This window comes from Podarcis gaigeae (assembly GCF_964106915.1).
Source record: "Podarcis gaigeae genome assembly, chromosome: 8".
NCBI lineage: Eukaryota > Metazoa > Chordata > Lepidosauria > Squamata > Lacertidae > Podarcis > Podarcis gaigeae.
Window position 1 is genome coordinate 90431996 of NC_139684.1, and position 130399 is coordinate 90562394.

Here is a 130399-nt window from a genome sequence, read left to right on the forward strand (position 1 = left end):
GTGGTTATAAGAAAATAGAGTAGAAAAATAACAAATTTCCATATTCTTTTTCCATCTAAACTATAGGACTTCCCCACATCCTCCGAACCCTGCGTTCTCTGTCTTATAAAACATCAGCAATTTGTTAACTTATTTCAAAACTTATTGTAACTTCCATTTTATCATGTTCCCTATTTTCAATTTTACTGTAACTCAATTCTTATATGTTTTGTATTAAACACAATAAAGTTGTTTCATTATTTTACCTCTGAATTCTTATGTCTTAGTTTTCATTTCTTTAACTTACATTTGCTGAAGCTAGAATTTCCTGAAAGGTGCATTTTTTAACATTCATACAGCTTATAGTGTTTTTTCAAATAGTCCTTAAACTTTTCCCAGTCCTCCTCAATTGTTTCTTCTCCCACGTCTCGGATTCTGCCAGTCATTTCAGCCAATTCCATATAGTCCATCAACTGCGATTGCCATTCCTCCAGCGTGGGTAAATCTTGTGTCTTCCAATATTTTGCGATCAGAATCCTTGCTGCTGTGGTAGCATACATAAAAAAGGTTCTGTCCTTTTTAAGCACTCTCTGGTCCACCATGCCCAGAAGGAAGGCCTCTGGTTTCTTAGGTAAGGTAAATCTCAGTACCTTTTTTAGTTCATTATGGATCGTTTCCCAGAAGGCCTTCACTTTCGGGCAGGTCCACCAGAGATGAAAGAATGTCCCTTCCGCCTCTCCACATTTCCAACATTTGTTGTCAGACAGATGGTATATCTTAGCTAGCTTGACTGGGGTCATGTACCACCGGTATACCATTTTCATAATATTTTCCTTCAGGGCAGTACATGCCGTAAATTTCAAACCGGTGTTCCATAACCTTTCCCAGTCTACAAACATAATGTTGTGCCCCACATCCTGCGCCCATTTTATCATGGCGGATTTGACTATCTCATCCTGTGTATTCCACTTAAGCAGCAAATTATACATTCTCGAAAGTAGTTTACTTTTTGGCTCTAACAATTCAGTCTCTAGTTTCGATTTTTCCACCTGGAATCCAACTTTTTTATCTATTTTAAATACCTCTTGAATTTGCGCATAGTGCAGCCAGTCTCGTACCTTAGTTTTCAATTTCTCCAAACTTAACAACCTCCAATTGTCTCCAATTTTTTCAATTATTTCCCAATATTTAGGCCAATGGGCCTCCATGTTGAGTCTCTTACGTGCCTTGGCCTCCACCGGTGAGAGCCACCTCGGAGTCTTACTCTCCAATAAGTCTTTGTATTTTATCCAGACCCTCCAAATTGCTCTTCTGACAATATGGTTTTTAAACAATTTGTACACTTTAACCTTGTCATACCACAAATATGCATGCCACCCAAACACATTGTCAAACCCTTCCAGATCTAGGACGTCAGTGTTCTCCAATAAAATTCAATCTTTCAACCAGCAGAAGGCTGCAGATTCATAATATAACCTCAAGTCTGGCAGGGCAAATCCCCCTCTTTCTTTCGCATCAGTTAATATTTTAAACTTTATTCGGGGCTTTTTGCCCTGCCAAACAAACTTAGAAATATCCTTCTGCCACTTTCCAAAACATTCCACCTTGTCCACGATCTGTAGGGCCTGAAACAAAAATAACATTTTCGGCAATACATTCATCTTTACAGCAGCTATTCGGCCTAACAAGGAAAGTTTCAATCTTGACCATATTTCCAAGTCTCTTTTGATTTCTGACCAGCATTTCTCATAGTTATCTTTAAACAAATTCAAATTTTTGGAGGTCAAGTACACCCCTAGGTATTTTACTTTTTTAACCACATTCAACTCCGTTTCTTTGGAGAACTCATCTGTTTCTGTAACTGTCAAATTTTTTGCTAAAACCTTGGTTTTTTGCTTATTTAACTTAAACCCCGCCACCCGACCAAAATCAGAAATTAATTCTAGCACTCTTTTAGTGCTGGAGACTGGTTCCTGAAGTGTTAATACCAAGTCATCTGCAAATGCTTTTAATTTGTATTGTTTCACTCCGACCTCGATTCCCTGAACCAACCGGTCCTTTCTAATCATATTTAACAACACCTCCAGAACTGAGATGAACAATAGGGGGGATAGAGGGCACCCCTGACGTGTCCCTTTTTCAATTTTAAACTCCTCTGTCACCACATTGTTTACTATCAATTTAGCTTTTTGTTCTGTATAGATTGCTTCTATACCATTTTCGAACCCCCGCCCCACTCCCATCCCTTCCAAATTTTTCTTCATAAACATCCAAGAAATATTATCAAAGGCCTTCTCTGCATCAACAAAAATCAAAACCGCTCTGGTGTTCAGATTTGTTTGTAGAAGCTCCAAAATGTCAATAATGTTTCTTGTGTTGTCAAACAAATGCCTACCAGGGAGAAAGCCGGCCTGGTCCTTGTGAATCACTTCATTTAGTACTTTTTTAAGTCTATTTGCCAAAATATCAGCAAAAATTTTATAATCCACATTTAGGAGTGAAATGGGGCGGTCATGTTACGTTCTTTCAGGGTACGTCCCGTGGTGACCAGGAAGTACCGGAAAGGGTTACTTCCGGGTTTCACCGCTCACAAATGCACACAAAATGACGTCACGCGCATGCGCAGAAGCAGCAAATCACAACCCGCACATGTGCAGACGCGCCGCTGCGGGTTGTGCTCTTTTCATATTGTGAAGGGGCCTCTGGAAAGGATCCCGTTCGCAACCAGAGGTACCACTGTACTTTGCTATGTTTGTAACTATGTCAATCTTGTCATGCTGTCAGCCGCCTTGAGCATTGTTTAAACTGTGGAAAGGCAGCATACAAGTAAAATGATGATGGTGGTGGTGATGATGATGGCATCTGGACCAGGGGGGCTGGTGGGGGGAGATCAGGGCTTTTCTCCCCTGGGGAAGGCAGTTTGGGTGACTTCATGTGCGTGGATAGAGTGAAGCCTCCATTTCCTGCCAGAACAGCAAAAGAAGAAAACAGATTCTCCTGCCTCATCAAAACAGGCCTCTGAAAAAGAGGAAATGTTCTGTGGTGACGTGACTCTCAGCTGAACTTCTCCACACCAGATACGACACCACACACCCAGAGCGGCACCCAGAGCGACCCACCAGTTGCACTCCCCTATCCAGGGCAGCTGTCTCCAAGCTCCGTCTGGTACGCAGGATGAGACCCTCCCTGCCTGCAGACTGTCTTATCAGAGTGGCGCATGCTCTGGTTATGTCCCTCTTGGACTACTGCAATGCGCTCTATGTGGGGCTCCCTTTGAAGGTGACCTGGAAACTGCAATTAATCCAGAATGTGGCAGCTAGACTGGTGACTGGGAGCGGCCGCCGGGACCACATAACACCGGTCTTGAAAGACCTACATTGGCTCCCAGGATGTTTCTGAGCACAATTCAAAGTGTTGGGGCTGACCTTTAAAGCCCTAAACGGCCTCAAAGGCCCAGTAGACCCAAAGGAGTGTCTCCACCCCCATCGTTCAGACACTGAGGTCCAGCTCCGAGGGCCTTCTGGCAGTTCCCTGATTGCAAGAAGTGAAGTTACAGAGAACCAGGCAGAGGGCCTTCTCAGTGGTGGCGCCTGCCCTGTGGAACGTCCTCCTAGCAAACGTCAAGGAAATAAAGAACTATCTGACTTTTAGAAGACACCTGAAGGCAGCCCTGTTTAGGGACGTTTTTAATGACTGGTGTTCTATGTAGTTTTGATCTTTGTTGGAAGCCACCCAGAGTGGCAGGGGAAGCCCAGCCAGATGGGCAGGGTACAAATAAATTATTTTGAGCCCCAGTTGCTGTTGAAACTACAGGAGGGGTCAGATCCTGCTTGCAGCTTTCCCTCGAGGGACCTCTGGTCAGCCACTATGAGACCAGGAGGTGGACTAGAGGGTCGCAGTCCTGACCCTTCAGGCTCTTTTCCTGTTCCTCTGCAGAGCGAGGGGCGTCAGGATCCTGCCTTTGTCATGGGAACCGTGGTCCATCTCAGGGGGTGTGGGCCCCACGAGGCCCCTAGAGACATCTTGCCTGCCCCACTCTGACCCTCTTGCTACCCAACATGACCCCAGGCATCCTGGCCTGGACTGGAGGAGAAGAAGAGTGAGGCAGGAATGCCTGGCCAACTCCGGGGTAAGAGGCTCAAAGAGAGGCAGCGGTGGTGCAGTGGTTAGAGGGTCGGACTGGGATCTGGGAGAGACGAGGGTTCAAACCCACCAACTCGGCCCTGAAGCTCCCACTGGCTGACCTGGGTGCCAGTCCATGTCTTCTCCTTGCAAGGTTGTTGTGGGGATTAAACAAGGAGAGGGCGGAACCATGTGGGCCACCTTGAGCTCATGAACAGAAATAAACAAGAGCCTCGTGAACAAAGCTCATCATCTGTCACGAGGTGAATTTCTCCCAGTTATATATCCGCAGGGATAGTCAGTGGGCAAGGAATGCACACACAGGCATGGGGGGGGGGAGAGATGGGGCAGGGGGAGGGACACACAGTAGAGAAAACTGTGGGATGTAACAAACAGTCAAGTACAACATTTCCTGTTTGCCCAGATTGGACACGCGGGGGGGGGGGTGTGTTACTCCAGGCAGGAGGACTTCCTGCCCCACCTGTTCTGGAGCATCCTCCCCCTGCATGTGACCCTGGCAGACCCCATAACAGGGCTGGTCACGCAGCCATCTTCCCTTCTTCTTCGCTTTATTCCATCTTGATATCTTTGCTGTCTGCTGGCTCTCAGCCAGCAGCACATGGCTCCGTCCCCATATGGGATAAACTCTCTTCTGTAACTACAAGCTAAAGTCTTCCTTCAGGGAACCAACTGTGAACTGAATGTGAGTAAACCTCTTATCATTACTTTTAAAGAAGACTGTTGTGTCATTATTCTTTTTAAGAGGGAACAAAGGAACAAACCCAGTCTGCAGAAGCCAGATTAGATTGCTTAAGTAAAGAGATTCAAGCCTTTCTACCAACTAGCTCCCTGCAGTAGACAGGGGAATATACTCTGCTACTGACTCACTAGCGTGAGAGAGGGGAAGCATACTACTAAATCAGTATATCCTCTCCTACTATCCACAACATTCCCACAAAATAAAGTTTCCTCTGGGCATCACTAGGCAAACTGGGGAGGCATCAAAGGGGTTTGCGCCTCCCATCCCTTGAAGTCACCCAGTCTGAACACACACACACACACACACACACACACACACACACACACACACTTGTCTTGAAAGATTTTTGTGTATCACTTATTATGGCTCCTTTGGTTCCCTCTTTTTGTAATTTTGTCTGTCTCTTCACGCATAATTGAGCAAGGTTTGAACTGCGGAAAGAGAGCGCACAAACAAAGGAGGAGGGTGGGTTGGTAAGTCTATTGCAGTTATTTTATTTCATAATGTGCATGCATGGCTTGGTTGTTGTTTTTTTTTAAAAAAACACACGCCTCAAAGCAGCTTACAAAAAGATAAGAAAACTGAGAAAAATGTACAACAGTACTTTAAAAGATACAAAAGTTAAAATACTCCAACAGGTTAAAATCCACCTCGACTCTCTACGCTTCTGGGTCGGCTTGTCTGAGCAGAATGTTTTTCGCAGGCGCCGAAAGGAGCACAGGAAAGGCCGCCTGCTTGATGTCAATGGTCTCAGGGGTCGAGGAGCCTGCAGAGACTTCTGGGGTGGGGCTGGCCCCCTCCCAGAGCTAAGCGAGTAAGAGGAGCGGCGTCGCGCAGACAGAGCTGCCCAGCAGGGCCTCCTTCGTGGTGGCCCCCTCCTCACACGACGGTGCTGGCGCTGCGGTCGCTGGGGTCGCTGCGGTCCTCCGTGGTGGCGGCGCACGTGTCTTGCGTCCTCGCGTGGCCGTCGGCGAAGGAGTGTCCGAGCGCGGACTCCTCGCTGAAGACGTTGCGCAGGAGCGCCTTGACGGAGCGGCGCATCTTGCTCCGGAAGTCGTGGCCGGCGAGGACGTAGATGACCGGGTTGATGCAGCTGTTGACGTAGGCCAAGCACACGATCAGGGGGTCCGCCTGGTTCACTGAGTCGCTGAGCCAGCTTTTGGGGGGCTGGGAGGCCTGGATGAGGCCGGCCAGGTGGTAGGGCCCCCAGCAGACGAAGAAGCCCACCACCACCACCAGGACCACCTTGAGAGTCTTCTGCGAGCGCTGCCCGAAACGGGAGCTGCGCACCCGGCGCAGGAGCAGCCCGTAGCACGCGCAGATGACCGCCAGCGGGAGCGCGAAGGCCAGCGCGAAGCGCGTGGAAGCCACGGAGACCTCGGCCACGCGGGGACCTCCGGGGAAAGCGGCGTAGTTGGTGCTGCACAGGCTCTTCTTGAATTGCGTGACGATGCTGCGGGAGAAGAAGGTGGGCGCCGTGAGCGCCAGCGCCAGCAGCCAGGCCAGGGCGCAAGAGCCCCAGGCCAGGCGCACCGAGCGGCGGTTCTGGCACCAGACGGGCCTCAGCACCAAGCAGCAGCGGTCGATGCTGATGAGGACCAGCAGGTTGACGCTGGCGAACATGTTGAGGATGATGAGCGACGGGAAGAGCTTGCAGGCGAAGTCGCCCAGCGCCCAGTGGTGGTCGGAGACGAGCGGCGCGGCCAGGAAGGGCAGCGCCAGGCAGCACAGCAGGTCAGCCACGGCCAGGTTGAGGAACCAGGTGGTGTTGACGGTGCGCCGCATCTGGAAGCCCACCACCCAGACCACGGCGCCGTTGCCCAGCACGCCCACCACGAACACCAGCACGTAGACGGTCAGCGCCACCCACAGGAGGGGGCTCAGGCCCGACTCCTCAAACACCAGGGGGCCCGCGTCGGAGGGGTCCGGGTCGGAATCATTGTACTCCGAGTAGAAGTCGCTGAGGTCGTCCATCCCTGAGCCGCGGGGAGTCCTGCGGGGGGCAGACAGGAGGGAGAGAGGAGTCAGGGCCAGAGGCGGGAAGGTCTCTAGCCTAGGCAAGGCCCGGCCTCTGGGAAATCGTGGAACTGTAGAAGTGAAAGGCACCCCCAGCGGCCATCCAGTCCAACCCCCTACAATGCAGGAATCGCAGCTGAAGAACCACAGAATCCTAGATTGGGGGATCCCAGTGTCATCTAGTCCGTCCCGTCCCCCCCGCAATGCACCAGCCTGGTCCCCAAAAGGTTACCTTTGCGCACACGAACATCTACAGAGCGAGAGAACATTTGCCCAAAGCTCTGATTATGCAAGTAGCCCTAAAATTTGTTTGCTTGTGTGTTTTCCCCAGGCCGGGACTCAAGGCGGTTCACACAAGTGAAAACAAACACAGATTAATAGACCACGATGCTTTCCTAGGAAGGGAGTTCCAACGTTTGGGAACAGCTCCGGGCTGTAGCCGCCAAGGAGTTTTTAAACAACCAGTTTGTATTAGTTGTCATTGCAGAGTTAATTACACAACACATTTGTTCTTTATGATGAAGGTCGTGGCGTCATTGTTAAGGTCCTGTTCTGTACAGCGCTGGGCTATTTTAGGTGCTGGGTAAGAAACTTACATTTATTTATTTTTTGCAATAAAAGCAAAGAGAACCGTTCTACCCCCAAACAGAAGGGGGGGGAAAATCTTGCAATTTTTACCCGTGAAGCTTCGGGACGCAATGATAAAATACAACATAAACTGAAGAGACTAGAAGGCAGCAGAGGTCAGATGACCATCTTTTGGGGGTTCTGCGAGTCAAGCTCTGGGCAGAGGGTCGGACCACATGACCCTTTGGGAGCGGGGAACGGATGGACAAAAACTACACCCTGGAGGAGCCCCAACCCGTTTGGACTCGGCGGTCTTATTCTCCGGCAAATTCTGATACGAAGTCGATTGAAGCTGCTTCAGGGGGCACCGCATCTAAGGCTGGTTTCTTCCGGGACCGCTGGGCTCCTATAACTCAAGAATTGCTTCCAGTCTCTCTGTCCGGGTGTGAACAGCAAGAGAGACCCCACCCGCGTTGCCTTTTTGCCCGCGAACCAGACCTGCCGCCCGCAAATTAAACCGTGTTCTCTTCCCCGCCAAGGCAACGCCCGGAGCTGCCTCCTTCCTCCTGTATCTGAAGAAGTGTGCATGCACACGAAAGCTCATACCAAGAACGGTTTCACCATGAAGCAGTGGATCCGTGATTTTGGTGTTGCAGGCTGTGCCCCTGGCCATGATGTTTGATCCGATGGTGACTTTGGGCTGATCTTGTGCAAAAATCACGAGGATCCATGAGGATCCGTGCTTCGAAACCACGTTTTTGGGCCACGGTATGGCCAGGAAGCCGTGGATCCGTGATTTTTGTGGTGGATGCTGTGCCCCTGGCCATGATATGTGATTTGACGGTGAATTTGGATTGATCTAGTGCAAAAGCGTGAGGATCCGTGCTTCGAAACCACGTTTTTGGGCCACGGTATGGCCAGGAAGCCGTGGATCTGTGATTTTTGTGGTGGATGCTGTGCCCCTGGCCATGATGTTTGATCTGATGGTGACTTTGGGCTGGTCTTGTGCAAAATCATGAGGATCCATGAGGATCCGTGTTTTCTAACCATGTTTTTGCGCCCCTGCGGCCCCACGAAATAGTGGGTGCATGATTTTTTTGATGCTGTCTACAGAGTAAGACGTGGTCTACAGTATCATGGTGGTTTTATTTAATTTGAATGAAAAAATCATATGATTTCACGAGGATCCGTCTAGATCCGCCTTTTACCTTTTCCCAGAACGAACTTAGTTGGTCTTTAAGGTGCTACTGGAAGGAATTTTTTTTTGTTTTGACTATGGCAGACCACCACGGCTACCTATCTGTAACTCCTTCCTCCCAGTCCAAGCCCCCCATCCTCGCCCTCCAGCCCCGCTTCGCCCCCAATGTCCCAGAGCCACCAGCTGTACGGAGGCGGCTCAGGAAAATCCTCGCGTGCAGGAAAGAAGGAGGGAAGAGCGATTTTGCTCCCGTCTGGAGGCGCCTCCCCAGAAACGTCAAGTGTAGCGGGAAGGAAGCACTAGCAGGGTGGGGAGGGAGGGGGGGCTGCCATTAAGGGCTCCTGGGATTTCACAGACACCGTCCCCGGCTGGAGAAGCCTCGTGGCTGTATAGAGAAAAATGGGCAGCCCAAGTTCCTGGAGCGAGGCGCGGCTTGTTTGGAAAGCTGTGAGCGGAGCTGCTGGAGACCAGGAGAGGTCGCCCAGAAGGGGGGGGGGGCGGAGAGGGCGGGGGTCCCGAGGGCGTCTAGGGGCGGCCAAGGATGCCAAGCGCAGGCTGGGGGAGGTGCAGGTCTGCCCTCGAATCCCTCTCGCATTCTCTCCTCAAGGAGCTCCAGGGGGCAGGCGCGTTAATCCCCACGACAACCCCGCGAGGCCGGCCAGGCTGAGAATTAGAGACCCAGGGTGTAGATTTTTTTGATTTAAAAAATATTCCAATATTAGTCGTATTGCACCTTTGGCTGGAGGGTATCGGGCTTGATTTTGCGTGGCTGCATTCTATGCCTCCTTCCGCAGAAGCCAGATGGGACCCTTTGGCAGGTGCCAATAAGCTGCGCTGCGAGGAATGGAGCCTCAGCGTCACAACCTCCACTCTTCCTCCGAGCTTCCTTCCTCCGCCCTTTCTCTCCCTTCCCGGCTTCTTCCCCTTTTGCCCCCTCCCTCCCTCCCTCCCTCCTCTGCCAGCCCCCAACCCAGCCGGGCCCTCCTGGGCTCCCCCTGTTCCCATGCGCCCCAGATCCTGCGAGACGCTCCCATTACCGGAGAGCAGGTGGGGAGGGGGCAGAGAATCGGGGCGCGGGGCGAAGTCGCCTTTGCCGGGGGTGCATTGCCCAGTGTTCTTGCAGCAGAGCAGAAGCAGAATCGTGTGACCCGCAGGCAGGCGGGCAGGCGGAGAGAGCAGGGTCTTCTCGGGGGTTTTGGCAGCCTACTAGATTCGGGGGGGGGGGCAACCCGGGACCCTGCAATTGTGGCACGCCGGCAGCTCCTTTCATCTTCATCATCACCCCTTGCAGGACCCCATTCCTCCCAAGAAACGCCCAAAGGCATCAGACATAAAGGGGTGAGAAGACCCAAACCCAGCTGGGGAGGGAGGGAGGGAGGGGCAGCGGCTCGCTCCCCCCACCCCGCATTGCGATGCAACCTGTTTTGGGGGGCCACTAGGGTAGGGGGGCAGCAGCTCCTGGCCTGATAGCTCCTCTCTCTCTTCCTTTGCGAACTATCCGGAGCCAAATCACTCCCAATAGGTCCTTTGGGGGGGAATAGCACCAGGTGCAAAGATAAATCGGGGTGCAGCAGCGGGAGCCCCTCTGCTAAACGCGCCTCTCCCAGCTCCCCCCCCCCCCCCACGGCAGACTGCCACCTCTGCCCTCTGCTTGCGCGCAGGAGCCCTTCGCCGGCCCCGCTCAGATCCCAGGCAGCTCTGCCCGCTTCCCTTTGGGGTGACCGGGTTTGGGGGGGCGATCTCCCACACACTTACCCTGCGGAGCAAGAACCAGGCAGCCGCTCCCTCTCCCCTGCTTCCGGGCGGCTGCCGACCGGCTCCCTCCCCGTTTATACCGCCCGAAAGAGGAAGTCGGGGTCTGGTTTAGGAAATTGGCTAAATTTCTCTCGATGCCTCCGTTTCTCTCCCCGACCAGCCTTCAGACGACGCCCCGGCGCTGCGCCTCCACCTGCTGTCCCGGCGCCAGTCCTCGCTCCGGATCTTTATAGGGACTTCCAGGGCGGCGGCGGCGAGGGGGGGGGGCAGATAGCGGTTCCCTTGGGGGGGCGCAACGGGGCGCAGGAAGCGGCAGCGATTCTCCGAAAAGAGCGAATTCGAAAAGCCGTTCTCACAAGCTTATCTCTTCCGTTACGCGATTTCCATCAAAGTTTCAATTGATGGCGAAGGGTCTGCAAGCCAAGCCTTATGAGGAAAGGCTGAGGCAGTCGGGGATGTTTAGCTTGGAAAAATGATTTGTTGTTGTTGTTTAGTCGTTTAGTCGTGTCCGACTCTTCGTGACCCCATGGACCAGAGAACGCCAGGCACTCCTGTCTTCCACTGCCTCCCGCAGTTTGGTTAAACTCATGCTGGTAACCTCGAAAACACTATCCAACCATCTCGTCCTCTGCCGTCCCCTTCTCCTTGTGCCCTCCATCTTTCCCAACATCAGGGTCTTCTCCAGGGAGTCTTCTCTTCTCATGAGGTGGCCAAAGTACTGGAGCCTCAGCTTCACAATCTGTCCTTCCAGTGAGCACTCAGGGTTGATTTCCTTCAGTATGGAAAGGTTTGATCTTCTTGCAGTCCATGGGACTCTCAAGAGTCTCCTCCAGCACCAGGATTCAAAGGCATCAATTCTTCGGCGATCAGCCTTCTTTATGGTCCAGCTCTCACTTCCATACATCACTACTGGGAAAACCATAGCTTGAACTATACGGACCTTTGTTGGCAAGGTGATGTCTCTACTTCTCAAGATGCTGTCTAGGCCTGTCATTGCCCTTCTCCCAAGAAGCAGGCGTCTTTTAATTTCGTGGCTGCTGTCACCATCTGCAGTGATCATTGAGCCCAAGAAAGTAAAATCTCTCGCTACCTCCATTTCTTCCCCTTCTATTTGCCAGGAGGTGATGGGACCAGTGGCCATGATCTTCGTTTTTTTGATGTTGAGCTTCAGACCATATTTTGCGCTCTCCTCTTTCACCCTCATTAAAAGGTTCTTTAATTCCTCCTCACTTTCTGCCATCAAGGTTGTGTCATCTGCATATCTGAGGTTGTTGATATTTCTTCCGGCAATCTTAATTCCGACTAGGGATTCATCCAGCCCAGCCTTTCGCATGATGAATTCTGCATATAAGTTAAATAAGCAGGGAGACAAAATACAGCCTTGTCGTACTCCTTTCCCAATTTTGAACCAATCAGTTGTACCATATCCAGTTCTAACTGTAGCTTCTTGTCCCACATAGAGATTTCTCAGGAGACAGATGAGGTGATCTGGCACTCCCATTTCTTTAAAAACTTGCCATAGTTTGCCGTGGTCGACACAGTCAAAGGCTTTTGCATAGTCAATGAAGCAGAAGTAGATGTCTTTCTGGAACTCTCTAGCTTTCTCCATAATCCAGCGCATGCTTGCAATTTGGTCTCTGGTTCCTCTGCCTCTTCTAAATCCAGCTTGCACTTCTGGGAGTTCTCGGTCCACATACTGCTTGAGCCTTCCTTGTAGAATTTTAAGCATAACCTTGCTAGCGTGTGAAATGAGTGCAATTGTGCGGTAGTTGGAGCATTCTTTGGCACTGCCCTTCTTTGGGATTGGGATGTAGACTGATCTTCTCCAATCCTCTGGCCACTGCTGAGTTTTCCAAATTTGCTGGCATATTGAATGTAGCACCTTAACAGCATCATCGTTTAAAATTTTAAATAGTTCAGCTGGAATACCATCACTTCCACTGGCCTTGTTATTTGCAGTGCTTTCTAAGGCCCATTTGACTTCACTTTCCAGGATGTCTGGCTCAAGGTCAGCAACCACACTACCTGGGGTATATGGGACATCCATTTCTTTCTGGTATAATTCCTCTGTGTATTCTTGCCACCTCTTCTTGATGTCTTCTGCTTCTGTTAGGTCCTTTCCACTTTTGTCCTTTATTATGGAAATCTTTGTACGAAATGTTCCTTTCATATCTCCAATTTTCTTGAACAGATCTCTGGTTCTTCCCATTCTATTGCTTTCCTCTATTTCTTTGCATTGCTCGTTTAAGAAGGTCTTCTTGCCTCTCCTTGCTATTCTTTGGAAATCTGCATTCAATTTCCTGTATCTTTCACCATCTCCCTCGCATTTTGCTTGCCTTCTCTCCCCCGCTATTTGTAAGGCCTCATTGGACAGCCACTTTGCTTTCTTGCATTTCCTTTTCATTGTATAATGTTACGAGCCTCCATCCATAGTTCTTCAGGCACTCTGTCCAGCAAATCTAAATCCTTAAACCTGTTCCTCACTTCCACTGTGTATTCATAAGGGATTTGACTTAGATTGTATCTTACCGGCCCAGTGGTTTTTCCTACTTTCTTCAGTTTAAGCTTGAATTTTGCTATAAGAAGCTGATGATCTGAGCCACAGTCAGCTCCAGGTCTTGTCTTTGCTGACTGTATAGAGCTTCTCCATCTTTGGCAAAATGATAGCCATCTTCAAATATACCAGGGCTGGAAGAGGGAGCAAGCTTGTTTTTTCCTGCTCCAGAGGGTAGGACTCGAACCCATGGCTTCAAGCTACAAGGAAGGAGATTCTGACTCAACACCAGGAAGAACTTTCCGATGGGTCAGCAGTGGCCTCTCCTTCCTTGGAGGTTTTTAAGCAGAGGTTGGGTGGCCAATCTGTCTGGGATGCTTTAGCTGAGATTCCTGCAAGAGAGGGTTGGACTAGATGGCCCTTGGGGTCCCTTCCGACTCTACGCGTCTATGAATTAATGGTTGCTATTAGCCTTCTACTGTGCTATTATCTCCCTTGGTGGGTCCGGAGAGGGGGGGCTTGGAGGGGTCGCCCACCTGCAGCAAGAATCTCCATGCTCAGATCCACACTACCACTGGGGGGGCAAGAGCAAGTTGCCTCCAGACCCACAGCTGGGTGGGCTTCCTCCAGGCACCTCCCGGCCCCTCTCAAGGGGAAAATAGGGGGCTGGACCTTGCAGAGTGGCCAGCGAGCCCATAGCCATACTTGGGGAGATTTTCACCCTACATTTTCCTGCCCAAGAGATCCAGGCCCAGCTATTTACCAAGAGGGCACGCTGAATCTGCCCAAGGCATCCCATGACACCCCCACCCCACCCCCTGGAGAGGAAGATCCCTCCTCCTGAGGGAAACCCCCCCCCCATTCATTCTAGCAAGGGAGGACAAGGCAGAAAGTCGTGGGAAAGACTTTATTGACAGGAAACCCTTTCACTTGCACATGATATGGGGCAGCCCCACAGACAGCCCTCACCCCAGCAGAGGGGGCAGCCCCTCCCAACACAAGGAGCTGCCGTCGCTCCCCCCTACCAGACTGGGGGCCTTGCTCTCCCCACCCTCAGAGCCCCCCAATCCTGGAAACGGCATAAAAGAGCGATGCACAGAAGGGGGACGATGACGACAGGGACTGCAAGGGGCGCAAAGCAAAGTCCCCCCCCCTTGAAAAATGTGCCTCATCTGGCAGGGGTCAGCAACAGCCTCACATGCAGCTGGGGGGGCACTTTCTCCACCTGCCAGGTGACTTGCGTGAACAGCAGCAAAAGGCATTGGGGCGGGGGCTGGCGTCCCCCCACTCATTGTATTGGAGGCTGTGCAAAGGAGTGGTCCAAGCAGGCAGATTACGGGGGGGGGCTGCAGATCCCACCCCCTCCATGGAGGAAGCTGCTCTGGCTCCGAACTCTCAGGACTTGCCCCACAACCCGGGGTGAACAGAGCGACAGGGAATGTCCTCCTGGACTTCAGGCCTCCTCCATCTGCTCCTGGGGGGGCGGGAGGGAAAGAGAGTCAGTCACAAGCAGGGGGGGAGGACAGGTCCCACCTGAGACCCCCCCCCAACATGCACACACACACACCTGGGCGCAGGTGAGCCAGGCAGAGAAGGGACGAGCCAGTGGAGAGGAAGCGATCCATTTAAAAAAAAATAACCAGCTCCCCATTTGTTGTTTCTTAACTCTTGCCTTGAAATTCAACACACATTTCAGTCTCACTGGGAGTTTGGGCTTTGCTTTGATCTGGGGCAGGCCCAAAACAAGCAAGCTCCTGCCCAAAATGAATAATGAAATAATCACGGTACGAGAGCCTTCTTCAAATATCTGAAAGGCTGAAAATGGAGCGAGCTGCTCCAGAAGGGAGAACTCGAACCCGTGGCTTCCGAGGGCAAGGAGGGAGATTCCGACTAAATATCAGGAAGGGAACATTCCGAGAGTCAGAGGCATCCCAGAGGAGAAGGGGCTCCCTGGGAAGGCGGTGGGCTCTCCTTCGATGGAGGTTTTTAAGCAGGGCTCGGACACCAACCTGCCAGGGATTATTTCTCTGCGATTGGGGTTGGGCAAGATGGACTTCCAAGGCCGCAATTCTGCGAACCGGGGGCAAAAACTCCGAAAGAATGATCAAGAGCCATTGAAGGCTCTCCATCCCCTGTGGGAGGGGAAGGTCTTTGCGGGAAAGTTTCTGAAGAGCAAGCCCTGGCCTCTGCTCTTGCCAAAGCCAAATGCTCTTGAAATTCAGGTAGAAGGAAGGCGGGGGAGGGAGAGACAAAGGCCACTTCCTCTTCCAGGTATTATCATTAATTCTGTTGGGAGCCACCCAGAGTGGCTGGGGAAACCCAGTCAGGTGGGTGGGGTATAAATAATTATTTTTATTTTTATTTTTAGCATTATCCTCCTGCAGGCTAATAAAGATGACCTGAATGGGCTTGTCTTGCAGTGCCCTGCTTTCCCAGCTGAGGGCAGCATCCCCTTTCAACTGCACTGCTGAAGAAACATGGAACTACAGGGCTGGGTGGGACACCGGGGGGTCATCCAGCCCAACCCCCACAATGCAGGAATTGCAACTGAGGAGAGGAACGTCCCGTCAGGCCCAAGGCAACTGCCTGCCCCTTCCCAAACATGCAGCAGCATCCCTTTGCTCTCTCCGCCCCCAAAAGGAAACTCCTACTGGAGGGGGGTCTCCCCTCTGCCACAGCCCATGAATCAAGCCAGCCGGCAATTCCTGAGACAGAGAACCTGGGCGGGGGGCGGGGGGGGGGGTCATGCACAGAAGAGAGGAAAAGCCCAGAGAGAAAGAGAAAAGGTTTAATGCGGCAAACGGAAGCAGAGAAACAGACAAGGACTAGACGTAGCTCCTGCCCCCCAAAGAACAGCCTGCAGGATCAGGCCCTTGGCCCAGCTGGCCCAACAGGCAGCCCTCGCAGTGGCTAATTCCCCACAGAGATAGGCTGCCCCTGGAGCTGGAGGTTCCATTAGCACATCAGAAGAGCCCAGCTGCCGGATCTGGGCCAGCCTCCTGTTCTCCTAGTGGCCCACCAGGTGCCCCAATGGGAAACCTGCAGGCAGGATCCGACCACGAGAGCAACACTCGCCCTTCCTGCGGCTTCCAGCAACGGGTCTTCGGAAGCATCACTCAGGGTGGATTTGATTTAAATCAAATTGATTTAAATCACGATTTAAATCACTAGTCAGTTAAGACCCAATTCAAATCATTTTTTTTACAGAAAGACTCATTCTTGCTGGTATTATCTTAATATTTACAACCAGGTTTCACTTTTGGAATAATAAATTTCCAGAGTGGTTTTTACAGTTATATAAAAAATGACTGATTTGGTTCTACTATTAGAAATACGTAGACAGATAATTATGAAATTCTGGTGAGGTTTCATAAGTTAACTGTTGATATTTGGACAACTTTTCTGCTCTACTTGATTGGAAGGAGAAAAAATAATCATTTCCTTAATAACAATTTATTTAACTAAAACAATAACATTATAGCATGTTTATCCATGTTTGTTAACCGATGTAGCTATTTTTTTTTAAAAAAAACAACAACTTAGACTGAGTTTTAGCACCCATGAAAAGCTTAAAACAAATCCTTATTTCCTGATGAATCTTTGGACTATAATGGAACTTAAATAGAAAACTACCTTTAGAAAGATTTTCCCTCCCAAAGCATTTTATTTTAAAAATCTGATTTATATTTTAAAAAATCCTATTTTTTTAAAAAAATCTTTTTTTAACGAAATCATTGATTTTTATCCCCCCTGGCATTGCTCCTTCTGACTGTGGGGAGCAGAGTGGTATAGTGGCACCTCGTGTTACGGGTGGGATCCCTTCCTTCCCTCCCCCTCCCCCTTTTGTGAAGATTCCCCGCTCTGGGATCCCACAGCTGCTTCTCCCCCAGTCTCCTCGCTGGCCCAAGTGGGACTAATTTAGCCAGCTAGCCCTGGGGATCTTCTAGTGTTTATTGGGTGGATTTCCCCCCTAAATTGATTTGTGATTTTATTGTTATTTACGCTTTATACCATATTTTATGGGGACGTGGGTGGCGATGTATGTTAAACCACAGAGCCTAGGGCTTGCCGATCAGAAGGTTGACGGTTCAAATCCCCGCAATGGGATGAGCTCCCGTTGCTCGGTCCCTGCTCCTGCCAACCTAGCAGTTCGAAAGCACCTCAAAGTGCAAGTAGATAAATAGGTACCGCTCCGGTGGGAAGGTAAAGGGTGTTTCCGTGCGCTGCTCTGGTTTGCCAGAAGCAGCTTAGTCCTGCTGGCCACATGACCCGGAAGCTGTATGCCGGCTCCCTCGGCCAGTAAAGCGAGATGAGCGCTGCAACCCCAGAGTCGGCCACAACTGTACCTAATGGTCAGGGGTCCCTTTACCCCTTTACTATATTTTATGCTGGGTTTTTTGTAGCATCAATTAAGTGTTTAAAATTTGTTGTTAGCTGCCCTGAGCCCGGCTTCCTGAACCGGGAAGCACAGGGTATAAATTATTATTATTATTATTATTATTATTATTATTATTATTATTACTACCACCACCATTCGGGGCAGAGCTGCTTCCCCACAGGCAGATAGTCTATAGTTTGACCCTCAACAACAGCATTTCTGGGTGGGGTTGGGAGAGACCTCCCCCCCCCGCCTGAAACCCGAGAGAGCTGCTGCTGCCAGGAAGTGGGGCAGAGGGGTCAGGCCGGCCATGCAGAGAGGAGGACAGGCGCATGCAAGGGGCGAGAAGAGGGAGCAGCCAGGAGGTGGCGCCGCAGAGCCAGTGCAGGGAGACAGAGAGGTCCTCGTGCCCCATGCCAGGGCCGCCCCGCAGGGAGGGCGCCCGCTAGAGCCCGCTGGGGGGCAGCTTACAGAAACGCACCCGCTGGAAACCGGTGATCTCCACCACGCCGGACGCAGCCACCGGGTCCTGCTCCATGGCAGTGCCTGGGGGTGGGGAGAGAAGAAAGAGGGCTTCAGTCCCCGAGGAAGAGCCAGGTCTGGCAGAGGGGGGGCTGGGGGGGTCCTCCCTTGCCCCTCGCAGCACCTGGCTCTCCAGGCTCCTGGGCAGCCTCCCCTCCTCCGGGGGCCACGACTTCCGGGTCCTCCTCTTCTTTTTCCTCTTTTGTCACAGCCGGGGGGGCCGCTATGGGGCCAGGAGGGGCCGCCCCTTCCGCTTGAGGGGAGCCCTGCTCAGCTGGAGGGTCTGGGGGCTTCGTCCCTGCAGAAAGAGAAGGAAGATGGTATAGCTGCACCAGGCGGGGGGGGGGGAGAGATAGAGGATTTCCCACCCCCCTCAGTTACTTTATGCGCTGGGAGGACCCAAACCGAGTTCTGACCAGGGTGGATAAAAAACAGTAATTCAAAAACAAAACAAAAAAATCTGATTTTTTAAATTTCATTTTGATTTTTAAAAATGTAAATTGGATTTTTAAAATAAAATGCTTCTGGAGGAAAAATCTTTCTAAAGATAATTTTCTTTTTAAGTTCCATTTAAGTCCAAAGGCTATTCAATAGCATATAAGGATTTGCTTTAATTTCTCATGTGTGCTAAAACTCGGCTAAGTTGTTTTTAAACCACATCAGTTAACAAACATGCTATAATGTTATTGCTTCAATTGTTTCAATTGTTATTAAGGAAATTATTATCTTTCTCCCTCCAATCAAGTACAGTCCATACCTCGGTTACAGGCGCTTTGGGCTGCCCTTTTCGGGTTGTGCACAGCGCTGAACCCTGGAGTACCAGAATAGGTTATTTCCGGCTTTTGGCGCTTTGCAAACGCACAGAAGTGTTGAATCGCAGCCCATGCGTGCGCAGATGCAGTGCTGCGGGTTGCAAACGTGCCTCCCGCACAGATCACATTCGCAACCCAAGCGTCTACTGTACAGTAGAAAAGCTGTCCAGATATAAACATTTAACTTATTAAACCTCACAATTTCATAATTATCTATCAAGGTATTTCTAATAGTAGAACCAAATCAGTCATTTTTTATATAACCATAAAAACCACTCTGAAAATTTGTTATTCCAAAAGTGAAAACTTCCTCTGGTTGTAAATGTTAAAATTAAACAAGCAAGAATGAGTCTTTCTGTTAAAAAAAATTATTTAAATCAAGTCGTGCTCACTAGAGATTGGAATTTGTGATTTAAGTCAATTTGGTTGAAATCAAATCCAGCCTGGTTCTGACCCATGTGAACAGCAGCGCTTGGGACCCAGGACCCCTGAGCCGGACCCCCATGCCACCCCGCTTGGCTTCTCACCTGCCGTGGGGGGCGGCCCCTCCCCAGGGGCGGCCAGGGGGTTCTTGGGGGGGTTTGCCCGGGGCGAGCTGAGCTCCATCTCCTCTCCCCAGTCAGAGACGGGGCAGTAGCCCTCGGCCGGCGAGAAGGGGGTGAGCGGCTTCCCCTCTGCGCTGGGGGTCTCTGCCTGGGGGGCAGGCATGGTCAGAGAGAGCTGCCCATTTCGCCCCGGGGCCCGGGGGGCCAAGCCAGGCCCTTCCTCCTCCTCCGGCTGGCTGCCGCTGCCTTCAGCCTCCTCTTCTTCTCCCTCGCTGACGTCCTCCCACTGATCTTCCTCCTCCTCCTCTTCCTCCTTCTCCCCGGCGCTGGGGGAGGCGGGGGCCACCGCCTGCAGAAGAAGGACAAGGCCGGGGGTCAGCGGGCAAAGGCCGGGCGCTTCAAAGAACCACACAAGAGAGACACGGAAGACAGGACCCAAACCCATGGCTTCAAATTCATAAAGCACAGAATTCTAGAGCTGGAAAGGGACCCCCAGAGGCCATCCATTCCAACCCCCTACAATGCAGGAAGCTTCACTAAAGCATTCAGGGCAGAAATGGCAAGATTCTGATTCAACATTAGAAAGAACCTTCTGAGGATAAACAGCTGATGGCGGTGGAAGGGGAAAGCCAGTCAGGTGGGCAAGTACAAATAGTAAATTCTTATTATTATTTTATTATTACTATTGGACTCTTTCCTTTCTCGAAGGCTTTTTAAGTGGAGGTTGGACGGCCATCAGCCACGGATGCTTCAGCTGAGACTCCTGCCTTGTGGGGGGTGGACTAGACGGCACCTTGGGGTCCCTCCCAGCCCCTACAGCCTATCATTCCCTGGTCCTGTGCTGCTTAGTGGCAGCGACTACAACCGAGAGACGTCCTTCTCGCTTTTGGACAGTGGTTCTCCAAGTACGCAGCAGGAAGAGTCGAGGGCAAGCAGAGAAACATTTAAGCATTTCAGTGCAGTGTAGTCTACAGAATTCGTTCTGGAAGTCCATTCCAACTTCCAAAACGTTCAGAGACCAAAGCGCGCCTTCTGATTGGCTGCATGAAGCTCCTGCAGCCAATCAGAAGGCCAGTCAGACGTTCGGCTTCCAAAAAGAGTTTGCAAACTGGAAGAGTCACTTCTGGGTTTTTGCGGCGCTCGGGAGCCAAAACGTACGGGAACTAAGCTGTTCGGAAACCAAAGTATGACTATATACTATAAAAACAATTTTTTGTATTTGCAAGACATGGATAGCCATTTTTTCAAAATGCATCAAGTGATATTATTATTATTATTATTATTATTATTATTATTATTATTAATCTGAGAAAAATTCTAGTTGTCTTTCCTGATGTATTTCTTATTAAAAGGTTGGTGTGGCACAATCGTGGAAGATTGCGTTCAGCACCAACCTGTGGATATGAGCACTGCAGGTGTATTGTGGGGGGTCAGACTGTTAGTATTCCTGCTCCACGAATGCAGTCATGGGATTGTTGTCTGTCACATGACGGTGTATGTTTTGACTCCACCGAGTGGGAAGTGACGGAGACAGGATGTTTGTGTTCCTGTGTTCCATGAAGTGGGACTATTGTCCTTTGTTCTTTCTCTTTGCTGTCTGATGCGAGAGAGAGAGGGAGCCATGTTGCAGTGCTCCGTGTGGGTTTAGATGTAAATAAAGTAGATTAGCCAAAATGCTGAGTTGCTGAGAGTCTGTCATGCATGCTGTGCAAACTCTGCGGATCCCTAAGTGTGCCTGTGTGTGTTGGCATCGGTCGCTGTGATGTTTGGGATGAAGAAAGATTGTGAAGCTCCTGAACGATCGGCCAGGAGGGAGGGAACATGCCAGTCGGGCATGCCAGGGTCCTACTCGAGTGTAGGACGAGCTCCTGACACAGACTAGATGGCACTTGGAACCCCAAATCTAGAATTCTATGGTTCTTCAGCTGTGATTCTTGCCTGGCGGGGGGGGGGGCTGGACTAGATGACACCCTGGGTGCCCCTCCCAACTCTTAAGATTCCATCGGATTCTTATTCTGAAAGGGGGGCCCAGAGAAAAGAGTTTGAGACCCACTCTTTAGGGGAAGCCGATGGAAGACCAAGACCCCACCCCCCAAAAACCCCTCCCCTCCCGTCTGACCTGCTGGGGGGCAGCCCTGTCTGCCTCCTCCTGCTCGGGGGCTCGATCCGCTGCAGGGGCTGGCTGCTCCTCCTGCTCCTCCCAGCGATCGTCATGCATGCTGGCAGGAGAGAGACCCGCAGTTAAGACTCGCCCCGACGGAGGTGCCAGCCCCCACCCCCCAGGGGTCGGGGGTCTGCCCCACTGATCTCCGCAGAAGCCGCCTCACCTGTAGGGCTTGGGGGGTCCCGCTCCCCCTCCTCCTCGCCTGCCTCCTCCTCCGCGGCCGCGGCCCTTCCTGCGTCGCTCTGGCTGCGGCTCGGCCAGGAACTGCCCAAAAGTGGGGGGCTTGGGGGGCCGCCTGGGCTCATCTGTGGGGAAGAGAAAGGGAGGAAGGAAGGAGTCAGACGGGCAGAGAGCAGCCAAGGAGAGCTGCCAAAAGCTGGTTACTTTTTTCTTCTGCCAGCAAATGGTTAAATAATGGCAGCCTCTGATTGGCTGTGGTTCCAGGAGGGAGGGCTTAAAAGGAGGGGCTTTGGAGGGAGAGAGTTACAGCGGTACCTCGGGTTAAGAACTTAATTCATTCCGGAGGTCTGTTCTTAACCTGAAACTGTTCTTAACCTGAGAAACCACTTTAGCTAATGGGGCCTTTTGCTGCTGCCGCGCCGCCAGAGCACGATTTCTGTTCTTATCCTGAAGCAAAGTTTTTACCCTGTGGTAATATTTCTGGGTTAGCGGAGTCTGTAACCTGAAGCGTCTGTAACCCGAGGTACCACTGTAGTTGAGTGGGGTGGGTGAGGAAGGAGGTTGGAGAGGGAGATAGGAGAGGAGTCAGGCTGACATATAAAGTGTAAAGGTCAAGGGACCCCTGACCCTTAGGTCCAGTCGTGGCCGACTCTGGGGTTGTGGCGCTCATCTCGCTTTATTGGTTGAGGGAGCCGGCGCACAGCTTCCGGGTCATGTGGCCAGCAGGACTAAGCCGCTTCTGGCGAACCAGAGCAGCGCACGGAAACGCCGTTTGCCTTCCCGCTGGAGCGGTACCTATTTATCTACTTGCACTTTGAGGTGCTTTCAAACTGCTAGGTTGGCAGTATATATATAAAGTGTGATTTCCATAAATCAGGGGTCGGCAAGGCTTACTGAGCATGGGCCGGATCACTCCTGCGGAGATACTCCATGGGCCAGACCAGGGCAGCACAAGAAATCACTTCTGCGCATGCCCAGATGCCGGCAATTGTGCACAGAAGTGGTTTCTGGCACCGCAAACATGAGCAGACACAATTTCCGGCGTCTGGGCTTGGGCAGAAGTAATTTCCGGAGCCACAGAAGGAAGTTCCCGTGCCGTGCTGCAGCAATTTAGCGCAGTGCTCAGGGACTTGCTGAGCAGGTGGCTCAGTTTGGGGATGGCTCATGGGCCACTTCCGGCTCCTGGGCCTAAGGCTGCTGACCTCTGCCATAAATAAAGAGGTCTTAAAAGGATTAAGGGACACGGGAGTGGAAGTTTCCCTCATACACTCCAAGCTGGTACAAAAAGAGATGGCCTAACAGTCCAAGCTTCAAAATGCCAGTTTTCAAAATGAGGCAAGTCAAATATTTCGGTCCCGTCCCAAGGGGTGGAAATATACAACCTGATTGGAGCAAGGCAAAGGTCCTTCAAGAGGGGCCTGGACCCTCCACAAAAAGAGAAAGAAGAGCTTTTCTGGGGGGAGTGGGATATTGTCCTCCATTTCTTCCTCCTTTTAGCCCCCATGCTGCTCCTTGACATGACTGGGTGAAGAAAGACCCGCCAGACCTCCCATGAGCTAAAAGGAAAGCAAGAAAAGGACGGAGGAGCAGACCTCTTTCCTGAAGCGGAGCAGTCGGTCCAGCGGTCCTTGAGGAGGCAGAGGGGAAAAGGGGGGCCAGAGAGGAGCTCTGAGAAGGGGCCAACCACTAAAAATCAGGCTTAATTTAGGTACATTTTTCCTACTGAGTTCCTATCACCACTGTATACCGTATTTTTCACTCCATAAGACGCACCTAGTTTTTAGAGGAGGAAAACAAGGGGGAAAATATTCTGAACGAAACAGTGGATGTATGATTTTTGTGGTTCATGCTATGGCCACAGACATGCTATGTGATCTGATGATGAATTTGGGGTGACCCAATGCAAAAATCCTGAGGATCCATGGGCTTTTACCTCTCCAATCCCAGGCAGCCTCCTTTATCTCCAGCGTCCCTTATCTCCCTTCCCAATCGCATGCCGATTAGCAGCTTTGTTTCAACACCCCCTTCCCTCTTTCAAAAAAAAAAAAGCAGGATCTGCTTTTTGCTCCTGGGCAATTCGGCTCCGGGGATCACACATTTGCTCCATAAGATGCACAGACATTTCCCCTTACTTTTTAGGAGCAAAAAAGGGCGTCTTATGGAGCAAAAAATACGGTGTTTCCTGCTCGCGACACAACTAATCACGCTGGGGGCGGGGAGCGGCGGCGCAGAAAAGGAGCTGTTTGGCGGGCGCACAACTCCCCCAATGCTGTTATGGCTGGCACGTGCTCCCACCCGCAGTGGCGTGGGGGGAGCGGCTGCTCACTCTGACAACCCCCAAGAATGGAACTGCTGGGCCGATGGTGAGCGTGCCAAGAGAGAGGGCTCTGGGTGCCCACTCTGGCGCACGTGCCATGGGTTCACCACCACTGCCGTAGACTATTACTGAAAGCACCTCAGGAGCGGGATTTGTTAAAGGAGCGGGGGGGGTGGGGGGTAACTGAAGGAAAGTGCCACCTGAGAAAGGAACCAAACTAGAAAGCCAAAACCTCTGAAAACGACTTGAAGTGAACTGGTGTATTATTAGATATTGAAGGGAGAGTGGGCAGGTTGGCTTGAGCTCATCGCACGGGTCTGCGCCCAGGAGCCCACCCAGAGGGTCTCCCCAAAGCCCCTTCAAAATTTCTCCTTACCATGCCTGCCGCCGCTTGGACCGCTGGGCTTGGCACCCTCTTTAAACCTGGGAAAGGGAAAGGAGAACGGTGAGGAGGATCAGCCAGGGGTTGGGCTGGATGACCCTTGGGGGTCCCAATTCTACGATTCTGTGTTTCCAGGAGGCTGCTCCGAGCCCTTGGAAGGCACAAAAGCCCTCCAAAAAGGGGCTTCTGCCCAGCCCAGCCCCCCACTTCCAAGTGGAGACGGGCAGGACTCCCCTTTGCCTTCTGCAATGTTTCATCGTTGATTTTTCCTTAGGGGTGATTTTATTGCTTTGTACACTGTTTAGAAATTTTGTTTTTTAAATACAATTTTATGAAGCAGGTAAATAAACGGCCCCCTTCCCCCTGCACTCCCTGCAAGTGAGTGGGGCCCAGGGTCCCCCAGTCCCACCCCCCACTGAAAGCATGAGTATGATCTGCCCCCCCCACCAGACCAGGATTCCCCCCCCAGGAAAGCCCCAACGCCCCCTGCCTCCTCCTCCCGCACCCCCCCCCGACTTACGCGGCCTCCATCTTCTGGGCGTCCCACTCGCGGCGCCACTCCCCCGTGGGCTGGCGGTGCCTGGCCAGGCGCTCCTGGTCAATCTGCTCCCGCTCCTGCTTCCACCGGACGTACTCTGCGCGCTCCCGGCCCGTCATGGAGAGCGTCATGTCCAAGGGGGACGCAACTGGAACCCCCCGGCGCCGGGCGCCACCGCGACCCTGCCAGGGAGAGCCAGTTCTCAAGCAGAGGTCAGACCCCTGCGCTGCCCGGGGGTGGGCTGGATGACCACTGGGGGCCCCACTCTAAAGAGCTATGATTCTAGACGGAGGGAGGTCAGGTGCCAAGGGCAAAGAGGAGCCGACAGGTGGAGGGAACCTCTTGCTGCAAGGATGCAGCCCCCAAAACCAGGAGAGCTGCAAAGGGGGGGGTCTGGGGCACCGAGCCAGGCCCCTTTATTTATTCCAGGGCAGGGAACCTTTCACAGGAGGACGACCACATTTTCTGGGGGCCGCCTCTCCCAAGAGCAACATGCCACAGGTGGGGTCAAAGGCGGGCACAGCATCAGATGCCTATTTGAGCTTCAGGCATCTCTCCTCACCCCCAGCTGACCAGCAAACGCTCCAGCTGAGAGTGGGGCCAATGAAGGGAGGGGCCCCACAGAGGGCCAGGGGACCACACGGCACACCCACATCCCTGGGGCAGAAACACATCCTCTCCACCTGCCGGCAGCTCCTTCCTTCTGGGATGGTGTTCCGTATAGTGGAACCTTGGTTCTCAAAATTAATCCATTCCAGGAGTCCGTTTGACTCCCAAAATCATTTGAAAACCAAGGCGCGGCTTCCGATTGGCTGCAAGCACTTCAAGCAGAAGCCGCGCCGGATGTTAGACCTCCAAAAAATGTTCGAAAACCGGAACACTTACCATATTTTTCCATGTATAACACGCCTCCATGTATAAGATGCCCCCTATTTGGGGGACTCGAAATTGAGAAAATGGTGGGAGACTGTATCTGTGTATAAGATGACCCACAATTTTGAATGCATTCTTTCCAAAAAAAAAAACCTAGTCTTATACACAGAAAAGTACGGCACGTCCAGGTTTTCGGCATTTGGGAGCCAAAGCATACAAGTACCAAGGCGTTTGATTACCAAGTTACAACTGTACATAGTACACTTAGCATTAAGACTTATTACGTATAAGTTACTGTAAGTTTAAGTTAAGTCTGCTGCAAGAGGATTTCTTACGGACAGGCCCAATCCTGAATGTATGGGATTTGTGCTGGATGAAACGCAATGGCCTCTGGTCTATTTTGGGGGAATCCTGCAACGTGTTTAAGGTGTTACTCTGCCAACTCCACTGGACTCTAGCCTGGATCAAGGGCAGAATTCAGCCACGTACCGGGGGCGACCACTGCTCGCCCTGCTCCATGCCCGTCTTGACCTTCTCGAAGTCGGCGCCCCCCCAGTTGCGGACGTGGCGCCGGCTGCCCTCCCGCCGGTCGGTCTCGGCAAAGGGGCCGCTGCGCCTTGGGTCGTCCAGGAAGTTCCGGATGGGATTCTTCTCCTGGGCCCCGTCCTGCTGGGAGAGAGAGGGGGGAGACCCCCAGGTCCAGGCCAGACCAGAGACTCTTGCCCCATACGGACCCCCCTCTCGGCAGCACAAGCCCCCCCCCACCCCCACCCCAGACTCACCCGCTGGCTGCGCTCGTACTCCGCAATCTTCTCCATCTCCTCATTCATCTTCTCAATGTTTTGCCGGCGACGCTCTTCCCATTCCTGCCCAGAAAGAGGGGCTCAGAGAGGGGGTCTGGTCTCCCCACATCCCACCCCCTCCCTCGGCCCGAGACCCCTCACCTTGGACCTCCGGTCAGGCCCGGCGTCGCCAGCGGGGGCCCCCCGGCCCCTTGCCCTCTGTCCATGGGCCCCTCGCCCTCCCCCCCGCCTGCTGGCCCCTGGGCCGTCCGGGCCGGCCCCTTCCCATCGGGGCTGCTCCGGGGGTCCCTCAGCTCGGGGGGAGCGGGGGCCTGGGTAGGGGGCACCTCGGACGGAGCCCCGGGGGGCAGCTGGGCCGGGACGGAAGGGCTTCCTGTCGCTGCTGACAAGGCGCCTCTCCTGTGGGGAGACGGAAGTGGAAAAGGGATGAGGGGTGAGCCCCCGTTGCCCCCCATCCCCAGCCACACACCCCACCCTTCTGCCTCTCCCCCCCACAGCACCCACCTCTGGGGACAGCAAGACCTGCACTGTCAGGGTGGGGGCATCCAGCTCTCCCCGCCGGCGTTCTGGGCCCTCCCCCTCGGCAGAGCGGGGGTGGCGATGATGGACCCCCGTCACGGCAATGCCCTCCTGCTCAGCCTTCTTGCGGTCTTCTTCTATCTCCTGGGGGGGGAGGAGAGAAGAGTGCGTCAGGTGGGGAGGCAGGCAGCCCACCCCGCAAGAAATCACAGGCCTCTCGGGGGACCCCCCCCCCCCACAAGCTGCATCTTCGGGGCAATTAATTCCAGCGGCAGAGTAGGAGAGTCTATGGGGAAGGGGCTGCCTCGGAAGGCAGTGGCCTCTCCTTCCTGCCAGGGGGTCCTGAACTGTGTTCCCTGCACTGCATGATCTTGGAAGGTGGTGGATGCCCCTTCTCAGGAAGCCTTGGAGCAGAGGGGCCTGGCCCACATCCCCAGGGATTCTTGAGGCGCCACTGATGTGCAATGTGAGAGATTTTACTTTCTTGGGCTCCATGATCACTGCAGATGGTGACAGCAGCCACAAAACTAAAAGACGCCTGCTTCTTGAGAGAAAGACGATGGCAAACTTAGACAGCATCTTAAAAAGCAGAGACATCACCTTGCCAACAAAGGTCTGTATAGTTCAAGCCATGGTTTTCCCAGTATAGTGGTACCTCGGGTTAAGAACTTACCGTATTTTTTGCTCTATAAGACTCACTTTTTCCCTTCTAAAAAGTAAGGGGAAATGTGTGTGCGTCTTATGGAGCGAATGCAGGCTGCGCAGCTATCCCAGAAGCCAGAACAGCAAGAGGGATTACTGCTTTCACTGCGCAGTGATCCCTCTTGCTGTTCTGGCTTCTGAGATTCAGAATATTTTTTTCTTGTTTTCCTCCTCCAAAAACTAGGTGTGTCTTGTGGTCTGGTGCGTCTTATAGAGCAAAAAATATGTTAAGTGTTGCCAAGCCTGGGACAGAACCATGTGTCACTCCACCATGTCACTTCTTTTCAGGGTGGTGAGATGTTCATTAGTGGTCTTTCGGGACAGCCCATTAGGTTTGCCATATCTTGAAGAGCAAAAAAAAGGCCCAACCGGTACACTGGTACCTCGGGTTAAGGACTTAATTCGTTCTGGAGGTCCGTTCTTAACCTGAATCTGTTCTTAACCAGCAGGACCACTTTTGCTAATGGGGCCTCCTGCTGCTGCTGCTGTGCCGCCGCTGCACGATTTCTGTTCTCATCCTGAAGCAAAGTTCTTAACCTGAAGCACTATTTCTGGGTTAGCGGAGTCTGTAACCTGAAGCGTATGTAACCCAAGGTACCACTGTAGTGATGTATGGAAGTGAGAGCTGGACCATAAAGAAGGCTGATGGCCGAAGAATGAAAACAAAAAAATTCCTTCCAGTAGCACCTTAAAGACCAACTAAGTTAGTTCTTGGTATGAGCTTTCGTGTGCATGCACACTTCTTCAGATACACTGAAACAGAAGTCACCAGACCCTTCTATATAGTGAGAAGGTGGGGAGGGGTATTACTCAGAAGGGTGGTGGGAATGGGTGATTGGCAGATAGCTGTGATGAGCCTGTTGACGACTCTTAACAACTGCAATAGACCTATTACTGCAATAGACCTCATACCAAGAACTAACTTAGATGGTCTTTAAGGTGCTACTGGAAGGAATTTTTTTTGTTTTGACTATGGCAGACCAACACGGCTGTGGCCGAAGAATGGATGCTTTTGAATTGTGGTGCTGGAGGAGACTCTGGAGAGTCCCATGGACTGCAAGAAGATCCAACCTCTCCATTCTGAAGGAAATCAGCCCTGAGTGCTCACTGGAAGGACAGATTCTGAAGCTGAGGCTCCAAGACTTTGGCCACCTCATGAGGAGAGAAGACTCCCTGGAGAAGACCCTGATGTTGGGAAAGATGGAGGGCACAAGGAGAAGGGGACGTGAGAGGACGAGATGGCGGGACAGTGTTCTCGAAGCTGCCAGCATGAGTTTGACGAAGCTGCGGGAGGCAGTGGAGGAGAGGAGGGCCTGGCGTGCTCTGGTCCAGGGGGTCACGAAGAGTCGGACACGACTAAACAATAGCAGCTGTGCCATGGCAGGGGGTTCGGCTAGAGGACCCCTGGGTGCCCCTTCCAGCTCTGCCCTGCCTGGCCGCCCCGGCAAGGTCACGCGAAGCAAAGGCGCCCGGGCCTCCTAAGCCGCTTAGCCGGACGACGCCTCTTCCTCCGCCCGGATTAGCCGCCCGAGGGACTCTGCGCACGTGCAGAGCGCCAGGCTCCCCCGCCCTTAATCCGGATCCCGCGGCCGCGTCTCACCTGGTAGCGCTTGATGAGCGCCTGGTTCTTGCGCCGCAGGGCCTCGATCCGCTTGTCCAGCTCGGCGTCTTTCTCCTCCTTCGACTTCAGGTCCAAGGAAGCGGACTGGGGGGGGAGAGAGAGATCAGGGGCGCCTCCTGCTGCTGCTGCGCCCCCGGACCGGAGCGGGCGCCCCGTCGGGCAGGACCAGCAACGCGGAGGCGCCCCCGGCCCGGGACAGGCGCCGGTCCGGCCCGCAGGAGCCTCGGCGGCGAAGGCGCCGCTCCCCCCCCCCCGCCCTTCCGCCCCTTACCATCGCGCCCGAAGGGGCGTCCGGAGACGCCGCGTCCGGAGAAGGGACCCAGGCGTCCGGAGAACCCAGGCGTCCGGGCGCTGCCTCCCTCGCCGCCCTCCCCCACCGGGAGACGCGGAAACTCGGCCGCTCCGCCCTCCCCGCCCCCACGTGGGTCCCTCTTCCGCTTCCTTCCCACGGGCGGGGGGAGGGGATGGTCACGTGCCTCCCGCCCCACCCCCACTCCCGGCACAGGCGGCTGCGCAGAAGGGCGCGGAGGCTGCGCCGCGCATCTTCCCGTGCGCGCGATCCTCCGCGTCCCTTGCGCTCAGGCTCGGAGCTGCTGGTGGGGTGCGGAAAGGGGAGCCCCGCGGCGAGGTTGGGGGGCGGCAGGCGCTGGGCCGGGCCAGGAGCTTCTCCCTCGGAGCCGCGATCCGGAGACCGGCGCCCGTCCCTCCATCGTGGGCGGATCGGGCGCAGAACAATGGCCCGGGGCAGCCTCGGTGGCCTCGCAACCTTAGATTTGGAGAGTCGGAGTGGGACCCCGAGGGTCATCCATCCCAACCCCTGCAAGGCAGGAACCTCAGGCTGGGGCGCATCCGAAACCTCCGCGGATGGAGAGTCCGAGGGAGTCGGGGGGGGGGGGAGGAGAGCATCAGGGCTCCTCCACTGCACCAGTTTCACACCAGAACTGGGCAAACTGGCCATTGTGGGGACAGCCCTTTCGCAATTTCTGCCAGAGTTTTTGTTTGGATTCATTGTAATTGTTTGTGTATTTATTACATTTAAATACCACCCGCCATCCGAAGATCACAAGGTGGTTGGCAACATAATAACATAATAACAAGAAACAATGAACCAGTCACATTTAAGAGGCCCTACATGGTTTAATCCAGTGGTGGCCAAACTCGGCCCTCCAGCTGTTTTGAGACTACAACTCCCATCATCCCTAGCTAACAGGACCAGTAGTCAGGGATGATGGGAATTGTAGTCCCCAAACAGCTGGCGGGCCGAGTTTGGCCACTACTGGGTAATCAGATTTTCCTCTTCCCTCCCAGTCCCTTTTCCCAGTCCCGTCGTTTCTTTGTGTGGTTGCGCTTTAGATTGTAAGCCCACAATGCAGGGACCTTCTTGTTTTGGCTGCATTTTTAACTGCCCTGGAAGATTTTTCAGCTGAAAAGGAGCAGGGGACAAATGCTCTCAATAATAAGCATGAGAATAACTTAATTCATCCGAAGTTTGGGGAGGGGCATGGGGACAAATAAAGGACCCCGTGGCTCTCAGAGGAGAATCCAGGACAACGAAACATTGAGAGATTTCAGTGCTGTACAGTCCAGCATCAAAATATTTTCCTTTATTTGCAAAATATGGCCAGATGTCTTTTCAAAAGGGGAGCAAAAGCACCACGTGAGACTGAGGATGGCCCAAGTTGTGATCCAGATTCAAACACAGCGCTGGGGGAGATCCCTTTATATTTGGGGGATGAATCACGTTCTTGGGTAGCTGCAATATTCTATAATTTCTGAATGCCCCAGGGATAGTGTCATAAAGCAGTTGTTCCTTTTCGTTTTCTTATTAAGAAAAAAGTTGTTGTGGCATGAGCAATTTTTTATTCTGACAGTGTGGCCCAGAGAAGAACCACAATATCCTAAACCCCAAATTATATATATTTTAGAATCACAATGTCCTAACAAAAAATAATAATACATTTTTAGGCGCCAGGCAAAAACGTTCTTCTTTGACCAGGCCTTGGGCTGATTAATATTCCCCAGCCTTTTAAATGTATTTGTGGGAAGGGGGGGTGTTATTGTTTTCATTTTAACTGTTCACTTGTGTTTCTACCCGTCAGAGTTATCCCGTCAGCCGCCCTGAGTGTGCGATAAAGGTTGGCATTTAAGGAAGTTTTTTATGTTGTTTTATCGTGCTTTTAATATTCTGTTGGGAGCTGCCCAGAGTGGCTGGGGAATACATAAAATAATAAGTAACATATTATTAATAATATTATTATTAAAATCAAATAATATTGGCAACACTTCCTGGTGAGTCTTGCCTTGCGCTGCCGTTTCAGACCACGAGATGGCAGCATCCGCCAGCAAGGATTCCCTCTGCGCCAGGGCAAGGCGGCTGGCAGAGAGGCTGGCGCAGGCCGCCTTCCTTGGCTGCCCCCTGATCTGCTCCCCCACCAAGAAAGTGCGCCTGATATTTGCCCCCCCCCCCATATTCCATGGAGTTCTGGGAAGCGGGAGGGGGCACCTGTGGCACATCAGGAAGCAACATCATTATATGAGAGGCAATGTGACGCAGTGGTTAGAGCAGTGATGGCCAAGTTCAGCCCGCCAACTGTTTTGGGACTACAATTCCCATCATCAATGAGCACTGGTTCTGTTAGCTAGGGATGATGGGAGTTGTAGGCCAAAAACAGCTGGATGAGGACCTGGGAGACCAGGGTTTGAATCCCTGCTTGGCACTCACTGGTTCCAAGAATTTGGGCCTCTCTGCCTGACCCACCTCACAGGGTTGCTGTATCCTTTGGAGGAAAAAGTGGGGTGTGGATTGAGAAGATAAATGTACAGGCAGGATTTGATTTTTGGTGGATTATTGTTCCAACCTTGATGGCAGAAAGTGAGGAGGAATTAAAGAACCTTTTAATGAGGGTGAAAGAGGAGAGCGCAAAATATGGTCTGAAGCTCAACATTAAAAAAAAACAAAGATCATGGCCACTAGTCCCATCACCTCCTGGCAAATAGAAGGGGAAGAAATGGAGGCAGTGAGAGATTTTACTTTCTTCTTTTTTAAAAAATATATTTATTAGAATTTTCAATATTAATACAATAAAAATCAAAAAGAAAAAAGAAAAAAATATAAAAATAAAAATAATTAAAAACACACAATTTTTCCATAACTTATTTTCCTTTAACTTACTTCCCAGACCTCCTCATACCTCCCTTTTTTGTATTCCAATTCAAATTGTTAGTTCAGCAAATCCTTATCAATAAGCTTTAACCTACTTCTAAACTTTTTTTCCCATATTCTCTTAAAACATTACAGCTGGAAACCACTTAATTTCTATCCAACATCGTTCTAACATTCATTGATTTTGCAATATTTCTGTAAATAGTCTTTGAATTTCTTCCAATCTTCTTCCGCTGACTCTTCTCCCTGGTCTCGGATTCTGCCAGTCATTTCTGCCAGTCCCATATAGTCCATCACCTTCATCTGCCATTCTTCCAGAGTGGGTAGATCCTGTGTCTTCCAGTACTTTGCAATGAGTATTCTTGCTGCTGTTGTAGCATACATAAAGAAAGTTCTATCCTTCTTTGGCACCAATTGGCCGACCATGCCCAGGAGAAAGGCCTCTGGTTTCCTCAGAAAGGTATATTTAAATACCTTTTTCATTTCATTATATATCATTTCCCAGAAAGCCTTAATCCTTGGGCACGTCCACCAAAGGTGAAAGAATGTACCTTCATTTTCTTTACATTTCCAACATTTGTTATCGGGCAAATGATAAATTTTTGCAAGCTTGACTGGGGTCATGTACCACCTGTAAATCATGTTCATAATATTCTCTAAAATTTGCAGCTTTCTTGAAACAAATATAGTTCTTTAAAGTCCCCCAACTCCCTTGAAAAACAACAGTTTCAATGTAATTCAATGTTACTTTAAAATCAGGAGAAGTCCAGAAACACTGTATCCCTTTCGCAGAATCTATTCTCAAGTTCTTAACTTGCTGACAGACTTTCCACAGGCCGGCTTTTCCTGTCTAGGGGCAGCCCGTTCCCAGGTTTTAAGCAGTGGATATTAACTTTCTTTCCCCCCTTTTCTTGCAGGTAAATATTCTCAGTTCTTTTTCCCCTCCACTCCTGCAATCTGGAGGGGAATCAACCTTCTTGATATCTAGATTTACGTCTTTTAAAAAGTCTTTCAAAGTTTCAAAGTTTCCGCTTTACAGTCTCTTTGCTTTGATCTATTTACAAGTTGGGAAGGCAGACTTCCTGTTTATGCCTTCCCGTTTCGGCATCCAATTTAATCAAAATTTCTCTGATTTTCTCCAATTAGTTCAATAAGCCTACTCACGGGTAGTTACTTTTTAAGTCCGAATGTCCCAGGAAAAAGTCAGCGCTCTCCAATAACGGCTGTGCGGCTTCGCTCCACGGAAGAAGCAGTCGACTCTGAGCACCGCGCCTCAACCCCCTTCCTGCTCCAGAGCCCTTAAGTGGGTTCCTTTGCAACTTGGGGGGGGGGCGCAAATGGTGCCCATCGAGTCCCCACGCTTGCAGGCTTCCTCCGCCTGCGATTTTTAAAGGGTCCCCGCTTTGCCGCAGTGGCAAGACCCGATCCCACGGAGCTAGTCCCTCCGAGCTCAGAGGGAATCCGCCATTAATTGTTGGCGCTGACCCGGAAGTCCGAGATTTTACTTTCTTGGGCTCCATGATCACTGCAGATGGTGACAGCAGCCACAAAATTAAAAGATGCCTGCTTCTTGGGAGAAAGGCGATGGCAAACCTAGACAGCATCTTAAAAAGCAGAGACATCACCTTGCCAACAAAGGTCCGTATAGTTCAAGCTCTGGTTTTCCCAGTAGTGATGTATGGAAGTGAGAGCTGGACCATCAAGAAGGCTGATCGCCAAAGAATTGATGTTTTTGAATTCTGGTGCTGGAGGAGACTCTTGAGAGTCCCATGGACTGCAAGAAGATCAGACCTCTCCATTCTGAAGGAAATCAGCCCTGAGTGCTCACTGGAAGGGCAGATCCTGAAGCTGAGACTCCAATCCTTTGGCCACCTCATGAGAAGAGAAGACTCCCTGGAAAAGACCCTGATGTTGGGAAAGATGGAGGGCACAAGGAGAAGGGGACGACAGAGGACAAGATGGTGGGACAGTGTTCTCGAAGCTACCAGCATGAGTTTGATCAAACTGTGGGAGGCAGTGGAAGACAGGAGGGCCTGGCGTGCTCTGGCCCATGGGGTCATGAAGAGGCGGACACGACTAAACGACTAAACAACAACAACAAATTGTTCCAAGCTGGGTCTCTGCTAGTTTCCCTCCCCCTGTGACTTTAAGGCAGCTCTGCTGTTCCCCAGTCCTCCAGATAACAAGTCCCGCACCCCCTGCAGCTGGCGTGGGTCCCTCTCCCCCCAGGGACTGGGGCTTGGGTTCTGATTCCTCCCCACGGTCTCCCCACGGTGGTCTTTGCAGCAGGCCAGTCGCTGCCTCAGTTTCCCATGTGAAGAATCGCAGGGAAGGAATTGCAGGGTTGTGGGCACACGAAACAGGAGAGGCCAGGCAGTGGGGTTTGATGCCCCAGGCTGTGAATGGGCACCCCCACGCCAAGGGCACCCAGAGAGACTCACAGCAGCCAGAGGGGCACAAGGACCCTCTTCCCTGGCACCTTGTCTCTCCTGGAGACCAGGCAGGTGCCTCCCCCCCCCCCCGAAGCCCCAGGCAGGGCTGGATGCCAGCCTCCCCTCTCCTCTGAACTGCGTCTAGCCAGGCTCCTGGGAGGGCAGGGCGGCCTCTGCCAGAAACATGGTTGTTGTATAGCTCTTCTTTTGCTTCATATTTATGTACTTGGGCCTAAGATTGGGGATTGGGGGGGGGGCTTTGTTTTGTCATGTATAATTCATTCTGTGTTTGCCAAATTGTCATTTTTGAATTTATTGAGATGCTCTGTGTCTTATATATATGTATTTCCAATGCTCTGTATTTAGTTGTTTTCAATGTTTGCTGTAAGCAGTTTTGTGTGCAGCTTGGGGTGGGAAAGCGGCATCTAAGTATTAGTATTAGTGTTATTATTATTTATTAAACTCAATCAATCAAACTTATGAGTAACGGTTGAAGGATCTAGGTATGTTTATCCTGGAAAAGAGAAGACAGAGAGGAAACATGATAGCTATCCTCAAACATCTCAGGGGTTAACACATGAAAGGGGAGCAGGTTTGTTTTCACCTGCTGGGGAGAGCAGGACTTGAACCCGTGGCTTCAAGTTAATAATAATAATAATAATTTGCCAAGCAGGGGGAGGGGGCCCTTTATTTACCTGTTTCATTAATAATAATAATAATAATAATAATAATAATAATAATAATAATAATAATAATAATAATAATAATGTATTACTTATACCCTGTCCATCTGACTGAGTTTCCCCAGCCACTCTGGGTGGCTCCCAACAGAATTAAAAGCACGATAAAAAGATCAAACCTTAAAAACCTCCCTAAACAGGGCTGCCTTCAGATGTCTTCTAAAGGTCAGATTTATTTCCTTGGCATCGGATGGGAGGGCGTTCCTGCCTGGTTACAAAGAAGGAAATTCCAACTCAGCACCAGGAAGTACACAAATATGTAAAAACTTTCTGATAGTAAGAGCTGTTCCGCAGTGGGTCGGCAGGTGGCGCCCTCCCTTCCTTGGAGGGTTCTCGGCAGAGCTTGGCTGCCTTGGAGGCTGAACCTGAGATTCCTGCGCTGCAGAGAGATGCGCTGGAAGGCCTTCCGCAGCCGGTCCACTTCCACGGTTCTGTGAAACTCTTGTCAGAATTGTTCTTGTTGCGAATATGCCGCCCATCTGATTGGTTGCCCCAGCCAGTCCCGGTGGCTTGCAGCAAAATATAAAAAGACAATGAAACATTGAACATGTGAAACTTCCCTGCCCGGGGCTGCCTTCAGATGGTAGCCCTTGAGGGATACAGGGGTACCTCGGTTCTCAAACATCATCTGTTCCGGAATACTGTTCAACTTCCAAAACGTTCCAAAAACAAAGCGTACATTTCTGGAAGCATTTACGGCCGGAAAACTCCATACGGAAGCCGCGTGGCACATTCGGCTTCCAAAAAGCATTCGAAAACCTAAGCAGTTACTTCTGGGTTTTTGGCATTCGAAAGCTGAAATGTTCGACTTCTGAGACATTCGGAAACCGAGGTGCCACTGTACACGGACGAGGCTATTTAGGAGGAGAAGTCCGGCAGCACCTTTGACACCCTGGGGGGCAACGAGGGGGCTGGGCAAGAGGCCGCTTTGGGCTGGCCCACCCACGTGGCAAAGCGAGGCAAGCGCCTCAGGCGGCAGAATCCACAGAGACAGCAGATCCCGTGCAGACCTTTATTACCCCCTTGTTCCTGATGTGGGCCTGCACTCTCCCCTGGTGAGGAAGGGAGGCATGATTCTGTGTTTGCTTCCCAGAATTATAGTATTGTAGAGTTGGAAGGGGCCCCAAGGGTCATCTAGTCCAACCCCACCCCGCAACGCAGGAATCTCAGGTGGCCCTCCAAGCTCTGCTTTAAAACCTCCAAGGAAGGAGAGGCCACAGCCTCTTGAGGGAGTCCATTCTGCCATCAAACAGGTCTTACTTTCAGAAGGTTCTTCCTGATGTTGAGTCGGAATCTCCTTCCTTGTAACTTGAAGCCACGGGTTCGAGTCCTACCCCCCAGAGCAAGAGAAAACAAGCTTGCTCCCTCTTCTATGTGACAGCCCTTGAGATATTTGAAGAAGGCTCTCATATCTCCTTCTCAGTCTCTCCTTTACAAGGCCAAATATACCCCGCTGCTTCAACCGTTCCTCATCAGGCTTGGTAGTGGCACCCGCCCTGTGGAACGCCCTCCCATCAGATGTCAAAGAGATAAAGAATTACCTGACATTCAGAAGACATCTTAAGGCAGCCCTGTTCAGGGAAGATTTTAATATGTAATGCTGTACTGTTTTTAACACTGATTGGGAGCCGCCCAGAGTGGCTGGGGAAACTCAGCCAGATGGGCGGGGTATAAATAATAAATTATTATTATTATTATTATTATTATTATTATTATTATTATTATTATTATGATGGTTTCCTGACCCTTGATCATCCTGGTCGCCCTCCTCTGCATGTGTTCCAACTTGTCAATATCCTTAAATTGTGGTGCCCAGAACTGGACACAGGACTCCAGGTGTGGTCTGATCAAGGCAGAATAGAGTGGGACTATTGCTTCCCTTGATCTAGACACTAGACTTCTGTTGTGGCATCCAAGAATAGCGTTCAGGTTTTTTTGCTGCTGCCTCACCCTGTGGACTCATGTTCAGCTTGTGTTCCACCAAGACCCTGGGATCCTTTCCCCATGTCCTGCTAGTGAGCCAGGTGTCCCCCATCCTATATTGGTGCTTCAGGTGCCAAACTGTCATGGGCCGGCCCTGCCTTTGGGGGTCCAGGAAAAGGAGCCGTCCCACCTGCAGAGTCCCAGGCCCTGGGAAGAGCTTGGGGCTGAGTGGGAGGGGCGCTGGCTCCCTTAACTGGCCCTCCCCGTCTGAATCAGGCCCCTGAGACTTGCAACCAAGGAGGGCAGGGCTTTTGGTGGCTGCTGGCCAGAGGGGCCCGCTCGCCTCCATGGTCCGGTTGCCCTTGTGCTGGGAAACCACAGGCAACTGTTGGGCCCTGATCCAGCATGCTCTCCTTGCTCTCTTATAGGCACCTCTGAGCATGTGCAGACTCCGGCCCAGCAGCAGCAGCAGCAGCAGCAGCGCCTTCCGCTCATTGGCGCGCGCTGGGCTCGGCTGCCCCCGTGGCTGTTGCTGAGCCCCGTGATGTATTTCCCAGGCTCCGGCGGCGGCGCGCGCGCTCGTGCTCCGGCCCCGGCCCTCCTCCTCCTCCCCCCGGCGCCTGGCTGGGCTGCCCGGGCCCCAGTGCCCCAGACGTGCCCCCGCCAGCCTCCTGGGCACTGGGCTGGGCGCGAGGGCGCCGCCGCCTCCTCCTCCGCCGCGGATGCTGTGATGCTCTGCTGCCTCCGCCAGCCGCGGATGCTGTTTCCATGGCAGTTGCTTTTCCTGCTGGGATGGCGGGCGCTGATTGGCTGCGCCGGCCCGAGTGCAGGAGATGGTTGGAAGGGACGGACCCAAACGCGGCGGCGGCGGCGGCGGCATCGGCTGTTGTTGCGACGGGGCCGAGGCGAGAGGGCGGAGAAGGAGGAGAAGGAGGAGGGAGGGGAAAACGCCTCCCCTCGCTCTCGTGCGATGTGTTTTCCTGGCGCTTTTATTTATTTATTTATTGGGGGGGGGGCGCGAAACTTAACTTTTGAGTCCTGCCAGCTGCCATCCCTCCATCTGGGGGGGGGGGGGCGGGGAGGGCAGGGAGGAGGGGGAATCCCCAGGATGAGGTCAGGGGATTTCCCTCCAGCCCCTCGCGGGGATCCTAATCTCCCAGGGCCGGCCTTGCACCAGCAACCGGGGAGCCGAGGCAGCCGCCCTCAGGGGAGCGAAAGAGGCTCCGGGGCCCACGGCCAGCACTGCCAAGTAGGGCACCCCGACCTGCGAAAAGCAACCGACGCCTTTGGGGCAGGCGGAGGGGCGGCCCTCGGGCACTCCTGGGCTCACTGGGGAAGAATGGCAGAGCTGGAGGGTTGGGAGGGAGCCCTGCGGTCATCTAGTCGAACCCCCTGCAATGCGGGAATCTCACTTCCAGAATCCCTGGCCGATGGTTGAAGGACCTCCCGGGGAAAGGATCTTGCCGCCAGAAAGTTCTCTCCTCCTTCCCCAAAGCCTCGCCAGGCAGGCCGAATCCAGCCCGCCGCCCCTGCCTCGACGTGGGGCCTGTGGCTCAGCGCCTGACGTGACCTTAGAGGGCAGTTTGGAGGTCACCTCGCCCAACCCCGGCGGCGCAGCCCGGGATTAGGAGGCAGCTCAGGCGCGCAGCTGCGTCCGCACGTGGCCCACGCAGCGCTCCGGGCCCTGAACATCTGGGCATCGGCTGCGCCACCAGCCTGCGCCCGCCCCCGAAAGCTGCCCCCGGCGGGCTGAGCTGGGGTGCTGCCTTGGCGCATCGCTGTCAACCTTCCCCTTTTTTGCGGGAAATTCCCTTATTCCAGCGCCCTTTCCCCGGATTGTTAGATATCCCGTAGACTGTCCCCGGGACAGGGGAGGCTGTCTGAAAGTTGACAGCTATTTCTTGGCGCCCATGGATCATAGGCTCATAGAAGCCGGAAGGGACCCCCAGAGTCATCTAGTCCAGCCCCCCTGCGCCATGCTCCCCTCGGCCGAGCGCTAGCCTGACTGCTTCGCCCCACCGCTTGTGAAATGGGGCGACGGGGGGGGGGCTACACCGTCGGGGCCTGTTGGGGGGACAGAGGGGGAGAAGGAGCTCCCCACGCAGCAGCCCCACGCAGGGCAACGGAGGTGGGCCGGGGCGCAGCAGGCGTGCCCGGGGAACCCCACCCATCGGGGGCGCGCAAGCCAGGCCGGGCCTCCCCAGGCTGCTTCCCGTGCCCGCGCCTGCCCGTTCGCCCGGCCGGGCCGTGTTGCCGTGGCTCCGCGCGGCGCGCGTGGCGCTCTTCCTTTGGAAACAGGCGCCTACTCAGCGCTGAGTGGCTGCGCGCCGCCGCCGCCGCCAGCCAATGGGAAGGCAGGGGGGTGGGGGTGTCCAGGCAGCCGAGCGGAACCGGCGGGGGGTTAGACACGCTCCGCTGCCCCTGCTGCAAAACAAACCCGCGCAGGGGGGGGCTCCTTCCTCGCGAGTAGACGGGGAGCCCCGTGCATTGCGCGGGTTCCGGGAGCAGTCCCGACCCTCCCCGGGTGAGGAGCCCGAGAGCCGGGCAAGGACGTCGCCAGCCTTGCTTGGGGGGCACGAGGGACCCCCCCCCCGCGCGCAGGGGAGCCCAAACGCAGCTGGGCTGGACACCTGGGGCTGGAGAGCTGGAAGGGTCGCCAGGGTGCATCCAGCCCAGCCCCCTGGAATGCGCGGGACTGCGAAAGGGTCCCAGGGTGCAGACTGTGGCGCAAAGGGGCGCGCCCGCCTCTGGCCTGGCTGCCCCTCTTGCGCCCCTTATCTCGAGGGAGGGCTGAGGCAGGGAGACGGGGCCCCGCTGGGAAGAGCCAGGGAGGAGAGCCCCTGCCAGGCCTGCCCCGGCTGGGCCTCATCCAGGCTCAAGGAGGAGCAGGGCGGCCCACTTCGCAGGGGGCTCTTGCCTGGCGGGAGGCAGAGAGGGAGGGGAGGAGAAGGCAAAGAACTCTGGGGCCGAGAAACACGCCCCGCCCGCCCGCCCGCGGGCGCCCGGGACGCCTCTGGAGGTCCAGAATCCCAGAAGGTCCTTATTTCATTCGGGGATAAGGAAAAAGAAGGAGAACCACGGGCTTGACTCGCTCGGAGCAGAGAAGCGGGATGCGCGCAGCCCTGCCCTGCTCTTGCGAGGCCCCCTGGATCAGGCCCGTGGCCCACCCCGTCCAGCACCCTCTGCTCGCAGTGGCCCAATGCCCCTCCCTGCCTCGGGAGCGAGATAGACTGTCTCTGGGCCTGGAGGTTCCACCAGAGCGAAGGGAACTTTGCAGAGGAGGCGACCAGCCGCGTGGGCCATGGGGGGGGGGGAGGAGGAGGAGGACAAAGGGGTGGCGCGGGGCGGGATCCTGGCGGAAGGTGGGTCCCTCCCCTCCCCGCCATCGCGCGCGGGCCTCTGCAACAGGAGCGTCCTGCGCCGCGCGCGGGGCCAGCCGTGCGCTCTTGGCACTGGCGCGTCCGCCCCGTCGAAGGAGCGCTGCCTGCTGCCCCCCCGCCTCCCTCCTGCCGCCCCCAGGGGTGACATCATCGCGAGGCGGGCATCTGCTGAGTGGCTGTCACTGGGCAAATTCGCCCTGCGCCGCAGCCGCCACAGCGAAGCGTTACTCATGCCCGGCCGAGCGCATGTGCCAGCCTAGCGCCCCCCCCCCCCCGCTCTCGGCGAAGGAGGAATAAACAGCCAGTGATGTCAGCGCGGGAGGGAGAGGGGGGGCAATAGAGACAGCGGCGAAGGCGCTCCGACGGCCCGACGCCTCGCGCTGCCATTGGCCGCGGCCCGCCTGCTCGTCCCGGCGACGGGGCGCTCGTTGGCTCCGCGGCGCTGCGGCTCAGCCAGCCACGCGGCGGGATCCCTCCACCGGAGGGCACGGGGGGGGGCAGGGGAGGAGCAGCAGCAGGGAAGCGGGAGGGGTGGCGCCACTCCAGCCCCCCTCGCCCGCCTGGCACTCGGGCCGCCTCGCCCATCCATGCCCACGCTGCCCACCCGCGGAGATCCAGCTCACCCAAGCTACTAAGCATGGAGGGGGGGAGTGTGTGGCACTCTTCGCATGCTCAAAGGCATGTTCATCCTCATGTAAACAGGTGTCTCCGGGCGAGGTCCTCTTCTTAGTGGCGGCAGTGACCTTCCCAGGTGAAGGGGAAGCAGCTTCCCGGCTGGTCTTGAATTCTAGGATGATGAGGGAAAAGGATCCCTTTATTCCCATGGACTGTCTCAAGGCCATTCATCGTTTTGGGAATTTCCATTGTGCCCATTTGGTCATCTGATTCCATCTGAAAGACCCCAAACACGACCTGTCCTTCCTTAGCACAGAAGGCCGCCCAGCTCCTTCTCTGAGGTGTCAGTCTCCCTGCCCCACTGACCTCTCCCCTGGGCCCCTTCCTCTGCTGGGGCCCCTGCCTTTCCCAACTGGTCCCTTTTGCTGCTTGAGTCGGGTTTGTGTCCCCCACCCCAAATCCTCTAGTTTGAGGCTGGGGCTCCCTCAGTTTGGTGGGATTTCAGCCTGTGGAACTCACTCCCACAGGACCGCCACCAGTGCGTGGCTTTCAAAGAGAACTGGGCAAACCATCCAGGAGGAAAGACTCTCAGTGGCTCCAGAGAGCTGTGCTCTTGTCTTCACAGCTGGAGGCAGCCATGCTTCTGAATCCAGTGGCTGGAAACTGTCAGAAGGGAGAGGAGCTCTTGGTCCATTTGGGCACCTGGCTGGTCACTGGGAGCACAGGACGCTGGGCTAGGCTGCACGTAGATCCTTAGCTGACAATGAGCAGATAAGCAGCTCTGCTCTGCAAAGAGGGACTTGAAGGCTCCTTCTGCCTCCTGGAATATTCTTCCCTGCTTTGGTGCCTTACAGAAACATGCATCCCTTTGAACCTGGGTCCTGAGCATATGTAGGTGCTGGGTGTACAGGATGGGGCCTCAGAAGGTGAAGGTAAATGACCCCTGGGTGGTTAAGTCAAGTCCAAGGTGACTATGGGGTGCGGTGCTCATCTCGCTTTCAGGCCGAGGGAGCCGGCGTTTGTCCACAGGCAGCTTTCCGGGTCATGTGGCCAGCAGGACTAAGCCGCTTCTGGTATGATGGAACACTGTGATGGAAACCAGAGCGCTGTTTACCTTCCTACCACAGCGGTACCTATTTATCTACTTGCACTGCTATGCTTTCGAACTGCTGGGTTGGCAGAGGCTGGGACAGAGCAACAGGAGCTCACCCCGTTGCAGAGATTTGAACTGCCCACCTTCTGATTGGCAAGCCCAAGAGGCTCAGTGGTTTAGACCACAGCGCCAACCCGCATCCCAGGGGCCTCATAATGCCACCCACCATATCTTGGAGTCAGGAAGGACTAATAATAATGATAATAATAATAATAATACTGTAATAATAATGATGATGTTACTCTTGTCAGACTGTTCTGCCATGGGACCTCCATTCAGGCCCCTATTTCACAGTGAGTCAGAATCACAGTGAGGACCTGTGTGTGACACATGTGTTCCACCAACATCTCCATACATGACACTCTGCTCCAATGCGCAAGCAGACACACACACACACACACACACACACACACACACACACACAGCTTTGCACACCAAGGCCAGGCACCTCTGCCAATGTGTGCATTGGCAGGCCATGGATGACACTCCCCGCCATCGGGCAGGCCAAAAGATTCAGCTGGAAAAAGCCTCCCCTCCTCCCTCCCGCTCAGCTGTGGGGATGACCCCCTGACCCAGAGCCCAGCACGGGGCCCTCTGATGGGGAAGAGGCCCACAGCACAGCTCCACAAAGGGTCAGCTGCTGGAAATCCCCCGGCCAGCCTCCTTCAACAAAGGCTGCCTGGCTTGGCTGGCCAAGGAGGCCTCCTCTCCTCCTAACCCCCCCCCCAGCCCCCTTCCAAGCCTTGGGAGTTTGCCTTCCCCTTTCCCAAGAGTCGCAGGCCTTGTCCTGGATTGCTCACCATGGAAGAGGAGCCCTGATAGTGATGGCCCCCGACCTGTGGCTTTAAAAGAGGATTAAAGAAATTCATGGAGGAGAGCGCTCTGGGCGCCTCCCAACAGAATATTAAAAATAGAATCAAACATTAAAAACTTCCCTAAGCAGTGCTGCCTTCAGATGTCCCCTCAAAGTCAGATATTTGTTCATTTCCTTGACATCTGATGGGAAGGCGTTCCACAGGGTGGGCACCACCACCAAGAAGGCCCTCTGCTCTTTTTCCACAGCCAGAGGCAGCTGTGCTTGTGAATGCCGGTGGCTGGAATCTCCCTAGTGCTCGGATCCTGACTGCAGGTTTCCCTTGGGGATATCTGGCCATTCACTGGGAGAGCAGGAGGCTGGAGTAGATGGGCTTCCAAGACCCTGCATGGGTTTCCCAAAAACAAGTCACGCCAGACAAATGAATCTCATTTCATTTTTGGATAGAGTTACAAGCTTGGTGGATCAAGGGAATCCTGTGGACATAGTGTATCTTGATTTCAGGAGGGCTTTTGACGAAGCTCCCAAGAGCCTATGATTCTATGACTCAGTCGGGGAGCTGGTGGGATGTGGTCCGGGCCAGGGAACAGTTCGGTGGATTTGTAACTGGCCGACTGACCAAACCCCAAGGGGAAAGGGCTCTTGGGCTTGGATCCTGCCTGTGGGCTTCCCTTTGACAGGATGCTGGACCAGATGGGCCACAGGCCTGATCCAGCGTGCTTTTTGCTTATGCTCTGGTGCCTGGTGGAGGAGGTGACCCTGAGCAAGGCTGATGTCTTGGGAGAAGCGTCCAGCCTTTTTTGGACAAGATTGCCCCTCGCTTCAAGCAGCACCTGGGTCCAGACCTTCTGATGTGACCTGGAGCCCCTTTCCCCCACCCCAGTTGCTTTGCCAGCTGCGCCCTTTCCTGGGGAGCTTGGCCTCTGTCGGACTCTCAGTGCCTGAAGTCCCTGGCAGGTTAGAGTACTGCAAGGCACTACTGCAGCCAGGAATGATTGGGGGGGGGGGCGGGCGGGTGCTCTGATCTGGCTGGGGGAGTTGCTTGCCAGGGTGCCAGGAGAGAGGTGCCCCCCCCTCATTTTTGACCCTGGAACTTCCTGGTTGCACAAGATCTGGAGGAGGCCTGTTTTCAGTTGGGGCCCCTGAAGCGGAGGAAAGCTCTTTTCTCTCCGCGCGCAAAACACTTAAGCATGGCAGTGTTGCGCGTCCTTTTCTGGCTGGAGCCACTCCTCATGGCGCTAGTCCGCGGGGAGGCGGGTTCCGCCTGTTTGTTTACTCCGAGGGAGGCGGGGCGGACGTTTGCCCGCCAAGCCGGACCCGGGCCAGCCTCAGTTGCCCGCGCGGGGAATGGGTCGAGCGGGGAGCGCGACGGAGGGGGCGCCTGCTGCGCGCGGGTCCCGCCGTCCGGCCGCGCCCCTCGGGGGATCCCCGGCTCCCGCACAAGCCCGAACTTGCCTCCGGGAGGCGCGGAGGGGGCGGGGCCTGTGACGTCAGGGCCGGGGCGGGGCCCGGCTCCGGGGCTGCGCTGCCGCTGCCCGCTCGCCCGGCAGAGAGACTCTGGCCGCCGCCGCCGCCGCCGCTCCAGCTCGCCGGGGTCGCTCTCCTGCCTCGCCCGCCGCCGCCGCCGCCGACGGAGCCCCTGCGCTGCCCAGAGACCCCCGCCCCGCCCCCGGAGGGTTCATGCAGCTGCAGTAAGTGGGGCGGGCGGATGCCCGGGGAGGGACCGTCCCGTCGGGGGAGGCGGGAGGGCGCACGTGGCTGCAGGGGGCGGCAGCCCGGATCGGGGCGGGGCGGGAGGAAGGGAGACGGACCCCCCCCCCGCGAAGCTGGCACGGCGCGGTTTGTTTACAAACACGAGCCCGGCGCGCGGGGGCTGCTCCGCCCGCCGCTTCGCCCCCACCGACCGCCCCGTCTCCGCTCGCCCCGCAGACCCCGCCGAGCGCCATGGCCAGACCACTGCAGGACGGGAGCCGCGCCGAGCCGACAGCAGCTGTGTCCGGGAGCCCAGCCTGCCCTGTGGGGGGGGCGCTGGCCCTGCCGCCCCCCCTCTGCCGCGCGCCCCTCGCCTCGCCCCCCCGGCTGAACGGCCTCTGCCGCTGCGGGATCGGACACGAGACCTTGCGGATGCGCTCCGGGGCCACGCGAGGTGAGTGCCTGGGGAGGGGGCTCGAGGGGGCGGGGCGCTGCTGCTGGGCGAGGGGAGGGCGGCGGGACCCACAAAGCGCCTCTGAGCATGGGCAGAGCTCCTCCCCCAACCTCGGGGTCCCAGCCAGGGCGGTGGTTGTTCCGCAGGAGCTGTCCCGCAAGGAAAGGGCTGGCGCGCCCCCGGGACGCGGGGCAAGAGGGGTGCGGCTCAGCCCCTCGGTCTCCCAGCCGCAGGTGCCCGCGGAAGAGGGGCGGACCCTCCGCTCCTCTCCCCACCTGAGCAGTCCTGGGGGTCGGGCACAGCCCAGCCCCTTTCTGCGCCCCCGCCCGTCAAGGACAGACCTTTGTTTTTCCGCGACGGGCGCTCCTCCTTCCGGAGCGCTGCGTCTCCTTGCGGGCAACACGCGGTGGCTGCGAGCACGTGGGAAGGGGCTCAGGCGAGGCACCCAGATCGGGAGCCAGCCTGTTCTCCGATGGGCTCCTTTTATTGCTCCCCCACCGAGACCAGACCACTTTCCGCACCCCCAAACCCCCGGGAAGCGTGCGCGCAGGTGGCAGGCATAGGGCGGGGGTCTCGCGGGTACCCCGCTTGCCCCTGTCTGCTTTGGTCCCGCCCCACTCGGCCGCACTGCACCCAGGGGGTGCCCCCCAAGCGCCCTGCCCTCCTTGAGCCTGGCGTGGAAACGCTGACTCATCAAAAAATTGCGTGTATTGGGGGGGGGCAGACTATGGGAGGGGCCGCCCCCAGCTAAGCGCTGCGAGGAGGAGGCATCCCTGGCGGAGAGCAGCGAGTGGCAGCCCCCTTGCAACCATCGCCCCCCCCCCCAGTCTCCCGGGGTGGGGGTCTGCAGGGCAAGAGACAGCTGCAGGCGCGCTCCCCGCGGCGCCGCTCGCCCCAGCCAGCCAGCCCGCCAGCCGGGGGGGCCGTGTCCTGGAATGATCCCTTTTCCCTCCGCAGTTGCCAAGGAGACAGGAAACGGCCCCCTCCCGCCCCTCCTCGGCTTGCTGCTGCCCTCCCCGCCTGGCCGCCCTCATCGCCGCTGCCTTCCTCCCGCAGGCGACGCGCCCGCCGCCGCCCCCCGCCCGGAGGAGCCCCCCGTCCAGCTCAGGACCCCCGCGCCCGGCCTGGAGAGAGCCATCGGGGCGCGCCTGCGAGTCCTGGGAGACCAGTTCCAGCGCGAGTACGCGCACAGGGTAAGTCGGTGCCAGGGGAGGGGACGGGGGGGGGGCGTGTGCCCGGGATGGGATGCCGGTGGCCCCACCGCCCAGCCCCGTCCTCCGCCGCTTCTTTGCCCAGGGAGCTGGGCAGGCGCCTCCGCCGCCGCTGACTCATCTCCTATAAATAGCGCGGGATGGCAGGCGGGCGGGCAGGCGGGCGGGCGCGGGAGCCTGGGCAGGGCAGTGCCCGTCCCTCCGCCGCCGCCTCCGCGCCCCGCTCACCTGCGCCCTCTCCTCCTCTCCCCGCAGGAGCAGCGCCGGCCGCAGGGCGCCCTCTGGGGCCGCGTCTCCCACTTCGTCTTCCAGCTGCTGGGCATCTTCTACAACCTGCCGGCGGAGGGCCTGGCCGGCCTGCGCCCCAACTAGCCTCCGCCGCCTCCTCGTGGTCCTCCTGCTGGCCAGGGGGGAACCCAGCCGGGACTGGAGCCGCCCCCCCCCGCGCCGCCGCGGGCCGTGAGCGAGGGGGGGGCGCAGGGCTGCTTCCTTCTTCTGCCCCCAGCCCAGCAGTGCCTTAAGGAGAGCTGCTCAGCTGGGACGCCAAGCAAGTTAGCACTATGTCAATACTGTTCAATGGAGCCTGTACAGGGGGGGGGGCGGCGGGAGGGGGGGAGACAATTGCACAGGGCCCGGTTTCCTTTTGGGGGGCGGGCCAAGCTGTAAATAGGGGGCGTGGCCATCTTGTACATAGGGGGGGGGGTCTGTACAGCGGAAGCTGCTGTGTGTATATACATCCTGTGGACAATCTACAACTTGTACAGGAGAACCTGGTGCTGCGTGTAGATACTTGAGGGGGGGAGGAGGGGGGGTCCAGGATCTGTACTTGGGGGGGGGGGGAGGCAGAATTTTGTATGTTTCCTTTTCAATAAAAACTGGACTAAGAAGTTGTATTGTCAAGGCCTACATGTGATTTTTGCTTGTAAACAGAGGACAGAGGAAGTGGCTTTGCCCCCCCCCCAAGGTCAGGCCTGGCAGCAGCCACTCTCCAGCGGGGGGGGGGGGGAGCCTTCTCGGTGGAGCTGGGGGGCTCTGAGCCACAACTTGGTACGCACAACTGGAGAGGGGAAGGCCCCCCACTGGAGCAGGCCGTGTGGGATATTGGTCAGTGGGGCTGCCTGAGCTGTTGCAATCCTGAGGGCTGCCCCACGGAGCTCAGGGCCCAGAGGGAGATCAGCCCAGGTCTTTTGAAGCCCCAGCCCCCCCTCCCCCAGCAAGTGCCAAGGTGACCTTTCTCCCCAGGGAGTGCAGCTGTGGGGAAGGAGGAATGCAGAGCTGACCTTGGCTTCCTCAAACAGCAGGGCGGGCATTCGGCTGACCCTCTGGCTGCTTGACCACAAAGCAGCCCCACCCTCCCATGATGCTGCGCCAGGAACAGAGGCCTGTGCCGGGAGCCCCTGGGCAGGACCCCCCCCCCATGCCCGGCTCTGCCAAGCCACAGAAGAGCACCTGGCCAGGTTAGCAGGGGGGGGGGGACCACCACCAGCCCCAACAGCTGCTGGGCACAGGCCATCGCCTGGCCCCCAAACCGCCTCCCGTGCCCAGACAGGCCCCTCCATTTAAGGACAAATAGGCTCCAGTCAAACACGCTGCAGGAGACAAATGGTACTAAAAAAAGTTTATTGAGTAACACACACACACACCCTCCGTGGCAATGCAGGAAGGGGGGCATCAGCAACAGCCCCCCCTCTCACAAGAGGGAAGTGCCCCATGGGGCTGTGGGCAGCTGGTCCAGGACTACCAAGGGCTCCGGGGTTGTGGCCCAGGCTCAGTTGGGGGTCAGGCGTTCCACCATCCCGTTGCCCCTCATGCCGTCAAAGAAGAAGAAGTTGTTGAGGGGAGCATCCCGCTGAGAAAGGGCCTGGAGAAGGGGTGGGGGGGGGAAAGGCAGCGTGAGCAAAGAGGCAGAGCTGGGTGGGAAAAGAGGGGGCCCGGAAGAACCATGCTGCCAGGGCCCAGGCAGGGCCAAGGGGGCAGCCAGGATCCTCCCCACTCTTCTCTCCAGGAATGTTCAGAGTTGTGGGGCAGGGGGAAGAGACACCAGATATGGTCTGCAGCTGTGCTGCCTGTGGGTGGGGCCGCAAGCAAGAGCCGCTCCCCCCGCGGGGAATCCAGGGCCAGGGCCTCACCTTGACCACCTCCTGGCCTAGCACTCCTCCGACCACAGCGCAGACGGGAGCCACTTCGGAGCAGCAGGAGCTGAGAGAGAGAAAGGGGGGGTGTCGGAGGGGGGCCTCTTTGCGGAGCCCCCACAGAAGCAACATGCCAAGGGGAGCGTTTTTGGCAGAGGGCAGCCACAGCCCAGTGTAGTCCGGGCAACCCAATCCCGGCCTGGTGTTGTCCGTGGGCATTCCACACAGTCCTGAGGGGGCTGGGCAGGCTGCCCCCCTCCCATGCTCCAGACAGCCTTGCTAAACATAGTCCCCAGCCGCGCCCCCCCCACATTCTTCCTCTCCCAACATTCTCCGTAACCCCTGGTGGGTCGCAGGCAGAGACATGCCAATGGGGTGGGGGGCTCAGAAGCCTCGCCTGAGGGGCACAAGAGGGCCTTCCGCTGCCCCCTCCCTCCAGGAGGAAAGCATCCGTCACTCCCCCCCCCCAAGGTCACAGAGCTGCCCCCTCCATCCCCACAAGCAGCAGTGCAGCACTGCGGCACCCGGGATTGCCCAGCGACTGAGGCCCTTTCAGGATTAACGGCCTGAACTCACCCAAGAAAAAGGCACAGCAGCCGCTCCCTCAGCCACGTGGAGCGGAATGGCCAGCGCTCAGAAGAGCCCGGCGGCTGCTCTGGCCCTGCAGACCCACATGAGCCTTCAGAGGGTCCGGTCAGCCCTCCCAGAGAAGGCGGAGAGCAGTGTGGTCCGGCCAGGGTTGAGCCACCACCCTTCCCAAAAAGCTGGAGATGGGCCAGTGCAGCCCGGGCATTCCAGGTTCCACGACTCGGATGTGCCATGGGGGACAAGGCAGCAGCAAAGCCTAGCGGTGGGGGTCCGTCCTCAGGGGTCGTGGCCCCCAGGCAGCCCCTCCTCTGTGGAGCAGGCTCAAGGGGCCGCCACCCACCTGGCAAAGTCATCCGGGAGCAGGTCAGCTGCGACCCCGAGAGAGGCTAGCACATCAGCGCGCATCTGCAGGAGCACCTCGGCGTCCTCTGAGCAGCTCTGCAGGGAAGGGTCCCGGCCCTTGAGGGTCCGGAATCTTAGGAGCACTGCAAGAGGCGGCGACAGAAACAGCATCACAACCTGTTGCAGCTGGCAGTGCTTCCCAAACACCCCCAACCCAGACCCCACACCGTGTCTGCTGTGGGGGGCAGGTTCACATCCAAACGACCAAAGTCTCCCTTGGCTTGGCTGGGCAATGAGGCCCCGTCTCATGAACCCCAGGGGCAGCCACCTCCAGCTCCCTCCACCCAGAGGGGTACGTGGGGGGCAAAGAACATGCAGACGGTCCCGTTTGCGCCAAGTGCCCAGCCTACTTGCTCCCGAAGGCCAAGGCAGCTCCTCCCAGGGCCAGCAGGCAGCCTCTTCCTCCTCGGCAGGGCTGCTCTCTGGAGGCCCCCTTTGCACTCCCAGAAGGAAAGGCCTTTGCACAGACCGCCTCCAGGCTGCAGAGGCTGCGCATGGGTTCAGCCAGGGCAGAGCAAGAGCCATCTGCTTAGCGCTCAGTTGCGCGTGGGCCAGAGCCCACAGCTAAGCAGGTCCGCTTCTCCCACCCAATGATGGGGAGGGACAGCAATCCTGTTCCGTTCCTTTAGGGATCTCTCTGGTGCACAGGATCTCGGCAGGAGGATTACTTTCCCTCCCTATCAGCTGATGTGAGTGTGTGTTGGGGGAGGGAAGCGTTCCTGCTGCAATGCTGCCTGCCTTTAGGCCTCCCTCTTAAAGGCGACACAGAGCAGGGCTGCTCTCTCCTCCTTCCAAAGGAGGGGAAGCTGTTTCCAAAGGCTCTTTGCAAAGTCACAGCCCCACCCACCTGCCAAATTTGGCTGGCGGCTGCAGCAAGGTCAGACCTGGCCTCAGGCAAAGCCCCACCCAACAGCAAACACAGCCTACTTGGCCCGCCCAATTGCTTTCTTGCCCTGCTGGAAGAGAAGTGAGATCACCCATCCAAGCCAGAGCCACAGGGGCCAAGGGGCAGCTGATGTTGCAGAAGACTGAATTGGGATACGAGAGCTGGGCCCAAAGCAGCAGAAGGAATCTCAATAGGGACAAATGTCAGGTTCCGCACTTAGGCTGGAAGAACCAGATGTGCCAATATAGGATGAGGGACACCTGGCTCACTAGCAGGACATGGGGAAAGGATCCCGGGGTCTTGGCGGACCACAAGCTGAACATGAGTCCACGGTGTGAGGCAGCAGCAAAAAAAGCGAATGTTATTCTAGGCTGCGGCAACGGAAGTCTAGTGTCCAGATCAAGTAATAGTTCCACTCTATTCTGCCTTGGTCAGATCACACCTGGAATACAGTTCTGGGCGCCACAATTTAAGGATATTGACAAGCTGGAACATGTGCAGAGGAGGGCGACCAGGATGATCAAGGGTCAGGAAACCAAGCCTGATGAGGAACGTTTGAGGGTGTTGGGTATGTTTAGCCTGGTAGAGACTGAGATGGAGGTATGAGAGCCATCTTCAAATATCTAGAGGGCTGTCCCATGGAAAAGGGAGGAAGCTTGTTTTCTGCTGCTGCTCTGGAAGGTAGGACCTGAACCGATGGAGTCAAATGGCAAGAAAGGAGATTCCAACTGAACATCAGAAAGAACTCTCTGACAGTAAGAGCTGTTTGTCAGTGGAATGAACTCCCTTGGGATGTTGTGGACTCTCCTTCCTTGCAGGTTTTAAAGCAGAGTTTGGATGACCACCTGCCATGCGTGCTCGAGATGAGACTACTTCATTGCAGGGGGTTGGACTAGATGGCCCTTGAGGTCCCCTGCCAGCTGTAAAATCCTACAATTCTGTGATAGCAAAGCCTCGCTGGCACCCCAGCAACAGAAAAAGAACTCCAGGGTGACAGGAAGAGGGGACTGGCTAACCCCACTGCTGTTATCCTAAGTTCTCACAATCCTCAATTATTATATATATACACAGGCAAGAAGCTGGCATCAACACCAACTGGCCCTCCAAGGAAATGGCCCACCTCCTGATGCCCCCTCCCTCATGCTCTGAGCCCAGGAGGCCCTTGCCAGCCCAATGAAACTGGCACCAACAGCCCACGTAGTTCCCTGTCCAAACATGCCATTGCTGCCCCCTCCTCCCAGACCCCTCTCAGACACCGATTAATTCAGAATACCTCCACTTTGTGCAGCTAAACCCCAAGATGCAAGAATCTCACTGCACTGATGCCAAGCATTAGTAGAATAGCAGCAGCAGCAGGAATGGCAGAATAGGAGAGTTGAAAGGGACCCTAAGGGTCATCTAGTCCAACCCCCTGCCATGCAGGAATCCCAGCTGAAGAATCTCTGACAGGAGGGAAGGAGCTGCGTTTGAGAAAAGCCAAGGAAGCAGAGGAGAAGTCGGGGGAAATCTCCCCTGAGGACCTTCCTCTCCTGGTGGGGTTCTTGACAACCCCTCCCTCCCGCTGCCCTGGGACTGTCTCAGCACTCTCCCCTTTGCGAAGGCCCAACAGGGGCTGCCTGCGCACACCAGGCCCACACAAAGGCCTTGAGGCTCCCCCCATTGGGGATGGGGAGGGGGAAACCGTGAGGGCAAAGGAGAAAAATGAGCTTCAGAAGTGACACGGACTGGAGCGAGACCAAGACACAAAGCAGCTCTTTGATTTGTGCAATACAGAGATGCTGCCCCAAGAACTAGGCCTCTTACCCAGAGCAAGGCTGATCAATAAGGACACACATGAAGCCCCACTGGCGGGCAAGAGGGCTCCCACTTCCTCCTCCTTGGACGGTGGCAAGGGGCTGAGCCCGGCAGCCGTGCCCTGGCAGGGAACCAGGTGGACCAGCCCACGGCCGCCCGCCCCCCCGCAGGCCCCGCTGAAGAGAGCTGGGTCCTTGTGCCACCAAGCAGATTTGTCCCAGGGATGAATGCCGGGCCTGTTCCAGAGACAGCCCCCCAAGCCCCTCTGCCCCCCACCTCGGCTGCACACGGGTGGAACTCTCCTTGGGAGCGCAAGGGGCTCACGTGCTGGCAAGCGGGACACAGCTTCATTGTCTACTGGGGACCAGGAGTCATGTGGTCCTAAGAGCAGTCAGGTGACCAGCTGCAACACCAACTGCCCTCCTGCTCGCACACACTCCCCCCCCCACATAAACGCTCCCGCTGGCCTCCAAAGGGAGCACCTCACCTTGAAGAAGGAAGTAATCAGGGGCCGTGCGCTTCAGGGCAGCCTTGGCCTTCTCGCTGCTCCAGTCGACGGTCAAGGCCTCTTTCAGGAGGCAGAAATTCACACACTGGGGGGAGAGGACAGAGAGCCCCACCAGGGTCACGTGTGCAGCTGCCTGGCTTAGCCACCAAGGGATGCCCCTTCCACATTCCCTCTTCCTCCCATTATGGCCGCTTTCGGTGGCACAGCCACTGTTTTCAGCGTTAAGACAGCAGGTGCTACCTTTCTGTTCTCCTTTTTCACAGTTGCTCCTTCTGAACGGCCCGGCTCCCCCAGCCAGAGACCCCCACAGCAAAGGGTGGGAGGTTGAGGAATGGCATTTGGGCAGGAAAAGCAGGCTGGACCCCTTGCAACCCCAGGAAGGTCGCTGCCATGGATGCTGAGTAGCAGCGGGAGGCACCGGCTGGGAAGAAGGCTCAGAGCCTGGGGCGTGGGGGCGGGACAATGATGCCTGGTCAGAGGGAGAAGAGGGGGCAGACAGGGAGGAGGAGGGTCGCAAGCTGAAGAGGCAACAGGGTGTGGTGAGCAGGGAGAGGCTGTGGCAGAGAGCAGACCAGGATCAGAGGCAGGAGAGAGAGATGAGGCAGGTTGCTGGAGAAGCCAGGGGGTCTCTCCCTCCTGCTGTGACCAGCTCCCCTCCCCGTTGGTCTCCTAGAAGCCAAAGAGAAGAAGGCAGAGCAAAGGCAGGCAAGAAGAAGGAACTCCCCTGTGGGAAGGCAGGGGTCTCCAGTCCTTGAAATTGCCTCACTGGGGCAAGATCTACCAGGAGGAGATCTACCAGGAGGCCTAGCCTCCTGAGCTGTTTTGTCTCTTTGAATCAAGAGAGAGAACTTCACTGGCACTATGTGAGTTATCGCTGGCTTGCTCCTGACCCCCCCCCCCCCCGGGGCAGGGGGCTGAGGAAAGATGGGGCCTGATCTGACAAGCCGCAAGGAGAGCCGCCTCCTGACACCACGCTGGGCCAACTCATGACTTACAAAGTGCGCCCTGCCTATGCAGGAAGGGGCTGTGGGGCTGCTAGGATGCACACAGAAACCTCCAGGGGCAGCTCAGTTGCCCAAAGCCGCCAGGGACGGGGAGCAGAGCTCTGCAAGACAGCATCCCAGACTGATCTCTGGAGGCCACAACCTGTGAAGCGGATGAAAGAGGCAAGAAGCAGCCGTTGGAGCTCTGAGCCGTGCCTGACACTCTGGCCACCTCCATCCTCCAATACTTGCGGTGGTATAACCAGGTGAGAACCATTAGGAGGCTGCACATCTGGCAGCCCACACGGAGGAGGCTTGGTTTGAGGAGAGGAGATGGCAGCTGCTTTGCCCTCTCCAGCCGGGGTTTGGCTTATCTATGCTATCAGAACCCAGGCTCAGGGCTTGGCTGTCCTTTACAAACCTGGGTCACAGCCCATGGGGAAAAGCAAAGCAGCTGTCATCTCTTGTGTTGGGAGCTTCACTAAGCCATGGTGCAGCTTAGACCAGTAGCTCAAACCTAGCAGCTTGCCATGCAAGCTCAGAACTGGCAGGTTTATGTACTTAAAAGACATAGAACTGGCCAGAAACCTAGTTTCTGCCTCTTCAGTTGTAGAAAGAGGCCCCAGAAATCCATGGGCGCGGACTGGAGATGGCTTAGATTATGAATGGCCCGGGCACTGACCGCGGTGTTTGCTAACAGACAACTATCAATGAACCACCAGTTCTTTATTTGTTACAATTAATAACCCATCCTTTCTCTTGAAGGACCCCAGACAACCACGTGCACCCACCACCACCACGGCCCCACCCCTCTCACACAGCCCACCACTTCTGTGGGCCTCCCTGCCCCTCCCTAAGGAAGAATCCCAAAATGCTTCCAAGATATGAACCCTAGAAACCTAGCTACACAGGGCAGAGACAAGTTGACTCAATGGGCCTTCTCTGCTCCAGTCAGAGTCTGCCCAGCCCAGCTGAAGCGCAGAGCTTCCTGAAAGGATCAGTCCTTACAATGCACTTAGGACCCAGAAGGGCCTTGCTTTTGTCCATATAGTGAGCAACAGGACACAACATCCTTGCCTTTATTGTTTTGCACAGAGGCATTCATCTGAGGCAGAGGCCATGATCTGCCCAATGCCAGGGCTAGATGGGGTTTCCACAGGAGGCTCATTCACCCCCCTGAACAGTTCCTTCTCATCTCAGCATCTTTTAACTCAGGGATAGGACAGCTGTGACGCTGAGACTCCGATGGTCAGGAACAAGGGGAATTCTGGTCCAACACCACCTGAAAGGCCACGTGGTCCCCACCCGGCTCTTGTGGGAAGGGGAAGGCCGGGACGGTGAGCTTGTCTGGAGCCCAAGCAAAGAATGAGAAGCCCCTGACAGACTGAGAGGGCTGCCCTGGGGCAAGGGCAGACCTGCCTGAGGGAGAGGGAAGAGGAGGAGAAAAGGCAGACTCAGCTCAGGGGAGTTTTGGGGATGAAGACCAGGAATGCAGCTATGTGGCCACTGCATTATGTGGCGTGGGGGGGCGTGGGGCGGGAGGAAGCAAGGCACAGACCTGCTCCTGCCTCCGTTCCAAATGGCCAGAGAGCTCTCCCAGCACGCACCTTCTTCACCAGCGTGGTCTCTGTGAAGTCCAGCTTGGCTTTCTTTGCGTCCGGTCCATCCTCCACTCCCTGGCCGGCTTTGGCAACCTTCGTCTTCTCTCTGCAAGGCACGGAAGCCAATTCACACTGCGGCCCCCTCCCCTCCGGCCAGTGGAGGACCCCTGCTCCCCAGCGGCCTGAGTTTCAACTGGTTAAGAGTGGCACAGAGCTCGAGAGGAACCTGGAGAGTCGGGCTCCCTCCAGTGGCCAAACTCCAGAGAGGTTTCCCCAAGCAGCACCTGACAGGCCTACAGGGCCCCCCCTCCACGAAGGGCACTTCCCAGCCCCATTCCCACCTCCCAGGCAGACTCACTCCACAAATTCGTGCTCGCCCAGGTTGGCAAACATGTAGCCGTGGTAGCCAAAGACGTCTCCCGCAAAGAACTTGACACCGCTCTTGTGGCATATTTGGTCGATCTTCACCAGGACTTCCTGGGAGCAGCACGTCACACAGACCTGGAAGGAGAAAGCCCCGGGGCCAGAGGTCAGCTGCCTGAGCATATTATTCGAATTGTTTATTCAATTTGTATGCTGCTCTGCGTTCAATGATCACAGGGCAGCTTACGACATAAAAACACAAAATGCAGAACATAATATAAAAAACCCCAATAGCCGCTCTGTACAGACACAGTTTAAAAGGCCGCAGATTTCATCAGCCCAAGACCTGGTTGAAGAGGAAAGTTTTCGCCTAGTGCCTAAAGGTGTATAATGGAGGTGCCAGGCAAACCTCCCTGGGGACAGCATTCCACAGGTGGGGAGCCACTGCAGAAAAGGCCTCATTCTCATGTCGCCACCCTCCTGACTGCCAAGCGGGACAGAGACTTTCTAGGAAGTCTAGGACAGAAAGGGCCTTCATTGTCCTCTCCTCTCCCCTACATGCCGGCTGGACTCTGCTTTAAGACCCCCTCTGACAGCACCAGAGAGGGCAATCTGGGAGCAGAGGCATTGTGAAAATGGTGGCCCAAAGTGTGCCATCGGTGCCCACCGAGGCCACTCACTCGGACTGCCTCCCCTCGCTGGCTTCTCCCGCCAGAACTCACCACGTCAAAGTGGGTAAAGAACTCCTCGGGCTTCTGTTGGACGTTCCCAGGGTCCGCTTTCACGTCCACCATGGGGTTGAGGTCCTGAGCCCGCTCCAGCGAGGCTTCCGCCCTGTTCTTGCCCAGGGACCCCCCAGGGATCAGAAACTGAGCTTGCGTATCTTCCGGCGACACCTGGGAGGAGAGAAGGAAGTAATCAGAGCTGGGCAAAATCCCAGGCCTCCTGGGAGAAACAGCAGCACCAGGACAAATGAACCTCACCTGAAGCCACACAGCAAAAGGTTTCGTTTATTTACTGCATCTACGTCCCACCTCTTCCTCCAAGGAGCTCAAAGTGGCGTACATGGTTCTTCCCCTCCTACAACAACCCTGTGAGGTAGGAACTTCTACTAGGTACTTCTAGCAATTTATCTCTGGAAAGCCAAACCACGGGAGGGAAGAAAGATCTCAGCGTGGTTCATTTGCATGAAAATGCAAGCTAAAAAACCACAGGAGGGAAGAAGGGGAAGAAGACGAGGGGGTATTGCTGCCCTTTGCTATTATTATATTAAGCAACGGGAGTTTTATGGTTTAAACTGCTCTGTGGTCTCTCAATGAAGGGTGGTCTATAAAGTTAATAAAGAATAATAATAGTAGGAGTAACCACAGGGCCTCCTGTTCCAGGCTCATTTCATTCACCTCTTTAGGTTCAAAGGTGCCTGAAAGGTTCCCGTCCCCATTTTATCCTAACAACAACAACACAGTAAAGCAGACAAAGCTGAGGCACAGCGAGCTTCGTGGCTGAGTGAGGGTTTAAAGGTGGGGCTCCCTTGCTGCAGTCCTGGGTTCTGTCATTTACTTATCAAATTTGTCTATTGCTCTCCTTCTGTAGATCTCAGGGTGGTTCGTTTACATGAAAATGTAAAATGTAAAAGGGATGTTAATCAGCCCAAGGCCTGGTTGAAGGAAGTTTTCCCCCGGCACCAAAAGGTGTATTATGAAGGTGCCAAGCGAGCCAGTCGATTACCGAGGGAAGACACCAGTCCAGCACTTCCACCGATGTAAAGAGAAGTAGAGCTACGAGTCATCAGCATATCGCTGACAACGCCAAACCTCTAGACCAGGCTTCCTCAACCTCGGCCCTCCAGATGTTTTGAGACTACAGTTCCCATCATCCCTGACCCCTGGTCCTGCTAGCTAGGGATCATGAGAGTTGTAGGCCAAAAACACCTGGAGGGCCAAGGCTGCTCTGGATAATCCCACTCAGAGGTTTCATGTTAAACAGCACAGGGGATAAAATCAAACCCTGAGGAACCCCACATCGGGCCCAAGAACACCCCCCCAGCAGCACCCTCTGGGAACAACCATCGAAGCAGGACTGGAACCACCACAAACAGGTGCCAGCCACCCTGAACCTAGACAGCCATCCAGAAGGATTCTTTCTTCTTTGGCCATCCCTCATAGCCGAGCAAGATGGTCTTCCACAAACACGACCTTAACAGTGAGTCCGTAAGTGACTGTGGAGGCCAGCTCTGGATCCCCACGTCCTTCCACAGTGGGGACATTGGTTTCCGGGTGGGAGTTGCTCACGGTGTGGATTTGCCAAGCGTGGCTTCCTCTTCACATGTTTCTCCCTTGCGTCCTGAGTTCGAGTGTCTTCAAAGCCCAAGACACCTTTGGTCAAGGCTGTTCTCCAACTGGAGCACTCACAGGTCAATGTTTCCCAATTGTTTATACTACATTTTTTAAGATTTACCTTGAGAAAATCCTAAAACCTCTTTTGTTAACCACCAGCATTGTGCATTCAATTTTAAAGTCTGGAATAGAGCAGTTGCTTTGGAAGATGATAATCAGGCATCTGAACAACAGGACCAGTCCAACGAAATTGATGTTGAAGAATCATTGCTTCAACACTGGTGATTTTGCTTCTTCCAGTACACTGGCATTAGTTCGCCTGCCTTCCCAAGTGATATGTAAATATTTCTGAGACCCTGTTGATGGAATCTTTCAAGTAGTTGGAGATGGCGTTTACAAGTGGTCTGTGTTTCACAAGCATAGAGTAAGGTGACCACCTGGGGTGACCCTACTGGGTGTACGAGACTTCAGACGGCTTCACTCACAAGGGTCACAGGAACATGCAAGGCCACTCACCACGACAAGGTAATGATCCAGTGAGAGGGCACAGAAGGATACCATGGTTGATGGCACTGAAAGCCACTGTGAAGTCAAGGAGAATCAACAAGGAGCCATTTCCCCTGTCTCTCTCCTGACAGAAGTCAGCATACAGGGCGACCAAAGCAGTTTCTGTGCTAAAAGCAGGTCTAAACCCTATCAAAATGGATCTAGAAAATCAGTTTCCTCCAAGAGCACCTGGATCTGCTCCGTGACCACCTGCTTGAGAACCTTACCCAGGAAGGGAAAATGAGTCACTGGTCAGGAGTTACTACGGTATCCAAAAGAATTTCTGCCTCCAACCGTGGAGGCAGAGCGCACACATCCTGGCTAGCAGCCATCAACTGCCTTCTCCTCCATGAATACTTATTGCCTCTGTAGCAAAGAGCTCCTGGTAGGTACCTTTTATATCAAGAGCACAAAAGAGGAATGGGGGAGGGAGTTGAATTCAGTTCCGCCACATCCAGGTGGAGCCGAGACCCAGATAAAGCCCCGTCCAATCCAGCTGCACACTCTGGCAAAGCACGTGCCTGGTCTCCCAGCTGCTGCCACTCGATCTGTCCTTAGCGACTGATTTAAGAGCATGGGGGGGGGGCACTCAGTTGAAGCCATGGCAAATGGAGAGCTGGCGCATTGTTCTCTGGCAGAGCTTCTCTCTCACAGTTCAATGGTGCGCAGGAAGTCAACAGGCTCAGTTTTTTGTGTGCAAACACAGAATGGGGGAACTTCCAGCTGCTGAGAACTCATGCAGCCATCAGAACCACAGGAGCGACTGAGGAGTTAGAACAGCTTGAGGACTGCTCAAGAAAGGGAAAAGCAGGCTCTCTCTTTGCTGTTTTCTCTCAAGGGGACTATATGTGCTGGCTATCTACTTTGGCTCTCCCCACCCTGATCCTCGCACACTTCCTTCTCTACAAATTCTTGCTCATCTTCTGGCTAAGAGGCCGGTTTGCATCCTCATTTCAGAGTGAAGGAGCTCCACCTTGTGGCCCAAAGTCGCAAGCGCTGCTGTGTAATCGGAAAGTTAAGCCTGCTTTCCACACCTTCCCGCCCCCCAAAAAATGTTTAGGGGTACTCTCATTTTGACTCAAGAAAATCGCCATTTTATAGTTCAAATCACAAAAAACAAATACGGTGAATGGACAAAAGTACAAAGATTCACAAAATGTTTAGGGGTATGCATACCCCTGCGTATCCACAGAAAAAAACACTGCAGAGGGGTTACATGCCAGGGGTTTGTGTGCAAAGGCAAAATCATGCAAAGTCAGGAAGACCCCCAGAACGGCCCTGCCACAGGTCCATCCTTACCTTACTGGAATCTGGAAACTGTGGGAGGCTCCTGCAAGATGTCACAGAGCCCCCCAACATCTTGCAAAGGCACCTCAAGATATTGCAGCAGCCCCTCACAGCCTTCCAGAGGCGTCATGTGACCTTCCCAGAGCCCAACAAACTAGGCGGAGGCCTAAGAAACTCTTTGTGCAGCAGGAAAACCCAGCACAGAAAGAGCTTCTAAAACCCTCTGGCGTTACTTATGGGGCTCCGGGAAGGTTGAGAGAACTTGGTTGAGAGCCCCTTCTAACTGTCTCGCACCCACCCACCTTCACTCTCCCTTTCTTATTTGTTTTCCTGCCACCCACGCAAGGTGCAATCGCATAAGTAAATCACAAGTTAAATTGGGGGTCTACTGTACTTATCTAATCAAAATATCTCCCCCTCCAAATGCTATCTCGCTCATGCCTAATTTGTTGTTGCTGCTGATTTCTAAAGTCTTTGAACCTCCAGATTTTTTCAATACTTGATTTACACCTGATTACAAGCATCTCTCATCTGGGGAAAGTGTATTTCTAGACTGATTTGTGTTGTATTCTGTGTTAGTCGTCCTCAAGAGAAGACCCACTTAAATTAAAGTTCTCAAGCTACAGCCAATGATTTCAATGGCTCTACTCCAAGAAGGACTAACACCCTCAGTAGAACTAATGTCGGCTGCAGCCCTTCATTGGCAGAAAATACGCACAAGGAAAGGTTGGGGCTGGTGCCACCAGGAAGAGACTGGGCGGGAAATGCCACAGCAGAAACACCACAGGAGCCCTGAAGGCTGAGAGCCAGGGTGGCAGAGTGGTTAATGTCAGACTAGGACCTGGGAGACCAGGGTTCAAACCTTCATCTGGCCATGAAGCTCGCTGGGTAACCTTGGGCCACTCACTCACAAGGCCTAACCCACCTCACAGGCAGAGAAACCAGTAGGAGAACACTTCAATCTCCCAGCACATTCAATACAAGATCTCAAAGCAGCTGTCTTATTACCAAAGAATTTCAGAAACAGACTTGAAAGAGAAGTCGCTGAATTACAACTTATTACTAAACAGAAAGCTATGGAGAGCCCTGGATTCTTGTCTCAATACACGTGCTAAAGCTATTTTTGGCCATCTGCATACTATCCCTTGCTTTTTCCTGTAGGACTAATTACAGTCATTAACAGGTTGACCATACCCATTGAGTCAATCACCCATCTCCTACTACCCTCCAGAGAAAAACCCCACCCCACCCTCCCACTACAGTGGTACCTCGGGTTAAGTACTTAATTCGTTCCGGAGGTCCGTACTTCACCTGAAACTGTTCTTAACCTGAAGCACCACTTTAGCTAATGGGGCCTCATCCTGAAGCAAAGTTCTTAACCCGAGGTACTATTTCTGGGTTAGAAGCATCTGTAACCTGAAGTGTATGTAACCTGAAGCGTATGTAACCCGAGGTACCACTGTATATATAAGGGTCTGGTGACTTCTCTTTCAGTGTATCTGAAGAAGTGTGCATGCACATGAAAGCTTGTACCCAGAACAAACGTAGTTGGTCTCTAAGGTGCTACTAGACTAGGGGTAGGAGACTTAAGGCCCGGGGGCTGGATGCGGCCCAATCACCTTCTCAATCCAGCCCACAGACGGTCCTGGAATCAGCGTGTTTTTACATGAGTAGAATGTGTCCTTTTATATAAAATGCATCACTGGGTTATTTGTGGGGCCTGCCTGGTGTTTTTACATCAGTAGAACATGTTCTTTAATGCACCTCTGGGTTATTTGTGGGGCATAGGAATTTGTTCTTTTTTTCCTTTTTCAAAATACAGTCCGGCTCCCACAGGGTCTGAGGGACAGTGACCTCAGGGGTCCCAAGCAAGGATATTGCTTTCCTGAGAAAGTCTCCGTCTCCTGGCTTGTGACATACAACCCTCTCCCCGCCACATATGCGCTCTCTGTGGGGCTTCCTTTGTGCTTGATCTGGAGGCTGCAGTTGGTGCAGAATGCTGCAGCACGACTGCTGACAAGAGTGAGGCCTTGAGGGGAAAAACACCCCAGGGCTCAGAGATCTGCACTGGCTGCCCATTTGCTACCAGACTGAGTTAAAGGTGTTACGACCAGTATATGAAGCCCTTAAGGACTTGGGACCACTTATTTGTGAGATCACCTTGCCCCCGTGGGCACCCTCAACTGCTTCGACTGAAAGAACTGGCACTCCTACTTGTTCTGCGTTTGTAAGAACTCAGTCATTTAGTGAGGCGGCCCCTACACTTTGGAACTCCCTGCCTACTGACATCAAACCCTCACTGTATTCTTTTCGGCATCTGCCCAAAAACATAATTGTTTAGACAAACCTACCCAGATCTTTGGAAAGTTGAAGTGAGTTTTAATTTGTTTCAATCTATCGTTGTTTTAAACTTTTTGTGTGTTTTAAATGATCGCTGTAATTTTTTGTAGGGTAAAGTTTATCATCTTTTCTGTAAACCGCTTTCAGGCTCCCCCCCCCCCCCCCCCGTAATCAAGCAGTGTTTAAATTTCATGAAATAAATAATTTTATGGGCACGCGCTTTTGAGTACAAAGGGGCAAACTCACATATATCCTATTTCCCATTCCAGGATCAGGGGACACACAGGGCGGCAACAGGAAGCCTAAGGGAGGAGGCCCCCCCCAGGCCCCTTGGGCAAGACTCACCTGCTGATGGTCGAGCATCGTCAGGGCTTTGACTCCTGCCAGGATTAGGTTCTTGGCCACTTCTGCCCCCAAGCCTTTCATGCCCACCAGCAGCACCCGAGACGCCCGCAGGCTGCAGGATACAAGAGGAAGCCATCAGTGTCCCGATGCCCATAGCAGGGCCTCCAGGAGGCAGAAAGGATGCCGTTCAGCCCCCCCCCCCCGGCACACGATCCTGGTCAAAAGGAAGTGGCCCAGGATGGAGATGAAAGGGTTAATCCAAGGCCAGCGGACGCGATCCCTTTGCCAAATGATCAAATTAACCTGACGGGTTTTGATCTTCAAAGCTCTGAAAAGAGCTATATTACCCTGGGGGTTCCAGTGGCAAATTTTATCCCTGCTATTCCTTGTTTTTATTGCAGCTTTTCTCTCCTGTCTTTGCTGTTCTAATCCAAAGAGGTTGCAATGAGAAAATGGCAGTACGTGTTGCTGAGGGTGATATTTATAATTAGAATCATAGAATGGAAGGGGTCCCTGGGGTCATCTAGTCCAACCCCCTGCAATGCAGGAATCTCAGCTGAAGAATCCCTGACAGATGGTCATTCAAATCTATGCCTAAAATCCTCCAAGTGGTCACCTTGCTTATTGGAATAAAGGGGGTTGCCCCTCACTCCCATCTCCTCCCCTCTTGAATTTTCCCAAATGCCAACCTCTAGAGATGATTATGCAGTGATTTATGATAGCCAGGGAGAATCCTGGTATCACACTCCCCCTTTGAAAAGAGGGAGATTAAATGGAATAAACCTCACTGGCAGTTGCTCTGAAGGAGCCACTCCTCACATGGAGACAAGTTGCTCTTTGCGGATGAGGAGGGTCTGGGTGAGAAGAACTGCCATCAGGCCCTTCAGGGTAGCTCTTAAGGCAGGGGTAGGCAAACTAAGGCCTGGGGGCCAGATCAGGCCCAATTACCTTCTCAATCTGGCCCACGGACGGTCTGGGAATCAGAGTGTTTTTACATGAGTAGAATGTGTCCTTTTATTGAAAATGCACCTCTGGTTTATTTGCGGGGCATAGGAATTAGTTCATTCACACCCCCATATAGTCTGGCCCCCACAAGGTCTGAGGGACAGTGGACCAGCCCCCTGCTGAAAATGTTTGCTGGCCCCTGTCTTAAGGCATCAGCTCAGCAAAACCTCCCTTCTATTTTTGAGGCGGGAACTAATTACAACTGAGGCGACCCATCTGCCTCTTGCCCAGGACGCAAATTGGCTGCTGGCATAATAAGAGACATTAATTAACAGGCTGAAGAACAAAAGCAAAAAGCTTATCTTAATTATCAATCAACCCCATTGATTGTTGGTATTGCGCAGTGATTTTTGGCTAAGCGATTGCAAGAGATCAGAATGAAGAAGGTGCGCAGAATGAGGAAGGAAAAGAGATCAGAGAAATGCCAGGCTGAAGAATCCATAGGACCTGGGGGGAGGGGGGGCACCGATCGAGATGTGCCTGAAAATGAGAGTGGAATGGAAAAGAGGGAGATGGCAGAGGATGGAAGGGAGAGGCATGGAGGACTGGAACAGATCAAGGAGGAGAGAAATGGAACCGAGGACAGAAAAAAACAACCTTCTGAGATGGCCAAGAGAGAGCTGGGAGCGCAAGGATCTTTTGTGCAAGTGGAGGAAGACTCAGAGGGACAGGCCACCCAGACTCTGGAAAAAGAAGGGGGCATGGAAGGCGCTTCTTCCTAAATCAAGACTGAAACTCCTAGCCAACAGGAAATGGGACTGGAAGATACGGAATTGGGTATGAACTAATGGACATACAATAAGTAAAGAGTTACGGATCATTATCCTAATAAGGGAACCTCTTGGAGATAAAACTATTATACATTCATACCTTGCGTTATGTCCTGCCGTAACCCGGAAGTACCGGAAAGGGTTACTTCCGGGTTTCGTCACTCGCGCCTGCGCAGGTGCTAAATCACGCCATGCGCTTGCACAGACACAGTACTACGAGTTGCAGGCATTTCACGCTACGGACGGGCCTCCGGAACGGATCCCACCCGTAACACGAGGTGCCACTGTACTGGAGGAAGACCTTTCTGGATATCTAGGGATAACAACAATGGAAGGTGGTCTTTGGGCCTTTTTGCACGCAAAGGAAACTGAAGGAACGTGAGGCAACTGAAGACGGAGAAAATGTCATCTAACAGACTGAGGCCTGCAATGAATGGGTGGAATACTTTGAATAACCTGGCTATACCACATTATTCTGTATATAAGACTAGGTTTCCCCCCCTAAAAATAATGTCAAAAATTGGGAAGGCATCCTAGACACGGATACATCTCCTCCCCCATTTTCTTAAATCAGAGTCCCCCAAAATAGGGGGCATCTTCAAGGATTAAGGCTTTCTGGGAGATGATCTATAATGAAATGAAAAAGGTATTTAAATATACCTTCCTGAAGAAACCAGAGGCCTTTCTCCTGGGCATGGTCGGCCAATTGGTGTCAAAGAAGGATAGGACTTTCTTTATGTATGTACAACAGCGGCAAGAATACTTATTGCAAAGTATTGGAAGACACAAGATCTACCCACCCGGGAAGAATGGCAGATGAAGGTGATGGACTACATGGAACTGGCGGAAATGACTGGCAGAATCCGAGACCAGGGAGAAGAGTCGTGGAGGAAGATTGGAAGAAATTTAAAGACTACTTACAGAAACATTGCAAAATTAATGAATGTTAGAATGATGTTGGAATGAATTTATGTGATTTTAGCAGAAATGTTATAAATATTTAGGAAAAAACAGACTGCTAATTGGTGAAAGGAGGGAAAGTAAAGTTATATTAATATCAAGATAAATTACAGGACAAAAATTTGAAGAGGGAAAGGATTTGCTGAAATGGATAATTGACCCAGAATACAAAAGAGGGAGGTGTGAGGAGGTCAGGGAAATAAGTTAATGAAAGATAGGTAATGGGAAGATTTGTTGCATTTTTCTTTGTTTTTTTCTTTTTGCTTAATGGATGTTAATTCTTTGTTCTTTCTTTTTTTTCTTTTTTCCTTTTTGTATTTTATCTTATTTTTGTTTAAAATGATGTTTTTTGTTTTCTTTTTTTGTACCTCTAAAATTTTTAATAAATATCTTATAAAAAAACAAAACAAAATAGGGGGCATCTTATACATGGGACGTCTTATAGACGGAAAAATACGGTATATCGTGGGCAGATGGAGAATCTAAGGTCCCTGCTACTTTGAATGCTATGTAGCTTTTGTCCTTTATGGGGGACTCATTTTATGTTTGCATTTGTTTTTTTGTTGCCTTCTAGTTTGGGATGACAGGAAGGGGATGGAGGAGAGACCAAGAGGCAGCGAAGGCTCCTGTCTCTGTCCCCCCCCCCTTCTTTCCTTTTCTATTTTCTAAGTTTTATTTCTATTGTATTCTATGTTGAAAACTTTCCATGAAAAATTCAGATAAGAATCCCACCCCCGATGCGAAGGCAGGCGGACATTTGGAAGGGGCAGCTCTGAAGAGGGTGGAGAGAGGGAGGAAAGAGGGGCAAGGGATGCACTTGTGGGGCAGAACGAGGAAAGGAGGCAGGGTGGATAAAAATCAAGGATTTTAAACAAATAAATAAAAAAATTCAGATTTTAAAAATTTAATTCAATTTTTTAAAAATTTAAATTGGATTTTAAAAAAATTAAAACTGGATTTTTAAAATAAAATGCTTCTGGAGGAAAAATATTTCTAAAGATAGTTTTCTATTTAGGTTACGTTATAGTCTAAAGGCTGTTCGTCAGGAAATAAGGATTCAAGTTTTTCATGTGTGCTAAAACTCAGTCTAAGAGTTATTTTGTTTTTTTAAATCGTTTAACCACATTAGTTAACCAACATGGATACATATGTTATAATGTTGTTGTTTCAGTTAAATAGTTTACATTGCTTTAAGGAAATGATTGTTTTTCTCTTTCCAATCAAGTACAGCAGAAAAGTTGTCCAAATATAAACAGTTAACTTATGACAACTCACCATAATTTCATAATTAACTGTCTACATATTTCTAACAGTATCACCAAATCAGGAATGTTGATATAAATGTAAAAACTACTCTGAAAATTTATGATTCCAAAAAGGAAACCCTCCTCTGGTTGTAAATATTAAGGTGATACCAGCAAGAACGAGTCTTTCTGTAAAAATAAATAAATAATGATTTCAATCAAGTCTTAATGACTGGTGATTTAAATCCATTTGATTTCAGTCAAATGCCAGCCTGCATGAGGGGGCAGCTCTGAGGCCCCGCTGGGCCCCCAAACCGGTGTCTGAGGGGCCAAGAGGAAGGAGGCCCCGCTCCCTTCAGGCCCCACACAATGGCCAGGGCACCTTCTGAGGGAATTTCATATCAAAACCCAGTAATTTTTGATGTAACTGTAAAAAACTACTCTGAAAATTTATTATTCCAAAAAGGAAATCTTCCTCTGGTTGTAAATATTAAGATGATACCAGCAAGAATGAATCTTTCTGTAAAAAAAAAAAAAGTGATTTAAAAAGTGATTGGGTCTTACTGACTAGTGATTTAAATCATGATTTAAATCGATTTGATTTAAATGAAATCCACCCTCCCTGGTTGAAAGCAACCAAGCACCCCTCACGGAAAACATTGAAATGCAGCTGGGGGGCTGGAAAGGGGGGGCTCAGCAGCCCCCTCACAAGAAGGGCCCCCCTGGAGGGAAGGAAGGAAGGAAGGAAGGGCCCCCGGCCTCTCTGAGGGGAGCGTCCGCCCCTCCGCCCGTCCGCCCAAAAGGCCTCAGCAGCTGCCCTGGCCATTCTGGGGAGCCTGAAGGGAGCGGGGCTTGAGTTAAATCATAGTTCTTTACAGAAAGACTCCTTCTTGCTGGTATCTTCTTAATATTTACAACCAGAGGAAGGTTTCCTTTTTGGACTCATAAATTTCCAGAGTAGTTTTTTACAGTTTTATCAACAATTCCTGATTTTGGATATAGAAATTCCCTCAGAAGGTGCCCTGAAGGGAGCGGGGCCTCCTTCCTCTTGGCCCCTCAGACGCCGGCTTGGGGGCCCAGCGGGGCCTCAGAGCTGCCCCCTCTTGCAGGCTGGCATTTGATTGAAATCACAATTTAAATTACTAGTCAGTAAGATTTGATTTAAATCATTTTTTTTTTGCAGAAAGACTCATTCTTGCTGAGGAAGGTTTCCTTTTTGGACTCATAAATTTCCAGACTAGTTTTTTACAGTTACATCAAAAACTCCTGATTTGGTGATACTATTAGAAATACCTTGACAGATAATTATGAAATTATAGTGAGGTTTCATAAGTTAACTGTTGATATTTGGACAACCTTTCTGCTGTACTTGATTGGAAAGAGAAAGAACAATTTCTTTAATCAAAATGTAAACCATTTATTTAACTAAAACAATAACACTGTAGCATATGTATCCATGTTTGTCGACCGATATGGTTAAACGACTTTTTTTTTTTTAAAAAAAACACCTTAGGCTGAGTTTTTAGCACACATGAAAAACTTAAATCCTTGTTTCCTGACAAATAGCCTTTGGACTATAATGTAACTTAAATAGAAAACGATCTTTAGAAAGGGTTTCCCTCCAAAAGCATTTCATTTTTTAAAATCCAATTCAACGCTCGCCTGGGGCCCCTCACAGGCCCAACCAGCCCCCCGGCGGCCATTTTCTGTGGCCCTCGCTGAGGAGGCAGAAGGCTGGGGCCCGGAAACTTCCGTGGCCGTTGGGTAGGGGAGCAGAGGGACCCCCCAAAACCAGGCGGCTTCCGCCCCAGAAGGGGCAGGAGAAGCCCAGGGGGGCAGCTGGTGTGGGAAGACCCCCCCATGGCCAGTCCAGCGCTCCTGGGGGGAGCCGGGCGGGCGGCCATGACCCCCTCCCTCCCTCCCAGGAAAGGGGACCTCCAAATGGGGGCCAGAAAAAAGGGGCCTGCCAACCACCTGCCCCCCAACAGGCCGGCAGCGGCAGCAAGGGGGCTGGCGGGATCCGGGGGGCCCAGCAGCAAGGGCCCCGCCATCTTGAGGTGGGGCAGCACCCCAAACCCCCAGGAGGAGGCCTCCACTGGCTGGAGTGGGGCGCTGGGAGCCCCCCAACAGGTAAGCCCCCCCGATCGGCTGGGACCTGGGGGTTCTTTGTGGGGTATTTACGCTCCTGTTTTTCATAGCATGCAGCCCCATGAGACGCCCCCTTGTCAGCGAGAGACGGGGCCTTCTCTGCGGTGGCCCCCATGCTGAGGAGGCCCCAGGAGGCTCAGGCAGGGGCCCCTGCCAGCCAGCAGAGGGCCTTGGCCTTGCCTGGCAAGACGCCCCTTCCAAAGAGGGCTGCCCCGCTCTCTTTTCAGGGCGCAGGAGGGGCCCCAGGGTTGAATCCGGCCCCTCCAGCCCTGTGGCCTCACAGCGGCCAGCCAAATGCCCCCAAGCAGGAGCCCCCCGGCAAGCGCCGGAGGAAGACCACAGGCAGCACTGGCCCTCACTCTCTGCCAGGGAGGCCGCCACTGAGCCTGGTGGCAGGGAGTTCCACAGTCCCTGTCTGCCTTAGATTTTGAGTCGTTTTGAGACCGTGTTTTCGGAGGAGTCACCCGATGTAGCGCTTATGCAGCCACACTGAGCCCGGTTTTGGTTAGGGTATAAATAAAATTTATTATTATTATTTATTTTTATTATGCATTTGGAATGGGAGGTGCTTTTGTTGTGCCTTTAGCCCGTGTTTTGTGTGGTTCTCTTTTCTGCTGTGAACTGCCCTGGCTTCTGTGGAGGAAGGGCAGCATACGGATTCAATAAATAATAATACTAATAAATGGGCTGGCTGGAGAGCTGTTGCTGTTATTGATATTATTGTTGGATCTTTACTTTTGGATCTTATGATTTACGTGGAAATTGTTTCCATTTGGTTGTGTGCTTTCTGATGTGTTTTATTTCTTGTTTACGACTTCTGTTATGTCCGTAATGATGTAAATCTTGTCATGTTGTAAGCCTCCTTGAGCACAGTTTCAACTATGGAAAGGCGGCATACAAACAAAATGATGATGATGATATGACAGGGCGGCAGCAGCCCCTCCACCCCTTTCGCATAAATCGGTGGCTTCCACCCGCTTTGCCCCGATGGCGCAGCTGCACTGGCTTCTCTGCCCTGAATCCTAGGAATGCACCTGGAGCCTTGTTTGAAGCCGCCATTGGGGAGAAGGAAAAAATGCTCCCAAGGGGAGGGAGATTTCACCACGGGACTGGGCAGGGCCGGATTGAGGTTTGAGGTGGCCCTCAGCTCCTGAAGGCAATGGGGCCCTTGATATGTCCAGCTGTCCTTTGCCAACAACAAATGGTCAGTGGTTTTTCTGTTGAATATATGCTAGATGGTCATTGATGGACCTCATGGGTATCTCAAGTCATTTGCACATCACAAAAGGTGTATTTTATCAAAGTAATTCTTGAACTGAAATACAATTAAGAAGTAGTATATTAATGGTGAAATGCAATTAAGAAGAAGTATAGTAATAGTGAAATAATTATTCCGCTCTAATTTAAAATGTTTGAGGGTCCATGACTTACATCGTAGGTGCCTAAACACAGAACACTGTTGCTGTATATCGGTTTTATTTTATGTTATGTTAATGCTGTATTGTGTTTTTCATGTTCGGCTAGAGTGGCTGGGGAATAAATAATAAATTATCATCATCACCATCATCTTATATTTTGGAAATGTGCATCCAGTTTTTCCCCCTTTATTTTGGGGGGCCCCCAAGAGCGTGGGCCCTAAGCTGGAGCTTGTTGAGCTGGGACGGGGCCTTCTCCGAGAGGGTCTCGTGCTCCCCGGGAGGAGGCCTCTCCCCGTTCGGGGCCCTGGGCGGCCGAAGGGCCCCCAGCACCCTCGGGGCTCCCGGGCAAAGCGGCGCAGGCAGGCGGGCGGGCGGCCTTACCGTTTCTGCGCCTCGAGGCCCCAGAGGCGGATCTGGCGGTCGTACTGGGCCGCCTCCTCCTCGCTGATGAGGGCGGCGGCGGCGGCGCTGTCTGCGCGCGGAGCGGGGCCCCCTGCGCCCGGGGCGGCGGCGGCGGCGCTGGCTCGGCCGGCCTCGTCCTTCTCCTCCTTCTCCACCATGGCTGAGACTCGCCGCCGCCGCCGCAGGCCCCGCCCTCGCCCTCGCCCCGCCCCCCGCCTTCCGGCCGCGCTCGGGCGTTTCCGCCAGTTGTCGGGCTCGGCCGCCGCCTCCGCCCTGGCGGTGCGTGGGGCGTGTCGGGCGGCGCCCGGCGGCGGCGGCGGCTGCTGCGTGTGCGCGAGGGCGGCGCTGGGCGAGTGTCGGGCGGGCGAGGCGGCGCCGGGCGCCATTTTGTGTGGTGCAGCCTCGGCAGCAGCTCGCCAGCCCGGCAGCAGCCCTCCCTCCGTGCGCCCGGCCGGCCGGCGCCCCGCCAGCGGAGCGCGGCGCCTCAGGCCCGCCGAGTACAGTGACTGTGCCCCGTCCCGGTGCGCCGCCTCCTCCTCCTCCTCCCCCCCCGCTCCTCCTCGGCGGCCGCCCGGCTGGCTCCCTCGCCCGCTGGCGCCGCCCCGCCAGCCCCGGCCGCCCGCCCGCCCGAGCCCCGGCCGCCCCCCATGGCCGTGGAGAGCCCCAGCGTGCCCCCGCCCAGCAGCCCGCACGCCAGGCCCCCTTCCCCCTCGCCGGCCGCCGCCGCCGCCGCCGCCGCCTCCCTCCTCCACAGCCACCACCACGGCAGCAGCCTGGGCCTCGGCGGCGCCAGCGCCCGGCCGCTCCAACAACACCACCACGGGCCCGGCCCGGACGAAAGGTCCAGTACCCGCCTCTCTCTCTCTCTCTCTCTCTCTTTCTCTCTTTCGCTTCTAGGGGGGCGGGAGGGGCACGAGCGGGGGGAGGGGAGTGGGCAGCCAGGCGGGGGAGGGCAGCGCAGGTGGCCCCCCCCCCCACATCCCGGCATGGCGGGGAGGCCAGGAGGAAGAGCAGGAGCAGCAGGCCCAGGGCGGGGAGCGGGCCCGGCCTTTGTGTGCGCCCCCTCCCGGGCCAAGCCGGGCATTTGGACGCCCCGCCACGAGGGACGGGGGGGGGGACGACAGTGTGACAGGCAGAGGGGGATCCTCCTCCATCCATCCTTCCCTCCCTCCCCCACTCCCTCGAGGGCAGGTGGGCAGCGCAGGGTCGCCGTGGGTCTACCTTGGCGCGCGCGCACGTGTGTATGCTCGCACACGGGGCGCGTGCCTCCTTCCCCCCTCCCTCCTTCTCTTCCTCCCTCCCTGTGGAGTTCTCTCTTTCATGTGATGCAGGGGTTGGGTTGGTAAGTAATCTCTTTTATTGAATAATTCAATTTGTACCTTGTTCCTTTCTTTCCCCGCCACAAACAAAAGGCCAGAAGTCAGTAAGCATTTCGTTTAAGGAAACGAGCAGAACGGTGTCCCTTTCTGTTGGGCTGGTTGGTGCCCCTTCCGTATGTGACGTTAACTTAGGAAAGTACTCACAAAAGCACACACCATCCTGGAAAGAAAAAGGAGATGTTTCGGATTACTGTATTTTTTAAAAAATAGCTCAAGCCCTGCTGTAAGCTTTGCAGGGTGAGTGGCTGCCCCCTCGCCCGCCTCCCCCCCCAGCCAAGGGCTATGGAGCTCCAGCTGGGATGCCACCCAGGCACTGTGTCTGCAGACTCCCTCTTCATCCGGCTATCTGGAAAGTGGACACACGCTGCACTTAGTGCAGGTTTGCAAAGTTGTTTCCAAAAAGGATAAGCAGTTCCAAAGTGTAACAAATCACAGTGTCCCCAAAGTCATCAAACACTTCCACCCTCTCCCTCATTTGGTAAGCAATAACCATGTACAGTGTAAGCACCTTATTAGCAACCCTTTTCTTCCTGTTTCCATCGTCCTTTTGTTAACTACATGTTCTGTGCAAAGTTCATGTTTGTACCTCACACAAGACAAGTGAATCCAAATGACAGTAACTCTGTGTTGTGTACATTAGACTCCTTATCCCATAACCCAGCGCTTTCCAAATCCCGCCGCTCCTGTTCTTCATGTAAAACAAGGCCATACACTTGGTCCCATAGCGAGTGCAGTGTTTTGTCCTGTTTATTCTGATGAAACGGGAAACGGTCTACGAGGGCCACACACTCGCTTATGCAAAATAGCATTGGCTCCTGCTTTCCTGCACTACCAAAAAATATTTTTGTACGCATGTGCTAGAAAACATCTACAAAACAAGGAAGCTACTAAGTTGTCCACTAAAGAACAGTATGAAATTTCTGCTTGGGGTGACAATAATTATAATAGTAGCAATTTATTACTTGTACCCTGACCATCTGAGTTGCCCCAGACACTGGGCAGCAAATGATAGTTTAAAGGCAAATTTCATAGTGAAGTGTTCAGTTTATAGATTTTTTACAAAATCACCTTAGCATGCAATGCTAAGCTCCCTGATTCTGATTGGCGGGTAGGCTGGTAGATAGGCTGCCTCTTCCCCAACCTTCATTGGAGGAGAGGAGGTAGAAGATCTACCTGAAGGAGCGTCTCCATCTCCATCATCCAGCCCAGACACTGGGGTCCAGCTCCAAGTTCCCTTCAAGGTGTGAAGCTACAGTGAGCCAGGCAGAGGGTCTTGTTGGTAGTGGCGCCCTCCCTGTGGAATGCCCTCCCATCACGTCAAGCAGATAAACAATTATAGGACTTTCTGAAGGCAGCCCTGTTCAGGAAAGTTTTTAATGGAATCATCTTTTATTGTGTTTTTAATATTTTGTTTTAATATTTTGCCCAGAGTGGCTGGGGCAACCCAGTCAGATGGGCAGAATAATAATAGTAATAATAATAATAATTAATAGTAGTAGTTACTGCCAGCAAAGGCCTGAAAAGGAGGGTGTTTGGGGAAAGGGGTGTTGGCAGCTTTGGATGCAAAGCGCTGAGGACCCTGAACCATTAGGCCTCAACTGCCTGTACCTGGCACTGCAAAATGGTCTCTCCCACCCCTTTCTGCCCTGACCACCTCAAGCAGGCAGGGCCTGGGATATGTCCCTAGACCCACCCCTCTCTGGTCGGATTCATCTGCTGCTAGTGCTGCAGTCACACACCCCTTTTCGTGCCCCGGCTCTTGTTGCGTGGTGAGACATTGGTGGCAGAGATACCACTGCTCTTGGTCTGGTTGAAATTTCCTAGTCAAACTAACAGGAGAAAAGGGTTCCTTTCTCCATCACTGGTCCAGCTCTGGTGGTCAAAATACGTTAGGTGGTTTATCCGCAGGTTGGTAGCTCTGGCAGGGACCTTAAAGCACGAATTCGGACAGTAACTGTTACAAAAGCCCACCTTTCTGCCAATTAAAAGCTTGAGCCATTTTATTTCTACTTGTGACTGATCTAGCTTGCAAGCTCTGAGGTGGGCTGAGCTTAGGCCTGCTGACCGTGTCCTGGGCAGCCTGAATGCATGTTCAGGGAGTTTGCGGTGGCTGAATGAGGCAGCCAAGGCTTGGCCGGATGTGTTACCAAGAGTTGTGCTACCAGGTCAACAGACCTGCTTCAACTTTGAACATAGATTATTATCTCCCTGCTGTGACTTTATATTCCTCAATTCGTAAGAATTTACGGGGCACTTCTGAGTTAAGTGCATTATTTCAGCACTGCCAACAATAAGCCATTGTTGAGGCAGGTCTGGCAGTGCTTTGTAAGATCTGCTAGATTTTATTTTTATTGACAAAATTAGGCTGGGAGGGAGAAAGACAGAATAAGGATGTGCACACTTGGAAAGTACGAAGTCCTGGGCGCTGATCCTCTTGCCGTTTTGCTTGATGTTAAGTGGGAAGGGATTAAAATACAAACTCTGTATCAGCATTTTATGCTGGTTACAGTCAACACATTTTAAGGGAAGTGTTCTTGTGCCGTTAGTAGTTGGATGGAAAGGGAGAACTTTTGCAGATAAGAGTTTCTTCTCCTGCCACTGAGGACACCTGCTGAATTTCTGCTTCTCTCCCATTGTTGGCAACGTAGGAGGCTGCCCCCTGTTGAAACTCATGGGCATTCTTGGGTGAATGACGTCAGCTTAGAATGCCGTGAGTCAACAGTGTGACCAGCAAGGAAGATGGGGGAGGAAACGTGGCTAATTTCCATTACAGAGCTAGATTGCATATTACTTCTTTGTGAAATGACCTTTTAAATTAAATATTTGGCAGGTGCATATAGCGCTTCATGCAACCAAGAGTGATTCGCAGAGTAGTTAGTGGTGGTGGCTTTTTACTGTCTTCTGATTTTTGTTTTGCCCAGGGAACCTTGAAAGCAGTTTTGGTAGTAGGAGCAAAAGGTGGCCAATTCCTTCGGAAGAAGGTGTCCTACATTCTTCCATGGGATCTTTTAATAGCCAGCTCTGCGGGTTCCACTCTCCTCTGAGATATGCCCTTGCGCTTTGTTTGGCTCATCAGTCCATAGCACCTGGTTCTGCTGCAGGCTCTTGTTTTGAAAGGTGCAGAAATGATATTGGGCTGAAAGCTGTGCTTTTGGGCAGGTTGAGGTCATTGAAATAATTCCAAAATGTTTAAGTCTCATCTCTCCCCACCCCCTAGCTGGAGGGTGGGTTTTTCAGAGAGGTCCACGTTCGCTGCCTGCCTGAATTAAAGACGTAGTTTCTCTTGATCTCCTTTGAAAATACAGTTATCTCTAGCTTTAAGGAACTTTTAAGAGTCATGCCCTAGATTATGAGTGTGTACTTAGGGGTAGGTCCCACTCCTGCCAAATCCCATAGGGCCGACTCCCACCCCAAGTTACAGATAGGTAGCCGTGTTGGTCTGCCATAGTCAAAACAAAAAAAATTCCTTCCAGTAGCACCTTAAAGACCAACTAAGTCAGTTCTTGGTATGAGCTTTCGTGTGCATGCACACTTCTTCAGACCAAGAACTGACTTAGTTGGTCTTTAAGGTGCTACTGGAAGGAATTTTTTTTGTTCCCACCCCAAGGCGTGTGCATTGTCGCACCGATGAAAGGTCCCATTTCGTTTTGGGAGAACTAAGCTCCAAGTGTTTGCCTTATTCCACATTTCTTAGTGAGCTCCTTCATAGCATTTTCCCGGCATTCTGAGTTTGGGTGAAGAAAGGTCATTGTTTCAATCCCCAACTGCATCTCCAAGCAGGGCTGGGAGCAGCCCCGGTCTGAAACCCCAGAGAGCTGTTGCTAGTCAGTGTGGGCAATACACACAGAGAGACAGACCACTGGTTTCACTTGGTAGAAGGGAGATGCTCAGAAGATTCATTAAGGTTTTGTATAATAATGCCAGAGAATGGTGTTTTGCCTGCTGCAGAAAGTGCATTTGTACTCTAGTGGGCAGGGACTCGCGTTCCACCTGCTGACTAGAGTTCCCCGTGGCTGGTTAGATTTCCTTAAAATGTCATTGGCCAAAGTTTTTTGTTGTTGTGGAGTTCCTCACTCCAGGAAACATCCTGGCTTTTCTGAATTCATAGTTCACAGCACCCCAGCTCCTCCCCAGTTTTGCTTTCACAGGAATCATTCACTGTAACCTTCTTCTGCTCCAGTGTGTGAAATCTCAGGCCTTTGCTGTGGACCTGCAGCCGGCACAGATTTTAGGCTTCCATAATTGCAGCTAAGTTCTACTCAACAATAAATCCTTCCAAATTAATGAACCCAAGTTACACCCATTATCGTTATGGCTGATGTTGGGTCCAACTGTGTTCCCTTGAAGTAGACTCATTAAAATTAAAAAACTTGTTAGTTTGCTGGTTTCAGTGGGCCTACTCTGAGCATGAGTAAAGTTGAGTACAACCCTGGGTTTCAGCAGTCTCCTAGGGAATCCGCAGCAGTGCTAGAAATTATCCATGCGCTTTTTGCGACAGGCACGGGTCCAACTGTGACCATGTGGAGATCTCTGGCTGCCAGGTGGGCGACTGACATCTCCATCTGGCTGGCCCCTCCACCTTTCTTAAGGAGCAGGTCAGGAGCAGAGCTTATTTGCTGCGTTTATATCCCACCTCTTTCTCCAAAGAGGACATGGTGGAGTAGGTGGAGGCTGCGGCTGCCCATAGGTCACCCAGTGGGGATTTGAACCCTGATCTCCCAGGTCTTATACCACACTGGCTTCCTACAGTCCTCATGTTATGGGACAGCTATATAAATAAATATAGGGCAAGCAAAATGTCATTTAGAAAAGGATCTGAAATATTTTTCTTGAAGCTTGAATACGTATGTTTTTTCTGGATTGTTCTATTTGATTTTAATATGTTGTAAACTGCTTTGCTATTTTTTCTTTAGATTATAAAGTGGTATAGAAATGAAATGAAATAATAACAAACTCAATTGGAGGGGTGTGCCTAGACATACCATTGTGGCAACCATAACCTAGATTCAAGGTGCCATTGGCAATCAGTCAGGGGAACGATATCAACCCTATTTCATTTTAACATTGTGTTTGTTCAATCCAAAGTTTAGAGACTAAGGTGGTTTTTGCGTGGCTTTCACATTTCCCACCATCAGGGGGCAGCAGAGACACTGGCCTTGATTTTTGACCAGAAAAGGTCTTACTATATCTATTAAGTTTCAGACACAAAATAAGGAGGCAGAAACCATTCTCATATAGACAACTAACATGTTTCAGTTGCAGTAATTAAATAAGAGCTTGATATTTCTGTAAACGGTCCAGTAAAGCAAAACCACATACCACTTGCTCTGAGGCCCTTCTGACCTGCAGTGTTTCTGTTCCTTAATCAACTTAGAATATTCTCCTAAAATTACCTTTCTGCCTCATTGCCTTGACAGTGTGGCTTCTCTCTTTACGTCTGTGTGCTGGATCCCTGTCATGTTTCATTCAAGGTTACATGTCAGGCTCAGTGGCTTCCCTTTTGTTTCCGTCCGGTCTTTTCTTCACGCTCTTCGCCTGCTGCCCTCCTTCAGCACCTGTTCCCACTCCCACCTTTCTGTTCTGTGCCAGGCATCTCCCTGTATATATGCCTGGAGGAGCCCCCCATGCCCCCCGTGGGCCTGTTGAACCCAGCTCCTTCTCTTGGCCTCTGAGAGGTGACCTTTGTCGTGCTGATCTCAGCCATTACGCAGCCCTTCTCCTGCACGGTGCCTTTGCCATGCCTGGGTTTTGTACTGTTGGCCCCAAACACCTGCGGAAGCATGAGCACCCTCCCCACATGGACCTTCCAGGAGAAGCTTCTGTGCTGTTCTGATCCAGGCCTTGGAAGGGTCTGTTGTCCCTCCTGCCTCAGGCTCTGGCCACGTGATCTGTGAGGTCACACAGGGCGACTGTGATGTAATACTTTGCATGAAGCTCAGCATTCTGCTGCAGAGGTAGCAAAGGGACTGGCTCCTGAGGAAAGTCCCCAAGAGCTGTGGTGGGCCAGTCACAAGGCTAGCGTTTCCCCCAGTGTCAACTTGATTCTCTGAAAGCCCTATAGCCACATGGCAACCACGCTGCTTTGCCCTATAGCCACAGTGAACACGTATGGCAAGCTCTACTATGAAGTTGACAGAGCCCTGTAGCTTTTAGTATTAATTGTTTTACTCAGAGTTGCTGGTTCATAGCTTTTCACACAGCACCAAGCCACCAAGTTTTAGATCATTTTGACTGCCAGAATAAGGCTACAATCCTAACCACACTTACTAGGGAGTAAGCCCCATTAAACACAGTAGGACTTACTTCTGGGTAAATATGCATGGGATTGCACATGTATAAAGCTGTGTATTTATGCCCAGGTGGAAGAGGTTTAGGTGAAGGGATCAGTGCTGCCATTGGAAAGTGGATGGCAGAGATGAAGTCCAGCTGCCCTAAAAAGGCTGTGGCCCCCCCCCCCCACAACTTTAGGCTGCCTAAACCCCCTCCCTCCCTCCCAAGCACTCATTCGGAGGGATGTGAGGGGTTGGATGCCGTTTTCCTTCTAAGTTATTTTGAGAGTTGGAACAGTCATAACTAGTAAATTGCAGTGCCAGATTTGGCTCTCTTTAGGTCTTGGAAGCCTCTGTTGCACATGCTTCCAGTTGTGGAAGAGCGGCAAATAATTCTGAAGGTTGCTGCCAGCTTTAGACTGTTCCCTGCCTGAGATGCAAACGCTCAGCCTGGAGGTGGTGGCGCTGCCCTGGCTTTGCCCTGGCTGGCCACACACCACAGTCAGCACCGCACCACTGTGTCCTGCTTACAGAGAGGAGGAGGCACCTGAGTGAGGACAGCCGAGGGGCTGAGTTGTGTGCAGGGCCGTGTCAGCTGGCTGGCAGGCTCTGGGGAGAAAGTCAACAGTTTATGTAGCAGCGGCAGCAGCCCGGCTTCCACCATGTGTGCTGCAGAGGCAATTTGACTAGCAGCAGACTTTTAGTGTGAGGTGGAGGAAGAGAGGGCTTCACTGAGGTGAGGCATGAATATACCTGACGAGCAGGCAACCCTCATCCCCCTCTCTTCTCCCATCGCCCCCTGAGATCAGGAGAACAATCCTGTTTGCTGTACTCAGGTAGCACCAGTAGCTCCCTGCAAGTAATGCTGGCTCACGCCAGAAAGGATGTGAGCTTGTCTCCCCCGGCAGCTCTTCCTTTCGTGAAACACATCGCTTCCTTGAGTGCCTGCTGTTTCTTAATCCTGGAAGTCAGATAAGCCACATCCTTTACCTATTGCCTTCAGTTTACAAGCACAGAACATGGACTAGCATAAGATAGGCAAACTGAGGTGGTTCTTTATTTGAAATACAAATGTAGTGAGTATTCTAGTTTTAAGTGCATGTGAAGTTTGTGAGTCCAACATTCCAGCAGAAAAGTGGGCATGGTTGCGATTTCCACATCTGATGGTCTACACTGATATGGGCTTCTTTTCTTAAATGAAGATTATGTCCATTAAAAATGCCATATGGGAAGCCGACCCCATTGCCAGCTTTGTATCTTGGTCTATAATTTACTGTATGTCCTTGGGTCTCACTGTTGTGCTTGGCTTGCGGATACTGACGGAAGCAGCCAAACCGTTCATGGCCTGGAGAGTGCCAGCCTAGAAGTTTTGCTTTCGTAGTGACTGGCTGGCCTGGTGCCTGCAGGGCTTCTGCCATAGTGATGGGCTACTGGTGGTGGTGCTTGGAGTGGTGGTCTTCAGAGCACCCGCTGACCTTTCCCCACTGCTGGTGTCTCCACAAACCGCAGTAGGCAGCCAAGACAAAATAAAAGCCTGTGTGTCATTCCAAGTAGGAGACGAGCCCCTTTAAATGGCTGTTGAAGGGCCCAAGCAGATGTTCAGGAGATGTTGGTTTCGCTTTAGAAATAAGATTCCCACTCAGGAATTTGGTCGCATGTAAGGAAAGCTTACAAGCTGTTGTGGCAGAGGGATGGTGAGCACGACGTATCAGCTGAATCCTCGGTTCTCAGCTCACACTGGGTCTCGCCGGAAGGCCGCCTTGGGTCAGCCCATTATCATCACCCTCCTAGCTGTATTATGGAGGTGATAAAAATGGCAAACCTTTTTTAGTAAACATTTAATTTATGAAATGAAAGCATGTCATGCATGAACTCTTTTGAGCAGTTTTGGGGACTTGCTTTAGAAATACGTGCGTTATTTATCCTTTCAGCCTTGCAGAAGAGTGCAGGGTTCCTCAGCAGTTGGTTCTCTGGCTTTGGAATGGGGATGGAAGTTGTAGTGACTTTTGTCTTTGGACGGGAAGAAGTGGCACTTCAGCTCTGGGCTTTCTCAGCTCTTCTTGCGTTGCCACTTTGCTGTATTCTTGGGCTGGGGAGGAGTAAATGGGTTACCTTGCAGTGGCAGTGTAAAAAGGCAACACTTCATTTTTGTGTAGATACCAAGCAGTTGGAATAGCAATGTCTCTTGCTTTTATTTAACTCTGAGGTTTCCAGTCGCAAATGTGTTTGCTTGGTCATATAAGTAGCCAGCCACTTGATGGTTGCTTTTGCCGGTGTGTGCATGCATGTGTGTGTTTCTATCCTCTCCCGGAATATAGTCTTAGGGCTGGAGCTGCATTCATTTTTGCACATACTCTGCAGAATAAGGACCTGTCCTGGGAGGAAGCAGGACTGGTTTGTTCTTTTCCAATGCACTGATCAGGCCTGTGACCTTTGACAGGCAAGCGACAGGCTATTTAGCACAGTTTCCTGCTTTGAAACTCCCCTCTGTCACTTGCCTTGCTCCTTCCATCCAAATGATTCTGGTTGTGTGTCTTTACAGGGAGGATGGGGAGCTGGAAGAAGGGGAGCTGGAAGATGATGGGGGCGAGGAGCCGCATGATGCTTCAGAGTCCCGAGAGAAGAGTCGGAAGGACAAAAACGAGAAGCATCATAGTGACTCGGATGAAGAGAAGACTCACCGGAGGAAAAGGAAGCGTCGGAAAGAGCGCGAGAAAGAGAAGCGGAGGTCCAAAAAGAAAAGGAAATCCAAGCACAAGGTGGGTGAGGCCAGGCAAGCTTCAAGAATATCAGTTTTAGACCCCTCCTCCACCTTTCCTCTGATGTTTGCCCTGGTCTGGGGTCAGAGAGCTGGGGGCGTAAAGGGGATGCCAAGCACAGACTGTCACCTGCATTTCTTAACAAGGATCTTGGTGGGCCAATGGCATGCTGGTCTTCAAAAGCGTGAGGGGGCCACACAACTGCATGAATGAGATGAGAAGTGATGAACTAGAGTCAAAGGTGGCAGAAATGTTTGGAGGCTAGAAGAGATCACTCTTGATTAAAAGCAACTGCTTCTAAGGCGAACAGATGATACGAGGAACCAAAAACAGTTAGACTTGCACGTAGAAATACCAAAGTATCTGAAAAATCATGTAACCTAGAGTGCATGTGCTGGAAGCCCAATTTCAAGTTGCATTAGATGCCTTTGGAAACTGCCTGCTTGCTCCAGTATCTTCCTTCTATCTATCTATCTATCTATCTATCTATCTATCTATCTATCTATCATCTATCATCTATCTATTTTCAACTGCTACCCATTAGCCAGAGCTTTCAAATCTCTAAAAACCAAGGAGGGTCATTGGCCTATCAGGTTTATAATCTAAAAAGACACAACACAAAAGATAAAGGGGTTGGGAGGGAGGAGGAAACAAGCAATCTAATGGCCAGCTGGCATGGAAAAGTTAATGGAGAGGAGGCACAAAAGTTGCTTGTCTCTCTGTTATGCTGATGGGGTGTCCCTGCTGCCCTTGCCTTCTGTTGGCTGTTACAGCCTGACTGCTGCTTCATAAATAGTTGGAATTCCCACCTGTGTAGAGAAGTCTGTGCTGAAAACATTAAAGCTCCTTTTACGCAGTAGCCAGAGCTGGGTGAAAAAAAAGTACAATCTGGGGAGCAGCCGCTAACAGCCTTGCCCTCCTTTGCAGCGCCATGCCTCTTCAAGTGACGATTTCTCAGACTACAGTGAAGACTCAGACTTCAGCCCCGGCGAGAAGGGGCATCGGAAGTACAGGGAGTACAGCCCTCTCTACTCCTCCTCCGTAAGTGCATTTGGAAGTTCACCGGGAATCAGGCTGGGGTCTCAGTCCCACCCTGCGGCTAGGCAAAGGCCCCACGCAACAGGGGCCAGCGGGATTTGTGGCAGTGGAGGCCTCTGTGCCAGAGGGGAAAGCAGGCAGCTGGGTGTCTGCTCTCGGAAAGGGTGGTTTGGAGGAGAGCCTCCCCCAATGTGGTGCCCTCCGTACTTTTGGGACTACAGTTCAGCCTCAGCCAGCATGGCCAGTGATCAGGGATGGCCCTCTGGAGAGGCTGGTTTAGAAGATGCATAAGGAGCCCATTTGTACCTCAAGACCCTCTACACCTGAGGACCCGGTTATGCGAGAGACCGCCTTATTCCTGCGGCCCCAGGATCTCAGCAGCCCTCCTCCACAGGAACTCAGGCCAGGGTTTTTGGTGTGGCTGCCCCTGCGGTGTGGAGCAGCATTTCTTTCAAGAGACAGGTGGCTTTCCCAGTTGACTCAGTGTGTTTTTGTCGGGCATGCCTCTCGCGCCCTGTTTCCAGTACATTTGCTGTTTTCATTGTACGTCTCCTTGAGATGATGGGTGATGGTGATCAGATTGTTATGCCTGGTAATAACTCTGTGTGCGTTCACTTCCAGTCTCATCAGCAGTATTCGTCATCTCACAGCGCCCCCAAAAAGGGATATTCCAAAATGGAAAGCAAGAACTACCCCATGTACGAGGAATATGAGAACGAGGGCTATTGTGACTATGAGGGAGAGGATGACGAGGACATGGGCAAAGAAGACTATGATGACTTCGCAAAGGAGCTGAACCAATACCGGAGAGCCAAGGAGGGGTCACACAGGGGGAGAGGTACACACCCGCCTGTGCTTAGCCCTCATTCCAGATGCTGGGAAAGTGACGCCCATCGTCAGCATTCAAAGGGATTAAACTTGCCTTTTTAAAAGGCACTTCAGGCTCAGTGCAGATTTTTGTTCTGGGTTCAAACTCAGAAAACAGGGTTGCGTTCCTGCCTGCTTTTTGTCACCAGGGAGGAGTTGAACTGTCTCTGCCTGTTGGGCTCCCTTGAGGCCAGCTGCATGTTTTGAGTCAGATTGACTTTGGTACCAAAGGTGCGTTAGCTCCTTGGTTATGCAGCATCCTCCCCTGGGACTGAGGTCCCTTGCCACAACATGGCTGCTTTCCTTTCCTTTGAGATCTTAGTCATAGAAAGGCAAGACAACATATTTCCCCCCACCCCCACCCCTGGTGTGTTGTGTCCTCTGGTCCACAGAATCGGGGAGGCAGGGCTGTGCGCCATTGCATGGGGATTTTGCTGTTCCTGATAGACAGATGCAGAACGCTCTGCTGTTCCTGCTTATAGGGAGCCTTGGCGGGAAGCTGGAAGCAGCGTCTCTTTATTCCCCAGAGTCTGATCCGTTTTTGTTTTGTTTGTCTTGTGTCCACAGGGGGTCGTGGCCGAGGCCGAGGCTACCGTGGTCGTGGAAGAGGCGGGATGCGTGGGCGAGGCATGGGCAGAGGCAACCGTGGCAGGGGAAGAGGAGAGCATCCGGAGGAGGAGGAGGAGGAAATGTATGAAGAGGAAATGGAGGTGAGCTGGCACGGTTGGCACTTGCAGCCAGCCCAGCTTCTGCATCTTGTGTGGCATCTAATCAAAACATACACAACTGTATACAACGGAAGTATAATACATACTGAATGTCCCAACGCAATTGGTATCATGACCCAAAATAATATCCACTTGAGGCCTATGTGTACAGTGGCAGAGGACTTGAAAAAAACATATATGCAATCTTGCAAATTGCTTTTCAATATAACCGAGAGTTCAATAGTTTGACTATGTAGTGAATCTTCTAGATAAGATGAAGGACTCCGGCCGAGGAGATGCCTGGGCATTGTCTTCCTTTCGCATGTCATCTTCTAGTTGGTTCAGACACATTGCTAAATAATACATGTCATGCTGTTATTACAATGTACATTGTGACTATACATTGCATGGACATTATTTTGTCGAATTGCATAGTATCAATTCCATCGGGACATTCAGTTCGTGTTATACTTTCATTATATACACAGCTGTGTTTGTTTTGGTTAGATTCTATTTTCTGTATTCCTTCATTATTGGATACTCCTTGTGTGGCATTTCATGAGCTAAACCCCACTTTGCTGATTTCTTCTCTTTCTGAATGCCAGTACTGCGAAGGAGAAGAGCCTGCAGGGGGAGATGAGTATGACGACTATTCCAAAGAGCTGAACCAGTATCGCAGGAGCAAGGAAGGAAGGGGAAGAGGTAGGTAGGCCGGGGGTCTTGCGGTTGGTCAAGACTGCAGTTACCCCTCTGGCTGGCAGGCTGGAGCCCTCACAGGCCTCTCTTTCCCTTTTGTTTGCGCAGGCACTGTGTGATCCAGTTGCCTGTGTGGACTTGAAGTGATGGTGTGTCATCTGTTGCCATTTAAGAAAATGTTTTTGCTTGACTTGTTCCAGGCTTAGGTCGTGGCCGAGGCCGTGGCTCCCGAGGGCGAGGAGGCAAGGGGATGGGCCGAGGAAGAGGCCGGGGGAGAGGAGGCATGGGCAAAGGAGGGGGGATGAATGAAGAGGACGACTACTACGATGACGACATGGGGGTGAGCGACTTCCCCGACCCACGTTCCTTAAGCCTTCCCCTACAGTTTGTTGTGTTTGGATCAGGGCCCTTCTGCTTCCATGGGGCCAAAGCCTGATTGGTCGAGATGCAGTTACAATCAAAATTACTCAACCACCATTGCAAATCAAGTTTACAGTGGAACCTCGGTTTTCGAACATAATCTGTTCTGGAAGACAGTTTGACTTCTGAAACATTCGAAGACCAAGGATCAATGAGCGGTTGGCAGAATCCATTGAAAAAACAGAGAAATGCGCTTTGGAAGCCGTATGACTTCCAAGGCATGTTCCAAAACGGAAGCAATTACTTCCGGGTTTTCTGCGTTCTGGTTCCAAATTGTTCAGCTTCCGAGACGTTCGAAAACCGAGGTTCCACTGTATTATCAAAATTTGCAGACTTTCAGCTGTTTGCAATGAGCAAATCAAACAAAAGCAATTGAAATAGCTCAGTGCAGCAGGTGCTCCATGGTTCCCCAAATTCAGCTGAAATTGCAACTTATACTGGCTTCTCCAGTCTCACTATTATTCAGCCCCCTGTATAGAACCCCTCACAGCAACACAAATACAACAGGTGTTGTCTCAAGCACACCTGGTACAACTGATCAAGGGCTCCACTAGGTGTGCTTGAACACATGGAATACCTGAGCTGACTAGGGGGTTGCAGAGTGTCAAATTTGGCTGCATGGTAGGAATATGGCTAAGTTAGGAGAATGGTCCAAGAAGGTAAGAGAAGAGAACATTGCCCTTCACAAACAAGGAGCAGGATACAAAAAGATAGCAAAGGCACTGCATGTTCCTAGAGACACTGTTGGCAGCATAGTTTGCAAGTTCAGAGTTAAAGGAACAGTGGTTACACAACCTGGATGGGGCAGAAAAAAGAAGCTATTTGCAGCAGCAGCCAGACTTCTGAGAAGGCAGGCTGGGAAAAACCCAACAAAATTGTTGCAGCAAGACTGGGTGGCAGCAGGCAATATTTACAGATTGTTTTGTTCTAAAATTATGTAAGCTACTTTTGGAGGCTTTGCATGAATAACATTGGTAAATAAAGTGTCTTGTGATTGCCATAGGATGGAGGCGGAGGCGGGAATTATCGGCGGAACGACCACGATAAATCTCACCAGCAATCAGATAAGAAAGGAAAAGTCATCTGCAAATATTTTGTGGAGGGAAGATGCACCTGGGTAAGTGTTCAGGACCAGCTTTCCTTCCTGGCTGCCTGATGATGTGGTGACCGCGCACTGGGTCTGCAGGCATATGTGCCATCGGAGTCTGTTGCAGCAAAAACAGCAAGGCGTCTGTCTGGTGGCGCCTTAAAGGCTCATGGACTTGTTATGGCATAAGCTTTCTTGTACTAGAGTCCACTTGCATCAGAGGCGTGTACAGTACAGCGGTACCTTGGTTCTAAAACTTAATCCGTTCCGGAAGTCCGGTCAAAACCAAGGCGTGCTTTCCCATAGAAAGTAATGCTAAATGGATTAATCTGTTCCAGACTTTTAAAAACAACCCCTAAAACAATTTAACATGAGTTTCACTATCTAACGAGACCATAGATCCATAAAATCAAAGTAATAAACGATGTACTGAACGGGGTTCTACACAGTCACAAAACAAAACAAAAAACCCCACAAAAACGCATTATAAATAGCAAAAACAGACAGACCTCAGTGTAGCACTCAAAACGGAAGTGTGGCACTCAAATCAGAAGCATAACACTCAAAACAGAGCACATTCAGCTTCCGAAAAAAGTTCGCAAGCCAGAACACTTTCTTCCAGGTTTGCAGTGTTTGGGTTCCAAGTTGTTTGAGTACCAAGGCGTTTGAGAACCAAGGCGCCACTGTACTTACGAGGCTGGTGGGTTGCTAACAATTTCCGGAGGCTTCCATAGTAGGCTGGAGAGCATGTATCCAGTGTAGGAAGAGCCACTGCTTGGGAAGATAAGGGGGGACAAGCCCAGAGGGCTGCTGGCTCCGCTGTGCACCTTGCTTGTGGCCTGCATTGCAGGGCCTGCTTTTGCATCTGCTGGAGAGCCGTCCCCTTGCTTATAGGAGGCCAAGTCAGGAGTAGTGAGCAGTCAGCAGTTTCTGTGCCTCCGTAGGGGTCCGTGAGCAAGATGGCTAGATGTTCTCTTGGCCCTCATGCCTTAGCTCCCTTCCCCTGTTGGTGGGGCCCATAACGGCCACATTTAGGTGGTTCACCTGCCGGTGGTAGAATCGTGGAGACACAGAAGCTTCCATCTCATTTAGGGATCTCTGTCTCCAGCTCCTGTGGCCTCATTTTTGCTCTGATCCTGTCAGGAAAGGGGGACATGAGTATTTGACTAGAAGGAGCAGCAGATAATAATAATCATCATCATCATCATCATCATCATCATCATCATCTTATTTATACCCTGCCCTCCCCAGCCAAGACTGGGCTCAGGGTGGCTAACACCAGGTATAAAAAATTGATTAAAATACAACTTAAAAACAAGATTAAAATACATTAAAATGCAGCCTCATTTCAGTAGAAACTCAAATCAAAAACTTTTTGGGGATGAAAACGTCAAGTCTTCACCAAGGCCAACTATCCAGACTGGTCCTACGTGGGCCAAAAAAAAGCCAGGGAAGTCCCCAAATAGGAGTTCCATCACAGAAGGAAAGAGGGGGAGGGAATTAAGTTGATTCCAAGCCGAAGGCCAGGCAGAACAACTCTGTCTTACAGGCCCTGCGGAAAGAGATCAGATCCTGCAGGTGAGGTGAAGTGCCTGCTGTGCTCCCCTTGGCCTTTGCCAGTGCTTCATCTGGGGGCTCGTGGCTGATGGAGGGCTCTTTCTATGTAATGCATACTTGGCCTGTGTGGAGGACGCAGTGGCTACCTCTTGAAGGAGGGATAATTGTTTCACCACTATTCTGTTTTGTGTGTTTATTAATGTGCTGCCCTTCACAAGATCTCAGTGTGGCTCTACATGTAGAAATGCAATAAAACAGCAGAAAAACAAGCAACCAGAGAGTTAAATTATGCGCCATTCCCCATCGCCAGAGTCAGACCTGGGTGTGGCCCCATTGCACGTGACTGAAGGTCTACAAGGCATATGGCTGGTTGCATAGGGAGGGCAGCAGTGGGCATCTGTTGCTCTCTAGAATTTGCTGGACTCTGGTTCCCATCAGCCCCATCCAGCACAGCCGGTGGCCAGGGATGGTGGGAGTTTTAGTCCAACAGTACCTGGAGGGCCGTGGGTCCCTGAACTCTGCTGTAGGGGAAGAGATCACCTTGGGCTCTCCATTGACTTGGAGCGTATTAGATTTCACCTCTTTTGCAGGCATAATGTTACACCGCTAGATGCCAGCTAAGTCCCGCTTCTGTCTTGCTGTACCACCAGCTCTGCCCATTTTGGCCTCCTGTGCCAGCAGTTTGCTGCTGATGTCACAACAGTACCTGCCCTTCCAGGGTCCGTCACAAAGACCTTGAGTGCTGAGCCTGTCCTTGTAACTTGGGAAGGAGTTCATGGTTGTACGTTACTCCTGTTGCTGTTCTTTCCAAAGGAGAAGTTCTTCTTTTCCCCTCCTTGTCTGATTGTGTGAAGAGGTGGCTCATCTCGCCTCTGGAGCTGATTGAGGGGGGGAGTGTTTCCAGGGATGAGCTGCTAAAGATCCTTTGTGCAAAAGTCAGCTCTTTACACCTTTGGCTTTTCCCTGGCAGGGCGAACACTGCAACTTCAGCCATGACATTGAGCTGCCAAAGAAGCGGGAACTGTGCAAGTTTTACATCACTGGCTACTGCGCCAGAGCTGAAAACTGTCCCTACATGCACGATATCCTTTCTGGTTGCTTCCAGGCTGGGGTTTCTTAGATTTGCCTCTGAGTCCTGCATTTTTAGAGGAAAGCTAATATCTAAGGGTAGGTGGGGAGGTTTAATCTGACTTTCCATACTGTGGACAATGGCTAAGCTTCAATCAACGTTTTTGAGCTGGGCCAGGGTTGCTCTAGGGAGATCAGCCCCGCTGGGTGGGCCTGCTGCAAGCCGAAGCCTGGCCTGGGGTGCATTAGTTCTCCTGTGCCTTTGCCCTTGGCATGATTTACTTTCTTTAATGCCTCGCACGGGACTTCCCTTGCAAGCTGTTCCACACGACTGGGAACTGCATCAATGGAGACGACTGCATGTTCTCCCACGAACCTCTCACAGACGAGACGCGGGAGCTTCTGGATAAGGTGAGTGGGCCGGGGGGCCGCTGAGATTTGCTTCCGGCCGTGGAAGCCCTTTGCCGAGGGCAGTGCCTTCTCCTTAGCAGTTGTGGGGGGCAGGGATGGTTCGGGAGCCACGCAGTCGGTGTGTGGGGATAACGGGAGACTCCTCCTGCCTTGCCACCCAAGGCGGCCCCTGCCGCCTTCGCCCACGGCCTTGTTTCGCTTGCCCCTTAGATGTTGGCGGACGATGCTGAGGCCGGAGCAGAAGACGAGAAGGAAGTGGAGGAGCTGAAGAAGCAAGGCATCAACCCCTTGCCCAAGCCGCCCCCCGGGGTAGGACTGCTGCCCACCCCCCCTCGGCCGCCGGGGCCGCCAGCTCCAACGTCGCCCAACGGCCGGCCCATGCCTGGGGGGCCACCTGCTCCGCCGCCCCCACCGCCTCCCCTCCCGCCCCCTGGGCCCCCGCAGATGCCGCCTCCGATGCACGAGCCCCTCTCGCCGCAGCAGCAGCAGGACCTGTACAAGAAGATCCCCTCCCTCTTTGAGATTGTGGTGAGGCCCACCGGCCAGCTGGCAGAGAAGCTGGGTGTGAGGTACGGGGGTCTGGTGAGGGGCAAGGAAGGGGGGTGCGCCTGGGGCCTCCCCCTCCCTCCTGGTGGCAGCCAGAGTGCTTCAGGTCCAGGCCTGGGGGTGGTGGGGGGCTGGCTCCTCTCTTCAGGCCACGCTCCTCCTCCTCCTCCTCCTCCATGTCCTGCTGCCTGGCAGGGAGCCACAGGCGGCAGGTTTGGCTTGAGCTGCCCCCTGCTGAAGTGAGCCGCCTCTGCAAAGGCTCCTTTTCCTCTTCCTCTTTGGCCATTTTGTTGACCCTGGCTGCGTTCTTTCCTCTAGGCACCCAGGCATGTCTCCGCCTATGTTCCCTGGGCATCCCGACATGCCCCCCGACATGCCCCCCGACATGCTTCCGGACATGTGCCCGGACATGTGTCCCGACATGCCCATGGGCCCCGGCATGAACCCTGGTCCTCCCATGGGCCCCGGGCCCCCCATGATGCCCTTTGGGCCCGAGGAGATGCCCCCTGGCCCACCGGCACCCGACTTCTATGACGGCTTCTACCCGCATCCAGAAGGCTTGGAGATGGACCCCAACCTGATGGGTGGCCCAGGTACTTGATCCTTCTTTTTAACTCATTTACATCCTGTCCTCCTTCCTTCCCTCCCTCCCTCCCTCTCTTCCAAAGGAGCCCAGTGGCAAAACAATACCATTGCAGGCATTTAAAAGAAAGCATGTGAAAATAAGTGTTTACTCATTTAAAAATAGCAGTTAATAATAAGTGCATGTCAGCGGTGTGGCTAAAGAGAAGCTGTGGGCAGCAGGCCTATTATTATTATTATTATTATTATTATTATTATTATTATTATTAAAAAATACCCCACCTTTTCCCCCTATGGAACGCAAGGCAGCTTAGGTTTGAAAACGAGACCCACTAGAGCTGGTGGCGCTGTGGTCTAAACCACTCAGCCTCTTGGGCTTCCTGGTAGGAAGGTCAGCGGTTCGAATCTCTGCAACGGGGTGAGCTCCCCTTGCTCTGTCCCAGCTCCTGCCAACCTAGCTGTTCGAAAGCAGGCCAGCGCAAGTAGATAAATAGGTACTGCTGCGGTGAGAAGGTAAACGGCGTTTCCGTGCGCTGCTCTGGCACTGATCACGGTCCTCCGTGTGTCAGTAGCGGCTTAGTCCTGCTGGCCACATGACCCGGAAAGCTGCCTGTGGACAAACGCCGGCTCCCTTGGCCTGAGAGCGAGATGAGTGCCGCACCCCATAGTCGCCTTGGAATGGACTTAGCCGTCCGGGGGTCCTTGACCTTTTTTTCCCTTACCCCACCTTTTCCCCTTATGGGACTCAAGGCAGCTTCCGTATGAAAACGAGACCCGTTGGACTACAACTCCCATCATCCCTGACCACTGGTCATGCTGGCTAGGCATGATGGGAGTTGTAGTCCAACAACATCTGGGGACCCACAGGTTGAGAAACACTGCGCCAATGGGCACTTGAGTCCAATGGGCCCTTTGGCCCCTGCAGCCTGGAGAGGCCCAGGGCCACAGTTTGCTGGGAGGCTGCCGCTCCTGGAGGCTCCTCCGTCCCTAGCATGGCTGTGCTTGCTCTCTCCGCCCTTGTTTCTCACGGCCTCCCTGCCTGCGCTTTCCCTGACAGAGGGCTACGGGAACTACGATGAGATGGACGAGCTGCCTGGGGAAAACATCTTCCCCGACCCTTCCCTGGAGCCAGACCCCTTCTGCGACGGAGGGATGCCCAGACTGCAGAAGCCTCCCACCAACGTCCCCGACTTCCTGCCGTCCACGCAGCGGGCTCTGTACCTGCGCATCCAGCACAAGCAGCAGGAGGAGGAAGAGAGGGCTCGGCGGCACGCGGAAGGCTACAAGCCGGATCGGGAGCACGAGGAAGGCAAGTGGCTCCGGCAGCCTCCGACTCCAGGCTTGCTTGGAGTGGCAACTCCAGTTCTTGGAGGGGGCCAAGCTGCTCTGGTCGTTCAGACTGGCTGTCTTGGGAACCCCCCCCCCCTCCATGGACCACTTTCACAGTTGGGCAAGGCTGCCTACCTGTCAGTCACCTCTGGTCATAGGACGTCAGGTGACTCAGCTTCAAACCTGCAGCTTGCAAAGGAAAAACCAGGCACTCACCTAAGTCGTCTCCCCCGCCTCCCCCCCCCCCCGCCTTCTGAGTCTCCCTTCTTTGCCAGTGGCAGAATTTGAGACTTTTTGAATTCAATGCTTTTTTCTGAAGGTTTATCTGCCCCGTCCCACCCTGTCACATGACCTCAGGTGATGAGCAGGGGACCATGGGTGGGGCCAGAGGTTGCCCATCCCTCTCTTAGAGCCCCTCCTCCTGGGGTTCTTGAGCAGCAGCTGGTGAGAAGGAAGTGGCCTCTTCATTTAGGCTGAGGACACAATCATCTGCCATTCATGACGGAGTCTGGCATAGTCCAGAGCCCTAACTGACCTCTAAAGCTTGGGTGGTGCATGTCCCAGAGACAGACAGAGAGGCAGGCCTTTTGCTTGGGGTGGCAGTTTGCATTTAATGTTGCCTGAAGCGCTTCGGCCAGGCGAGGTTTGCGTTTTGCAGTTTCAAGTATCTTGTCAGTTGTCCCTGATTTGGGGGTTACTATAGCCAGGAGTGATACTCCAGCTTTGCCTCGTGACTCATTCTGTTGCCCCTTCTCTCTGCTCCCCCGCCCCCAGGTGATACTGGCAATTGGTACTCCAGCGACGAGGACGATGGCAGCAGCAGCGTCAGCTCCATCCTGAAGACTCTGCGGCAGCAAAGTTCCAGCCGGGCCCATGAAGACGCTCCCAGTGGCGCTGGCCCCGCCTTGGGCAGGAGCGACCCTCGCCTCCAGAAAAGCCAGCCCCCAGGAAGCGGCCGGCCGGCCGACCCTCGCCTCCTGCGCGACCCCAGGCTTTCTCGAGGCGTGGAGCCTTCCGCTCCGCCCGGCGCGGGGGACGCAGGGCCCACAGATCCCAGGCTGGCGCGGCACATTCCCCCCTCTGCCCCTAAAGCAGACTCTCTGCATTCCAGCCCCTCCGTTGGGCAGAAGGGCCTTCCGGTTCCGGAAGAGGAGGAAGGGGGGGAGAGAGCCCTGAGGGACAAGCCGGTCACGATTCCCCTGGATGCTCTGCCCAATCACACCCTGAGGGACCCTCGGGGTCAGCTGCAGCAGTTCAGCCACATCAAGAAAGACATTGTCCTGGTCATGCCCGGTTTTGCCCGCATGGTCCTGTGGAGCCCCGAGGACCTCATCCCACTGCCTGTCCCCAAGCAGGAGTTTGTTCCCGTCCCGGCGGCTCTGCAGGCTCTGCCTGGTCTTGATCCGCGCCTCAACCGGCCTCAGAACTCCACCGGCCTCTCTGACCCCAGGCAGCGGGCAGCAGCCCCAGCAGAAGCCTCGGCCGGCTCTGGCTCCAGCCTTCCGGACTTTGAGCTGCTCTCCAGGATATTGAAGACCGTCAACGCAGCAGGCAGCCCAACCCCGAGCGACAAGCCAAGCGACCCCCGGATGCGAAAAGCCCCTGCTGACCCCAGGCTGCAAAAGGCTTCTGAGCCAGCGCCCTCGGCGCCCTCAAAGCCAACGGAGGCCACCAGCACGTCGGCAGCTGGCCCTGCGGCCTCCTCGGAGGCAACCCCCAGCATCGCTCCCTACGACCCCCGGCTGCTGACGGCGGGAGGGCTGAGCAGAGGCACCGGCCAGAGCAGCGTCCTGAGCGGGATCAGCCTCTATGACCCAAGGACTCCGGGCTCAGGCGGCAAGGCTGCGGAGCCAGCTGGGGAGGGCAGCCCGGCGGCCAAGAGCTTCGACGGCGGCGGCAGCAGCAACAGCAAAGGCAGCGCCAGAGGGAAGGAGCCCTTGTTTGTTCGCCGGTCGGCCCTGGACCAGCTGGAAGCGGAGAAGCCCAGCGCAGAACCGTCGACCGACAGGTACAACAGCTACAACCGGCCACGGCCCAAGGCCGCCGCCGCCACCACCACGGCCACCACTGCCGCCACCACCACCACGCCTGCTGCCACGGAGACTGCGGCACAGCCCGGCATCCACAACCTTCCGGTGCCCCCCGTCTATGGCATGGTGAAGCAGGCGGCCAAGTCCGGGGCAGGCAGCCCCTTTGCTGGAAACAGCCCTGCGCAGGAGGGGGACCCGCAGGATGCTGGCTCCTTAAAGGATGTTTTTAAAGGCTTTGACCCCACAGCCTCCCCGTTCTGTCAGTAGTATTAAAGACTTGCCCCTGCAGCCTTGTGCCCGAGAGAAGCAGCAGTGTTCGAAACTTGTTCTCTTCTTTTCCTTTTATTCCATTAATCTGCCCCCCTCCACCCCAGCCATATAACTTGTATATACGTCCTTTGGGTTTTGCTCAGTGCTGTAGCGTGTGATATCCAAGCTGCATTGTAAAGAAGTAATCAGAGTGTCTTAAGTAGTACTAGCCAGTATTGTCTGATGCCCTGGGCCTTTGTCTGAGGCTCACCTCAAATCATTCATTGTCTTCAAATCTTCTTTGGAAACCTGGGCCAGCAATCCCTCCAGCCCTTAGCCTTCCTTTGCACAGTGGGCTACGTCCAAACCCCTCCTGCTCCTCCTCCTCCTCTTCAGGTGTTCTCTGCGGGGGGGGGGGGAGAGGCTGGGGGGAGAGAGGTGGTTCCTTCCTGGTGCGCAAAGGGACGATGCCGTCAGCCTTGCTGATCTGTAGAATAGATGTATCTTCATTTCTTAGCTGTAACAAAATAAGTGTATCATAGCCTTTTTTTAAGAAGAAGAAGAAGAAAAATCTAGTGCGGTGAAAATTACCATGGAGAAATAACCATGTTGGATTATTTTTGTAATTGTGTTGGATTTTAAGTACTTGTTTGCCATTTCCTGGAGGTTGCTGGATCCAGATCCAGCTGAACTAGAACACGGCGCTACATCTGGGGTGTTGGGGCGGCCTCTCAAAAAAAGTGATGCTTTCTACCAAAACAGAATTTGTAGTATTGAAATTAAATTATTAATATCCCTTTGATTCCACTTGTCTGTCTTCTGCACTTGTCTTAATAAGCAGGCACTGCCAGGGCTCCCAAAGGGCCTGTAGATTATGCAGCTCCTAAGAGAGCAGGCAGTTTCACAGGCCGTCTTAGGGAGGTGGAAGGGGGCAACTCTAGAGCAGGCAGGCCAGGGCCCAGAGGCTCTGCTGGAGAGCAGGTTCACTTAAAATCCCGCCTGAATAACTGGAGATTCCACGTGGTTTTAGAAGTGGAAGCGTTCCTGAAGGTGGACAGTACTTTTGGAAGCATCAGAGGAGCAAGTGTCTGGCGTTGGTGCTTCAGAAGCAGCTGATGAGGACCAGGAGCAAGAACCAGAGATTGCAACGCCTGTTCTTGAGAGCTCATCGCAGTCAACTTCCCGCTGGCTGTTTTAAAGCCCAGCCAGAATCTCTTCGCAAAGGGAAGAGGAGTTTGGGGCCTGCACTTGCTTCGTAGCCCCCCTGCCCTGCAGAGTACTGCTGCGGCCTCTCCCCTGCCAGCAGCGTGAGGTTGGCATCTCATCGTCTTTGTGTTAAAGCACACAAAGCTGTTTGGCCTGATCCTGTAGAAATAAGCGCCTGCCGCCTCTTGGCAGCCTCCTTCAGGTGGGGCTGCTGCTCTTCGTCGTCTTCCTTCTCACTTGTCCATCTGCACTTGAAGGCAGGAGAGAGACTGGATGCTGGCCTGGAAAAAGTATTTCTCAACAGCAAGGGTATTTCGCGGCTATTTGCAGTGTTCTGAAAAAAAGCATGAGCTCTTGTTAGCTCGGCAGAGACGAGGTGCTTGTGCCCTTTCTGCACAAGGAAAAACGAGGAGGAAGAGGCAGCCGAGGCTTCCCCTCTGCTTTGACTGAGTCCTAGCCACCCAGCATGGCCAAAGGAAGCATCCTGCAACCATGCTCAGCGCACAGCATCCCCAAAGATTTGGAACAGGTTGGTCTCTCCCCCTGCGTGGAGGTCATAGTCTTTGAGTGGTGAAGGCGGTAAACACCCTGAGCGGAGTGTGTCTTAGCTGAAACTGACTAGCTGTAAGAAGGTCTTCTCTCCCTACCGTGCAGTATGTATGTATGAGAAGTGGTGGGGTGTCTTTCATTCGGAGAAAAAAGTATTTAGGGTTGGGAAAACAGCTTTAAGGCATTTGCATTGCTGGGAATGTTGTGGGTGGTGAACTTGGCAGTGTTTACTTTAAAAGGGGCCATCAGGACACCTTGAAAGGTTCCCCAGACCTGTGCCGCTGCAAGTCCTCCTGTTCCAGGCACATTCATTTAATGGAGATGTGGTTTGGCTCTTACCCAGGAGCATAAAAGCCACAGTGTATTGGAGGGACTGGTTTAAGAACAGGAGGGACATGTTCCATCTCACTCCAAACCTAAACCAGTTTTCCTTGGTGAAAGCCGAGATGGTTAAGCCAATTGTCCGTTCTACAAACTTAGCAACCGTTTCACCGTTCTGACTCTATGCACAAGCATTGAGGTCTAGCTGCTGTAGGTCCTGCGGGAGGGACAGTGAACTAGAACAGAATTCTCAGCAGCCTCCCCAAACTATCATTTCCAGGGCTCCTTGGTGCAGCTATAGCTCTCAAACTGGTGTAAAGTTTTTGAGTGTAACTTTAACCGGGGAGGTTCTTTGTGAAGTATTCTGTCTTGCGTGCTTACTTAGATAGAGATGCTCAGTGACATTTGTATAAAAAAAACTGATCTTTTGTAAAAACTGTAAAATCACTTCAATAGACACAAATGGCAAAAAAATTAATTGATGAAATTGGTCATCTACCAGAGCTTTATAAACATGCTATAAAATGTAAATACTGTTTGAAATGGGGTTTGTATATATTGTACCGGTATTTTTACAGTGAATCTTTGGTTGCATGGCTCTCTACTTTCTTTTGTATCACACATTTGTCTTCCAACAATGTCATCCAGACTCAAGTCTCCTATCATTGTACTGCTGACATTAAATGATGCAGTGATTTTAAAGGCTGCTGTTGTTTGGCTCTGGTGTGGAATCCCTTTGTAACAGAAATGACGCCCCCCCCCCCCAGCTGCAGTTTTTCAGCCAGGGGATGCTTGGAAGAGACAGTAGGCAGGGGAGGGTTCCCAGGATGGTGTGGTATAAGGTAACAGAGGAGGAGGAGGAGGATGGCATTTGCGAAAGGAAGGTGGCAAGGCTGTCTGGCAAGCTTGGCATCTGCCGTTCTTGGATTTTCCAAACTACTCCTGAATGACCAGCCCGCCGGTCCTCTGCTCTGAGATTACAGTGACAACCACTTTGCACACATCCTGAACCAGCTGTGTTTTGGGCTGAGGGGCTGCGCTGTGCAATGTCATTGCCCAGGGGGACTGCTTCTGGAAGAAAGGAAGCGAATGGGACCTCTTCCAGCCAGAGCAGGAGAGGCTGCAGAATGTGGAGCAGGAAGGAGGGCTTTTGTCTAGGCCAAAACTCTCCCCCCCCCCCCGGGCAAACTTGGTTGCTGCTGTGGGGGCCAGGGTAGAACCCCAGCAGCCTGCTGGGGAGAGCCCAGGAGGGTGGGTCTGCAGCCTCCGTCAAGGGCATAGCATCACAGACGTTGGCGTACCTTCGTCTGAGGATCAGAACAGCACCTGCCGGCCTGCCTGGTCCAGGGTCCTTTGGGTGTCCTCCTTGGGCTTGCCATCTCCAGCAACTTGTATTCAGACGCATGCTGCCTTTGATGCTGGCAGGAGTGCATAGACGCGATGACCAGAAGAAGAAGTCATGGTTAGCCTTATTCTCTCTTAATTTGTCTAATCTTTTGAAGCATCCCCGTCGGAGGCACTCTGGACCCCTTGCGGTCCCTGGGTTCCCAGGCTGGCTCCTCACAATCTCTCCCTGAGGGTAGGCTGGGCTGACACCAGCAGGTAGTGTAGGGGGCAGTCCTCAGGTGAGGGTGGGCGGGCGTGATCCTGCCCCTTTTGCTTGGATATGTGGCCTGGAAATGGCAGCTTCCCACGCTTCCAGGCACCAGGAATGTCAAGCGTTGAAACTAACCCTCTGCTGCAGCTTAGGTCTGGAAAGAGCCGAGCTCAGAAAGGCGGAAGAACACGCCACTCATCTCCCATTGAAGACAGGAGGCTGAAGATCCCGGCCGTGTGGGCAATCTCGCCACCAGCTGCAGACCTCGGTCGCTGCCCTCTCCTCTGACGGTGGCAGCCCAGCCAGCTGCTCTGCTCTTCGTCCTCCTAGACGGGTAAGTGCTAGACTTCCCTCCTTGTTCCGTGCTGCCTGCGTGCTTGTGTTGGGGCAGCACAAAGCTTGAATACTCTGCAGCGCTGGGTTGATGGGGCTGCACCTGCAGAAATAGGGGCAACACTCTGGCCTGCGAAGCCCCCAGCATCCTGGTCTCTCAGGGGCCAACCAGATGCCTATGGGAACCCGCAAGCAGGATTCGAGCACCAGAGCTTGCTCTCTCCCTGGGCTTTCCAGGAATTGTCATTTGGGAGCGTTGCTGCTTCTGACCATGGAGGCAGAGCTTGGCCATCGTGGCTAGTGGCCTTCGGTAGCCCCCTCTGAATTCGTGTAATCGCCTATTGCAGGCAGTGACCGTTTTACACGCGCCCAATTGACATGGCCCCAAAACGGGGTGGGGCAGGCTTACGCACGCTCCTCCGATGCAGACGGGGACCAGGAATGCAACTCCCACAAAAACAGGCAGTTGCCTGGACCGCCTCCTGTGGGAGCCAAATTCCCCAGTTTATGCGCTGCCTGAATAAGTGCTTTTATCTCAGCTGAATCTTGCAACATTCAGCTTCATTGCTGCAGGGGAGGAGGAAGGGGGTGCAGGGGAGGCTGGCCGCCCTGGGTGACCCAACTGAGAGGGGTGACAAAATGCCAGGCGGTACTCACCGTGGGGCCTGCAGTGCGCCCGAGACATGCGTCTCTCCTGGGAGAGATGTAGTGGCTTGGGTGCGTGCAGACTCTGTTGCTCCCCCCCCCCCCAGCTGTAGAGCAGCTACATGGGAGGAGGCAGGCATACTCCTTGGAGGCCCCACGGACTGCCCTGCCCTGGCTGTCCCTGCCCCTGGGTGCACATGGCTTGCTCCACCGCGGCACTGGTGTCCATGAGGAGCAGTGGGACGGACTCCCTCAGAAGATGGGGGCCTCTGCCAGGGATGCTGGAGCTGACGTTCCTGCATTTCAGGGGGTTGGACTGGATGACCCTTGGGTCCCTTCCAAGTCTGCAGCTCTAGGATTCTTCTGTGAGTTCTACCCTTGTGAGAGAGGGAGAAAAGCTGTTCTTTATCCACTTTCTCCATTTTTTAAACTTCGGTCATGCTGCAGCCTCTTGGTTGCCTTTTCTCCTAGCTGGAAAGTCCCCAATGCTGCCCCCTTTAAAGGGGAGTCACTCTCTTCCCCTGGTCATTTTGGGCTGGGCCTTTGAGTGCCTGTGCTTGCGCTCTCAGCGGGGACACAGTCCATTGACGGGCGACCTTGGGAGCCTTGTGTGTGTGCACTATAAATAGCTGTGAATCGGCTTATGGTGAAAATGGGTCAGGAACGCAGAGGCTTTATTGCCTGGGGCTGATTAGCGCAGGGCAAAGTGTTCTGGCTAATCTGTGTGCGCTGCCCTTCCTCGAAAGGGAGGGTGTGGCCTGGCTTTTGGCTGCAGGGGTCAGTGGGTGGAGCTGCCCGCCCAGACCACCCACACCCAGACCCCTCTGCCCCAGGCCAAGAGAGTGGTTAGCACTCTGGCTGCTGGCAAGCCTGTCTCACAGTTCAGGTTGCAGCCTAGTCCGCCCAGCTGCCTTTAAGACATTTCAAATCAAAGCATAGTTGCTGCTAATTTCCAGTAGATTGATTGACTGTTAACATCATTTGCATCTGGCTTTTAAAAATGTTTTTCTTCTGGGGCAGCCGGCAAATCGTGGTTAACCGTGGTTAATCCATCACAGGTGAATGTCTGAATTTAATAAATGGTTTAAATAGTTGCCTTTTAAAGTCCCAAAGCAAAGGAAGGAGATCCCTGGGCAAGACCAAGGGGGGCGCCCCCCCCCATCTTTCACTGGTAGAGGCCAGCCTGGGAATGGCTTCAGGAGGAGGGGAGGGGCCCTCGCTGGCATGCGGAGTTGCTCTGATAGGACTCCCTGTTCTCCATGGAGCAGCCTGCTCCTGCCTGGGAGAGGGGGTTGTCAGCACAAGACTGGCCTCTCTCTCCGCCCCTAAGTCTGCTCCTGCCACAGGTGGGCTTTCCACCTCCTGCTTCCTGGCCTTCTGGCCTTGGGCACTGGTCTCTCAGGCCCTCCTGGAGACGGGGGACCCAGCTGGCTGGCAGGCCCAGAGCCAGTATCTCCAGGCAGAAGGCATTTTGGTGGCCAGCCTGGGAAAAGCCCCTGCCCAAGTCCTTGCAGAGCAGCAGCTCCCAGGTCAAGCGGGGAACACTACCGGGCTGTTTCTTTTCCTTGTGCCTGGCATGTAACAAAGTTGTTGTTGTTGAGTCGTTTAGCCATGTCCGCCTCTTCGTGACCCCCTGGACCAGAGCACGCCAGGCACTCCTGTCCTCCACTGCCTCCCACAGTTGGGTCAAACTCATGCTGGTAGCTTCGAGAGAACACTGTCCCACCATCTCGTCCTCTGTCGTCCCCTTCTCCTCGTGCCCTCCATCTTTCCCAACATCAGGGTCTTTTCCAGGGAGTCTTCTCTTCTCATGAGGTGGCCAAAGTCTTGGAGCCTCAGCTTCAGGATCTGTCCTTCCAGTGAGCACTCAGGGCTGATTTCCTTCAGAATGGAGACCTTGGATCTTCTTGCAGTCCATGGGACTCTCAAGAGTCTCCTCCAGCACCAGAATTCAAAAGCATCCATTCTTCAGCGATCAGCCTTCTTTATGGTCCAGCTCTCACTTCCATACATCACTACTGGGAAAACCAGAGCTTGAACTATACAGACCTTTGTTGGCAAAGTGATGTCTCTGCTTTTTAAGATGCTGTCTAGGTTTGTCATTGCTTTTGTACTTACAAAGTACAAGGGGACAAGTCTCTGCCCCAGGGAGCTTTCAGTCAGACGTCCATGTTCTCCACATCATTCATCATTTCAGAACCTCTTTGCCTGCCTTTTTCTACCCACCCCCAACACTGATGCACTGGGCTGCATCAATAGGAGTATAGCATCTAGATCAAGGGAAGTAATAGTGCCACTGTATTCTGCTCTGGTCAGACCTCACCTGGAGTACTGTGTCCAGTTCTGGGCACCACAGTTCAAGAAGGACACTGACAAACTGGAATGTGTCCAGAGGAGGGCAACCAAAATGGTCCAAGGCCTGGAAACGATGCCTTATGAGGAACGGCTAAGGGAGCTGGGCATGTTTAGCCTGGAGAAGAGGAGGTTCAGGGGTGATATGATAGCCATGTTCAAATATATAAAAGGATGTCACATAGAGGAGGGAGAAAGGTTGTTTTCTGCTGCTCCAGAGAAGCGGACACGGAGCAATGGATCCAAACTACAAGAAAGAAGATTCCACCTAAACATTAGGAAGAACTTCCTGACAGTAAGAGCTGTTTGACAGTGGAATTTGCTGCCAAGGAGTGTGGTGGAGTCTCCTTCTATGGAGGTCTTTAAGCAGAGGCTTGACAACCATATGTCAGGAGTGCTCTGATGGTGTTTCCTGCTTGGCAGGGGGTTGGACTCGATGGCCCTTGGGGTCTCTTCCAACTCTATGATTCTATGAAACCTTTCATCATAGTTGCTCCATCTCCCTTTTCTGAACCTTTTTGCAGCCCTGCAATGTCCCTTTTGAGGTGGGTGACCAGAGCTGTACATATTATTCCAAATGCAATCACACCCTGAATTTGCATAATGGCATTATGATGTTGGCAGGTGTGTTTTCAATTCCTTTCCTCAGATCCCTAGAATGAAGTGCTGCCTGCTGGGTCGACCCCCAGCCCTCCAGTCACTTCCTTGACTGGGCTTGTCCAACCACAGGCACCTTTCCCAAAAGTATTCTTTGGGCTAAAGTCTGATTGTTCTGCTTTTAAAAAAATAACCCCAAAGCATTTGGGAGATATTAGGCCCTCTTGGCTTTCCCTTGCAATGCCCTTTTTACCAATTTCTTCATCTTTGGGAACTTTCCTCAGATGGAACTCTGTCAGGCTATCTTGGCCATTTCCCACTTAGTATCCGTTGAATTGCACAGCGCTGGGAACTGGCTGCTCCCAGCTAGCTGCACAAGGCTTACGTTTCACAGGAGGTCCTGGGTGCAGCTTCAGATTAACCCGCGATCCTCTCCCATCAGTTGCTTCCGTGACCAACTGTTCTGGGCCACATTCGTCCGAGGTGTCTAAAAACCCAACCTCTCTGTTGTGGCTGGAACACGGATGTGCCAGTCGCTCTCTAGGAGAGGGCGGTTGAAGTCATGTTCCACCTTAAGATCTTCATCACCCTGGGTGTTAGGCCTGGTTGGGAGGTGACCGTACATCCTGGCACTAAATGAATTTGGGGGCCTGCCCTTGGGCCCTGACCACCTGAGATTTGACTTGCCTTGCGCTTCCTCTGGAGGGTTCTGCTGGTTCTCATCTCCTAATCCCACCATATCCATGCTCTGCTTTCAAGCCAGGCCCTCCAGCTCGCCCATCTTGGAGGCTCCTAGCAGAGAACCCCTCCGCAGAGTCAGTCCAAGAGCAGAAGGACAACGGCCAGCAGCCCACCCAGTCCAGCATCCTGCTCTCTCAGAAGCGCCAGTCAAAAATGTCCCTCTTTAACCAGGCCTTTGGGGGTTATTGGGTTGTTCCTGCTTTCATTTTGATTATGCATTTTGTGTTTTCACATTGTGTTTTTCCTCCTGTGAAGGGCCCTGAGACCTGCAGGTACAGGGCAGTATACAAATGGAATAAGTCACAAGTTGTAGTAATAATAGCCAGGTGCCCCGAGGGGAATGCTAAGAAAGAGGGTCCCCCCTCCCCTCCTGTGGCTTCGCTGCCTCTCACTGCGGAGGCAGAACAGAGCCATGGTGAGACGGCCTCCATCGCCCTCCGTCTTCAAGCCATCTAGGGCCTTGCTCTGCCTGAAGAAGGACTTTTCTGTCCTGAGTCGTCCAAAATTCCGCTTCTGCTGGTGTTGGGAGAGCAGGGCCGGACTTAGGTTTGATGCGGCCCCCAGCTCCTGAAGGGACTGGAGCCCTTTCTATGTCCAGCTGTCCTTTGTCAGCAACAAATTGTCGCTGGTTTTTGTGTTGAATATATCCTAGATGGTCATTGATGGACCTCATAGGCATCTCAAGCCGCTTGCACATCACAAAATGTGTATTTTATCAAAGTAATTGTTGAACTGAAATACAATTAAGAAGAAGCATATTAATAGTGAAAAACAATTAAGAACAAGTATATTATTGAAATAGTTTATTGTCACTTGTACAACTTGTATATAGTGAGATTACATGAGCACCCCCCGCTCAGCTTTCTTAGTCTTCATTCCCCTCGTTTACTGACGCACACCCACAAAACCCAAAAGTCAGTTGCCCTGTTGTTATCTTTTCATTTAACAGCTTAACAGCCCACGGATAGAAGCTGTTCTTTACCCTGTTGGTGCAGCTAATCATGCTTCTCTATCTTCTGCCTGAGGGCAGGAGATCAAGAAAGTGCTGGCCAGGGTGTGAATAATCATTCCTGAGAATGTCCCTCACTCTCCTGAGGCAACGTTCTTCCACTGTTCCATCCAGCGGATTCATGGGACAGCCCATAATAGCTTGTTATGAATATTAATTAATTAATATTAATAATATTCATTACTTCATAGGAGTCTACACAACACAAAACACTGTTGCTGGATGTAGGTTTTATTTTATTTGTTGTTACCTTATATTTTGGAAATGTACATCCAGTGTTGTTTTTTCTTTTAATTTTTTTTGGGGGGCCTCAATAGAGAGTGGGGCCCTAACCTAGGTAAAGGTAAAGGGACCCCTGACCATGAGGTCCGGTTGTGGCTGACTCTGGGGTTGCGGCGCTCATCTCACTTTATTGGCTGAGGGAGCCAGCGTACAGCTTCCGGGTCATGTGGCCAGCATGACTAAGCCGTTTCTGGCGAACCAGAGCAGCACACGGAAACGCCATTTACCTTCCCACCAGAGTGGTACCTATTTATCTACTTGCACTTTGACGTGCTTTCGAACTGCTAGGTTGGCAGGAGCAGGGACCGAGCAAGGGGAGCTCACCCCATCGTGGGGATTTGAACCGTCGACCTTCTGATCGGCAAGCCCTAGGCTCTGTGGTTTAACCCACAGCACCACCTGCGTCCCTATAGCCTGTTTAGCTTATACGTAAACCTGGCACTGTAGGAGAGAGTGGGAAATTTTTTTCTCCCTCCACTTTCTCTAGGCCCTGCATAACTTTATATACTTCTCCTGCTCTCTCTTTCTCTTTCTCTCTCTCTCTCTCTCTCTCTCTCTCTCTCTCTCTCTCTCTGGCCTGTGCTTCTTCCGCTGTGGCCCTTTGGCCTCTTGGACCAGCTGCCACATCCTGTCCCTTCCTGCTTCTCCCCAGGGCCATGGGGAGACCAGCTTGCTGCCATTGATTTGTGCAGCAAAGGGGTGATGTTTTCTTCTTCTCCCTCCATGTGGACAGAGCCTCTCTGCGCTGGCTGGGCTGGGCTGGGCTGGGCGGAGCGCCTGTCTGCAGCCCCTCCGGGGAGGGGGGGGGACGAGGCGGCCTAAGCTGGGCTTTGGCTTTGCGTCAGAGGCCGGCTCAGACTCCTCCTCGGACTGGGTGTTCTCACAGGCTCCCTCGGTGTAGCGCAGAGCAAGAAGGTGCTGGGCAGCTCCAGGCAAGTGCAACCCTCGGAGGATGGAGCTGGGAGGGTGGGGAGCCTGCCAAGAAGCAGGGCAGCAGGAGAGAGATGGGGGTGTGGGACTCAGCCCTGGGTGCAAGGAGGGAAAGGGGGTTGGCAGGCTGCAGGCGGGCAGGAAGCAGGAGGGAGGGGGTCCCTTTCACAAGACCCTTGCAAGGAGGTTTAGCTAGCGGGGGGGGGGGGGACAGAAACAGCAACCACACCATCTCGTCTGGTCCTTGGACTCCTTGACTTCCTGCCCTCCGGATGTTGTTTGCCTCCCCCCGGCCCCTGTTGGCCCCATGCCAGCCGGGCGGCTGGGAGTTGTCATCCAAAACATCTGGGCGAAAGCAGAGCAGAGGTGGTGCATTTCCCAGCCCTCACAGACCCCTGCTGCTCTTCTCGGTTCACATGTGGAGATGCTCGGGGCTTGGGCACTCGGTTGTCTCTCTCTGGCTCCGCAGGTGAGCCTTGCATGGGGAAGGGGCTCGCTGGAAGGCATTGCTGTCAGGTGGCCAACTTTGGGCAGGAGTTTGTGGTGAGGTCAGGCCTCGTTTGGCGAACGCACCCTTCCCCACACACGTATCCAGAGATGTGCAGGATGGTGGGGAAGGGGTCAAGCCTTGCCAGCCCCCCCTTGGGGAGGGGTGGTGCTTGGGAGGGGTAGAAACTCCAGAGAGCTTGTCCTCCTCCTCCTCTCCTTGTTTTGTGCCACTTGCCAGAGGAACCAGGGCCTCATCCAGACTTGGGATTTGTCGGGCAGCGGCTATTCAGAGAGCAAGATCAGAAGAAGGACAGAGGAAACTGATTTCCACGATAAGCCTGTTACATAAGGGAGCAAGTGCTGCTCTGGGGCTGGCCTGGGAGGCATCTCTGAGCACTGCCCTTGAACCCTGGCAAAGAGGCCGAGGGAGTGGTAGGCCGGCTGGCTGCCAGAGCCCTGAGACTTCCTCTCCTCCTCCTCCTCCTCCTCGCCATTGGAGATCGGTGGGTTCCCGACTCCTGAGGAGGGGCCCTTGGGTGCACTTCTGAGTTGCCAGGGTGCCCTTTGCAGAGCAGGAGGCTGCTTGTTTATGGGCGCTGCCATACCTGTACCTCCTGGGAAGCTCTGAGGTCTGCCTGTCTTCTGGGGGGAGCAGGGGGCTCTGTGGGGAGCCCTAGGGGAGCAGCCTTGGCACTGGGGTCGAGTGAGGAGAGCTGCTTCTCCCCTGAGCCAGCTGGTGGGCATGGCAAAGAGGTTCCCTGTGCCCCAGTCACCTGGCGGCAGGTTATTCATGGCTGCTCCTTTCCCTGCTTCTTGACCCCCTTGGACAGGCAGGCCAGTTTTCCTGCTTGGCTGCTGCACTCTTGATCTCAGCTGCTGCTGCGGCTGAAGTGCTTTGGGCCAGGCGGGTCCATAAATCATTCCAAACGCATCTGGGATCAGCCGGGGGGGGGGGGGTTTGACCCTGGCCCTGACATTGGTCTGATGCACCATCCCTCGGGGGTCTCCCTCCAGCTCTTCCCTTGACCTCCTCCTTGGATAACCTTTCAGCCTCTCCGGGGGGTGAGGGTGAAAGAGGGGACGGGTGTCCTTGTTTGCCTGCCTGCTCATTTGAGGCATTTGCACACAGCAGTTCATTAACATCCACCCCTCCGTATTTTACGATTTCGATCCCAAACAGCAATAAGAATCCACAGCGGCTCCTTGCAAGGACAGCAGGCTGCTCACCCGGACTTTTGGGGGGTCGGTGCTCCTTGCCCTCCCGGCCCTTTGAGGGTACGAGGCTGAGGCAAGTGGCTTTTGCTACCTGGCAGAGCAGCCCAGTGGCCAGAGGAGGCAGGACTCTCTGTCCCACTGAGGGAAGGAAGCCCTTCGCCTCCATCCCTGCCAGCTCCAGGCCACACCAAAAGGCCAAGCTCGCCCTCCTCTGCCCTGTCCTGCTGGGGCCTCTGGGCCCGAGGAGCCCTCTGGGGACCTGAGTCTGGCTCCAGCCTCAAAGCAGGGCAGGTCATGGCCCTTGGCTGGGCACCAGAGGTCGGGGGGCGGAGCTGTGCTTTGGCTGGCTGGCTTTCTTCCTCGACTGACTGGCTGGGAGGGGAGCCTTAGAAACAGCAGCCTCCACTCTCCCCATAGGCAAAGCTAAAGGACCCCTGATGGTTAAGTCTAGTCAAAGGCGACTTATGGGGTGCGGCACTCATCTTGCTTTCAGGCCGAGGGAGCCGGCGTTTGTCCACAGGCAGCTTTCTAGGTCATGTGGCCAGCAGGAGTAAACTGCCACTGGCGCACGGAGGACTGTGATGAGTGCCAGAGCACCTTCCCACCACAGCGGTACCTATCTATTTATTTGCACTGGCATGCTTTCGAACTGCTAGGTTGACAGGAGCTGGGACAGAGCTCACCCCATTGCGGGGATTGGAACCACCACCCTTCCGATCAGCAAGCCCAAGAGGCTGAGTGGTTTAGACCGCAGCGCCACCCCCACCCCGACTCTCCCCACAGCAGGGCTCAGCCCCAGATTAGCCCCAGGGAGAAGAGTCAGGCCTGTGCCTCCCCTGCCCAGCATCTATCTTCTCACCCCCTCCTTGCCCAGCCTGGGCAGATCGATGTGGCTGCCTAGATTTTGCTGGCAGGGATGAGAGCAGGATGTGGAGCATGGACCCCTGGCCTGGGAATGTCCCCCAGTCAGAAAGTCACAAGGAAGGGGATGTGTGTGCAGATTGGCGCTGGCGAGAGGTCCCTGTGGCCTCTGCCAGGCTCACCTGTGCCTGTTTGCTCCTCCCACAGGGCTCAAAATGCCTCCCAGGGCAAGGGGCAGCTGAGCAGAGGAGCTCCAGGCCCAAGAAAGGTGTCTGGCGCCACGGAGGAGTCACCGCCGCCGCCGCCGCCGCCTTCTAGTGGCCCTGGAAGGGGCACCTGCCAGTCCTGTGAGAAAAGGCCCCTCTTCCCGCCACGTCATCGGCTGCCCTTCCGAGGAGCCTCTTGGGAGAAGCGGCCTTTGACCTGAGGGCGCAGCCAGCCCAGCCGCTGAGGGTCACTCCCTGCGCCCCCGGAGATGCCAGCCAAGACCCCCATCTACCTGAAGACCTCGACCCCCAAGCGGGGCCGGAAGCTGCGCCTGCGGGATGTGCTCTCCAGCGACATGATCAGCCCCCCGCTGGGCGACTTCCGCCACAGCGCCCACATCGGCCGGGACGGGGAGGGCGACATGTTTGGGGAGCTCTCCTTCCTGCAGGGCAAGTATGACCTGCTGCCCCGCCTGGGCCGCTGCGGGGGCTCCCCGGGGGGCGGCTACCGCACCCTCCTGAAGAGCGCCGTCTCCCTGCCCGCCTTCAGCGGCGCCCAGGACCAGGCCCCCCCCAAGCCCCCCCGCCTCCACCTGGAGGAGATGCCCAGCGGCGGGGGCCAGGGGCGCTCCATGTCGGTGGGCTGTGCCAGCACTGCCCAGGGCCTCTCCTTCTCCGCCGCGGCTGGCCCCCACTACGAGCCGCTGGCCTCTTCGGTCTCCTTCTCGGCCCCCCCACCAGAAGGCGGCTGCTTTGTGGGGGACAGCGGGTACTGCGCCGTGGGCAGCCAGGAGTGCCCCTGTGGGGGAGCAGCCCCCCTGCCTCGCTCGGAGTCCCTGCTACGCCTGGACCTGGACCTGGGCCCCTCCATCTTGGATGACGTCCTGCGCATCATGGAGGAGTACCAGCGGCCTGTGCCCAAAGACCTGTAGAGCACCTGCCTTCCTGCTCAACGTCCCCAGAGGGGCTGGACCTGCGGGGTCCTGGGGTGACGAGGAGAGGCGGCCCCATTTGCCTGCAAGGAGAGGCAGGGGCTTGGCCAGGAGCCGAATTGAGGGGGGTCTTTGCTGAAAGAGAGTGGGGGGCAGCTGGCTGCTGTTGCCTCCTGCAACACCAGAGGAGAAGTGGCTCCCACCACGCCAGGTCCCACCCAGGGGACGGCAAGGAGGGGCACCACCTTGCAGCTGCCCTTTCAGGCCACGGCCAAGGTCACCTGGCCCAGTCACAGGACACGAAGGCAACAGGCTCCCCCACTCCAGCATCTGCTTTGTGGAGATAGACTTCCTCTGAATATGGAGGTTCTGCATAGCTATCGTGACTTAATGAACCACTGGACAGACCTCCCCCGTCTCCATGATTGTTTCATTTTGATGGCATCCTATATTGGTACCCAGAGCGATGTTTTGGGACAGTGGATTCTGTGCATTAAATACTGTCCTCTTGCCTCAAAGGGAAAGTGCTCCAGCCCCTTGTCGCTTGGGTGGCCCCTTTCTCAGGTCTACAGATGTGCTCAAAGCATTCCAACGTAATAAGATTTGTTTCAGGGCATCATCGTAGAATGGTAGAGTTGTAAGGGACCCCCAAGGGTCCTCTAGTCCAGCCCCTTGTGATGCAGGAATCTCAGCTCAGGCTTCCCTGACAGGTAGCCCTCCAGCCTCTGCTTCAAAACCTCTGAGGACGGAGAGGCCACAACCCCCCAAGGGAGACTGCTCCACTGTGGAGCACCTCTGGCTCCAAAAAGCTCTTCCCAGGGTTTGGTCAGAATCTCCTTCCTTGTAACTTGAAGCCTTTGGTTCAGACCTGACTCTCCGGAGCTGGGGAAAACAAGCTTGCTCCCTCTTCCATGGGAGAGCCCTCTACAGGTGAAACTCGGAAAATTAGAATATCGTGGGAAAGTTCCTTTATTTCCGTAATTCAACTTGAAAGGTGAAACTAATATATGAGTTAGACTCATGACATGCAAAGTGAGATATGTCGAACCTTGATTTGTTATCATTGTGATGATCATGGCGTACAGCTGATGAAAACCCCAAATTAACAATCTCAGAAAATTAGAATATTCATGGAAATCAGCAAAACAAGGATTGCAAATTGAGCAAGATTGGACCTCTGAGAAGTAGAAACCTATCTCGCTTTGCATGGCATGAGTCAATCTCATATATTAGTTTCACCTTTTAAGTTGAATTACTGAAATAAATGAACTTTTCCACGATATTCTAATTTTTCGAGTTTCACCTGTAGATATTTGAAGATGGCTCTCATATCTCCATCTCAGTCTCTTACCAGGCTAAAGATACCCAACACCCTCAACCGTTCCTCATCAGGCTTGGTTTCCTGACCCTTGACCATCTTGGTCGCCCTCCTCTGCACGTGTTCCTCCTTTAATTGTGATGCCCAGAACTGGACACAGGACTCCAGGTGTGGTCTGACCAAGGCAGAATAGAGTGGGACTATGACTTCCCTTGATCTGGACACTAGACTTCTACCATTTGGGTTTTTTTGCTGCTACATCACCCTGTGGACTCATGTTCAGCTTGTGGTCCGCCAAGACCCCAGGATCCTTTCCCCATGTCCTGCTAGTGAGCCAGGTGTCCCCTATCCTATATTGGTGCATCTGGTTCTTCCTGCCTAAGTGTTCCTGTCTAAGGTTCTTTACTTTTGTCCCTACTGAAAATCATTTCGTTAGCTTGCACCCAGTTCTCCAATCTGTTAAGGTAATGTTGAATTCTGATCTTGTCTTCCACGACATTAACTAACCCTCCCAGTTTGGTGTCACCTGCAAATTTGATGAGCATCCCCTCAATTCCTTCATCCAAGTTATTTATACAGACATTGAACAACAACGGGCCCAGGAAGAACTGGGTGGCCCCCCACTCACTTTGCCCCAGGATGGCGGGGAACCATATCATACGGGCAGTCTTATTTTTGTCCCTTCCCTAATGCTCCTTAATACGAAATTAGCCTTGTTCAAAGCTGCTGCACTCGGGGTTTATGCTTTCCCTGAGCTGTCCACTGTGACCCCAAGATCTCATACAGTGATGGTCTCCCAGGAACCTGTACAATGGGCTTATTTTGCCCCAGTGAGCATCACCTTGGCCGAGTCCCGGGTCACAGGGCAGCTCCCCGTCTGCTGTGCCAGACATCCGTGCAGCACGGAGCGCCCCTCCCAGTCTGCTTTTATTCCGGTTGCGAATAGTTTGGAGTTACCTGCCACCTTCAGACTGATCATGAATAAAAGATCCCAGTACCAATTGGTGGGGAACCCCACTGGCTGCTTGCATTGCTTAAAAAACGTTTTTCTTTTTAAATGCAAATTCCATCAGGTGTTTGGGCTGATAATTAAAGGGGTCTGTAGCAGGTGTGGAAGGGGAAATTAACCCTGGATCCGGAAGTGGGATTTTCCTCAGGCCTGCGTGGAAAAGAGAAAGGGTTTGCTTCTTCCTCTTCCGTGCCTGGGCGATCCCATCTGTTACCAGACGGTCAGGAGGATGTGATTTGCATTAGAAAAAGTGAAGCGTCTGGCCTTAAGTGTCCCCAGCATCTAGTGACGCTCTGCCTCAGAGCCGTCCTTCCGTTGCTGTGTGCAAACCTTCCCTGCACCCCGACACTTGCTTGATTTGGGGGTGGGGGGCCTGATACAGTTGAAGGTGCTGAGAGGTTTTTCTTCCTGAGCCAGAATGGAAGAGGCCTATGCAGCACCTCCTGCAGCCACCAGGTGGCGGCATCTGCCCACTTATCCAGCGAGGAGGCAGCACATTAACCCTTTCTTCTGTGACAGCCAGAGTCAAGCAGGAGGGTTTGTTGAGCAAATTCAGAAAGCGAGTCTGGGAAACCAAGTATGGAAGTGAGGGTGCAAGAGAGAGTGGTCCTGCACAAGTGATACCACTGACCATAGGAAGAGCGGGGGAGGGACCCAGTAGCTAATTAAATGCCCGTTAGGGGAAACCCACAAGAAACTCCCCTCTGGTTTCCAGCATCTGGGATTCATTAATGCTTCCAGCTGTGTGGTGAGGAACCATCCTTAAATTTGTCTCTTCCTATTTCAAAGCCATCCAAGTCAGCGGCCATCATGGCCTCCTTGGGGTGTGTGAATTCCAGCTGCTGCCTGCCAGCCCACATGCCCTTTTCCTAGGCTGGTGCTGGGGGTTGACCCTTTGCCTCCACCCACCCAGAGGTAGCATCCTGGCCTCCAGCTTGCCAGGGCTCTCTTGTGGGCTGCCCCTTCCTGTGGTTGCCCCCTTGGGGCTGGGGCCAATTATGTGACACCCTCCCCAGCCCCAGTGTACTGGAAGAAGCACAGATCACCAATGTCGAAGCAAGGATTCTTCAGCATCAGCTTCGCTGGACTGGTCATGTGGTTCAGATGCCTGATGATTGTCTTCCAAAGCAATTACTCTACTCCGAACTTAAAAATTGAAAGCATAATGCTGATGGTCAGCAAAAGAGGTTTAAAGACTGTCTCAAGGCAAATCTTTAAAAATGTAGTATTAACACCAACAATTGGGAAACACTGGCCTGCGAGTGCTCCAGTTGGAGAACAGCCTTGACCAAAGGTGTCCTGGGCTTTGAAGACGCTCGAACTCAGGACACAAGGGAGAAGTGTGCTAGAAGGAAGCCACGCTTGGCAAATCCACACCGTGATCAACTCCTTCCCGGAAACCTATGTCCCCACTGTGGAAGGACGTGGGGATCCAGAACTGGCCTCCACAGTCACTTAAGGACTCATTGTTAAAACTGTGTTTACGGAAGACAATCTTACTCGGCTACGAGGGATCGCCAAAGAAGACGACGACTGAATCTGCCGGAGGCAGTCCAGAGAGCCCCCCACCGCCATCCTTTGCCTCTTGCCAAATAAGGAGATCAGAGCCGGGCTCCCCAGGGAGACATCGCTGGGTGCAACCAGAGCCAAGGCTGGGTGGGGAGCCTGGTGCCTTTCTCCACCGAGGCAAAGAAGGGGCTCACCACCCGCAGTAGCAGAGGGTCAGGCTAGCCTGCGCTCCCTGCACAAGGGGGAGGGGGGCAGACGAAGTGGCTAAGTTGCCCACTGCCAGTCTCTCCTCCTTCCCGGCTGCCTCCTCCAGGTGGCCAAGAATCCATTTTTCAGCACCCAGCCAAGGGCACAGAATCATAGGCTTCTTGTGGCTCTCGTTGGGCTCCCTGCAAACGCAGGAGTCGCGGTGGAAGCCTCATCGCTGGGGGGCCACCAGAGCTTTGCACAGTTCAAAGTGTTGGTGCTGACCTTCAAAGCCCTAAATGGCCTCAAAGGCCCAGTAGACCTGAAGGAGCGTCTCCACCCCCATCGTTCAGCCTGGACACTGAGGTCCAGTGCGAGGGCCTTCTGGCGGTTCCCTCCCTGCGAGAAGTGAGGTTACAGGGAACCAGGCAGAGGGCCTTCTCAGTTGTGGCGCCCGCCCTGTGGAATGTCCTCCCACCAGATGTCAAGGAAATAAACAACTATCTGACGTTTAGAAGGCATCTGAAGGCAGCCCTGTTTAGGGAAGCTAATATTTGATGAATTCTTGTATTTTAATATTTTGCTGGAAGCTGCCCAGAGTGATGGGAAACCCAGCCAGGTGGGCGGGGTATAAATAATAAATTATTATTGTTATTATTATTATTAAAAGCCACCCCCCTGAAGGAGAGTCTGCCACCTTGAAGGAGGGAGGCGAGTTTCTCTCCAGCTGCCTGCGATGCGGAAAGAGGCCTCTGGGCAGAGGCTGGCACAGGTTGGCACAGCAAACCACAGAGCGCCATTGAGGGAGAAGACGACAATGGGCACGTGTGCTCTTTGGGGAGGGGGGCAGGCAGGAGGGAAGCGGCAAAGGCATGAATGCCCCACTGTATCTCCGCTGCGAGCAAGGACAGGGCCGAGCCAGGGAGGCCGCCGTGGGGTTTTCCGCCTCCTCCTGCTGAAGGGGGCCAAAGGGCCGCGTGAAGTCATTGTTTTTGGGAGGACAGCCTGAAAAGAGTTCATTTCCAGTCATTAAACCTGGTAGTTAAACGGTGACTGCCGTGCCAGTTGGGTCTGTGGCTGCAAGCTAAGCAGACCATAAAAGGCCCTCCGCCCCCCAGGTCCCTGCTGTGCTGGGGGTTGCCAGAGGAACTGAGGAAAACAAGGCGCTGAGAGGGGATTGTGCAACTATGAAGGCGCATCAGAGAGTGCGGGGAAGCGAATGCCAGTCGAGTGTCTAGATCAAGGGAAGTCCGTTCCCCTCTCTTCTGCTTTGGCCAGGCCACACCTGGAATACTGCGGCCGGTTCTGGGCAACACATTTTAATCTGGGTGATTAAAATAATCCAGGGTCTGGAAAGCAAGCCTTATGAGGAAGAGCTGAAGGGGTTGGGGGGTGTAGCCTGGAGGAGACTTAAGAGGAGATAGGAGAGCTGTCTTCTGATATCTCAAGCGCTGCCACATTGAAGGAGGAACACGCCTGTTTCTCCCTGCTCTGGGGGGGGGGGGGACAGAACCGATGAATTCAAGTTACAAGGAAGGAGATTCTAAGAACCAAGAACTTGGTGACAGTAAGAGCTGCTTGACCCCCTCCAAAGGTTGTGGTCTCTCGGAGCTTGCGCTGGCCACCTGCCAGAGATGCCTGCCTTGAAATCAGGGTCCCTTCCAGCTCTGAGTCTATGGGGAAGACAACTGGGGCAGGAGAAGCCTGTTTTAAAGCGGAGAGATGGGGCCAGCTCTCTCTCTAGGAGGGGAATCCCCCCACTGGTGAAAAGGGCAGCCTCCCCACCAAGGGAGGAGGGGGGACCTGCTCCCCCTCGCTGCCCAAACCCTGACAGAGCTGGAAATGCAGGAAGAGGCAGCCTGGGAAGGTCAGGAGAGGCCAGCGGAGAAGGCCTTGTTGTTCCCATCCCAAAGGGATGTGCTGCGTGCAGCTGTTTATCCTGAGCTGTAAACAAGATCAGCAGCTGGGAGAGGCTGCGTCCCGGAGACGGCCACTGGGCCCACGCAAGGCTACTACCCCCCAGCCCCAAAGGGGGAGGGCAGCAGGGGATCACGGAGGCAGCAGCAGCAGCAGCAGGAGCCATCCTCAGAGCCCAGCCACGCTGGCAATTTGGAGCTGGAGCCGAGCCCAAGAGTTTGCCCCTGGCGGAGAGTGGGGCATGGGCAGATGAGAAGCAGAGCTGGAGGCCGGAGCCCCAAAAGAGGCTTCTGGGCACGTGAGGGGGGGGCCAGCAGGATCCAAAGGAGCCATTCCCGCATTGCAGGGGGCTGGACTAGATGGCCCTGGGGGGTCCCTTCCAACTGCATGTTTCCCTGATGGTTTTGGGGGGCCACAGGCTGCCTATCCCTGCAGCCGATGTCAGCAGCAGGTGTGCGACAGGTACCCCCTCCCCAGAAGAGCCCCACCTCCGCAGCCAAGGCAGCAGCTGACCTGTGAGCCGTTTGAGACAGAGTGCTTTATTACAGGATACACGGAGAGCAGACAAGACTGTTCACTGTACAATGGGGAGGGGGTTCAGAGATGCTGCTGGGGGGCGCAGGGGTGCAGCAGCTGTGGGGCTGGGGGACTTCCCTGCAGCCAGATGCAACTGGGGGGAGATGCGCCTCACCCAGACACCATTGGGACCCTGGCTTGCTGCTGCCACTGGCAGCCTGACCTCTATATTGTCGTTTCCCCCCCCCCGTCCTCCCCCAGGAGTCCACCCCTGAGGCTTTCGGCAAAGCCTTCCGCAAGACCAGGCGGCTCTCACACTCGCTCCTCCGGGCTCCCCGGGCCCTGATCCGCTCTCTCCTCCCGGCTGCCGCCGCCTCCGCTGTCGGGGCTGGTCCGGCGGAGGACGTGCTCTGTCCGGAGGCCCCTCAGCTTCCCCAGCAGCTCCTGGATGAAGTCCTGCGACAGGAAGGAAGGAAGGAAGGAAGGGGTGAGTCCCAGGGGTGAGTCCCGCCTCTCTCCGGCCGGTGGGGAGAGAGGGTCAGCGGCCAGGCTGGGCCAGCAGCTGGGTCAAAACGGCCGGCAAGGGAGGGGGAAAGCATTCCCAAGGAGAGCCAGGCTGCCAGATCAGACCAGGGGCCCATCCTGTCCAGCATCCTCTTCTCAAAGGGACCAAATATCCGTCTACCTAAACCACAGAGCCTAGGACTTGCCGATCAGAAGGTCAGCGGTTCGACTCCCCGCGATGGGGTGAGCTCCCGTTGCTCAGTCCCCACTCCTGCCAACCTAGCAGTTCGAAAGCACGTCAAAGTGCAAGTAGATAAAAAGGTACCACTCCGGCGGGAAGGTAAATGGCGTTTGCATGCGCTGCTCTGGTTCGCCAGAAGTGGCTTAGTCCTGCTGGCCACATGACCCGGAAGCTGTACGCCAGCTCCCTCGGCCAGTAAAGCGAGAAGAGCGCCGCAACCCCAGAGTCGGTCATGACTGGACCTAATGGTCAGGGGTCCCTTTACACTACAGGAGTCCAGGTACACTGCCTGTGGAGCTGGGGGTTCCATAAGGAGATCAGAAAAGCCTGGCTGCGGCCAACGCCTCCCCCCATCAAGCGTCCTCTTCTCACAGTGCCCCCCCCCGGAAGCTGCCCCCCCCAGCTCCCTGCCCTGAGAGCAGCCAGGCTGGCTAGCCCTGGGGGGAGGGGCTCTGTGCTTCTCAGCAGAAGGGATCCAGTGAGGGAGGCAGGGGATGCTCTTAGGAGTGACCAGCTGGGATTGGAACGCCAGGAATCCCCAGGAGGATCCAGCAGCCATCCCAGCAGCCACCGGGAGGGAGGGAGGGAGGGAGGGGGGAGGCTGTGCTGTGTATCTGGGTGGGGAGGGCTTTGCGCCAGCGATGGGAGCTGCATCCCCTCCTCCTCCTCCTCCTCCTCCTCCACAGACAACCACTCCTGCTGGGAGAGGCTTCATCCGGCAGGTGCTCTGGGGGGGGGCAAGCAGCTAATTCCCCTCCCTCCCCTTGCAGGGTAAAAGCCAGAGGGGTCCCTGGGGGTCAAAGAGCAAAGGCACCCACCTCTGTGTCCTTGTGGCAGGACTCCAAGATGCTCTGCAAAGAGAGGAGAATGAGGAAGAGCTGGGGGAGCCTGCCTTGCATCTCAGCCCCCTTCTCTGACCCTGGAATTTGGGGAGGGGGCAGGAGGAGAATCCCACTTCTCTTTGCTCCTGGTGCAGCTGCAAACCCCACCCCCCAAAAGCCTCCCTCCCGCCCAGGCCCCTCGGCCTGCTGCAAACTCATCTCCCCTTGGATAAAGCTTGGGTGCCCTTCCGCTTTAAGCTCTTTTGGTTTCAATTTATTACTATTTGGATTTCTTTCCAGCTGGCGCGGCAACATGGCAGGCGTGCTTAGCGATTGCACCAATGGCCTTTACCCCGCGGATCCCTGGTTATTGCACCCAGGCCAGAGACAGAACTTGCTTGCTCACAAATGCGCAGAGGCTGGAAATCTTATCATCAGGAGCGCTGGATCCTGCCCACCAGCCTTGGGAGAGGACCGTAAAGAAGCCACCTTACACAGAGTCAGACTATTGGTCAATCCAACTCAATACTGTGTACACTGGCTGGCAGCACCTCTGGCCCAGGCCCACCTGGAAACGGTAGGGATTGGACCTGCAGCCTTGTGACCTTCCGCACTCTGAGACGGCTCTTTCAGGGATCTCATCCAGAGGGGGTTTCCTGCACAAAGCCCCCTCCCTCCAAATTTGGGGCACAGGAACATGGGGTCCTGCCTCAACCTGGGTGAGAAGGCTGCTCCACCCAGCGCAGTCTCCACGCTCACTTGAGAAAGGCTCTGCAGGGTTTTGGACACAGGGCTGTTTCCCTGCCCTACCGGAAGATGCTGCCAGGCTAGGACTGCCCTGGCACTGAGACAGAGCGCCCCCCCCCCCCGGCAGCAGCCCCTGCGCCAACCTGCAGCTTCTTGGCCCGCTCCTCGTCTGCGGCCATCTCCAGCAGATCGTCGATGTTCACCTCGTCTGGCATCTCTGCTTCCTGCAATGAAAGCCAGCGGATTCAGCTGGGTCTCTGGGGGACCAAGGAAGTGCCCTAAAGCTCAGGAAAGGGCTCTTGGGCCCCAGCAAGGCCTCACCAGGGACCAGCCCCTTTAGAGGACTCTGGAATAGGGGGCCCAGCCACCACAAGCAGGCTCGCTAGGAGATCCAAAGAACAGAAGATGGGCCAAAGACCCATCTGGTCCAGCAGCCTGTTTTCACAGTGGCCAACCCGACGCCCTCATGGGAAACTCACAAGCGGGACCCGGGTGCAAGAGCAGCTCTCTCTCCTCCAGTGGTTTCTAGCAGCTGGGATTCAGAAGCATCACTGCCTCTGACCCGACAGGCAGAGCGCAGCTGCTGGCCAGAGAGCCTTCCCTGTATGCTCTGCGAAGAGCAGAGGCCGGAAGCTCCACCCCAGAAGCAACAGCCTTCGTCCTCCCCCTCCCAAATGCCCCCTTTGCCACCCTCCTTCCTGAGTCTGCCCTGCAGCTTCGTGGAGGTAGAAACTGTCTCTCTCATGCCTTGTCACGCTGCCGTTTCTGCAGGGATCTACGCTCGGTATTCATCACTCCTGTTATACAAAAATCTCCAAATGGGTCCGAACTTCAATGTCTAAAACTCCTGGTAGAGGAGAAGGATCTGGAGATCACACTCAGGGTGGCCAAATTCTGTGCAAATGCCATAAAACTTAGGGAACAAGTGGTGCTACCAAAGTGATTAAGGTTTTAAATGATAATTTTAGGTTATATTTTAGTGATATATATATATATAACTGCCACTATGTCTGAATTGTCTCTGTTGTACCCAATTGCAATTGTGTTTTGTGTTTTGTGATTTTCCTGATATTGTAAGTGACCCAGAACTGGTCTGTGACCGTAATAATAAAATTAATTCATTCACCACCCTTCCTGCAAAGAGTGGTGGTCCCACTCCCAAACTCCCTCCAGAAGGAGGGAGCTGCTGCCCCTCTGCCTTCCTCCAGCCCTGGGCTGCTAAGAGGGTCTTGCAGAGGGGGCTGGGGAAGGCAGAAGAGCCCAGGCCACGCTCGGCTTGTGCCTTGGCACCCAGTGCACCCAAGGCCCCGTCGCCCACGGAGGAGTGGGTCAGCTTTTATGTGCTTTCATTGTCTTCATTTATGCTGGCTGAAAGGGTCAAAAGCTGCCTGGGGCGGCTTGCAAAGTGGAACCGTGCTATGCACACACACAGACACCAAACATTAAAATATCCCTGAAAAATAAAAGGGCAAGATCAGTTAAAGGCAGAGGACTCCCTCCAGGCCTGTTCCTGACCTGTTTGTCAAGGCAGGAGCCTATTCCGTAAGGATCAGGCATCCTGTAGGGATCGGGCCCTGCCGGGAAAGGCCGCCTCCTTCCTCCTCTGCCGGCCAACCGGACAGACCTGCACTGCAGGGCCTCCTGATCGGAGGCTGAGCTGTTGACACGCCTGCAGACAGCCCTGGAAGCCCACCCAGCCCATCGGGGCCCCAAAGGCAGATCAGCAGCGCTTCCCACTGGGCTCAGCCAGGGCGGCCGGCAGAGAACCAGATCTCCCCATCGCTTGCCCCAGTAGCTGCAGCCTCCCAGGGCATCCTGACCTGAGCAAAGGGCTTCAGGGGGAGGCCTGCAGGCAAGGCGGGGGCAAACGCTGCTGTGTCCTGTCCCCCCCCCCCCTGCTGTGCGGCTGCAGAATTCGCCGGCCAGCTGAGTCCTGCTCCTCTCGCTCAACTCCCCTGGGATGCGCCAAGCCAGTCGGGCTGGAAACTTTCCTTTCATGGCAGGGTTGCGGGCGCCTCTTTTATAGATGGGTCTGGCTCCTCTCCGCCCCCCCCGCCCCCCCTCGCTCCCTCCCAGGCCTCAGGATGCAGGAATGCATTCTCTTCCTCTTGAAAAGCCACTCTTTCGTGGGACCAGCTGAGGTCTGCCCCCCCCCCGCAAGCCACCCTAAAGAAGCCCCTTTGTGGGGGGGGGGGGACAGGAGGAGGAGATCCCCACTGACAAACCGCCCTGTGGGCTTGGGATGAAGGGCAAGATAATAATTCAATTAATAAGGGCAAAGTCAATAGCTCCAGGTCGCCTCCAAGAGCAGCACAGAAATGGTCTTAATTATTTTTGTTGCTCTTATTATTAATCACAGGGGCAGCATCCTTGTGTACTTCCAGAGGGGTCTGGGCAGGGACCCGAGTTCTGATTCTGCCTTTCATTGCTCTGGAATATTGGGAGGCAGAAGCCACACTGGCGGGGGGCACCAAGAGCAGGCAGGGGGCCCCTCCAAGAGGAGCTGGACTGAGGTGGGGTGGCAGCAGGAGAGGGAGAGAGAGAGAGAGGATGGGCAAGCAGGACCAGCCCCATGGCGGGTGGACAGGGGCCTGCGCATGTGGGGGGTGCAATGTGGGATCCACAGGAGAAGAAAGGCCTGGATGAAAGAAGGACCACCAAGGAAGGAAGGATCCAGACTCTCCAGCCAAATCAGAGCAGAAAAGGATTCCAATTAGGAGACGGTGCAGAGAGAGACAGTGTGGCATAGTGGTTGGAGTCGGACCTGGGAGACCAGGGGTCAAAGCCCCACTCAGCCATTAAGTTCACTGGGTGACTTGGGGGACAAATCACTGCATCTCTCAGCCTAGCCTGCCTCACAGGGTTGTTGCAGGGATATACCCTATGCCTTTTTAAAATGTGTTTTTCTGTTGGGGGGGAATTGGGCTGTTGTTTTTATTTTTATTATGTATTTTGTGGTTTTATATCTTGATTTTATTTTGTGAACCTCCCTGAGACCCCTGGGTATAGGTGGTATTATATTAATAATAATAATAATAATAATAATAATAATAATAATAATAGGGGAGGAGAACCACGCGCCCCACTTTGAGCTCCTTGGAGAAAAAGTTGGGAAATAAATGCAAGGAATAAATAAACAACGCAGAATTCTTCCTTTGCCAGAATCAGGCCGGCTGCCCCATCTTGCTGGGACCGGGCAGGGCTCTCTGGTTCCCCCAGTCCTGCCTGGGGCCTTGGCGGTTCCTGCCCCTGAGCTGAGACCCTCTCCCCCCATTTCACATCCTGGCACCATATGTCTTGGGCAGTGCCTTAATCCTGCCCAAGGGCAAGTAATCAAGAAAGATCAAGAAAGGGATTTGGCGAGATTAATGGGGATTCTGCCCGTCGGAAAGCCACACAGAAATATTGGGGTGGCAGGAGAAGAAAATGGAAGGGGTGCCAGGAGGGAGAAGGGGCTGCAGCCCCCCAGGGGGGCCAGGAGGGAGAAGGGGCTGCAGCCCCCCAGGGGGGCCAGGAGGGAGAAGGGGCTGCAGCCGACCTTCAGGGCTCCAGCTTCAGGGCTGCCTCACAGCCGGGCGATGGCATCTGGGGCAAGAGAGGAGCAGGCCTGGCTGGATCACAGATCCCTGGCACAGGAAGAGAAAGGATCACAGACCTGTGGTGTGAAAAGAGACCCCATCTGCTCCAACCCTGGCAATGCAGGAATCCTTTGCCCAAAGGGGGGCTCAGACCCACGAGCCTCACGCTCTGCCAAGGGAGCTGCTGCCCCAGCAGTGACTGACCAGGAAAGTGGGGGCGGCAGGGTCAGGGCCAGCAGCTCCATCCTAAGGCTTCCTGGAAACAGCGACTTCCTTCCCGGTGACCTACAAAGAGCCCACGCAGTGGCTGGGAGTTCCGCAGGCTAAATGAGCCCTGCTTCTTCCGTGAGAGGATTCTGCTGCCACTCTCGTGTTGCCCAAGGTTCCCTCTGGGCGTCTCTTTGGCCCGACCCGAAAGCCTTCCTCCTTTGGAAGCAGCGGGTTGGGCTCGATGACCCCTGGAGTTCCCTTCCAGCGCTACGCTCCTCGGATGCTAAGCCCACACGCCGCCTCCTGCCGGGCCCCTCGCTCCCCAGGGAGGACGGCAGAAGACCCCCGCCTCCAGCCCCTCACCAGATGGCAGGCAGCCCGGATCCCGCCCCTCCTTCCCCCTCTGTCGAGGCAGCGCCTGCAAGGGGAGCGGCATCAGTGGCCGCGCCGGAGGAACCCGCGGAGTCTCCCCGAGAGGCTTCCGACGGGGCGGGCTGGCCTCCCCCGGGCCGCTCACCTGCCCCTGGTAGAGCTCCTCCAGGCGCCCGTCGATCCACTTCTCGGTGTCGAGGCGCCGCTGCAGCTCCCGCCGGTCGTACTTGACGGTGACCCTCGCCTGGCGCCGCTGGATGCCCGGGCTGGGCGTCCTCTCGGCCGCGCGGCCGCCCCCCGGAGACAGCCCGGCCGGGCGCGCCGGCGAAGCCCGTCCCAGGCGCCGCCCCACCCGGTGCGCAGCCATCGCTCGCGCCGCCGCCGCCGCCGCTGCCCGACGGGGCGCCCGCCGCCCCACGGCGCCTTATAGCGGGCGAGGGGCGGGCGGGGCGGGAAGGGCGGCGGGGCGCCCCGCCCCACGGCGGGCCCGGACGGGGCGGGCGGACCCCCAGCGCCACCTCCCGGCCGGCCCCGTCCAGGCCAGGCTGCGGCGCCGCCGCCGGCGAGACCCGAAGGCTCAGCGTCCCGTTGCGCGGGGAAGTGAGAGGCTGCCCTCTTGCAGGTAGGCTGCCCTGGACATGGAGGCTCCATGCACCCCCCCCAAAAAAATATGCCTTTCTTCCGTGCCTTTGTCTTTGAAGACTGCCCATCATCTCATGGCGAGGGATTCCTCAACAGAGAAGGCGCATAAAAGACTTTTTGTCCCCTTTATTCTTTGGGTCCTTCGGAACTGGGAGCCGCGAGGTTGGGGTGATGGTACCCAGCCCTTGGGAAGGGGTGGGGGGAGAAGGCGGGGTTGGAGTAGAGGGCAAAGGATGATTGGGGGGTGGGGGAGTGGGAAGGCGGTGGGACCACTCTAGGGGATGTGAGGGGGGTCTTGAGCGGGGGTCTCCGTGCTTTGCCCATCCCCACAATTGCTCACAGCAGCTGAGTTCTGCCCTGTGGGGGGGAGCAGCCCGGGAGGTGGGGGCCTCCTCCGGGAGAGGCGTGGGTCTCCCCGACCCACTTCTGAACCAGACAGCTGGGCAGGAAGGAAGGAGGGGAGGGAGGGAGACGCGGAGCTCCTCTGCCTGTTCTCGTCCTTCTTGCCAACGTGACGCCCACGGGCTGCAGATGGGGCTCCTCAGCCGGGGAAGGGAGAGCTGTTACAAAATTTCGGGGTGCACAAGTAGCAAACACACAGCCCACAGAAAACCAAACCTTCACCCTTCGGATTTTATGAAATATTCCCTAAGAAAACTACACTTTTAGCACACAGAACAATCCCAAAAAAGCCATCTTGGCTCTCTTTGTGACCCCAAATATTTCCTTAGAGCCCATTTAGGAGAAGGAAATAAAACTCGCATCCTAAACCTCGGCTGCCTTGTGGGATTTTCCAGAAGAAGAAAAAGCTAAGGAATAAAAGCTGCATATTTCTGGAGTGGGGTCCCTGAGACGGTTGGATGGCACCTTGCACTAAGACTACTGGGACTAAAATTATTATTATTTATAATATTTTTTATTGAATTTTCAATTTTACATTTCCAAATAAGCATTTTACAAACTCTGAAATATCCAGTGACGTCCTTTCTTCTCTTTCCATGGTTCATTTTGCATCTCATACCTCCCTGCATATTTTACTATAACTATTCAAATCATTTCTCCACTTTTACTTCCATCAGAAATTATTTACTCTGTTGATGCTGCCAGCGCTTTGAGCTGCATAAGTATTTTCCATATAGTCAATAAACGTTTTCCAATCTTCTTTAAACCTATGTTCTTCTTGCTCTCTTATCCTATATGTTAAATCTGCAAGTTGTGCATATTCTGTCATTTTAAGGTCGGCGGTTCGAATCCCCGCGACAGGGTGAGCTCCCGTTGCTCGGTCCCTGCTCCTGCCAACCTAGCAGTTCGAAAGCACATCAAAGTGCAAGTAGATAAATAGGTACCACTCCGGCAGGAAGGTAAACGGCGTTTCCATGCGCTGCTCTGGTTCGCCAGAAGCGGCTTAGTCCTGCTGGCCACATGGACGCCAGCTCCCTCGGCAAATAAAGCGAGATGAGCGCCGCAACCCCAGAGTCGTCCACGAATGGACACAGGGGTCCCTTTATTTTTAACTTGTGCTAGCATTTTCCTTTACTTTGCAGAGTTTCATATTCCCCTTTTAAACACACAGTGGACAATCGGTTGCAGGCTTGTGTGAGCCTCTCACTATTAGGTTCCTGGTAAGTTCCCTTATATTCTTCTTAAAAGAATAAACACGCCACAATCTTGTGTAAAGTATATAAAAGAAGTTTACTCACATCATCAGTTCACAGTTGGATCCCTGAAGGCAGACTTAGTTACAAAGGATATACATGTGGATCTAGCCCAATTGGGGATAATCCCAGTGTCCTGTGTTGGCTGGAAGCCAACAGAGCATCGCTAGCTAAAAGCTGCTCCAACGACAGAGGAAGTCAAGGGGGGGCTGCATGCCTTGTCCTTTTGTTACCTGGACAGGTAAGGTCACACCCACCTCTGGTCACATGCAGAGGAAGTATGTCCCAGCCCAGGAGGAAACAGGAAGTTTTCCACTGGCTGTTTTCCCCCGCATGTCCACTCTAGGAAAACAAGGAATGTTGTACTTGACTGCTTGTACATTGTCTGTCCATATTAACTCTCTTAATTGTGATTGCTTCAATGGGAGATAGCCATAAAGGTTTTTTTTCTTTCCAGCAGATTTTTATATTTCTCCTAAGAAATATATATTTATATTTTCTTACTAAGAACTCTTGCAGATTTTAGCCTTCCCATACCAGACATGCATGCCAGCCGAATTTTTAATCTTGACCCTCTAAATCTAAGATGTCTGCATTATCCAATACACTCCATTCTTTTAACTAACACAGGCAAGCTGCCTCAAAATACATTTGCAAATCTGGCAGAGCAAAGCCTCCTCTTTCATTTGTATCTATCATACTTTTATGTTTAATTCTTGGCTTTTCCCCGTCAGATAATTTTGAGATATCTTTTTTCCATTCTTTGAAGCAGCTTAAATTATTCACAATTGGGATTAATTGGAATAAAAACAGCATCCAAGGCAATAAATTCATTTTAATAGCTGAAATTCTACCTAACACGGGAGAGTTTCATTCTTCCCCATATATCCAACTCTTAATTTCTTTCCACAATTTGATATAATTATTTTCAAACAGGATGAGATTTCTTACTGTCAATCAAATTCCCAAATACTTAACTTTTTTTGCCTATTTTTAGACCAAACATCCTTTCTTTAAAAAAATTCAACTTCTCATCCATGTTTTGAAACAACATTTTGGTTTTATCTGAATTTACTTTAAAACCTGCCACTTCTCTTTGTGATAATGATATAACGTTTGTAAGTTTCCAAGAAGCTCTGTAAGAAGGTTTGGTAGAAATATTGTTTAAATAACATGGTAAGATAAGATACACATAGTGCAATATAAATGAAGAAATGTGAAGATATGTAATAACTATGGAAAATTATCAGACATGTTGATGGAAGTCTAAAAGAAAAAAGACGTGTGATGAATTCCTAATGTTTAATTGTGTTATAAATTTGTTTTTATTGGAAAATAAAAATTATATACACCCCCCCCCCAAAAAAACCCTGCCACTTCTCCAAACCTTTTAATTTCTTCTAATGCTTTGGGAACACTCTCCAAAGGTTGTTCTAGTGTCAGCAGCACATCATCAGCAAATGTTCTTAATTTATAAACTCCACGTCCCACCTCAAGACCTTTAATTTTCCTATTTCTCCTTATATTTCTAATGTCATAATAAACAACAGTGGATACAGGGAACAGCCTTGTCCCGTTCCTTTTTCTATTTGGCATTTGTCTGAAAAAATATTATTTATTAATATATTTGCAGACTGATCTGCATAGATTGCTTTAATTCCTGCTAGGAAAGAATTACCTATTTCCATTTTCTCTAAAATCTTGTTCATAAATGACCACGAAATATTGTCAAAAGCTTTCTCCGCATCTAAAATGATCAATGCATCCTATTTTTCATTTCTTACTTCCAAATACTCTATTAAATTAATTACATTTCTTGTATTGTCTTTCATTCTGCTAATTTTATTATTTGCACCCAGCCTGATTGGGTTGTACTCCGTATGCCTCCTTCTGGCAACTCCCGCAGCCCAGACGATGCCCAGGGTCCTGTTCTGCTGTCCTTTGGGACATGTCCGTGAGGCTGGTGGACCGGAGCTCGAACTTGGTACAAGGCAGCTTCCTCCTTTCCACAGGGAGGGGTCACCACTTACCAGTTCCGAAAGGGGAGCTCCTCTTCTTGGCCGTCCAGCCCTGGGAATCAACACAACAGGCAGAAACTCCAAAGGGGCTTTTGGCATTTCCCTGACATTGTGGCATAATTCTGGCATAATTCCTCTGAACCACAGACCAAAATCTTTAGGCCCAGCCAACTCCCTCCCTCCCTCCCTCTCTCCCATGGTCCTTCTTATCCTATTGGGGGCGGGGGGGGGGCCTCCAAGCTGAATTTCCCCCTCTCTTCTGTTCAATTGTTCCTTTCATTTGCAAAAGCACTTTGTCCAAAGTGCTTTCCATAGAAGCAAAACACCATCAGAGGAAGGGAGGAGAGGGAGGTGACCAAGAAGAGGAGGACACCAGGATTTCCCCCTGCCCCCAAACAGGATGCTGACCCCTTGCTCTGTTGTTTAGTCGCGTCCGACTCTTCGTGACCCCATGGACCAGAGAACGCCAGGCACCTCTGTCCTCCACTGCCTCCCGCAGTTTGGTCAAAACCCCTTGCTCTAGATACAGTTATTAAGATTTCATGGAGACCTCTTTGCTGTTTGAAGCCACCTGGGAAAGATCTGTATCCCAAAAAGTGCTAAACAAGCTACAGTGGTCCCTCTGGTTACAAACTTAATTCATTCTGGAGGTCCGTTCTTAAGCTAAAACAGTTCTTACCCTGAGGCATGCTTTCGCTAATGAGATCTCCGACTCGCGATTTCCATTCACATCCTGGGGCAAAGTTCGCAACCAGAAGCAGCTACTTCCGGGTTAGCGGAGCTCATAACATGAAGCGTTCATAACCAGAAGTGTTTGTAACCAGAGGTACCACTGTATAGCTTAGGGCCCCACTCTCTTGGGGGGCCCCAAAAAAATTAAAGGAAAAAAGACCTGGATGTACATTTCTGAAATATAAGGTAAAAAACAAATAAAATAAAACCTACATACAGCAAAAGTGTTTTGTGCTGTGTAGGCTCCTATTTATTATGTGCAAATAGCTTAGGGCCATCAATGACCATCTAGCATATATTCAACACCAAAAACAGTGACAATTTGTTGTTGGCAAAGGACAGCTGGACATAGAAAGGACCCCATTACCTTCAGGAGCTGAGGGCCTCATAAAATCTAAATCTGGCCCTGTTCCCGAAATGTGAAATGTAAATAATCGAAACATCTGTTACGGGAAAAATCCGAGGGCTCTCTTGGACAAATAAGACACCGACCAGGGCAAGTCAGAGCAAAACAGCAGCCAGGAGGCTTGGTCTTTATTTAGGAAAAAGGGCTGTCGCGACAGGGCTCCCACCGTCCACGAGGTGAAACAAGATGGAAGCCCCGAACAAAGGATGACCCTAACTTTTATTAGTTGCTAATCCCCCAAACTACACCCCCGAAATTACATCATATTTACATCATGATTACATTGGAATTAGGAGGAGTCGAGGAGGGGCTTCGCAGGTAATCTGAGTGTCCTGACACCTGGCCAGAGCTTCCTCTCCCCTCCCATCATGAGTCAACCTGAAAAACAAAGGGAAAGGGCGAAGTTTCCTGCCCCCTGAGGGGAATCCGGTTACTGTCCTTTGTGAGAGTCCGTGCGGAATACACTGAGATATGCAAGTTATTGTATCCCCGATAGCCCTGTGTCTGGGCCCATCACGAGGGCTATCAAGGTTGTCCTGTCAGGGGGAAAAGGTCGCAGAGTACGTGACTGCTCGGTGAAGGGATTATGGCCACTCAGTCCCAAATCACCCCCCTTTGATAGTCCTTGTTACGTGTAGTGGAATAAAAGTGGTCCGATGGAAATCCGACGTACGGCTGATTTTTAGTAAATATAAAACGGTGAAAGACTTTGAAGTTTAAACCGGCTCCAAGTTCAGGAAACAATGTAACAAGGTCTTGATTGGATCAGTCATGGTTGACTGAACTCGGAAACGTTGTATCAGTGAGGTGTCAAACAGGGACGCAGTGAATGCCGGCTGCAGTACCAGCGTAGCCGCCACCAGGGGCGCTGTTCGGTAATGGTGATTGGTTGATACGGCCGCTGGTTGACCTAGAGTTCAGGCGCCCGGTCTACTCTCAGTAAAATGGGGCGAAGCGGAGTGCTTATGGCGGACGGCTGTCAGTCTAGCGCTTCCTTATTTACGGAAGGCTTTTTTTAAGGGATGACCCTCTAGAGGGACATCTCTCAGGTCAGAGAGGGGAGATGCGTGTAGGTCTGTGTGTGTGCTTATGCGGTACATGTGTAAATGAGGGGGGGGGGGCGATTTCCGGTGACAGTTCCCCCCTTCGGAGATAAGATTGCGGAGGTTGGAAACCGTGCAATCCTTCTCTCCGCATGATCAATAAAAGTCTGACATGTCATACCTAGGATCCAGATTCCGGAAGTTCTTCAGGGGTCCCATTTCCATGGGAGTCGCTTGGGTTCTTGGGGCCGGCAGCCTGTGGGCCGCAGCTGATCGCGGGAGATGTGTCGGAAGGCAAGAGCCACACGTCTGACAGCACATCGGGAAGCAGTGGATTGCGCAGCAGGAGACAGCAACGCAAATGGTTACAGTTATGAGGATTAGGAGTCCGTTTCCTAGGAGTTGCTTTATCCATCCCGACCCAGGCAGCCAGCTCCACAACTGGGCATCTGACAGTCCTTCATGTTGGATGTCTTTAAGCCCTTCCGTCAGTTTATGAATGTTGTTAAGATGTCCAGTAATATTGAGGGTTTGGTCGGACACGTGTGTGCAGCATTCGGTTCCGACGAGAGCACAAACGCCTCCGGTCGAGGCAAGAACGTAGTCCAAAGCAAGACGGTTCTGTATCGCAGTCTGTCTGACCTCTGTCAACTCCGTCAGGATAGATTGAGTAGCCGCATTGGATTCCTCCATGAAATTTAATAGGATGTCCGTTAATTTAAGGATGTCAACGTGGTTGGAACCGGCTCCATATGCAGGAAAGAGAGCCCGGCCATAAGTTTCGCTATTGGCTGCTACATCAGAGAGTTGTGACAAGTCCTTTGCCCTCCTATTGCGCCTTCTTCCGGGAGGTAAATCCTGGGTGACCCGGACTCCGGGCAAGATCAGGCCGAGATAACATGTACCACGGGAGTGGGGGCTGGCCCATACATAGCCGCGGTGGCCACAGACCCAGAATAACCCTTGTAGGCATGAGTCTATGCGGCCGGTGAGAAAAGTGCGGAAGAAGCACTGGGTGACAGGGGAGGGACTCCAGGAGTTGGGTAAGGTCATAACGTGTTTCCATGCAGACATTAAGGTGGGGTGGATGGAGGGGTCGCCTTGGTGCCATAGGGTAATTTTGCCATTTAAAGTAATGTCAATAGTGTACTTACAGTTGCTCTCGCCGATGATTTTGTCGTTCCCGCTGAACTTCCGGCAAAGGTCGCCTGTAGTAGGTCCAGTTAGGTAGATGTACTGGTGGGTCAAGTTCACAGCAGTCAGGTTCCAGGACTGCACGTCAGCTGAGAGATGTTGTTGCAGGGTGAGAGGTACTCCTAGAAATGGTATGCCACTGTGAAGGTGTGCGGGAGCATTGGCACAGATCCAGCACTCCTTGGTTGTTGTTTGTTTTGCAATTTGAGAGATTAATTTCACATAGGTGTTGGAATGCCAAGTGGACAAAAAGTCATTATTGTTGGTGTCAGGACTGCCGCTAGGTCCCAGCTCACAGAGGACCAACGCCCAGTGGATATTATATACAAAAGTCTTTATTGAAGTTTAGTTTCCATTTCCAAGCTCTGGGCGCGCAGGCCCACGTCTTAACGCTAGACCGGCTAAGTCCCCTCTGACTCACTGCTCCACCCACACCAGTTTAAGATTCTAGCCTGGCTCCACCTCTTGCGCTGCTCTTTCCTGCGTTGGGTCCTTCTGCCCTCTGGGGTTCCCTCCTTCCTGGACTCCTCTGACGCGGACCCTCCTGAGTCTTGCCCCTCCCTCCGGCGGGCTTTAGGACCTGGCTCCCTTCCCGGGCTCCCCGCTGTGCCGCGCTCCTGTACATTTGAACTTGGCGCGCGCGCCCAGCCGGTGACTTTCCTTCTGACCGTTTCCCCGCTTCCTGATGTGGGTGTTGCCAAACCTGACTCCTCTCCTCCCTCTGGTGGTGAGGACACTGGTCCCGACTCCTGGGACTCCCCCTCCCCACTGCGCTCTGGTGGAGACGCTGGCCCTGATCTCCAGCTGCTGTTCAGAGACTCCCCGCTGGCCCCTCCCTCTTGAGGTTTCTCCCTTGGAATCTCCCTTGCTCTGGCCACCGGCGCTCCCTTCTGTGAGTCCTCCGATTCGCTAGAGAGGCTTGTGGAATAACTCTGGCCACTGTCACTGCCTGCGCCCCCCTCGTACTCCTCCTCCTCACTCTCCATTTGCTCCCCCTCCTGTGTCTCTCCTTCTGAACCCCTGACATCCATCCCCCCCTCGAAGCCCCCCCTTCCCCCCTCCCCCTCTTCCGGTGCGGGTTCCGGGTGCTCCATTGTTGTAGGGGTGAGTCCAGGATACAGCTCGTCCCCTGAGGCTTGCAACCATCGAGATAAGTCCGGGAAGTCCCCCATGGGCTCGTCGACGACGACCTCCTCCGCTTCCATCTCCTGCGCGGTGTGCTCGAAATCTGCGCTCGACCCCAAATCACCCAAGAGCCCTCCTCCCCCTGTTGTTTGATGGGGGTCCACCTCCCAGGGCCCCTTCGGCATGTCTCTGCGCCAGCCCACCTCGGGTTGGTCCTCCCACCAATAAGATCCCCCCGTGCTAAAACCTGAAAGTGATCCCTCCGGAGAGCTGCCTCCCGGAGCCGAGTCCTCAGCTGACGAGAAACCCCGGAAAGTGCTGGCCGAGAGTGTGGGTGTGAACAAACAATCCTCGAAAAAGCCCGCCTGCATAGGCTTGTGCGGGAAAAGTGTGTGGAATTCTTCCTTGAGCAACTGCTCTTCCACTGCGTAATCCGGCACCCACCTGTTGGCGCTGGCCGGGGTGTCCTCCGTGGCGAGAAGATATTCAATCCCGTCCTCCCCCCACCTTGAGTC

General features: G+C 53.5%; 7 protein-coding genes across 14 annotated transcripts; 3 read left to right on the plus strand and 4 right to left on the minus strand.

Moving 5' to 3' along the window:
- Positions 1-5339: 5339 nt before the first annotated feature.
- C5AR1 (complement C5a receptor 1) lies at positions 5340-10619 on the minus strand. Of its 3 annotated transcripts, none has more exons than XM_083754124.1 (3): positions 10398-10619; positions 7686-7875; positions 5611-6854 (listed from the first exon to the last, which is right to left on the minus strand). In XM_083754124.1, exon 3 carries the CDS (start codon positions 6833-6835, stop codon positions 5741-5743), a length of 1095 nt encoding a protein of 364 aa, XP_083610250.1. In that variant the 5' UTR covers positions 6836-6854; positions 7686-7875; positions 10398-10619; the 3' UTR covers positions 5611-5740. The 3 variants fall into 3 exon arrangements, with proteins under 3 accessions (XP_083610248.1, XP_083610250.1, XP_083610249.1); XM_083754123.1 differs by having other exon boundaries at positions 7686-8000; positions 8752-10619; XM_083754122.1 differs by lacking the exon at positions 7686-7875 and having other exon boundaries at positions 5340-6854.
- Positions 10620-13784: 3165 nt separating this feature from the next.
- On the minus strand, positions 13785-29682 carry CCDC9 (coiled-coil domain containing 9). 2 transcript variants are annotated; one of them, XM_083753894.1, is made up of 14 exons: positions 29519-29682; positions 29227-29331; positions 26910-27068; positions 26547-26804; positions 26385-26468; positions 26092-26268; positions 24712-24911; positions 24186-24232; positions 21476-21617; positions 21268-21367; positions 19131-19497; positions 17916-18089; positions 17751-17815; positions 13785-14365 (listed from the first exon to the last, which is right to left on the minus strand). In XM_083753894.1, exons 1-14 carry the CDS (start codon positions 29519-29521, stop codon positions 14345-14347), a joined length of 1902 nt encoding a protein of 633 aa, XP_083610020.1. In that variant the 5' UTR covers positions 29522-29682; the 3' UTR covers positions 13785-14344. The 2 variants fall into 2 exon arrangements, with proteins under 2 accessions (XP_083610020.1, XP_083610019.1); XM_083753893.1 differs by having other exon boundaries at positions 26092-26271.
- Positions 29683-44657: 14975 nt separating this feature from the next.
- On the plus strand, positions 44658-47714 carry LOC310850504 (uncharacterized protein; the record flags this gene model as incomplete). The annotated part of the gene is made up of 4 exons (XM_083752021.1): positions 44658-45158; positions 45397-45613; positions 46670-46806; positions 47080-47714. The coding sequence occupies 4 exons, from the start codon at positions 44658-44660 to the stop codon at positions 47194-47196; spliced, it is 972 nt and encodes a 323-aa protein (XP_083608147.1). The 3' UTR covers positions 47197-47714.
- Positions 47715-48427: 713 nt separating this feature from the next.
- On the minus strand, positions 48428-78087 carry SAE1 (SUMO1 activating enzyme subunit 1). Of its 5 annotated transcripts, none has more exons than XM_083754063.1 (10): positions 77655-78087; positions 72262-72421; positions 62936-63047; positions 56804-56977; positions 56077-56219; positions 55725-55824; positions 53114-53219; positions 49885-50029; positions 48954-49023; positions 48428-48685 (listed from the first exon to the last, which is right to left on the minus strand). In XM_083754063.1, the coding sequence occupies exons 3-10, from the start codon at positions 63014-63016 to the stop codon at positions 48593-48595; spliced, it is 912 nt and encodes a 303-aa protein (XP_083610189.1). In that variant the 5' UTR covers positions 63017-63047; positions 72262-72421; positions 77655-78087; the 3' UTR covers positions 48428-48592. The 5 variants fall into 5 exon arrangements, with proteins under 5 accessions (XP_083610189.1, XP_083610187.1, XP_083610190.1 ...); XM_083754061.1 differs by lacking the exons at positions 72262-72421; positions 77655-78087 and adding exons at positions 70862-70929; positions 70987-71051; XM_083754064.1 differs by lacking the exons at positions 72262-72421; positions 77655-78087 and adding exons at positions 70862-70948; positions 70993-71039.
- ZC3H4 (zinc finger CCCH-type containing 4) lies at positions 71530-96654 on the plus strand (the record flags this gene model as incomplete). The annotated part of the gene is made up of 14 exons (XM_083753612.1): positions 71530-71723; positions 81073-81289; positions 82217-82330; positions 82949-83165; positions 83762-83904; positions 84507-84603; positions 84798-84937; positions 86021-86134; positions 88632-88743; positions 89031-89140; positions 89351-89709; positions 90005-90279; positions 91326-91577; positions 92372-96654. The coding sequence occupies 14 exons, from the start codon at positions 71530-71532 to the stop codon at positions 93892-93894; spliced, it is 3867 nt and encodes a 1288-aa protein (XP_083609738.1). The 3' UTR covers positions 93895-96654.
- A 722-nt stretch (positions 96655-97376) lies between these two features.
- Positions 97377-108149, plus strand: LOC310851691 (cdc42 effector protein 2-like). The gene is made up of 2 exons (XM_083754331.1): positions 97377-97883; positions 107211-108149. Exon 2 carries the CDS (start codon positions 107479-107481, stop codon positions 108139-108141), a length of 663 nt encoding a protein of 220 aa, XP_083610457.1. The 5' UTR covers positions 97377-97883; positions 107211-107478; the 3' UTR covers positions 108142-108149.
- A 6454-nt stretch (positions 108150-114603) lies between these two features.
- Positions 114604-121451, minus strand: PPP1R14A (protein phosphatase 1 regulatory inhibitor subunit 14A). The gene is made up of 4 exons (XM_083752139.1): positions 121215-121451; positions 117053-117133; positions 116160-116192; positions 114604-115052 (listed from the first exon to the last, which is right to left on the minus strand). Exons 1-4 carry the CDS (start codon positions 121434-121436, stop codon positions 114909-114911), a joined length of 480 nt encoding a protein of 159 aa, XP_083608265.1. The 5' UTR covers positions 121437-121451; the 3' UTR covers positions 114604-114908.
- Between the last annotated feature and the right edge of the window lie 8948 nt (positions 121452-130399).

Coding starts and splice junctions, on each gene's coding strand:
- C5AR1 (XM_083754122.1), bottom strand. CDS start 6,835: ATGGACGACCTCAGCGACTTCTACTCGGAGTACAATGATTCCGACCCG.
- CCDC9 (XM_083753893.1), bottom strand. Junction 26,469..26,546: donor GGCCTGACCGGAGGTCCAAG/GTGAGGGGTCTC, acceptor CTTTCTGGGCAG/GAATGGGAAGAGCGTCGCCG. Junction 24,233..24,711: donor GCCCAGAAGATGGAGGCCGC/GTAAGTCGGGGG, acceptor TCCCTTTCCCAG/GTTTAAAGAGGGTGCCAAGC.
- SAE1 (XM_083754060.1), bottom strand. CDS start 68,965: ATGGCGGGGCCCTTGCTGCTGGGCCCCCCGGATCCCGCCAGCCCCCTT. Junction 56,978..62,935: donor CGATGCTCGACCATCAGCAG/GTGAGTCTTGCC, acceptor CTCTCCTCCCAG/GTGTCGCCGGAAGATACGCA. Junction 50,030..53,113: donor TGATTACTTCCTTCTTCAAG/GTGAGGTGCTCC, acceptor CGCCTCTTGCAG/TGCTCCTAAGATTCCGGACC.
- LOC310851691 (XM_083754331.1), top strand. CDS start 107,479: ATGCCAGCCAAGACCCCCATCTACCTGAAGACCTCGACCCCCAAGCGG.
- PPP1R14A (XM_083752139.1), bottom strand. CDS start 121,436: ATGGCTGCGCACCGGGTGGGGCGGCGCCTGGGACGGGCTTCGCCGGCG. Junction 117,134..121,214: donor AGGAGCTCTACCAGGGGCAG/GTGAGCGGCCCG, acceptor CTTTCATTGCAG/GAAGCAGAGATGCCAGACGA. Junction 116,193..117,052: donor AGCGGGCCAAGAAGCTGCAG/GTTGGCGCAGGG, acceptor CTCTCTTTGCAG/AGCATCTTGGAGTCCTGCCA.